Below are 137,177 nucleotides of genomic sequence, written 5' to 3' on the forward strand. Positions count from 1 at the left end.
GCCAGCTTCGTATTAAGTATTAGTATTAAAATTAGCTACCATATTTGCTTATTATGCTTACATTTTTATTGTTTTTTTGTCGGATTTTATTTCGACAATATGCTGCGGGTCAAAAAAACTTGAGCTGCGGGCCACACTTTGGACACCCCTGTTTTAGAGGTATTATTTCAAGAATATGGTTAAATTGTACTGCCTGATCATGCTGGAAAATGTTCTTAATAGTTTGACTCATCGACATTACAAAAATTGCAATACCAGTGACAATATATGATATTTCTTACTTTTAACACATTTATTTATTGTAATAATGTCATTATTATACATGTTATTTTTTTACAGACCGTACAATATTTTGGGCAAAGGCACACTGATGACATGACAAATATCTCATTTCAATTTAAATGTCTTCCATAACATTAAATCTGATGTATTTTTTATGTAGCGGCTAAAAAAAAATGTGTAGGAGTCTATAATCCACAATCAATAATTGATTGCAATATCATAAATGATACCATCACATGTGTCATAATACAGCCTCTTGTGGTCCCTTTAAAGTAGGGGTGTCCAAACTTTTTCCACTGAGGGCCGCACACTTAATAATCAAAGCAAGTGGGGGCCATTTATTATAAAAAACAATACAATATATGAATAAAAAATATACATTTAGGCCTGATCCCGGGGACCCCAAAGGGTTTTGGTAAAAATAAAATGTTAAAAATGTGTCATTATTCAGTATTATTATTTTTGTTATTATTATTATTCAAGTTTAAATCTCTAGATCAACATTAGGTCTACCTGTCAATATGACGTTTTTAAAGATTTAAGTTGTATGCTCTTTTTGTCAAAGAAAACCATGTTTTTTTATTGAAAAAAAAAACACAAAATATGCAATATTTTCACCCAATAAAATTTTTAAGTAGAATGTTTGAGATTATATAATAATTGGAGCCGGAAAAAGGTCAACAACTCATAACACCATTGATTTTAATTCATTATTATTTTTTGTGCAATGACACTTAAAAACAAAACACTGATCCAAAAGGGTCCTACTCATTAAAGTGTTAAAAAATAAATTATATATATATTTTTACTTTTCACTTTTAAAACAATGGTCTCGAGATCAACTTCAGATATATCCGTCAGTTATAAGTTTTTGTTTTTTGTTTGTTTGTTTTAGGCCATTCTTTAAAAAAAAAAAAAAAAAGCTTAGTTTTTTTTATGGCAAACACAAAATATCCAACATTTACCCCAAAAAATATCTCAAAGTGGAATATTTAATTTGATGTAATTGGAGCCTTGAATAGGTCAATAATTCATAATTGATTTTGATTCACATTTTTTTTTTTTTTTTAAGAAAAAAACAACCTGCATGGCAGCTTTGTGTTGTAAATATTGCATCATGTTCTTGTTACATTTCAACTGTTTGCTCTTTTGTACCACTTTTTATTTTTTTCCATAGTACTTTTAAAATATGCCGTGGGGCCGTTAAAAAATGGCCTGCGGGCCCCACTTTGGACACCCCTGCTTTAAAGGGAAACTGCGCCTTTTTTTTTTTAATTTTGCCTATCGTTCACAATCATGAGAGACAATGAATTGATTAACGTGGACCCCGACTTAAAAAAAAGTTGAAAAACTTATTTGGGTGTTACCATTTAGTGGTCAATTGTACGAAATATGTACTTTACTGTGAAATCTACTAATAAAAGTTTCAATCAATCAATCAAAAACAAGAAGACAAAAGGGTTTTTTGTTTTCTTTGTAGTTTAAAAATCAGAGCAATCGGTTTTACATCACTTTTAAAATGCATTCAAAAACCATATAATGTAATATAATAGTATAAAATATATAGTGTAATAACCAAACTGTAGTGATATTGTTATTGTAAGCACGAACACTGCAGAACTCTTTTTCTATCGTTGTAACACATCGGCATGCTACAGTATTAGCCCTAAAAGCTAACTACGGCAAGAGGTAAGCTAGCTTCTACATTAACCCAATACCCGTTTGAGTTGGTAATGCACAACACAATGGGAACCAATCTGGACTGACTAAAAACCGTGAACAATCATATTACAGTATCTGTAAAGTATTATTTCATGTTTTGTTTATACACAGCGTGTGTACTGTAGTTTTTTTCATCAATAAGCATGACGTGCTTCGTGTATCGTGATCAATATTATCGTGACTCACTCGATGGACAATTGTGTGTTTGGAACCTTTTCTCAGGTTTATTTTGGGTAAGCACTCCATTTATGTTGGCATATTTTGGCTCCAAGTTCTACATTTACAGCGTCGAGTCATGCCAACTTCACTCTCTCGGCTTCCGTCTGCACCAATATTTCACCTTCTCTTCGTGCTCGCTTCTATAACCAGCAGTTCATCCTCTGTACTTTCAGCTTCAAAAAGATAAGGTTGTGAATGCTCAATTTCCAAAAATATTTGTTTTTGTCGTCTGTTACCTTTTCTGCCATGATTACAACACACTCGTGTTTGTTTACGGATGTAGGAACACATATTTGTTGCCAGAAGTCAGGAGAGCGCTGCTTTGGAAACGGAAAAAAATATGCTTAAGAAATAAGTTAATGTTTAAAATAACGAAATTACGGTAACTATTGAACATACTGCATGTTTTTATGATTGTGTCTATTACTACATTATATATATATATATATATATATATATATATATATATATATATATATATATATATACACTTCCAGTGTGTATATCAAACGTTGGAATGCTTTGAAGGCTGTAATGTTTGTTTTTTTCATCTTTAAAATCCTAAAAAAGGACATGTGTTCTTGTCTCTCATAATGATTGTGAACGATAGGAAACTTTCCCCCAAAAAGTGCAATTCCCCTTTAAACTCCACTGTAACTTTCAGCTTTACAGATGCCATGTCTGATTAGAATTTTTCAGATATTTAATATACAGTAAATATTACTACATTCCTATTACCGCTTCTGTCTTATCAGTTTTTCAACACTAATTGGTTGTGTTTGGGTAAGCACTCCATTTATGTTGGCATAGCTTGGCTCCAAGTTCTACAATTACAGCGTCGGGCATGCCAACCTCACTCTCTCGGCTTCCGTCCGCACCAACGTTTCACCCTCTCTTCGTGCTCGCTTCTATAACCAGCAGTTCATCCTCTGTATATTCAGCTTCAAAAAGATAAGGTTGTGAATACTCATTTGTCGTAAAAGAGTTGTCTTTGTTGTCTGTTACCATTTCTACCATGATTACAACACACTTGTGTTTGTTTAGGGAAGTAGGAACACATATTTGCTGCCAGAAGTCAGAATAGCGCTGCTATGGAAACGCAAATAAGTATGCTTAGGAAATAAGTTAATGCTTAAAATGACGAAATTACGGTAAATATTGAACATACTGCATATTTTTATGATTGTGTCTGTTACTACATTTCATATATATACATACATACATACATACATACATACATACATACATATATATATATATATATATATATATATATATATATATATATATACTTGCAGTGTGTATATAAAACGTTAATGGAATGCTTTGAAGGCTACAATGCCTTTTTTCTTCTTTAAATTCCTAAAAAAGGACATGTGCGTTCTTGTCTCTCATAATGATTGTGAACGATAGCAAAAATTCCCCCAAAAAGTGCAATTCCCCTTTAAACTATACTGTAACATGCAGCTTTACAGATGCCATGCCTGATAAGAATTTTTCAGATATTTAATATACAGTACATATTACTATGGCGGTTTTTGAACACTAATTGGTTGTGTTTGACCCACATAGAAGAAATCAACCAGCTGCACGTTTTCTTTAAATTACGCCAGCTTTACAGATACCATGTCTGCTCTGCAGTATTTGTGTTGAGGTAAAGGAGCCACAAAGGCATGGAGGCATGCATTGAATGGGAAAACATGGTTTTAATTTAAAATACTACAACTAGAACAAACAAAGGGTACAAACAAAAAGCAAGCACATGGGCGGATATAACAAACTAAGGGCTATGAACAAACAAATCGGAAGCAGGGAACAAAAAACAGTAAGCTACAAACATTTACCAAATATAGCGTACCGCTACGCTGCAATCACAGGACCAGTAGGAATGACAAGTAGAAAATGACATTGACACGACAATACAATGATCCAGCACTGACTGGAGGAACAAAGCCGGTAAAATAGGAGCTGGCTGATTGACATCAGGTGTGACCAGATGCCAATCAGCCGCAGCTGAGTGAAAACAGGACACAGGGAGACGGACAGGAAGCCGAACCAAAATAAGAGCACTAGACAGGAACTAAGGAGAGGAAATACTAAACGCAGAGGAAACAAACAAATGCAGAGGAAAAAACTAAAATGTAGTCAAACTGTCAGAGGAAAGCCTGACAATACCTGAAAGTCGGATGGCTGCGGTGAACGCCAGTGTCTCTGAGAGAAGCCGAGGAGCCAAGATCACAGCTGCCTTTTTGAGCTGCAGGATGAGGTCGCGTAATCAACTCAAGTCTCCGGTAAGAGCCGACTTAATATCACAATTTTCCCATCCAAAAACGTAGAGAAACATGTTCGCCTGACCACTGTGTTAAAGCTTCACAACAAACAAAGAAACACCGGCTGTGTTTCGGTTGCTAAAGGCAGCTGCAATCCACCGCTTTCCACCAACAGCATTCTTCTTTGACGTCTCCATTATTAATTGAACAAATTGCAAAAGATTCAGCAACACAGATGTCCAAAATACTGTGTAATTATGCGATGAAAAGAGACGACTTTTAGCCGTGTGTGGTGCTGGGCTGAAATGTTCGCGCCAACCAATAACGTCACAAGCACGCGTCAACATAAGCATCATCATTCAGCGACGTTTTCAACACCACACTTTGCGGGAAATTTAAAATTACAATTTAGTAAACTAAAAAGGCCGTATTGGCATGTGTTGCAATGTTAATATTTCATCATTGATATATAAACTATCAGACTGCGTGGTCGGTAGTAGTGGGTTTCAGTAGGCCTTTAAATATAAATAAATGCATACAAATATACATTAATACATATTATGTATAATAATAATGATCCATAAATGTGGATGCATATGAAAAAGTGCAATATATTTATCTGTACAATTATCTATTTATTTATATTTGCACCTTATTGCTCTTTTATCCTGCCCCAGAACGACCTAATGCAACATAACATTTTGTTATTATCTGTACTGCAAAGTTCAAATTTGAATGACAATAAAAGAAATAATTAAAAATATAAATAAATACATGTTAGTGCTAAACATTAATATTTTGTTGAACAATACTCTGTATGGACTTTATCATACAAAAGCCATTTCTCTTTAAAGGCCTACTGAAACCCACTACTACCGACCACGCAGTCTGATAGTTTATATATCAATGATGAAATATTAACATTGCAACACATGCCAATACGGCCTTTTTAGTTTACTAAATTGCAATTTTAAATTTCCCGCAGAGTTTCCTGTTGAAAACGTTGCGGAATGATGACGCGTATGTTGACGCATGCTTGTGACCTTATTGGTTGGAGGGGACATTTTAGCCCAGCACCACTTACGGCTAAAAGTCGTCTCTTTTCATCGCATAATTACACAGTATTTTGGACATCTGTGTTGCTGAATCTTTTGCAATTTGTTCAATTAATAATGGAGACGTCAAAGAAGAATGCTGTTGGTGGAAAGTGGTGGATTGCAGCTGCCTTTAGCAACCGAAACACAGCCGGTGTTTCTTTGTTTCTTGTGAAGCTTTAACACAGGGCGGTCAAGCGAACATGTTTCTCTACGTCAACCAACAAGTTTTTGGATGGGAAAATTGTGATATAAAGTCGGCTCTTACTGGAGACTTGAGTGGATTACGCGACCTCATCCTGCAGCTCAAAAAGGCAGCTGTGATCTTGGCTTCTTTCAGAGACACTGGCGTTCACCGCAGCCATCTGACTTTCAGGTATGACTTTATAATCTCACTAAAATACTATTAACACAATAAGCAGATAAGGGATTTTCCAGAATTATCCTAGTAAATGTGTCTAATTACATCTGAAACGCTCCCACTGCCGCCGCCTTTTTTTTTTTTAGTGCTTCACTCTAACTTTCCTCATCCACGAATCTTTCATCCCCGCTCAAATTAATGGGGAAATCGTCGCTTTCTCGGTCCGAATTGCTCTTACTGCTGGTGGCTCACATTATAAACAATGTGAGGATGTGAGGAGCCCTCACACCGGTGATGTCACACGCACATCGTCTGCTACTTCCGGTACAGGCAAGGCTTTTTTATTTGCGAACTTTATCGTTTATATTCTCTACTAAATCCTTTCAGCAAAAATATGGCACTATTGCGAAATGATCAAGTATGACACATTGAACGGACCTGCTATCCGCGTTTAAATAAGAAAATCTCATTTCGGTAGTCCTTTAAACTGCACAGTGAACTTCGGCTTTACAGATGCCATGTCTTTGCGTGTACCTGTGGGCCTTTTTTTTTTTTTTTCCATGACAAGAAAAAGGAAAAGACTCTTTGGGGGTGATGCAGGATTAATTGAGAGCATGGTGTCTATTTGAGGAACTCTTCTTATTATGCTGCCGGTCTGTTAAAATTGCATTACGCAACTGAAGGCATTTATCCTTCAATTAGTTTGGTTTATTAAGTTTCGATTTTCATTGGTCCTAATGTGGTCTGGTTGGTTAACAGGTCGCTTCCCATGTTTTCCTCCACCAGGCATCATTCTCAGGTCGTCTCTGTGGATCGGTCTGCCCGGCACGGTGGAGCAGATCTCCGAGGCCAACAGCACCGACGTTTGGCCGGACGTCTTCTGCCTGGGCAGCGCGGTACGTGTCCGGTCACCTCCCGTCTTTCCGACGCCTCGTTGCCCTGACCATGATGTTTGCACATGTCGGCAGATGTGGATCCAGTTGTTCTACAGCGCTTCTTTCTGGTGGACCTTCTGCTACGCCGTAGACGTCTTCCTGGTGGTGAAGACGTCCGCAGGAATCAGGTGAAGCACGGCCTCTTGCGATTAGAACATTTACAGTAGCTGACCAGGCTGAGTTGGAATAAATACTGTACACACATGAGTGTGTGAGAAGCCCCCAGGACCCTGTGGTGACCCAGACTGGGATGTGTTCCACGTCTCAATGGAGGCAATTATAAACCAGCAGATGACTAGAATTGTTGAGAAACGTCAAAGTGCTTCAAGGCTCTTTTCTTTGATGTTCTTGTGAAGAAAATTCTGAACTGAAGAAATAATGCGGAATATGTCCTGAGCGAGTGGAACTTTTGTTAGGTTTAAATCAGGGGTGTCAAACGGATCAGGCCCGTGAACAGCTTTTATCCGACCTGCAGGTTGAGTTTGCGCAATATAAAAATGAGCCCAAATTTTGGGACGAAAGAAACTGCTGTGTCCACTAGATGTCGCAATAGCAATTCTTTGTATTTTTGTAGTCTCAGGGGTCTCAAACTCAATTTACCTGCGGGCCACTGGATGCAGAAACTAGGTGAGGCTGGGCCGCAAGAAAATATTTCTTTAAAAAATCTAATATGCACTTTTTAATGAATTCACCTTCTTTGAATGGCTTTCCCGCCCTAGCAACATACTTTCCAACTCTCGCGATTTTTCCGGGAAACGACCAAATATCAGTGCCTCTCCCGGGGCAATCATTCACCCAGACAACAATATTAAGGGCGTGCCGTCACGGCACTGTCTTTAGCGTCGTCTACAACCTGCCGTCTCGTCCGCTCTTCCACCATACAAACAGTGTGCCGACGAGTTGAGTTTATACCAAAAAGTTCTATTTTGGTTTCATCTGACCACATGACATTCTCCCAATCCTCTGCTGTATCATCCATGTATCCATTTTGGTATAAACTCAACTCGTCGTGTTCGGAGGAAGAAGAATACTGAGTTGCATCCCAAGAACACCATACCTACTGTGAAGCATGGGGGTGGAAACATCATGCTTTGGGGCGGTTTTTCTGCTAAGGGGACAGGACGATTGATCCGTGTTAAGGAAAGAATGAATGGGGCCATGTATCGTGAGATTTTGAGCCAAAACCTCCTTCCATCAGTGAGAGCTTTGAATGGTTGACCAAATACTTATTTTCCACCATCATTTACAACTAAATTCTTTAAAATTCCTACAATGTGAATTCCTGGATTTTTTTTTCACATTCTGTCTCTTACAGTTGAAGTGTACCTATGATGAAAATTACAGACCTCTGTCATGATTTTAAGTGGGAGAACTTGCTCAATCGGTGGCTGACTAAATACTTTTTTGCCCCACTGTACATACACTTATAAGTAGGATAATCTCACCACACCTTATGTGTGTGTGACAATCATTGGTACTTTAACTTTATACACTCCTGTATACGCATATACATACACATGTTGATATACACATATAACATGTGTATGTATATACACATATATACTTATACATGTATAATGTAAATACACTGAAATGAATGAATGAGGGAAAAACGGAAATTTTAGTTTTTGGTCCGGCCCTCACTGACTTGGGACCATTGCAAAATGATGTGCGTCCCAAAGTCACCAGCCTTGGCGTCACTATAGACAGCCATTTTAAACTAGACAAACAAGTCAATGGCGTTTTAAAATCGTGTTTTTATCACCTTCGTCTTTTAGTAAAGGTTAAACCGTTTTAATCTTTTAACCTTTTTTGAACAAGTCGTGCATGCTTTTATTTCAAGTGGCCTGGACTACTGCAATGCACTTTATGCTGGCATTAGCCAAAAAGCTCTCTCCCGGTTGCAGTTAGTCCAGAACGCGGCAGCACGACTTTTAACAGGGGCCAGGAAACACCAGCATATAACCCCAATTCTTCAGAGTTTGCACTGGCTCCCTGTTCATTTTAGAATTGATTTTAAAACATTGCTGTTTGTTTTTAAAACTTTACATGGACTGGCACCTCAATATATCTCGGACCTCATCCAAATTTACATTCCTGCGCGCGCTCTGAGGTCCGAGAGCCAGTTCCAGCTCGTGGTGCCCAACACCAGACTTAAGACCAGGGGAGACAGGGCCTTCTCTGTGGTCGGCCCTAAGCTCCGGAACACTCTGCCCCTCCATGTTCAAACTGCTTCCACAGTGGAGGGTTTTAAGTCTCGTCTTAAGACCCACTTTTATTCTTTGGCTTTTAACACTACGTGAGTTGTGTGGTCCTCTGTTGTCCTCTGTGTTTTTTATACACTTTGATTTCTATTTTACTGTTTTAATTGATTTTAAATGATAAATAAATAAATGGGTTGTACTTGTATAGCGCTTTTCTACCTTCAAGGTACTCAAAGCGCTTTGACACTACTTCCACATTTACCCATTCACACACACATTCACACACTGATGGAGTGAGCTGCCATGCAAGGCGCCAACCAGCACCCATCAGGAGCAAGGGTGAAGTGTCTTGCTCAGGACACAACGGACGTGACTAAGTTGGTACTAGGTGGGATTTGAACCAGGGACCCTCGGGTTGCGCACGGCCATTCTTCCACTGCGCCACGCCGTCCCTTTAAAATAGTTTTTAATCATATTTGTTTTTTATATTGTTTTTATTGGTTTTATATTTATTTATTTTTTGTTTTTATTCAGTCATTGGTGGAGCATAATATATATATTTTTTTTATTTTATTTTATTTATTTTTTAACAATTGTTTTTAACATGGCTGTGCAGCACTTTGGAAACGTTATTGTTGTTTAAATGTGCTATATAAATAAAGTGGAGTGGATTGGATACACATGTAAACACATATATATGTATATACATATATATGTGTATACATAAACATACATGCATATACATATACGTATATAGATATATATTTAATGGTTATATAATTGAATTTTAAGTGTATGTGAAAGTTTGACTCCTACCTTGTTTACTTCCCTGACGACCTCCAAAAGTTTTGTAATCAATCAAAAATATCAAGCAGCTAAAATGCCAAACATAAATAAATGTGGAGAGAATGTCTTGCATGGCAGGGGATTTAAACGGGTGTCATTTTGAATTATATATTGGACGTTTTTTTGCATTATCTACAAAGTTCAGTCAGCAGGTTGTGTTATGTGTGGGGGCATAGATGGTATAGAGCAGCAGTGCCACTAACTTGAGGGTTCCAGGTTCGAGTCCAGCTTCCGCCATCCAAGTCCTCGGGCAAGACACCTCACCCTTTGCTCCTGATGGGTCGTGGTTAGCGCCTTGGTCTTGCATGGCATCTTCCGCCATTACTGTGTGAATGTGACGTATAATGTATGATACTTTGGGGATAATTACTTTCAAAATGCAGTTCATGGTCATTGACCTGAATTACTCACGTTGTCCACAAGATGACTGCATCATTTATACTGTCAGATATTTCAAATGAGGTTGGAGACAGCCTGCGGACACATCCATGATTAATTAAATTCTGTTCCAAGTGCTGCATGTTTACCCGCCAAGTGTTTACAAGCAGATAATATGGAAATATGGCACCTAATGATATGATCGTTTGATGCAGCTGCCAATAAAAGTGCCGAATCTGGTGCTTGTCCGTCCATAGTGGACTCTAACACATGAGTGGAAAAATAGTTATGACCTAATGTAAGGTTCAAACACTGATGACATCTATTAAACCAGACAAGAAGCAAGGAATCATGCAGAGACAGAGTTAAATTTTGCTCAATTGAGGAAATACGTTATTTGGGCTGTACGCTAGTTACAGATCCAAACTTCACTCTAAAGTCTAGCCCACGTGCTTCCTCTATTTATTTGGAAGGTCTCTAGCTACTCAGTGGCCTAGTGGTTAGAGTGTCCGCCCTGAGATTGGTAGGTCGTGAGCTCAAATCCCGGCCGAGTCATACGAAAGACTATAAAAATGGGACCCATTACCTCCCTGCTTGGCACTCAGCACCAAGGGTTGGAATTGGGCATTAAATCACCAAAATGACTCCCGGGCGCGGCCATCGCTGCTGCTCACTGCTCCCCTCACCTCCCAGGAGGTGATCAAGGGTGATGGGTCAAATGCAGTGTGTGTGTGACAATCATTGGTACTTTAACTTTACATCACTGAAGCTGTCGCTGAGGGAAGGGGTGTAATCTTGACAGCTCCAGTTAGACACAATATATGATTATACAAGAAATGCAAATGTGTTGACGCTGGTGATATCGCCTTGTCTCTGCTCTGTCCGCGTCACGGCGGTGTTCGGCCTTGGCAGTCATTCCGGCCGTTCCTGGACACTGATACGAGACTGGCTTGGAATCTTTTGGATTGCCAGCTTTGCACAGACAAAGAAAAATACCACTTCAACACAATTGATAATAACTATAGCAACAGCCCTTACGCATAAGAGTTGTGTGATAATATATATATATAATTATTCTAACACTTTAGTGCAACCCCAATAATTCCAGCGCGGTAGTGACGTCAAACATGTGCAGAGCACAAAGACGTGTGTTGAGGTCTCATGACTGGCTGTGTTGTCCTTCAGCACCATTATCCTCTACCACATGATCACATGGGGTCTGGCCTTGCTGCTGTGTGTGGAGGGCCTGGCCATGCTCTACTACCCCTCCATCTCCAAGTAAGACTCCGACCTTTCACGCCACTTCCTGTCCGTGCGGCGACACATGACCATTTTGCGTGTGTGCACGCAGCTGCGAACAAGGCCTGCAGCACGCCGTCCCTCACTACGTCACCACGTACGCGCCCATGCTGCTGGTCCTGGTGGCCAACCCCATCTTCTTCAACAGGACCACGTCAGCAGGTGCGTTGCCGCGGTAACGTCTCCTCAGAAGGTCCCAAATGGTCCCAGCTTTTGTTCCTTTCAGTGACATCGCTGCTGAAAGGACGCCAAGGGATCTACACGGAAAACGAGAGGCGGCTGGCCAGCACCATAAAGATCCGCTTCTTTAAAATAATGCTGGTCTTTGGCATCTGGTAGGTAGGTCGGTTTTAACGCGGGCCCTTGGTCAGGATGACGCAGTATTGTTTGTTTTGATGTCCAGCTGGCTTCCCAACATCATCAACGAGGGCCTCCTCTTCTACCTGGAGACGCAGGCCGACGTCGGGGACAGCACTCTCAGGAATATCCGCAACGCTGCGCTCATCACCTGGTTCATCATGGTAGGAAATATCCTGTTCTGTTTACTCTACTGCCTTCATGTTGTCACAAATACCGGGATTTTTCGGACTATAGTCGCAGTTTTTTTCATAGTTTGGCCGGGGGTGCGACTTATACTCAGGAGCGACTTATGTGTGAAATTATTAACACATGACCGTAAAATATCAAATAATATTATTTAGCTCATTCACGTAGAGACTAGACGTATAAGATTTCATCGGATTTAGCAATTAGGAGTGACAGATTGTTTGGTAAACGTATAGCATGTTCTATATGTTATAGTTATTTGAATGACTCTTACCATAATATGTTAGGTTAACATACCAGGGCACCTTCTCAGTTGGTTATTTATGTTCATATAACCTACCACTTATTCAGCCTGTTGTTCACTATTCTTTATTTTAAATTGCCTTTCAAATGTCTATTCTTGGTGTTGGGGTTTTATCAATTAAATTTCCCCAAAAATGTGATTTATACTCCAGTGCGACTTATATATGTTTTTTTTCCTTCCTTATTATGCATTTTCAGCAGGTGCGACTTATACTCCGGAGCGACTTATACTCCGAAAAATACGGTAATGCTACTAGTCTATAAGCTACACAACCCTTTAAACCAGTAGTCTCCAACCACCGATTGGTAGTGGGCCGCAGAATAAATTTTTATTCATTTTTATTTTAAAAAAAAAAATATATATATATATATATATTTTTTTTTTTAATTAAATCAACATAAAAACACAATATACACTTACAATTAGTGCACCAACCACAAAAACCTCCCTTTTTCATGACAAAAACGTCCCTTTTTCATGACAAAGAAAAAAAAAAAAAAGGACCGCCCCACCCCCACCGGGCCGCGGGACAAATTATTAAGCGCTGACCGGTTCCGCGGGTACAAAAAGGTTGGGGACCACTGCTTTAAACAATCTAATTTTATTGACAACCCGTCTGGTGGATATAATGGCATTTATTGAAAAATTTCAATAAAATATAATTTCTTGAACAAAAAAAAATAGAATAAAAACTGTTGCATAGAAACTTGTAATTAATGAAAATGAGTAAAATTAACTGTTAAAGGTTAGTACTATTAGTGGACCAGCTTCATGGATAGTATCCCTTGCAGACTGCATTGATATATTTTGTAGGGGACCAGAATATTACAACCGCAGCATTTTTTCCACAGTATTGGTACCTAAAATTTATGACACTTAGAAAAATTACAGACTTTCTGACACTTGGAAAAAATCACGACTTTTTGACACTTAGAAAAAAATCCTGACTTTTTGAGATGCAGGTAACCTAAATTTGGTGACACTTGGAAAAAATCCCCACTTTTTGACACTTAAAAAAATCCCGACTTTTTGAGTGCAGGTACCCAAAAATTGTGAAACTTAGAAATTCTTGACTTTTTGACACTTGGAAAAAAATCCAGACTTTTTGAGTGCAGGTACCCTAAAATTGTGACACTTGGAAAAAAATCCAGGACTTTTTGAGTGCTGGTACCCCAAAATAGTGACACTTTGAAAAAAATTCCAGAGTTTTTGAGTGCTGGTACCCTAAAATTGTGACACTTAGAAAAAAATCCAGACTTTTTGGGTGCTGGTACCCTAAATTGTGACACTTTGAAAAAAATCCAGACTTTTGAGTGCAGGTACCCTAAAATTGTGACACTTGGAAAAAAAATCAGACTTTTTGAGTGCTTGGTACCCCAAAATAGTGACACTTTGGAAAGAAATCCAGACTTTTTGAGTGCTCATACCCCAAAATTGTGACACTGAGAAAAAAATCCAGAGTTTTTGAGTGCTGGTATCCTAAATTGTGACACTTATAATAACAATTCCTGACTTTTTGACACTTAGTAAAAAAATCCCAAATGTTTGAGTGCTGGTACCCTAAAAATTGTGACACTGAGAAAAATTCGGACTTTTTGAGTGCTGGTAACCTAAAATTGTGACACTAAGAAAAATTCCCGACTTTTTCATTGCTGGTACCCTAAAATTGGACACTTAGAAAAATTCCTGACTTTTTGACACTTAGTAAAAAATCCCAAATTTTTGAGTGCTGGTACCTTAAAATTGTGACACAGAAAAATTCCCGACGTTTGACACTTGGAAAAAATCCCAACTTTTTGCGTGCCGGTAACCTAAAATTGTGACACCTAGAAAAAATTCCCGACTTTTGAAACTTGAAAAAATCCCGACTTTTGAGTGCTGGTACCCCAAAATTGTGACACTTATAAAATTCCCGACTTTTGACACTTAGTAAAATCCCAAATTTTTTGAGTGCTTGTACCTTAAAATTGTGACACAGAAAAATTCCCGACGTTTTGACACTTGGAAAAATCCCAACTTTTGCGTGCCGGTAACCTAAATTGTGACACCTAGAAAAATCCGACTTTTGAAACTTGAAAAAATCCCGACTTTTGAGTGATGGTACCCAAAATTGTGACACTTATAAAAATTCCCGACTTTTTGACACTTAGTAAAAAATCCCAACTTTTTGAGTGCTGGTACACTAAAATTGTGACACCTAGAAAAATTCCCGACTTTTTGACACTTAGAAAAAAAATCCCAACTTTTTGAGTGCTGTAACTTAAATTGTGACACTTACAAAATATTCAGATGTTTTGACATTTAGTAAAAAATCTTGACCATTTTGAGTACTAGTTCCCTCCAAACAATGAGCTTATTTGAGGTGTGGCATTTATTTACTTAGTTGGACGACGCAAATTGGGATTTTTTGGGGGGTCAAGGCATCTTTGTGTCATAGTAAAGATTACAGAACTCTAATGTCACCAATCTTTAACCCTCTAAAAAAGGCTCTTATTGGAGGTGCGGCATTTATTTATTTAGGTGTGTGACACGAGATTGCCTTCGTTTTGGAACGGGGCACTTATTTGTCATAGTAAAGGTTGTTACTGCGCCCTAGTGGCATTACTTGTTTTGTTTTTTCCTCCCAAGAATGATCTTATTTGAGGCGTGGCATTTATTTACTGAGTTGGACGACGCAAATTGGGATTTTTTTTTTGGGGGGGGGGGGGGGGGTGTAGTGTCAAAGTAAAGGTAATTACTGCCCCCTAGTGGCACCACTTGTTTTTTTTGGGTCCAAAGAAAGTGCTTATTTGAGGCGCGGCATTTTACTTAGCTCAGGGGTCGGCAACCCGCGGTTCCGAAGCCGCATGCGTCTCCTTGATCAATCTGATGTGGCTCAGCTGCTAAATTGCCGACCCCAACAACTATTCCGTGAGGTTTCCGAATTTTAGTGCCTCTCTCAGAAATCACGCAGGGATAACATTCTCCTATTTTCACCTGGACTACAATACTAAGGGTGTGCAGTAATGGCAATGTCTTCAACCTCTTCTACAACATGTAGTCGCGCCCGCTTTTACCTAACGCGATCTGCGTGTCGACTGGTCATTTCATGTTCAGCCTCTGTTAACACACGAAAGCGACTGCAACGCATACTTAATCAACAGCCATACAGGTTACACTGAGGGTTGTTATATAAACAACTTTAACACTCTTACTAGTATGCGCCACACTGTGAACCCACACCAAACAAGAATGACAAACACATTTTGGAGAACATCGGCACTGTAACACAACATAAACACAAAAGAACAAATACCCAGAGTTCCATGCCTCCTTACTCTGCCGGGCTACATTAGCACCAAACCCTGCCCACCTCAACCAACGCACGGAGGGTGTGGGGGGATTTGGTGCTAGCGAGGTGTATAACGTAGTCCGGAGGAGTGGGATGCATGGGATTCTGGGTATCTGTTCTTTTGTGTTTATGTTGTGTTACAGTGCCGATGTTCTTGTTTGGTGTGGGTTCACAGTGTGGCGCATATTAGTAAGAGTGTTAAAGTTGTTTATATCACAACTCTCAGTGTAACCTGTATGGCTGTTGAACAAGTATGCCTTGCGATCGTTTGTGTGTTTTAGCAGAAGCCTCATACGGCATGTGACTGGGCTGGCAAGCTGATTGGACGTGTTGTAGAGGGCGTCAAAGGCAGCACCTTCATAGGTTGCCTTTATTATTGTTAATTGAGGGAAATTCTCCAAACATTCGCGAGAATGGCTGATCTGACATTCGGTAGTCTCTTGGAATATTTGGGATGGTTGGCAAGTGTGATGCTGTCAAGCGCCTTTTATATAAACCTTGCTGGCCTCACTATTATTATATTTTTATATTAGGATGCGGGCCGCGTGTCTGAGACCCCTGGTTTATACATAGCACAAAGTAAAAAAAAAAAACTTTGTATGCAGTGTTATTTCCTTTTTAAATTTCAAAAGAGTTTTGTGGCTCCTATTGTTTTCTTTATTTTGTGAAACGGGTCAAAATGGTTCTTTGAGTGGTAAGACGACGCAAATTAGGATATTTTTGGGGGACAAAACACCTTTGTGTTACATTAGAGGTCATTACTGTTTCTTTGTGTTTTTGAAGTTATTAAATGAACAAGAAAGATGGATTGTAGGTGAGGGGCATTAATTGTTTCTGTAACATTAGGATTGTGCACTCAAGTGGACTATTCAGGATTATTCGAGGCAGGGCGTCACAATTAAAGATATCACATCATCCCTAATTTGCTTGTTTCTTCCCATGCAGGGGATCCTGAACCCCATGCAGGCCTTCCTCAACACGCTGGCCTTCCACGGCTGGACCGGTCTGGACGTGGACCTGAGCCGCCGGAGGGAGCTGGCCTGGGAGTCGCCCTCCACCTCGGTGGCCAACGGCGGCGGCCACAACGCCATGGTGGGCACGGCGCTGCTCTACCAGAGTCACGTCCAGGAGGGCAAGAAAAGCATGAACGGCAACGGGCAGCCGCAGTCGGACGCCATCAGCGTGCTCTCAGAAGGTAATTGGCCCCACGACGCCCACAATAGCTCGCCCATGTATGAGGGCTGGTGACGCTTCAGTTGAATTCTCACAAATACCTCACACTGCTCCTCAGCCTTATTTATACATAAATAATGCAGCACTCAGCATGCAGTAGATGCCTATTTATTTGTGGTTCGCTATTCGCTGCCCTCAAAAATCTCTGCCTTATATTGCAAAAAAAAAAATGTTGACTTAAGCTGAAGTGCTTTGATGAATCCAAGAGCACAAAGATGCTTTGACAAGACATGATGTTGTGTACTGAACGCCTGCAAAATGTTGCTAAAAGGGTGATATAATACAGAGTTATGAGAATTTGGCGTTTAATGGGTCCAAAAATGATTTACTCCCATTAATAATAGGTATCTACTGTTTACATATTTATATATATATTTTTTACCAATGCTGATGTTGCCCCCTGCTGGATAAAATGAGAATAAAAAGCCTAAGCTGTGCAATTGTGTGTTATGAGGACGTCCTCGTTAAGTCCCTCGTTAAGTCCCACCTGAGCCAAAGTTGAACTACTAACAGAAGTAGAATTTGTGTTTGTTATTCAGCAGTTTACGTACTGGTTTGTGTCGTAGCATTTTTATTTCTGGGGCAAGGGGGGACTTTTAATTGTGATGAACGGCAAAATAAAGACGTTTAGTTGATTCAAAAATATCTAATTTAATTTGTTGTTGTTGTTTTATTGGCTCACTACTTGTTGGTTCATAAGGAATGATGTAAAAGTTTTTTTTTTTCCAATTTTGGCACTAGACTTAATTTGCCAAAAGTCGATAAAAAATGATAATACATGTTAAAAAGTGTGAAAAGACGTTAGGCCCTTATCATGTTTAAGTTTGGGGAAGGGGAAGTAATAGTTCAAATAACAAAATAAGCATGTTTGTACTAATGAGTCATTAAGAAGGAAGCATGATGACTGGACTCTACCACGGATGGAAGACATTGTCACTCAAATGGCAAAATAGGGGATTCTCAAACTGCGGTACGAGGGCTCCATTTTTTGTGGAATCACTTAACGAAATAATCAGACACAGTGTTACTGTTCAAACTGTGTAATGTTACATTGGCCAAAAAAAGTATACTTGCTAAATATAACCAGTTTTGTTTTTAATGAATACTTGGGCCCACTATGCTCCTGCAATTTAATACTGGTCAACATGGTGGTACTTGGAGTGGGGGAAAAAAAAAAAAAAAAAAAAGTTAAAGAACCACGGTTGTAAGGCAGGTAATCATATTTGTTTTGTTAATTAGCAAGCATGTAATATGAATAAATCCAGAATTTTTTTTAAACTTTTGAAGTCCAGGACGGTGGGAATGTTGTAAACAAGAAACAAAAAGTGTCACTCGAACAAAAGTTTCAAAATTCAGAATGCCTGTTCTTCTATTAAGCATGCTTTTAATTTGAAAGTGTGACCCAAAATGGCAAAATCGCCCAAAGAAAACGTATTGTAAGGAAAGTGAAAGAATATAAAAACAAAACTTAATATAAGTAAAAAATGTGCCTTTTTTTTTTTTTTTTTGTGAAAGAATAATCTTTGTTCTACTTCCTGCTTCAATAAGGCAGTGTTTTTAAACCACTGCGCCGCGGCAAACTAGTCTGGTGTGCCGTGGGAGATTATGTAAATTCACCTATGTGGGTTGAAAATATTTTTTGCAAACCAGTAATTATAATAATGTTCTGTTGTTGAGTGTCAGTGATGTCTAGCGCTCAGCAGAGTAACCGTGTAATACTCTTCCATATCAGTAGATGGCAGCCGGTAGCTAATTGCTTTGAAGATGTCGGAAACAGCGGAAGGTAAAAATGTTTAAACCAAAAATAAACAAAAGGTGAGTGCCCTTAAGAAAAGGCATTGAAGCTTAGGGAAGGCTATGCAGAACGAAACTAAAACTAAACTGGCTACAAAGTAAACAAAAACAGAATGCTGGACGACAGCAAAGACTTACTGTGGAGCAAAGGCGGCGTCCACAAAGTACAACCGAACATGACATGACAATCAATGTCCCCACAAAAACGGATAAAAACCACTGAAATATTTTTGATTGCTAAAACAAAGTAAATGCGGGATATATCGCTCAAAAGAAGACATGAAACTGCGACAAGAATATACCAAAAAAAGAGAAAAGGCCACCAACATAGGTGCGCAAGACAAGAACTAAAACAATACACAAAGGAAAACAGCAAAAAACTCCAAATAAGTCAGGGTGTGATGTGACAGGTGGTGACAGTACACCTACTTTGAGACAAGAGCTATAGTGATGCATGCTTGGTTACGGTTTAAAGTCATATCCAACAATTGCGACAACGACTTTTTACTGTCAACCGAGTTTCATTTTTTAACGATTTCTGCTGGTGGTGTGCCTCTGGATTTTTTCAATGAGAAAAAAAATGTACCTTGGCTCAAAAAAGGTTGAAAAACACTGAACTTGAAGATCATTAAAGTTTGTCCAAGTCTAAGGGACCAACCCCCAAATGTTGTCCTGTCATCAGTCACTATTATAACTCAAACTGCTCTCCTGCCTTAAAACAACAACAGGGTTCAGTCCAGCCTTATTGACGTTTTGTTCATTAGTTAGGAGTAAGCACTAGTGAGCGCAAACTCCATCTAAACTAAGTCAATCAGGTACACTCAAAGTTCGATATAGTGTGCTAGAGATGCGCGGTTTGCGGCCTCATCGGGTCGGGCGGGTGACATGACGAAAAAATAGAATTTAATTAGATTCGGGCGGGTGGCGGTTAAACCATCCGGAAATATTTGATAAACATGGTTCAGGGATCGGTATCCTTTGCCATTCAAAGAATTATTTAAGACCCGTGTCATAAAGCGAAGAAGACAATAGGAGACGCTAATATTCTCTAGAATGACTGCCGGTAGTCACCCAGATAGTAAGTATTAGGGCGTGCTATGAAGTCATTGACTTTGTCGCCTTCTACAACATGTACGATCTGCTTGTCAGTCCAGCATCATGTTGTGCGTGGCTTCCGCAGCAACACACACACGACTGCAAGGCATACTGGGTGACACAGAGTACACTAATGGTTGTGATATAAACAATTTTAACACTCTTAGTAATATGCGCCACGCTGTTAAGCCACACCAAACAAGATTGACAAACACATTTCGGGAGAACATCCTTACAGTAACACAACATAAACGCAACACAACAAATACCCAGAATCCTTTGTATCCATGACACTTCCTGACTATTTTATACACCGTGCCAGCAGCAAACCCCCCTCTCCCCCCGTGCGTCGGTAAAGTGGGCGGGGTTGGGGGCGCGGGGGTGTAAAATATATTCAGGGAGTGTCACGGATACAAAGGATTCTGGGTGTTTGTTGTGTTGCATTTATGTTGTGTTACTGTGAGGATGTTCTCCCGAAATGTGTTTGTCAATCTTGTTTGGTGTGGCTTCACAGCGTGGCGCATATTAGTAAGTGTTAATATTGTTTATATCACAACCATCAGTGTACTCTGTGTCACCCAGTATGCCTTGCAGTCGTGTGCATGATGCCGCGGAAGCCACACACAACATGATGCTGGACTGACAAGCAGATCGTACATGTTGTAGGAGGCGACAAAGTCAATGACTTCCCAGCACGCCCATATTCTTGTCATCAGGATGAACGCCAATTGGATATCCGTGAGAACGTTAGCGGCTCCAATTGTATTCATTAATCTGTGAAACGGGTTTAAATAGCTCTTTGAGTGGTAAAGGTGGCCGACCTGTGATGTATTTCAGCGGGCGGATGGCGGGCGGGTACGGTCCTGATAAAATGTTGGTACGGGTGGACGGCGGGTGGATGACGACTTTGGTGATGCGGTTGCGGATGATATAATTGCCTATCCGCGCATCTCTATAGTGCGAACATTTTCGCCCGTTTTTTTTTTCCACCATATGCTCGCATATTCACCAACTTACACGATCAAGGGCAGGGGGTTTGGTGGGGGAGATTGTTTTTTTTTATAATGAAAATATTGTAGCGTCTAGAAGTGCACACAAAGTCTGACGCTCTTTTTAAACTTTTATTGAGCGACCTATGCAAACACGGCTCAACTTATCTCATTCACGTCTGTCCTCGAAGAGGCTCCCTCTTTCTTCACCTTACAGGCGTGGTGCGTTCACGGCAATGGGAACTCTGAATATCAGGAACACAACATCAACCCAGCAAGTCGTTACAGTGTATTTATCCTACTTTTGTATAGGGTTTTTATATAACGCGTCAACAATGAACAAAGCAAAACATGTTCCAGAACAGGGGTAGGGAACCTGTGGCTCTTTTGATGACTGCATCTGGCTCTTAGATAAATCTTAGCTGACATTGCTTAACATGATAAGTAATGAATAATTCCGCTGGTAATCCCAGTTTTGATTGATTGATTGATTGAAAGTTTTATTAGTAGATTGCACAGTACAGTACATATTCCGTACAATTGACCACTAAATAGAAACACCCGAATAAGTTTTTCAACTTGTCCATGTTAATCAATTCATGGTACGTGTTAAAAACAACGTTAAAAATATAAAACATTCTCATGCATTTTAATCCCTCCATCCGTTCAATTTCAAGAAGTCACATTTAGAAGTATTTTATTTAGTATTGGTTAGCTTCAGAATAACAATGTTATTAAAAAGAATAAGAGACTTATTATACTCTAAAAATGTTGCTCTTACTTAAAAATGCATGCATTTAGTTGTATTCAGTGTTAAAAAAATATTATATGGCTCTCACAAAAAAACATTTTAAAATATTTGGCTTGCATGGCTCTCTCAGCCAAAAAGGTTCCCGACCCCTGTTCTAGACCAAAAATCACCATATGTGAGTTATTATGTAGAAATATGAGGAAACAACTACAAAAGTACACTTCATTCATTAACGGTGTTAAAAAAAAATCAGTTGGAATAATACTTATTGTTGGATATATAGAACATACAAACCCTTTAGTTATTGAATCAAAAATACTGAAATTTCACGACAGTGAATTTGCAAACAGTTAAAATTATACATAAATCAAACTATAACCTGCTACCCAAGAATATACAACAATTCTTCTCAACAAAAAAAGAGAAATATAATGTTAGAGAGAAATGTAATTTAAAACATTTGTACGCACGTACAACACTTAAAACCTTTAGTATATCAGTATGTGGAATTAAATGATGGAATGGATTAAGCGACCGGAATGAGAATCAGCACCTCCAAGTCCGAGTCCATGGTTCTCGCCCGGAAAAGGGTGGAGTGCCATCTCCGGGTTGGGGAGGAGACCCTGCCCCAAGTGGAGGAGTTCAAGTACCTAGGAGTCTTGTTCACGAGTGGGGGAAGAGTGGATCGTGAGATCGACAGGCGGATCGGTGCGGCGTCTTCAGTAATGCGGACGTTGTATCGATCCGTTGTGGTGAAGAAGGAGCTGAGCCGGAAGGCAAAGCTCTCAATTTACCGGTCGATCTACGTTCCCATCCTCACCTATGGTCATGAGCTTTGGGTCATGACCGAAAGGATAAGATCACGGGTACAAGCGGCCGAAATGAGTTTCAGGTTCCTCCGCCGTGTGGCGGGGCTCTCCCTTAGAGATAGGGTGAGAAGCTCTGCCATCCGGGAGGAACTCAAAGTAAAGCCGCTGCTCCTCCACATCGAGAGGAGCCAGATGAGGTGGTTCGGGCATCTGGTCAGGATGCCACCCGAACGCCTCCCTAGGGAGGTGTTTAGGGCACGTCCAACCGGTAGGAGGCCACGGGGAAGACCCAGGACACGTTGGGAAGACTATGTCTCCCGGCTGGCCTGGGAACGCCTCGGGATCCCCCGGGAAGAGCTAGACGAAGTGGCTGGAGATAGGGAAGTCTGGGCTTCCCTGCTTAGGCTGCTGCCCCCGCGACCCGACCTCGGATAAGCGGAAGATGATGGATGGATGGATGGATTAAGCAAAGAAATCAAACAAAGTACTAATATGATCCACTTCATAAACTTAAAGTGTTTACAAAGTACAAAGAAGAAGATAAACATTCTGAATTTATTTAATCCATCCATTCATTTTCTAGATAATCTTACTCATCTCATCATATGAAATATAACTTATTTCACCAATTATTATTTATTTATGTTTATGGTTATTACTTATGGAGTATATTGTGAATAAATTGAGAACAGGACGTGAACAAAAATGTTAGGAAAAGGAAAATACGTAGGATTTAATAAGCTCTGCTTCTTCCTACTCCTTTTCCAACACGTCGAATAGAGAAACTGGACGATTGTGACGCATCAAGTCGTATGCACGCATGTTCCAAATAAACTCCAACTCAACGTGATCTGTACAAAAGCCGCGTGGTATCCAACTGTGAGTGTACTTGATTGTCCAATATCAAGGGTGCGCAAGTGATCACGTTAATGCAGGGGTAGGGAACCTGTGGTTCTCGAGCCAGATGTGGCTCTTTTGATGACTGCATGTGGCTCTCAGATAAATCTTAGCGGATGTTGCTTAATACGATAAGTAATGAATAATTTCGCTGGTAATCACAGTGTTGAAAATAACCTTCAAAATATAAAACATTCTCATGCATTTTAATCCATCTACCGCACCTGTTCAAGATGTCAAATAATGATCAAAAGTATTTTATTTATTATTGGTTAGCTTCAGAATAATAATGTTATTATAAAGAATAGGAGATGCACGCATTTAGTTGTTGTAATCAGGTAAAGTCAAAAGGAAAGAGAAGGCGTTGGATTCTCTTGTCAGAGTGTGGGACGACACTGTACAAGGGTACAGGTCTACGGGTTTCTCCTCATTGAGCTAAATTGAATCCTGTCTCTGTTAAATTCCTTGCTTCTTGTCTGTTTAAGAGATGTCATCAGTGTTTGAACCTGACAGTTGTTTTGTCAGGTTTGTGCCTGTCAGTGTGGCCATGTTTAAGTGTTTCCTGTCAGCGCTCTTATTTTGTCTGTTTCCTGTCTTTCTCCCTGAGCGCTGTTTCCCCTCAGCTGCGGCTGATTGGCACCTGGCCACACCTGGTGTCAATCAGCCCACTCCTATTTTTACCTGCTTTGTCTTCCAGTCAGTGCCGGATTACAGTCGCTCCTACCGGTTGTTTGTCACCACTACCTGTCAATGTCATTAATACTTCGTTGTAGCTGTGTCTACTTTTGTTCACTCTGCTCATGCCATAGTTCCTTCTTGTCACAGTAAGTGTTTTGTTCATATCCTAGTTTGTTACCGGCCTCGTGCGCACCTTTTGTTAGTACCCTTTTGTTCTTGTTTTAGTATTTATATTAAATCAGGTTTTCTTATTCAATGCCTGCCACCGTCTCTGCATCTTGGGGTTCGTCAACAAAATGTGACCATTTTTAGTGTTAAAAATATTATAAAACATTTGGCTTTCATGGCTCTCTCAGCCAAAAAGGTTCCCGACCCCTGCGTTAATGAGACAAGTTTCCTCGTAACTCTGTATTAAGTCAACCAAATAAAACTCACCTATATTAAACGACTCGTACGTGACTTGCTCATCTCTCGTGAGCAGGCTGAGGCTACTTCATTCCTACTAGAACTCGGAACCGACTAGATGTTCATTTTTTGCGCCTTTGCATGTGACAAGACAACATTTTGGGGCGCGAAAAATTAACATCCAGTCAGTTCCGAGTTCTAGTCCGTTTAAATGTCGGCATAATGCTGTTTATGAACGGGCGACAACAACAAATATTTGTGCTTGGTGGAGATAGTTTGTGTTTTCTCCGGCGTTCCGGTCTTTTTGTCCCAAGCTTCTCATTGCCTGTTTGCAACACGTGCAGACATGTGAGCATTGTTATTGTTACTAATATAAATCAGATGATAGCATGCGTTCCAGTCAAACATCACAAGTTTTCCGACCACATGCAAATACTTCAAAATAGAAAACGTTATATGTAACTCAACACTTTATTGTGACATTTTTTTTTTTTTTTTTACATATTAAACCCTTGTGTGGTGTTGGGGTCTGTGGGACTTGTTTTTATTTTTTATTAAAAGAAAAATGATACAATTAATTAATTTTTCAAACTGAGACTCACTGACTTCGGCTCATTTTCTGTGAAGAACTTGTATCAGAATACATATTTAATGACCATAAACCCCCCCTACTCATTTCTATTACATATAAGATGTCCGGGTCCACTGGAGCTAATAGAAGTGTAGAAATTGATGTTCTGTGTACACACACACACACACACACACACACACACACACACACACACACACACACACACACACACACACACACACACACACACACACACACACACACACACACACACACAGCAGGCCGAGACGAAAGGAGAACAGAGTGTAGGTACACAGAACATCAGAGGGTCAAATGTGCGAGAAAAAGAGAGCAGACGGTGTTGACAAACAATGTTGCAACCTTGTGTGAGAACCGCAGGTGCAGAAACACCAAAGAAGAATCCCTGTGGGATGCAGAGAAATTTTCTGTGCAATGTTCATATTGTTGTTGCTCAGCCGGCGTTTGTGGGTCTGATGGACCCGTTGCATTTTGTGGCTTTTAATGCCTCACAATCAAACCTTTTTATGTTAAAATACTGAACAGATGTTTATTGGGATAAGGTAAACATCTGTTCAGTATTTTAACTTAAAATAGTTTGATTGCGAGGTATTAAAACTCACCTCAAAACGATGTGTTTGAAGCAAAGGACGTACAACGGCAGGTTTTAAGTTCCATTTGGGTGGAAGGAGAGGAGCCGCAGCCACGATTTATTTTGTACTTCTTGCTAGTCCTAACAGAATTGCTATTGTGACATCCAGTGGACACATTTAGAACAGCAGTTTCTTACATTAAAAAAAAATTGCAGCTCATTTTAATACTTGGCAACCTCATCACTCACCTTTTAGTACCTGACAATCAAACTATTTTAAGTGAAGTGAAGTGAATTATATTACATAGCACTTTACATAGTGAAACCCAATATCTAAGTTAGAATATTAATTTATTTTTTTTAAACCAGTGGGTGACACTGGGAGCAGGTGGGTAAAGTGTCTTGCCCAAAGGCACAAAGCCAGAGACTAGGATGGCAGAAGCAGAGATCGAACCTGGAACCCTCAAGTTGCTGGCACGGCCACTCTACCAACCAAACAATACCGCCCGTTTAAAATACTGAACAGATGTTTACCTTATCCCAATAAACATCTCTTCAGTATTTTAACATAAAAGTGTTTGATTGTGAGGCATTAAAAGCCAGAAAATGCAAGGGGTCCATCAGACCCACAAACACTGGCTGAGTAACAACAATATGAACATTACACAAAAGTTATTAAACAAGCCTAATATAACTGAAAATGATATTTGTATACCTAGTCCCATCATTACATGTTCATTTCACGTGTAGATGTTATTTAAAAGGATGAATCTGCCGTTGTTGATTACCACGAGATCAGGGGTGTCAAAGGTACGGCCCGCCAACAGGTGAGTGATGAGATTGCAAAGTATTAAAATGAGCTGCATTTTTTTTTTTTTTTTTTGAAAGAAACTGCTGTTCTAAATGTGTCCAATTCTGTTAGGACTAACCAGAGGTACAAAGTAAGCATGGCTGCGGCTCCTCTCCCTCGACCTAAATGGAACTTAAAAACTGTTTTAAGTCTTCTACTTTCGTTATTTGGCACCCTTACTCCCCCGTAATGTCAAAAACGGGAAAACTTAACCCTTTTGAATGCTTTTTACTTCCATTTCTAGACATGACAAAGTGAGTATTTGATACCGAGAAGAGTTTACATGATTTTTGTTCAACTCCAGAGAGACTGTGACTTAAAAGTTAAATCCTAGCTTTTAGATACACTGAGACATGGTGTGTTTGAAACCGCACCAATTTCCTCAGATTTTTTTAAAAACTTGAAGAGGATTATTTGTGATTTGTATTTTTTTCCGAATGTGCTTGTTCTATTTTTGGCTCAAGTAAAAGAAAGAAAACAACCTGAAGTTGTCTTTATTTTTAAGTGATCATGCCGTGATTTTACCATTCCGGCCCACTTGGGAATACATACATGCGGGTGAGCTAAAATGAGTTTGACACCCCAGGTCTAGAGGGAGTGTGTGCACCAACAGTGGTTAGGCTAGGAAATGACAAAAAAATATATGTTCCAAGGTCAAACTGCATGATAGAAAATAAAATCCTGGTAAAATCAAAATTCTTGTTTAAGAGACAGTGCTGTTTTTGTATCTTAGCCTAAACATACACAAATATCTCATTTAGTTTGTTAGCACACTACTTCCTGCTACAAAGGGAATGTTGTAATTGTTTTCTTTATTTAGGTCCAAAATTGAAAAAAAAATTGCAAAAATTATATTTAAAAAAATAAAATAAATAATTTAACTCATTTCTTCATAACTGTATTCACACGTATTCGCTCTTTTGCTTTGTTTTGAACTTGACTAATTTTCCCACGTTATATGTTACTTACAAGTAGAGATGTCCGATAATATTGGACTGCCGATATTATCGACCGATAAATGCTTTAAAATTTAATATCGGAAATTATCGGTATCGGTTTCAAAAAGTAAAATGTAAGACTTTTTAAAACGCCGCTGTACGGAGTGGTCCACGGACGTAGGGAGAAGTACAGAGCGCCAATAAACCTTAAATACACTTCCTTTTCACACACATAAGTGAATGCAACGTATACTTGGTTAACAACCATACAGGTCACACTGAGGGTGGCCATATAAACAACTAACACAGTTACAAATATGCGCCACACTGTGAACGCACACCAAACAAGAATGACAAAAACATTTTGGGAGAACATCCGCACCGTAACACAACATAAACACAACAGAACAAATACCCTGAACCCCTTGCAGCACTAACTCTTCCGGGAAGCTACAATATACACCCCCCGGCAGTGCCATGTTGGCATTTTTTTTCTATAACTTGAGTTCATTTATTTTGGAAAAACGTGTTACATTGTTTAATACAACAAAATTAGGCATAATAATTTGTTCATTCAACGACTGTATATATCGGTATCGGTTGGTATCGGAATGGGTAATTAAGAGTTGGACGATATCGGAATATCTGCCAAAAAGCCAGTATCGGACATCTCTACTTACAAGCACTGCATAGAACCTCATGACTTTTTCTTCTCAAGCTCTCAACTTTTCTAGTTGTTGCTGAGATAAGAGCCAGGGCCTCTAGCGACTCCAAATGGGAATAAGCGGTAGAAAAATGGATGGATGGATCCCCTTGTTTGTTAATTGTTTTTACTTCTTCTTTTAATTATTTGTCTCCAAAAGTGCTGTGCTGTTTGTTGTGTGAAATGTACAATGAATAAAGAATTGTGTCTTCAACATCAAGGGTTCGCAAATTGTCTGTGTCGCCAAAGTTGTTTTTTTGTGGCTTTTTCGACCTGCGAGTACAGCATTGACAAGAATAATAATAATAATAATATCTCATTTGTTCCCTCGCGTTGCATTGTCTTCATGAACTACCTTTTTTTCCCCCCCATTTTCAGCTCAAAAATGACTGAATGCATTAAAATGGACATAATGTTCCCCACAATATATTCATGTTGATTATGGAGGAGTGAATTTTGTATTGATTTTTTTTTTCCCCAAACGGCGTGACCTCACCCATTAATCCTCCCGTGTTTGTCTTGTTAGGTTCAGAATCTAGCACAGTTGAAATCCACATTTCCAGCGAGCTCCCAGACTATGGCGATATAGACGCTGATGAAGAATCCTCGGGGACGTCAGGGAGACATTAGCCAACATGCCAGCGTCATCAAACACTACTTGGGCTGGTAACTTTTAGATGCTGTAATACTTTTATTATCTTGTGTAATATTAGGCTCTTTTTTTAGTTAGTTTTTAAGCTCATGTCTGTATTTTATTTTGTCTTTTTTGCACACATTTTACACATTAAATAGCAGACCTGTTTCTTACATGGGGACACGTGTGTTGTACTTTAAAGCACTGAAAATAACTCGTTCTATAAAGTCATGGACTAACAAAAAAAAAGTTGAAATATTACAAGATTTTCAAATAATTTTTAAATAATTTTTAAATTCCGTAAAATTTTATTTTAATAGTTAAAAAAAAAATGTTATTTAAAGAAATTACATATTTTAATTGATAACGCATGTTATATTTCTAAAATAAACAAGAGGGGAGAAGGGACATGCAATAGACAATTTAAAATATGATTAAAATAATAAAAAAACACTATAATAAAACCCCAAAGCTTAAAGGAGGAACTTACCAATATGTTTTAGTATTATATTGAGAATAATCATTTTCATAATGTATCTTATGCCTTAAAAATGTTTTTTTTTAATCAAGAGAATAATTTAAGGGAACAGAAACTATATGTCTGTATTTTATTTTGTCTTTTTGCACACATTTTACACATTAAATAGCAGACCTGTTTCTTACATGGGGACACGTGTGTTGTACTTTAAAGCACTGAAAATAACTTGTTTTATAAAGTCATGAACCAACAAATAAAAGTAGAAATATTACAAGATTTTCAAATCATTTTTAAAGAATTTTTACATTCATTAAAATTTTATTTTAATAGTTAAAAAAAAAAAAAAGTGATTTAAAGAAATTACATATTTTAATTGATAACGCATGTTATATTTCTAAAATAAACAAGAGGGGAGAAGGGACATGCAAAAGACGATTTAAAATATGATTAAAATAATAAAAAAACACTATAATAAAACCCCAAAGTTTAAAGGAGGAACTTACCAATATGTTTTAGTATTATATTGAGAATAATCATTTTCATAATGTATCTTATGCCTTAAAAATGTTTTTTTTTTAATCAAGAGAATAATTTAAGGGAACAGAAACTATACGTCTGTATTTTATTGTGTCTTTTTGCACACATTTTACACATTAAATAGCAGACCTGTTTCTTACATGGGGACACGTGTGTTGTACTTTAAAGCACTGAAAATAACTTGTTTTATAAAGTCATGAACCAACAAATAAAAGTAGAAATATTACAAGATTTTCAAATCATTTTTAAAGAATTTTTACATTCATTAAAATTGTATTTTAAAAGCTTAAAAAAAAAGTGATTTAAAGAAATTACATATTTTAATTGATAATGCATGTTATATTTCTAAAATAAACAAGAGGGGAGAAGGGACATGCAAAAGACGATTTAAAATATGATTAAAATAATAAAAAAACACTATAATAAAACCCCAAAGTTTAAAGGAGGAACTTACCAATATGTTTTTGTATTATATTGAGAATAATCATTTTCATAATGTATCTTATGCCTTAAAAATGTTTTTTTTCTTTAATCAAGAGAATAATTTAAGGGAACAGAAACTATATGTCTGTATTTTATTGTGTCTTTTTGCACACATTTTACACATTAAATAGCAGACCTGTTTCTTACATGGGGACACGTGTGTTGTACTTTAAAGCACTGAAAATAACTTGTTTTATAAAGTCATGAACCAACAAATAAAAGTAGAAATATTACAAGATTTTCAAATCATTTTTAAATAATTTTTACATTCATTAAAATTTTATTTTAATAGTTAAAAAAAAAAAAAGTGATTTAAAGAAATTACATATTTTAATTGATAACGCATGTTATATTCCTAAAATAAACAAGAGGGGAGAAGGGACATGCAAAAGACGATTTAAAATGTGATTAAAACAATAAAAAAACACTATAATAAAACCCCAAAGTTTAAAGGAGGAACTTACCAATATGTTTTAGTATTATATTGAGAATAATCATTTTCATAATGTATCTTATGCCTTAAAAATGTTTTTTTTTTTATCAAGAGAATAATTTAAGGGAACAGAAACTATATGTCTGTATTTTATTTTGTCTTTTTGCACACATTTTACACATTAAATAGCAGACCTGTTTCTTACATGGGGACACGTGTGTTGTACTTTAAAGCACTGAAAATAACTCGTTTTATAAAGTCATGAACCAACAAAAAAAAGTAGAAATATTACAAGATTTTCAAATAATTTTTAAAGAATTTTTACATTCATTAAAATTGTATTTTAAAAGCTTAAAAAAAAAAGTGATTTAAAGAAATTACATATTTTAATTGATAACGCATGTTATATTTCTAAAATAAACAAGAGGGGAGAAGGGACATGCAAAAGACGATTTAAAATATGATTAAAATAATAAAAAAACACTATAATAAAACCCCAAAGTTTAAAGGAGGAACTTACCAATATGTTTTAGTATTATATTGAGAATAATCATTTTCATAATGTATCTTATGCCTTACAAATGTTTTTTTTTTATCAAGAGAATAATTTAAGGGAACAGAAACTATATGTCTGTATTTTATTTTGTCTTTTTGCACACATTTTACACATTAAATAGCAGACCTGTTTCTTACATGGGGAAACGTGTGTTGTACTTTAAAGCACTGAAAATAACTCGTTCTATAAAGTCATGGACTAACAAAAAAAAGTAGAAATATTACAAGATTTTCAAATAATTTTTTACAGACTTTTTACATTCATAAAAATGTCATTTTAATAGTTAAAAAAAAATAGTGATTTAAAGAAATTACATATTTTAATTGATCGCACACATTATATTTCTAGAATAAACAAAAGGGGAGAAGGGACATGCAAAAGACAATTTAAAATGTGATTAAAACAATAAAAAAACACTATAATGCAATATCAAAGCTTAAAGGGGGAACCTACCAATATGTTTTAGTATTATATTGAGAATAATCATTTTCATAATGTATCTTATGCCTTAAAAATGTTTTTTTTTTTATCAAGAGAATAATTTAAGGGAACAGAAACTATATGTCTGTATTTTATTTTGTCTTTTTGCACACATTTTACACATTAAATAGCAGACCTGTTTCTTACATGCGGACACGTGTGTTGTACTTTGAAGCACTGAAAATAACTTGTTCTATACAGTCATGGACTAACAAAAAAAAAGTTGAAATATTACAAGATTTTCAAATCATTTTTAAAGAATTTTTACATTCATTAAAATTTTATTTTAATAGTTAAAAAAAAAAAAGTGATTTAAAGAAATTACATATTTTAATTGATAACGCATGTTATATTTCTAAAATAAACAAAAGGGGAGAAGGGACATGCAAAAGACGATTTAAAATATGATTAAAATAATAAAAAAACACCATAATAAAACCCCAAAGCTTAAAGGAGGAACTTACCAATATGTTTTAGTATTATATTGAGAATAATCATTTTCATAATGTATCTTATGCCTTAAAAATGTTTTTTTTTTAATCAAGAGAATAATTTAAGGGAACAGAAACTATATGTCTGTATTTTATTTTGTCTTTTTGCACACATTTTACACATTAAATAGCAGATCTGTTTCTTACATGCGGACACGTGTGTTGTACTTTAAAGCACTGAAAATAACTTGTTCTATACAGTCATGGACTAACAAAAAAAAAGTAGAAATATTACAAGATTTTCAAATCATTTTTAAAGAATTTTTACATTCATTAAAATTTAATTTTAATAGTTAAAAAAAAAAAAGTGATTTAAAGAAATTACATATTTTAATTGATAACGCATGTTATATTTCTAGAATAAACAAGAGGGGAGAAGGGACATGCAAAAGACGATTTAAAATATGATTAAAATAATAAAAAAACACTATAATAAAACCCCAAAGCTTAAAGGAGGAACTTACCAATATGTTTTAGTATTATATTGAGAATAATCATTTTCATAATGTATCTTATGCCTTAAAAATGTTTTTTTTTTTATTAAGAGAATAATTTAAGGGAACAGAAACTATATGTCTGTATTTTATTTTGTCTTTTTGCACACATTTTACACATTAAATAGCAGACCTGTTTCTTACATGGGGACACGTGTGTTGTACTTTAAAGCACTGAAAATAACTTGTTCTATACAGTCATGGACTAACAAAAAAAAAGTAGAAATATTACAAGATTTTCAAATCATTTTTAAAGAATTTTTACATTCATTAAAATTTTATTTTAATAGTTAAAAAAAAAAAAAGTGATTTAAAGAAATTACATATTTTAATTGATAACGCATGTTATATTCCTAAAATAAACAAGAGGGGAGAAGGGACATGCAAAAAGACGATTTAAAATATGATTAAAATAATAAAAAAACACTATAATAAAACCCCAAAGTTTAAAGGAGGAACTTACCAATATGTTTTTGTATTATATTGAGAATGATCATTTTCATAATGTATCTTATGCCTTAAAAATGTTTTTTTTTTTTAATCAAGAGAATAATTTAAGGGAACAGAAACTATATGTCTGTATTTTATTGTGTCTTTTTGCACACATTTTACACATTAAATAGCAGACCTGTTTCTTACATGCGGACACGTGTGTTGAACTTTAAAGCACTAAAAATAACTCGTTCTATACAGTCATGGACTAACAAAAAAAAAGTTGAAATATTACAAGATTTTCAAATAATTTTTTACAGACTTTTTACATTCATAAAAATGTCATTTTAATAGTTAAAAAAAAATTGTGATTTAAAGAAATTACATATTTTAATTGATCGCACACATTATATTTCTAGAATAAACAAAAGGGGAGAAGGGACATGCAAAAGACAATTTAAAATGTGATTAAAACAATAAAAAAACACTATAATGCAATATCAAAGCTTAAAGGGGGAACCTACCAATATGTTTTAGTATTATATTGAGAATAATCATTTTCATAATGTATCTTATGCCTTAAAAATGTTTTTTTTTTTATCAAGAGAATAATTTAAGGGAACAGAAACTATATGTCTGTATTTTATTTTGTCTTTTTGCACACATTTTACACATTAAATAGCAGACCTGTTTCTTACATGCGGACACGTGTGTTGTACTTTAAAGCACTGAAAATAACTTGTTCTATACAGTCATGGACTAACAAAAAAAAAGTAGAAATATTACAAGATTTTCAAATCATTTTTAAAGAATTTTTACATTCATTAAAATTTTATTTTAATAGTTAAAAAAAAAAAAAGTGATTTAAAGAAATTACATATTTTAATTGATAACGCATGTTATATTCCTAAAATAAACAAGAGGGGAGAAGGGACATGCAAAAAGACGATTTAAAATATGATTAAAATAATAAAAAAACACTATAATAAAACCCCAAAGTTTAAAGGAGGAACTTACCAATATGTTTTTGTATTATATTGAGAATGATCATTTTCATAATGTATCTTATGCCTTAAAAATGTTTTTTTTTTTTAATCAAGAGAATAATTTAAGGGAACAGAAACTATATGTCTGTATTTTATTGTGTCTTTTTGCACACATTTTACACATTAAATAGCAGACCTGTTTCTTACATGCGGACACGTGTGTTGAACTTTAAAGCACTAAAAATAACTCGTTCTATACAGTCATGGACTAACAAAAAAAAAGTTGAAATATTACAAGATTTTCAAATAATTTTTTACAGACTTTTTACATTCATAAAAATGTCATTTTAATAGTTAAAAAAAAATTGTGATTTAAAGAAATTACATATTTTAATTGATCGCACACATTATATTTCTAGAATAAACAAAAGGGGAGAAGGGACATGCAAAAGACAATTTAAAATGTGATTAAAACAATAAAAAAACACTATAATGCAATATCAAAGCTTAAAGGGGGAACCTACCAATATGTTTTAGTATTATATTGAGAATAATCATTTTCATAATGTATCTTATGCCTTAAAAATGTTTTTTTTTTTATCAAGAGAATAATTTAAGGGAACAGAAACTATATGTCTGTATTTTATTTTGTCTTTTTGCACACATTTTACACATTAAATAGCAGACCTGTTTCTTACATGCGGACACGTGTGTTGTACTTTGAAGCACTGAAAATAACTTGTTCTATACAGTCATGGACTAACAAAAAAAAAGTAGAAATATTACAAGATTTTCAAATCATTTTTAAAGAATTTTTACATTCATTAAAATTTTATTTTAATAGTTAAAAAAAAAAAAAGTGATTTAAAGAAATTACATATTTTAATTGATAACGCATGTTATATTTCTAAAATAAACAAGAGGGGAGAAGGGACATGCAAAAGACGATTTAAAATATGATTAAAATAATAAAAAAACACTATAATAAAACCCCAAAGCTTAAAGGAGGAACTTACCAATATGTTTTAGTATTATATTGAGAATAATCATTTTCATAATGTATCTTATGCCTTAAAAATGTTTTTTTTTAATCAAGAGAATAATTTAAGGGAACAGAAACTATATGTCTGTATTTTATTGTGTCTTTTTGCACACATTTTACACATTAAATAGCAGACCTGTTTCTTACATGCGGACACGTGTGTTGTACTTTAAAGCACTAAAAATAACTCGTTCTATAAAGTCATGGACTAACAAAAAAAAAAGTTGAAATATTACAAGATTTTCAAATAATTTTTTACAGACTTTTTACATTCATAAAAATGTCATTTTAATAGTTTAAAAAAATAGTGATTTAAAGAAATTAAATATTTTAATTGATAACGCATGTTATATTTCTAGAATAAACAAGAGGGAAGAAGGGACATGCAAAAGACGATTTAAAATATGATTAAAATAATAAAAAAACACTATAATAAAACCCCAAAGCTTAAAGGAGGAACTTACCAATATGTTTTAGTATTATATTGAGAATAATAATTTTCATAATGTATCTTATGCCTTAAAAATGTTTTTTTTTTATCAAGAGAATAATTTAAGGGAACAGAAATTGTACCATTATAAGAAATTAAGAGATAAACAATTTATTCCCATGAAAACTTGGGGACATTTGTTTTTGGTTGATTTTTGTGAATACATTTTTACCAAAAAAAAAACTATCATTGGTACTTTAACTTAATAATAATGTAAAAATAGCTGTTTAGCATGCGTATTTTTGCGGTTATTCCTATTATAATAAAATTGTAATATAATAAAAAAAATATAAAGAATATGTATACTGTATTTATTAGAATACTTTTTTGTCCCATAAGTGGAGACACATAAATACTAGAAAAACCCCCAATCAGACAAGAGAAATCAAAGGTGTTCTGATATCAAAATAGAGTGATTTATTTATTTGCGACACTGAATGACTTGTTTTATGTTGAAACAGGTGACCACACCCTAGATCAGGGTGTGTGAGAGATAGTAATAAGTAGCTGTCACAGCGTTTCATCCACAATGGCCACCAAACCCACAGCCCAATTCTCAGTCTGACACAGACAATAATGGCTCTGAAAAAGTCAGAAGAACGATGAAGCACCCATTGACATCCAACTGTGACGTGTACGTAAAAAAAAAAAAAAAAAAGAGAAAAAATTCCTAAAAATGTTGGCCCTTCACTTCCAGCAAAATGTGAGTTTTCTGCTAAAGCCGCTGTGACCAGGGGGGGAAAAAAAAAAAGCGAGCGCTTCATGTTGACTGGAAATAAAAAGTGTTTGACAACAAAGATGGCAGCGTCAGACGCCATCTGCATTGTTGAACAGAATGACCAGCGAGGGGAAAGAATGCCAGACCGCCATAGTTGTTTGTGTTGACCTCGTTCCACTCGGGCAACGGGAATTTAAAAAGCAAAAAAAAAAAAAAAAGCGGGTGTGAGACTGATACGTTTGTGTCTTGGCTGGAAAAAAACTTGGTATTTTTTTTGTATTTATTTATTTAGATTTTTTTAAAAAGGAGGCTTCGTCAGCAAAGACGCCATTAGTGAGCCCCTAATGTGACGTCAATAATGTGTACTGTATATAAACATATATACACAGTATATAAGTCTGTGTATTAATCTAATTTACATATCTTTACATTCTTTACATTTACATCCAAAAAAAAGGGCAAAAAAAATCTCTGTAAACCACACTTTTTCCAATTGGGGAGAGAACTGGGCCGGATTGAAAGTTTTTTTTTTGGGTGGACTCTCGTGTTAAAAAGTACCGCCACCTTTCATGGAGTAGCGGGGAGGTGGGCGGGGTCTAAACAAGTCCCCACATTTGCTGCCTTTTGGCTCCCGCTAACTCATCCGTCCTCCCGAGCGAATGGACCGCGGGGGCGGGGTGGGGGGTCAGGGGGGGATAACGCGGCGCTTCCTTACTTGAAAGCTCGTAAAAACTCTAAAAGTTGGGAGAGTCCAGTTTTGTGGATGCCTTACGTCTGTCCGCTGTAAGGCGCGCCACCTCCCCCCCTCATCTCATGGTGGTACGGGGTTGTTTTTTTTCGGTGTTGGACTCCGCCCTGCCTGCCACGCCCCCTCCTACCTGCCACGCCCCCTCCTGGGAGCGAGGAGAGTGTTTGCTGATGTCTAAACAAGGCAGTTTGCTGCACATTCCAGGATTCAACGTCCAACGTCCGCTATTTTCGGAGGTCGAGAACACACACCTGGAAAAAGAAGAGGATTGGATCAGGTTCGTAAAAACTACACCATGTTTACCTCACTTTTCAAACACTTCCCTTAACGATGCCGTTCTGCGGAAGGGATGTCATTACGCAACGTGCACGGTAAGGTCGAAAAGCAAAATGGTGGAACAAACGCTCTAAAGTTGACTACATTTTACAAGAAAAGATTGCAACGGGCATCTGGTCAGGATGCCACCCGAACGCCTCCCTTGCATGTCCTAAGTCAGAGGTTCTCAACCTTTTTTCAGTGATGTACCCCCTGTGAACCTTTTTTTTTTTTAATTCAAGTACCCCCTAATCAGTGCAAAGCATTTTTGGTTGAAAAAAAGAGATAAAGAAGTAAAATACGAAGATTTGCATCAGCCTGCGACAGATAGTCATTTTGATATTAGGCTAATATAGCAAATTGGCCACTTACATCACGTGTTGCCAACATTATAACACTTATCTAAGTATTTAAATTTTATGTGGCGCCACACTGATTACTATTTTGTATTTGTGGTCCAATATGGCTCTTTCAACATTTTGAGTTGCCGACCCCTGGTATATAACATCAACCTGCAGAGGACCGTCATTGCAAAGAAACAAGCCAAGGTCTCCGGCTAATTCAGTGTTATTGAGTTTTAATTTTCATGCACTAATTTTCATGAGTTGTAATTTTGCTGCATTTATCTGCCACACGTGGAAGGCTGGTCCGTGAAAATTATAACTACTGGTGCGAAAAATGTTGGGGGCCTCTGTCAAAAGAGCGCAAGTCATATCTTTTACCTAAAATATACATTAATGAACCCCCTAGTAGCTCACACTGTGAACACACACACAAATAAAGGACATTTAAAAAAGAAAAAGGAGCATAAAATACAAAAATGTAATTAAAAAATAATAACAATAAATAATAAAAAGACAAAAACTCACACATTACATTCAACATGTGCTCCAAAGCCACCACATGAGCTACACGATAAAAAAAAAAAACATCTTGCCTGACTGCATTGAAATAAATAATATTGTTAATATACCGTAAATCAGTGGTTCTCAACCTTTTTTCAGTGATGTACCCCCTGTGAACATTTTTTTAATTCAAGTACCACCTAATCAGAGCAAAGCATTTTTGGTTGAAAAAAAGAGATAAAGAAGTAAAACACAGCACTACGTCATCAGTTTCTGATTTATTAAATTGTATAACAGTGCAAAATATTGCTCATTTGTAGTGGTCTTTCTTGAACTATTTGGAAAAAAAGGTATAAAAATAACTAAAAACTTGTTGAAAAATAAACAAGTGATTCAATTATAAATACAGATTTCCACACATAGAAGTAATCATCAACTTAAAGTGCCCTCTTTGGGGATTGTAATAGAGATCCATCTGGATTCATTAAATCTAAACATTTATTCACAAAAAAAGAAATCTTTAACATCAATATTTATGGAACATGTCCGCAAAAAATGTAGCTGTCAACACTGAATATTGCATTGTTGTTTATTTTTTCACAGTTTATGAACTTATATTCATATGTTGTTGAAGTATTATTCAATAAATATATATATAAAGGATTTTTGAATTGTTGCTATTTTTAGAATATGTAAAAAAAATCTCACGTACACCTTGGCATACCTTCAAGAACTGTACCCCCATTTGAGAACCACTGTCCTAAGTAATGTAACAGAATTTTGTTTTTTTAGTTGATCATTGAACATAATTATGACTGGAAATGTCATGTAAAATGATATCACATGCATGCAGAGAACTCAAAAAAAACCTTTCCCATTTGGCAACTCTTATCTTGTATCCACACCCCTTCACTTAATCTACTTGCAGTGTTGTGACCTCTGTTTACATCCGTCACGTCAGAAATATACCTCCTCTCTGGCTACTTTTAAATACTCTAGAAGAGGGGTCGGGAACCTTTTTGGCTGAGAGAGCCATGAGAGCCAAATAATTCAAAATGTATTTCCGTGAGAGCCGTATTTATTTATTTTTTTAACAGTTAATACAACTAAATGCGTGCATTTTTAAGACCGACATTTTTTCCAGTATAATAAGTCTCTTATTCTTTTTAAAAATGGTGAAAAAAATGGTAAATGCTTGTACTTGTGTAGCGCTTTTCTACCCCTTTTTAAGGAGCCCAAAGCGCTTTGACACTATTTCCACATTCACCCATTCACACAAGGGGCGGCATAGCTCAGTTGGTAGAGTGGCCGTGTCAGCAACTTGAGGGTTGCAGGTTCAATTCCCGCTTGTGCCATCGTAGTTACTGCCGTTGTGTCCTTGGGCAAGACACTTTACCCACCTGCTCCCAGTGCCACCCACACTGGTTTAAATGTAACTTAGATATTGGGTGTCACTATGTAAAGCGCTTTGAGTCACTTGAGAAAAAGCGCTATATAAATATAATTCACTTCACTTCACATATTCACACACTGATGGAGGGAGCTGCCATGCAAGGCGCTAACCAGGCCCCATCAGGAGCAAGGGTGAAATGTCTTGCTCAAAGACACAACAGATGTGACTAAGATGGTAGAAGGTGAGGATTGAACCAGTAACCCTCAGATTGCTGGCACAGCCACTGTCCCAACTTCGCCACGCAGTCCCCAAGATAATAACATTGTTATTCGGAAGCTAACCAATAATAAATATGATACTTCTTACCATTAAAGCGACTTCTTGAACAGGTGCGATAGAAAATGGATGGTTGGACAAAAATGAATGAGAATTTTTTTATAATTGAACGTTATTTTTAACACTGCGATTACCGGCGGAATTAAAAATTACTTATCGTGTTAAGCAATGTCAGCTAAGATTAAACAACACTAAATTGGCCCTAGTGTGTGAAAGTGAGTGTGAATGTTGTCTGTCTATCTGTGTTGGCCCTGCCATGAGGTGGTGACTTGGCCAGGGTGTACACCGCCTTCCCGAATGTAGCTGAAATAGGCTACAGCACCCCCCGTAACCACGAAAGGGACAAGCGGTAGAAAATGGATGGATAAATTGAGTTTGCAGTGACCTCTAATCTCACAACATACATCATGTGTTGTTGTATTCTTGCTTACTGAAAGTGTAATGCAGTATCATTTAAGAATATACACAAGCTTACCGAGCCGTCTGATGCACTGGCCCCGACTTTATCACCAGTGCTATTCCAGCACACTTCAAATATTCCACCCGTTCCCCTGTAGCTGTGCACCAAGGCCCCGGTCTGAGAGAAAAAACACACACACATAAAAACCTTAATAAAATTGTTCTCTCTGGTCTCCTCAGTGATTAATTGTGAAGCCAGGGACTCACCGTGGTGTTCCAAATGTGAACACACTTGTCAAAGGAACCGCTGGCGAGGTGCTTGCCGTCCGGGCTGAAGGCCACGCTGTAGACGGGCTCTTGGTGCTTGGTCAGTGTGTGGATGCACACTCCTCGCTCTACGTCCCACAGCCGCACGGTCGAGTCAAACGACGCGCTGGAGGAGGAAGTGCGAGGAAATAATCCGACTTTTTAATTAAACACAGAATTGCCTCCATCCTTTGGAGTGCAAAGTGAGAAAGGAAAGGAAGTTCTATCAGAGCGGCGCTGACAATGACAGTTTTATTTCCTGTGTGATTTACCGGCACACACATATGAAGGCATATCAGGACATTCTGCGGTGTTGAAGAGGAAGAGCAACGCACGTGGGTCAGAGTGCAGCGTCGTGGGCCGCTGACATTTACTACAATTACTAATTTTATACTGAGCGCTAACCCACCTGGCGAGCATGATGTTGGAGTTGGGATTGCTTGTGCCTGGCCCAGTCGGGCTCCACTTGATAGTGTAGATCTCTTTACTGTGAGCCTGGAGGTCATGGACGCACGATTCCTGCTTCATACTCCAGATCTGGAAAACAGCAGAACTGAATAAAACCTCCCTGCTTGGCATTCAGCATCAAGGGTTGGAATTGGGGGTTAAATCACCAAAATGATTTCCGGACGCGGCCACCGCTGCTGCTCACTACTCCCCTCACCTCCCAGGGGGTGAACAAGGGGAAGGGTCAAATGCAGAGGACAAATTTCACCACACCTAGTGTGTGTGTGACAATCGTTGGTAATTTAACTTTAAAAAAACACCCCCCATCTGGTGGGGTTGTACAGTATACCGGTACTAACTAAATACTGCGGTACTAATGAATTGAATGGATGAACTAATGTTTTTTTCATCCTTATGTTGCTGTGTGGCAGGGACGTCGCTCAGTTAGAATATTACGTAATGTTGGATATCAAAAATATTCCAATCCTATATTTATTTTATCAAAAATACAAAAAACTTTAACAATATAGTGAATTTGCAAACGGCTAAAATCATGCACAAAGCAAACTATATCCTGCAACCAAAGAATGTACAACAATTCTTAACAAAAGAGGAGAAATACAAACATAGACAAAAATGTAACTTAAAACATTAGTATGCACGTACAACACTTAAAAACCTTTAGTAGATCGGTATGTCTAATTAAATTATGGAATTGATTTGGTAAAGATGTCGAACAAAGTACTGATATGATCCACTTTAAGAAACTGTTCAAACTCAAAGTGTTTACAAAGTACAAAGAATAATATTGATAATCGTATTCCATCAATCATCTTCCGCTTATGCGAGGTCGGGTCGCGGGGGCAACAGCCTAAGCAGAGAAACCCAGACTTCCCTCTCCCCAGCCGTTCCCAGGCCAGCTGGGAGACATAGTCTTCCCAACGTGTCCTGGGTCTTCCCCGTGGCCTCCTACCGGTTGGACGTGCCCTAAACACCTCCCTAGGGAGGCGTTCGGGTGGCATCCTGACCAGATGCCCGAACCACCTCATCTGGCTCCTCTCGATGTGAAGGAGCAGCGGCTTTACTTTGAGTTCCTCCCGGATGGCAGAGCTTCTCACCCATAATCGTATTCATCTCACTATATGAAATACAACTTATTTCACTATTTTTTTTAGGATTGTATTATTCATGGAGTAAATTGTGTACAAATTGAGAACAAGAAGTGAAAAAAGGTGTTAGCAATTGTTAGAAATGGAAAAAGGGTAGGATTAAATATGCTCTGCTTCTTCCTCCTCCTTTTCGAACGTGTTAAAAAGAGAAACTATAAATTGTGACCTATCATGTTGTAATTATATGTTTGAAATAAACTGACACCGTAATCATGTTGAGTGAGTCAGCCCACACACACAGTGCATACGGAGAGAATGGCAATAAATGGGATTCTGCTGGTTAATAAAGATGGTGCAAGAAGAACAATATGGAGGTATTCTAGTTTCAAAACTAACAATAAATGTGAAGCTTTAAACCCAAAGGCGCCACGTTTCAAAACATTCCTTGCCAAAGGTGGCAATCCTGTATTCCACTCAAACTTGGGCAAATATTTAATCAACAGGCATCCATATCTGCACAAAGAGTTTATAGAGCGACAGTTAATGTAGTACCTAGCTGCCATGTTACATAAAATGGACGCGCACAGAGCTGGTTGACTTGTTGCCAATTATTAGCGCAGTCAAAAGCACCCACATAGCTCAAAATAATGCAAGTGAAAATGGAAATGAATGAATTATGTAACAAATTCCCACAGTTTAATGAGTTTTTGCTTTAACAATGTGTTTTTACCTGCACTGTCTTGTCTGTGTAGGTTTAACACTGACTAATTATTCTATTTGTTTTAAACTACAGACCTAGAGTGGCAACCATAATTCATGAAGCTTTAATACGTCAGTAAAGCTTTCTACATAAATAAAATCTGATTGATGATTGATATTCTATTCTAACCTAATACCAGATTATTGGAGGCTATGTAATGAGTGCAATAAGGAAATCCCAGTCTGTTAAATACCTTTTAATTTTTATTTTAATCTTTTAAAATTGTTTTATTTATTGTATGTTAAGATTTTCAGTTAAACTGAAGCCAATAAGGCAGGAGTCACCAACCAGTTTGAAACCAAGAGCTACTTCTTGGGTATTGATTAATGCGAAGGGCTACCTGTTTAATACACACTTAAATAAATTGCTGGAATTGCCAATTTGCTCAATGTACCTTTAACATATTTATATTTGTATATATATATATATATATATATATATATATATATATATATATATATATTTATATATTTATAATAAAATGGGTATTTCTGTGTCATTCCGTCATTTTTTTTCCTTTTACGGAAGGTTTTTTGTAGAGAATAAATGATGAAAAAAACACTTAATTGCACGGTTTAAAAAAGGAGAAAACAGGAAAAAAATGAAAATTAAATTTTGAAACATAGTTTATCTTCAATTTCGACTCTTTAAAATTCAAAACTCACCCGAAAAAAGAAGGAAAAAAAATAGCTAATTCAAATCTTTTTGAAAAAATTTTAAAAAAGAATTTATGGAACATCATTAGTCATTTTTCCTGATTAAGATTAATTTTAGAATTTTGATGTTTTAAATAGGTTAAAATCCAATCTGCACTTTGTTATAATATATAACAAATTGGACCAAGCTATATTTCTAACAAAGACAAATCATTATCTCTTCTAGATTTTCCAGAACAATTTTTTTTTAAAGAAATACAAAAAACTTTGAAATAAGATTTAAATTTGATTCTAAAAATGTTCTAGATTTGCCAGAATATTTATTTTTTTAATTTTAATCATAAAACGTTTGAAGAAATATTTTACAAATATTCTTCGTCAAAAAAACAGAAGCTAAAATGAAGAATTAAATTAAAATGTATTTATTATTCTTTACAATAAAAAAAATACAATTTACTTGAACATTGATTTAAATTGTTAGGAAAGAAGAGGAAGGAATTTAAAAGGTAAAAATGTATATGTGTTTAAAAATCCTAAAATCATTTTTAAGGTTGTATTTTTTCTCTAAAATTGTATTTCTGAAAGTTGTAAGAAGCAAAGTAAAAAAAATTAATGAATTTATTTAAACAAGTAAAGACCAAGTCTTTAAAATATTTTCTTGGATTTTCAAATTCTATTTGAGTTTTGTCTCTCTTAGAATTAAAAAATGTCGAGCAAAGCGAGACAAGCTTGCTAGTAAAAAAATAAAATTGAAAAAATAGAGGCAGCTCACTGACAAGTGCTGCTATTTGAGCTATTTTTAGAACAGGCCAGTGGGCTACTCATCTGGTATTTACGGGCTACCTGGTGCCCGCGGCCACCGCGTTGGTAACCCCTGCAATAAGGAAATTTTTTGTGGTCTCCTTTATTTTGGGAACAGGCCACAAAATATTGGTATTGGGACAACCCTACCATCTGGTTTGTCTTTAAATCCCAAGGCTGAGCAGCGCTCTCACCTTTAAGGTCATGTCGTCTGAGCAGGAGGCCAGTAGCATTCCCGACGGATCCCACTTAATAGCATTAACTTCGTTCTGGAAAAAAAAACACAAAAAAAAACAGGAGATTATTTAGCGTTGCTCCCAAAGGATGATATGAAAGGTGTGCTGTAGATTGAAGCCTCTTACCGTGTGACCCTGGAAAGTCTTGAGTGGCCGGTCGCTTCCGAGGCGACATACGTGGATGCACATGTCTGTGCTGCAGGAGGCAAAGGTGGTGTTGTTCTGCCAGTCGACGTCCAGAGCTGGAGCTGCAGGTCGTTGGAAAAGACACTATGCTTTATAACAGTGCTCATCGTGTCTTTTCATGTCCTGGAAATACCATATACACATTTTACCTGAGTGGAAGGGGAACTGCTGCTTGGCTTCTCCTGTGTGTGCATCCCAAATGATTGTCGTCTGGAAAAATCACGTCAAGACATTGGGATGTAAAATTGTTGTACCCCATAAGTTGATATGCAGTATTTCACAAAAGGTGACCACATCACTTTTTACTACAGTGTAAATTTTGTCAGCGGACAATATAATGACACCGAAACTTGGATATACTTTTAAGCAGGGGGCTGTATGTCGCCATCTCATTTGCATGGAAATAAAAGTGACACAAAAACATGAAAAGCAAAACAAATGTTTAGGAAGGCAAATAAACTTTGTTCTGTCAAATACTTTGTCTTTTTTTGATATCAAAAATTATATTTCAGATGCTTTAAGATGGTGGAGCGGCCAACAGCAGGAGGCACTGTTTTCTCCGCAGTGATTGGTAAACAAGGCCTTGGGGAGTGTATGGCGCATTAACTATCTGTATTGACACTGCACCGATACTGTGTTAGTGTTTTATATTGGTAATTTGCAATCGGATAGAATTTAAAAGTCACTACATTTGACCTGCAAATAAAATTAATAATTTGTTTGTTTATTAAGATTTTCATTAGCTGACGGAATAGAAGGATCTATTCTTCCTCTACATCTTCAAAAATGCTTTAGTACATTACACATATTCATAGATGACAAGAACACTACAGTCAAAATAAAACAACAGATCCACATGTATTACATATAATAGTTATGCTTACATAGATTACACAATACCCATTAAAGTACAATTGTTTACAGAAAAGCCCCTATTAAAAAAAGGTACTGATGTTTTGTATGCAACCATGCAATCAAGTTGGAAAAGAAAATTATAGTTATTCTTGAGTAAAAATATAAAGTCTTAATAGTTTATAAAAGTAACTGAAGTCATTCATAAAATACTAAACTTTAGCAATTTTTTTTTACTAATGATAAAAATGCAAAAACATAATTTTTTGGGGGGTGGTATGTTTGGAAGGAGCACAGCGGGTTACCCAGCATGCCTTGCGGTGTGTAGATAAAGGTGTTGTTTTGTTTATCTTTATGTCCGTCTTGTGCAGTAGATAAGCTTCCATATGTGTTATCATTGTTATTGTTGTTTGCACCACCAGTGAGAAGGGTGTTTGGGTTAGTGACTTCCTGTTCCTTTGTGCATTGCAATTAAAAATATGTACACATGCCAAAGTTTGACTCAGACCAGTTACAAAATATATCCGTTAGCAACACTGCAAGGTTGATGCACTTTTTGATATAAAATCGAGCCTGAAGAAGAGGCTATGAAGAAACACAAACAGGTAGGGTAAAGTAGCATTATATTACAATCTTGGCATGCGCATAATAACGCCAACGTGCAACATGAAGTAACTTAAAGCTGCTAAAATCAGCTGTTTTTATGCACTCTGAATCAATCTGAGAGTATTCCAATGTACCTAATGTTGAAATCGTATGTTTATGAAGTTTATTTTCACCATTGTCTGGAGAAGAAATATCAGTGAAAACTTGAAGATATAATTCTAAACTGTACATTTCTGATAAATGAGGATGCTTTTTGAGAGAACATTTGCAATCAAGGAATGCCTCCACAATGGACAACTTTCAGACAGACTCAAATAGCGGGTTAGAAATATGACTGTACAGCAAAGTCACGATCCATACAAGCACCTACTGTACGGAATGACGACAAGTTGGATTCAGACAGTCTTGTTATAAATGTGTTTATGAGCGAGTTATCGCTTAATCTATTTATGGCGGGCCGCCTCATGGAGACAATTTACTGGAGGCAAGACATCAACGAGAACAGCAATCACTACTCAGTGATGTTGCCAGTTATTTTGACGATAATGATGATGTGTCTTCACGTTGACCTTTTTAGTGGATAGTACATCTATACTGCTTTACACTGACTACTCTAAAACAGTGGTTCTCAACCTTTTTTCAGTGATGCACCCTCGTGAACATTTTTTTAATTCAAGTACCCCCTAATCAGAGCAAAGCATTTTTGGTTGGAAAAAAGAGATAAAGAAGTAAAATACGGCACTGTGTCATCAGTTTCTGATTTATTAAATTGTATAATAGTGCAAAATTTGGCTCATTTGTAGTTGTCTTTTTTGAACTATTTGGAAAAAAAGATATAAAAAAACTAAAAACTTGTTGAAAAATAAACAAGTGATTCAATTATAAAAAATAAAGATTTCTACACATAGAAGTAATCATCAACTTAAAGTGCCCTCTTTGGGGATTGTAATAGAGATCCATCTGGATTCATGAACTTAATTCTAAACATTTCTTCACAAAAAAAGAAATCTTTAACATCAATATTTATGGAACATGTCCACACAAAATCTAGCTGTCAACACTGAATATTGCATTGTAGCATTTTTTTCACAGTTTATGAACTTACATTCATATTTTGTTGAAGTATTATTCAACAAATTTTATTATAAATGATTTTTTAATTTTTGCCATTTCTAGATTATTTTTAAAAATCTCATGTACCCCTTGGCATACCTTCAAGTTCCCCCAGGGGTACGCGTACCCCCATTTGACAACCACTGCTCTAAATTATATCCAAGTTTCATTTTTATGGTACGCCCCTTGTTTACATTGTAGTTTTATGAACAAAAAAAAAGGGTTGGTAACTATTTCAGACCTATTGCAGGAAAAACATCTTTAAATACCTTATCTACACCAGCACTGAGAATGGAGTTCCCCTTCTTGTTCCACTTGAGTGCAAATATGGGCCCCTTGTGCTGTCCCAAGGTACTCGCCAGATTTCCTAATGGTGGAGAGAGGTATTACGTCATTCCAAAAAGCTTTTCTCAAAAATTACTACCGGAGCTAATAATGTGGACATACCGTCTTTTGTCCATATCCTGGCGAAGCCGTCGTACGATCCTGTCGCCAGGAGCGTGCCGTCGCTCTGTGGAAGGGAAAAATGTTTAGACACATGCAAGGAAGGGAGGATGCACTGAACAGATGTGTATGGAGAAGATGCAACCTACATTCCAGTCTAGTGAGGTGACGTCTTTGTTGCTGGGGACATCCTGTCCACCTTCTCGGATACAGTGACGCAGCACCAGCTGGGTGGAGTTGGAGTTGCTGTTCTCGTTGAGGTTCCAGATCCTGGCCGTGGAGTCCCCCGAACTGAGTAGAATATCAAAGTACATGAGAAGATTGATGATGTAAACAGTCTTAGCAGCTTTATCCGCTTAGTATTCAGAGCAAGTTGAGCTACGCAGTCACACACAGGCCTTAACGCCTTACCCTGAGGCAAGTAGATCACTGACAGGGTTCCATGCACAGATGAACACTTCCGACTCGTGACCTCGCAGCACTGTGGCTTTGCTGGCAGGTATCTCCACATCTACATCCACCTCCATCGACTCACAATGGTTATCTGGCAGCAAACACATGCATCGTCACACACAGCAAAAGGAAAATTATGGTTTTTTTGGACAACAAAACAGAGCCCCGAGAAGGTTTTGACCTTAATTTATTTCAAGACAGTAAAGCCTCTCCCATCTAAACTTCCTGCTGCTGTCGACACCTTGAAAATACAATCCCCCCCTAAGCCATGTTGACAAAAACAACCTCTCCTTCTGACTTTTTTCCCTGTGCGATACACCTGATCCACACCTCTCAAGTTTCATCGACACATCTAGCCGTGAAGCGCCAAGTATAGCACGTTATGTGAGGAGTGCAGTCTTCAGCGCTCTTTCTCATTTGAAGTAGAGGGATTTGTCTGGAGATGTAACAGTATCCTTTCAAAAGACAGACAAGGAAGAATCTAGCTTGCTTCAGTATTAAATCAAAGCTCTGTTTTGCATTCAAATAACAAAGAAAATGTTGCAAACAGGCTGATGAAGCCACGGCGCTTTTATCTGTTGCACAATAGTGGCGTTTGATTAATAGGTACGTTTGAATTAGGGATGTTCCGATCAGCGAATTATGCTGCCGATTTCGATCATCCATGAATGAAATCTGGCGATACCAATAAAGCAACCAATCACATGTATTAAGTTAAAATCGTTTAATTTATTTATGATGCGTGCTATTGACAGTTTAACAATAACAGCACAATATTTAAACTACTTCCTTAATCTCTTATCACAATAGTTTGCGCAAAACAGATGGATAGATTCCTTTGTCGTTGTATATACCAAAACATTTGTTTTAAAGCACAACGTGAAACCTATATGAAGTATGTGTATTAAAATAACAAAGGCAATAGTGCACAATAACTAAAAAAAAGTAAAAAATACTATCTATTATTCAACAACTTATTGAAATAATGTATGCCCTCAAAGTCCTACTGTGTCCATGTAATTAGTTTTAGAATTTGTAAATATTAACAAAAACAACCACAAAATGATTTTAAGAAAATAATAATATCAACCCAATCACTATAGTACCCATCGTATACTGATACTATCCTTGGAGTCAGCGCCACCAATTTATGGATCGTTCTCTTACTTGCCGTATACGGACTGTGACAATGCTGGCACACAACAGAAATTGTTATATTATCCTTTCTCAACACTCTTCATAATTTACTTGTTCATTTCCTGCTAATGGCTGCATACATTCTGCTGTACGTGCTTCAGTCTACACTTCTTAAACTTTACAAAGCACTTATTACTTCTTTTGTTTCAAGCTAGTTCAGCGGCCAGCTTACCTATTAGAAAGCCTTTTTCCTGGCTTGCTCTCGGTGTGTAACATGTTTAACCTCGTCCTAATACCGTATTTTTGGGATTATAAGTCGCTCCGGCCGAAAATGCATAATAAAAAAGGGAAAAAACATATATATACGTCGCACTGGAGTATCAGTCGCATTTTTGGGGGAAATTTATTTGATGAAATCCAATACCAAGAATAGACATTTGAAAGGCAATTTAAAATGAAGAATAGTGAACAACAGGCTGAATAAGTGTACGTTATATGACGCATAAATAACCAACTGAGAAGGTGCCTGGTATGTTAACGTAACATATTATGGTAAGAGTCATTCAAATAACCATAACATATAAAACATGCTATACATTTACCAAACAATCTGTCACTCCTAATCGATAAATCCCAGGAAATCTTCTTCCTTGATGTCGCTTCTAAACAACTCTGTCAACTCCAAAGGTATGCGCCTTCCCCTTGTCGTTTTCTGCTGCATATTTCACTACGTCCAGCTTGTAATCTGCAGTACATGATTTCCTTTTCGGTCCAATTTTTGTTCAGCCCTTCTCAGTTTATATAAGTTACCGCCAACGATGAAATGATCCATTATAATAGCTACGGTAGTAGCATGTGGCATATAGCATTCCATGACCCACAATGCACTTCTGCCATGACCCTACCCCGCTAAATTCTTATTGGTTGACGTCTATGTGACGATTGCTGACATTTTCTTTGTCTCTTCCGCGAATGAGATAAATAATATTATTTGATATTGTGTAATCTCTAGTACATGATTTCCTTTTCGGTGCCATTTTTGTTCAGCCCTTCTCAGTTTTTATGTTACCGCCAACGATGAAATTATCCATTTTAATAGCTACGGCAGTAGCATATAGCATATAGCAGTTAGCAATCCATAACCCACAATGCACTTCTACCAGGACCCTCCCCCGCCGAATTCTTATTGGTTGACGTGTGTGACGATTGCTGACATTTTCTTCGTCTCTTCCGCAAAATTAGATAAATAATATTATTTGATATTTTACGGTAATGTGTTGATAATTTCACACATAAATCGCTCCGGAGTATATGTCGCACCCCCGGCCAAACTATGAAAAAAACTGTGACTTATAGTCCGAAAAAACGGTACTTGATAATGATACTTAAGATATTAAGAAGTGCAGTTTATTTGCCGTAATGAAGGTGATTATTTGAAGCAGCGCAACACTGTGGGACCGAGGGACTAAAAATAAATATAATATTAGCGAGGGGGCATTTAAAGGCACTACTCAGCAATGGCGATCACATACTTTTTCAAGAAAAAAGGCCGATACTGCGAACTATAGGTTTGGATATTGTGGGACTCTTAAAATAAATACAATATTAGCAAAGGGGCATGAAGAGGCACTATTCGGCCATGGCGATCACATACTTTTTCATGAAAATAGGCCGATACTGCAAACTTAAGGTTTGGATATTGTAGGACTCTTAAAATAAATACAATATTAGCAAGTGGGCATTTAAAGGCACTATTCGGCAATGGCGATCACATACTTTTTCATGAAAATAGGCTGATACTGCAAATTATAGGTTTGGATATTGTAGGACTCTTAAAATAAATACAATATTAGCGAAGGAGCATTGAAAGGCACTATTTGGCAATGGCGATCACATACTTTTTCATGAAAATAGGCCAATACTGCAAACTTAAGGTTTGGATATTGTAGGACTCTTAAAATAAATACAATATTAGCGAGGGGGCATTGAGAGGCACTATTCGGCAATGGGGATCACATACTTTTTCATGAAAATAGGCCGATATTGCAAACTATAGGTTTGGATATTGTAGGACTCTTAAGACATGAAAAAAGTAAAGTATAGAACAGGACAAAATGATAGAAACATGACTTACTCATGTTGTGGGTGCCGTTCTCCTCCCCGTTGACAGTGGCGTCACCGTTCTTTGGCGGGTTGGACTGGTTGCCGGAGGTGGAAGCTGCCATTGTGCACGCAGCCTGCTGCTGGGCCAACTTGTCGCGGAAGGCCTGCTGCCGCGTCTGCACCACGTCTGGCATCACGGCGTCGATGAGCGATAGTGACTCGATCGGCCGGCCGTCGAAGACCGTTCCATCCTGTCGGTGGAAATGTCCGATGCATGAGCAAAACTATGGGGACTGTTAATATGCTTTGAGGATTTTGCTGTGCTAGGACTAAAAACCTTGCAAACACACTGAACAAAAATATAAATGCAACACTATTTGGTGAAATTATTCATGAACTAAATTTCAAAAATTGTGTGGAAAAAGTTTCAGTTACAAAGTGTCATGTTTTTGTATAGTGTGTATATATAAAATGAATGTGATAGGTTACATAATGAAGACATCTGCAGCTTGTGTGAGAGCTGTCACCTCATTGATGCTAATTTCTGCCTCCACATACTGGAGCCCTTTCTGCAGGATGGAGATGAGGGCTGCAGGGGGCACTAGTGTTCCATTAATGTTGGATTGGCTGATGTGGCTTTCAATGCCAAAGGTGAATGCTGAGTGAGAGAAACCTGAAAACCCAAAAAATTTATCAGTCACATTCCTTGAGGCGCTAGGCCCAAATTGCATAACACGCGTGACATTTCAGAGTCATTTAGGTTGTGAAGGTCTATGGACCCTTTAGCATATCTAATGGATTGTATTTGGGTTTGGTCATATTAGGACAAAAAAACATTTCCGCCCCCACCTTTGTGTTTGGCTGCACCAAATCTGGGCAGTTTGTGTTAGGACTAATAGTTTTAAAAGATGCCTTCTTTATCAAGCCGCAATAGAAATAGATTCTTTTTGGAGTGTTGCCAAAGTGCACTGCAGTGATGACCTGCTAAAAGTGGTCGACCTGTGAGGACTAAACACAGCTCTTACTAAATCTGACAGAGGAGGTTTACTGTGTACTTTATCTGACCATTCTCATTCCGATATCTCCTGAAAATATTTTTCTACTTTTTATATAACATGAGCTTATATTGTGAAGAGTTTATAGGTAATTACATTCCATACTGTCGCAGCTGCCCATTGAGATTTCCACTCCAAAACTAGTCAAGAGTTAAGGACACACTTTCAAGCAGACGTCGCTGTGACACATCTTCGCCAGTCTAAACTCTGCGCCCTTTAAAACACTTGTTATTAAAAGGCCCTATAAATAAAATGTGGTTGATTGAAATATTATATAAAATGGCCTGCAATATTATGTGCACTGACACATGTGACATTAAGATATACCGTATTTTTCAGACTACAAGTCGCAGTTTTTTTCATAGTTTGGCCGGGTGTGCGACTTATACTCAGGAGCGACTTATTTGTCAAATTATTAACACATTACCGTAAAATATCAAATAATATTATTTAGCTCATTCACGTAAGAGACTAGACGTATAAGATTTCATGGGATTTAGAAATTAGAAGTGACAGATTGTTTGGTAAACGTATAGCATGGTTATTTATGTGTCATATAATGTACACTTATTCAGCCTGTTGTTCACTATTCTTTATTTATTTTAAATTGCCTTTCAAATTTCTATTCTTGGTATTGGGTTTTATCAAATAAATTTCCCCCAAGAATGCAACTTATACTCCAGTGAGACTTATATATGTTTTTTTTTCCTTTTTTACTATGCATTTTCGGCAGGTGCGACTTATACTCCGGAGCGACTTATACTCCGAAAAGTGCGGTACACTACATTAATGTACTATAGGGCAGGGGTTCTCTATGTTCTTGGAACCACAGACATTTCCCAGGACCTGTCATAAATGTCATGCCAAATTAAAAAAAAGTTTCTTAAATATTGCCATTTGTGTATAGTAACGAAACTACAGCAGTCCAAATGAATAAGATTTGTTTTAAAAGCATTAACGAGTACTTATTTGGCTCACCTTTACCATAATGATAACAATATGTTTATTACTTGCTGATGATTATTGATGTACTGTAACGGTCATCATATTTGGTCTTTGTAGATAGACTTAAACATTTATCCATTGTGCTATTTAGAGTTACACAGTGCTCGATTTACCTGGTGCGTCACAATATTATCCATTTCTAGTTTACTAACCCTAATGTAATCATGAGTGATTGGCTCAGAGTGATTGTTGTATTGACCGAGTGGTTATTTTAGCAGTTAGGGTAGGTTTACATGACAGTATTGCGTTTTAAAAAATTGTTTTGACATACATACTGTTCTCAAACCTGCAAAAACAACTAACACACTGTATTACGCAAGCCAGGCAATTACTGTAGATGACAATGTCCACTGCCACACAAAAAGGCGCTAACTTTCTAGTGTTGTAAGCATTATCCTGCCCTTTTCCTCCTTTGAGCACATAAACTACGCACCACATACCACACGCCCACATGCATTATCTTAGCTTGTTGTCAGCTAAAGTTTAGGTACTAACGTTAGCTATCATTGAATACTTGTAACTTATTATTACAGCATGAATGCAACCTGCTTTGTGCGTGACTAAATCTTCAGGACAACAAGGAATATTTATTCCATATAGATACAGGGTTTCCCCCAGATTGCCACTAAATATGTAGTGGTGGGGGCGTGGCTAGAGGTGTGGTCAATATGACATCATAAATATGACATTGTGATCATTTTGATATGCAATGATGCACATCCATCCATCCATCCATCCATTTCCTACCGCTTGTCCCTTTCGAGGTCGCTGAACCCTATCTCAGCTGCATTTATTTTCTTTAAAAAGGCTAAACAAATGTATGTATGTTTAAAAACAAATATATGTTTTATGGTAATAATATTTGTTCTTATAATATCAGAATTGGAATCACCTTTATTAGCAATGTTTAACACGCAGTAAATTTGACTTGGGAGACTGTGCTCTCTTTGTTCAATGCCGTTTCAATTGTTGCTGCTTATTGCAAAAGGTAACAAAAACTACACAATATTCTGCCTTCCATGAATGTTGCGAGTTACTTTGCCAAATATGTAAACAGTCCTTTAAATTAGAGATGGAAAAAATATCTTGGAGTGTTCTCTTGATATTCTCCACAATGAAGCCAGTGTAAAACTAACTACACTAACGAAAGTACATAGCATAGCTCTGTTGGTAGAGTGGCCGTGCCAGCAACTTGAGGGTTGCAGGTTCAATTCCCGCTTCCCCCATTCCAGTCACTGCCGTTGTGTCCTTGGGCAAGACACTTTACCCAACTGCTCCCAGTGCCACCCACACTGGTTTAAATGTAACTTAGATATTGGGTTTCACTATGTAAAGCGCTTTGAGACACTAGAAAAAATTGCTATATAAAATATAATTAAGTGCACTTATTTATAAACATGAAGTGCATATCATTATGCAAATGAGGGTTGAGCTCTAATGCCGCTAGCTTGATGCTAACATACAATGGATTAGCTCATAGACAGGCTAACCAAAATTAGCTTGGATGACATATATAGACAAACAAATCATTCACAAAAACATTCATATCTATGGACAATTTACTGTCTCCAATAAACCTAACATGCATCATTTTGGAATGTGGGAAGATGTTCTCGTTAATGTCAAAGGAAATACGGGAGTTTACACAGATTTGAACAAGAAATGCATTCATTCCGTTAAAATACTTTTCTCGTCAACATTCTCTCCTTACTTTTGCTGCATGTCAACTACGATCAGATGCACGACCAACTGTATCGTACTAACAGGCGATTTAGATGCACATTTATGATATTTGAGATGTTTTTCAAACTTATTTTGGACAATAGTACATTGACTAGTAACGTTATATACATATTCATACAATATGTTCCTTAAATTTGTTTTCAAGTATAAAAAACAAACTTATTTTAAAGGTGTGGTGGCACTTATCTAGCGCCACGATCGTTTACTTGTAGGGGAAAAACCCTGTAGAATGAGAACCTTCATAGACCTGTCGACAACGTTCCCTCTAAGGTACGCTTCTGTGCAATTGCACACTGCTCACGCGTCCTCTGCGCACAGCAAATCTAGGCCGTGCACAAAATCGAATAAAAAGATAAGCGCTTAATAGTGTGCACGTCTGCAGTCGCTCACATGTGTGCCACTGAATGATCAAGGAGTTTTGGCGATTGTTCACACGAATGAAAAATTGGAGGGAAAATTGCCTGTAGATAACAATCATGAAAAATAAACACTTAAAAAGATATGTTTTGTTGTAGGTATATAACGACAAACGGTATTAATGATAACCGCAGTAAAACATTTGACAATTACTTACACCACTAGACATTAAAATTATCTTTTATTAAAAAAAGGATTTGTAACCACACTGTGATAAACTCACGGACGAACTGACGCTAGCTCACAAGTTTGAATACTAACAAAGTCAACATTGACGTCTTTCCCCATTAAGGAACAACATATCCCAATCAAAACTTACATAAAAACATTGCTGTCTGAGCAACTAAGCTATTTAATTGTCTACATTGAACCTACATGCAGTGCTGTCTTCGTACAGAGTGATCGATATATACTCGGAGAATTGTGACACAGAGGTGTTTTTATAGTGCATTCAACTGCACAACTGAGTAAACGCCACAATGCCCGCCAAAACTCTTGTCAGTGAAGCATAAGAAAACACACATGCAAAATAGTGGGCCTTCTAAAAGTGGATCTATTCATTTTCCTTATGGAAAAAAGCTAAAGATTTTAAGTATTGTACAAGTATTTTTTGAGCACATTAAACAATACCGCGATAATAATGATAATGGGATAATTTTGGTCACAATTACCAGTGATAATACATTTTCATATCGTTAAATCCCTATTCTGTTGGTAACCTAAGCTAGCCAGTGGTGTTCGTATATATTTTTTTTGAGCAAGTTGCAAAACCTAAGGGTGTTTCGGCCAAAACACCAGGAAAGCAGATGTCTGTAAAATTTGAGCAAGATTTGTTGAAAAAAAAAAATGTCCGTAATCAAGCAAAACATGTTGGCACGGCTATGGAAATTAATTGGCCATAAATAATTGACTGCTTGTCTAATGATTATAAAGCTTGGAGGATATTTGTAATACAATTTTGCTAACATGTTTTCCAAAGTATTCTGAGCAATATCCAGGTCAAGTAAAGAAATAGCCAACATTAAAATTAAATCCATTCTCAATTAGGTGTCAAAATTTGATTGGACTGACCTGATTCTTGGAGGTATCTGTAGACCAAGAAGTTCACTTCGTCACTGGTAATACTCATTTTAGCCCAAAGAAACAAGAGGATCTGCTGGAAGGCTCGGCTCACTCCTGGAAAAAAAGACGCATACAAAAATAGAAACATAATTAATATTTAGGCCTCTGCTCTCACATCAGTGCAAAAATATTCATTTTTCTCTTTTTGCAGAAAGAGCAAGAATGGCAACACACTGCCGGATGACCAGTCATTTGCATGTAGTTCATCCATCCGTCCATCCATTTCCTACCGCTTATTCCCTTTGGGGTCGGGGGCGCTGGTGCCTATCTCATTGTAACATTAATTACTCCAGTCATTCCGTGTGATAAAATCATCTCCAGCCATTTCCTTGGGATAACATCATCTCCAGCCAAAGTGTGAACATAGCAAGGCGCCAATAGGGTTCAAGGTATTTTTAGTATCAGCATCAACAGAAAATTAACTGAATTAATAATTGAATTGATTATTATGTTTTATTAAGCACCTTGAAACATGTTTAGTTTTTCCACACGGATGCAAGCAGGCACCACCAAAACTTCAGTAAACCATAGAAAAGGCGAAAGAACCCTGATAAAAAGGCACAAAAGCTAGGACACTTCTTACACCAGAAAGAACAGCCCGCATACTGTTTGCAGAGTTCTTCATTTTTCAATATTTCAGATATTCTTGTTAGGCAAGTGGCTCTGGAATGTTATGCAGTATTAGCACACAAGCCGGTATACAAATGTGACAGTTGGGGGAAAAAAATAACCGCACACTCCAAATGAGTCATAACCTCTTGCTTTATTCTTTTCATTTCAAAATACTGACATAAAAAGGCCCTAATGAGGATTCAAACAGTAATAAATGTTGCATCAGGTATGAAGCATTAATGGCTGTCCAACGTGCACTGCAAAATAGCCCCTGGCCACTCTCAACTCCCCTTTGGTAACTTAGCAACAAGAGCGATGGAGAAAAATACAGAAAACCGTCTTGTCCCAATTACAAAAAGGTGCACAGCCGTGGGGCGGGGGCGGGGGCATGTTGCTCAAAAGGAATTATTCACTTTCAACTTGGTACAGTATAATCTTTGTTACGGGAGTTTACCTTTATGCACCACAGAAGACATTTGAGGTTCTGTAATTAAACGAACCATTATCTCGCCATGGGAAAAATTGAGCTACTAGAAAAGCAGTGCCTGATTACAAAAGTCTGACCAAATGCAGAACAGAATCTATCAGCATTAGTAAGATATTATTGCCACACATACTGCTTTCGTCTCCCCCACCGCCACCGAGATTCTCGTCATTTACGTCAACAAATGTATTCAAAAGGCAAAAATCTCTGCTCTCTTCTGCACGGAAACAAAACACTTGAGCTTGTGAGACTCGGCCACCGTGTCCTGATTTGACCACACAGCCCATTAGCGCACACTTGAGGGGTTTAGCCTTGTGGAGCCAGGCCACAACAACAACAACAATAAACCAAACAACTGCACACTTAATGCCCTGGTCCAACTTGGGGGGCAAAAAGGGGCATCAGCATCAAAGATGGGTGATGATGCATAACTACACAATTACGTAGGCCTCCATATTTGACAAAATGCTCGAAGGTTTTTCCACACTTATGTTCTATGAAATGGCTTGGCTTGTGACTTCTAATAACATTCAAACTAAAAAAAAAAACATACGGAGCAGACCATTTTTATCAGGTCATTTTTAGCAGTTTACAAAACTATCAACAATAACTTTTACATCCCCTGCATGGATGTAAAAGTCTTATAACTATTCAAAATAGGGCTGGGCGATATGGCCTTTTTTTTATATCTTGATATTTTTAGGCAATATTGGGATATATGATATGCATCTCGATATTTTGCCTTGGCCTTGAATGAACTCTTGATGCATATAATCACAGCAGTATGATGATTCTATGTGTCTACATTAAAACGTTCTTGTTCACACTGCATTAATATATGCTACTTTTAAACTTTCATGCAGAGAGGGAAATCACAACTACGTCAATTGGCCAAAACCGTATTTATTAAACAGTTATTAAGCAGTGGCACAAACGTTCATGTCATTTCCAAAACAAAAAGTGCAAGATTGTCAGAGACATTTTAAGTGTCAAATATAAATGAGCTGCATAATAGGAAATCAAATAGTATTCGTCCTTCGCTATGTGGTAGGTTACTACGGACGTTATGAAATTCTCTTCATTCTCTAGGAGGTGACTTTTCAAATGATGCTACATATTAGCAGTGATGCTACTTTTTATAGCAATGCTTGTGCCGCATGCTTGACTTATTACGGTTGTCTGTTCGACATATTCCCACTTGAAGCCAAACCACGGCCAGACGATGGACCCCCTGCTGTTTTTCTTGGGAATGTATTCTTCCTTCGTTCGCACCTTCTTTCTCTCGTATAACCACTCGCACGGCTCTGCCAGCATCACGGCTAACGTTACCCACGCTGCTACCTCTCCGCTCCGCGAGGAGGTGTACGTATGTGACGTATGACGTGACAGTATGTAAGAAGGTGCGCCTGCTTGTCTGTGAAAAGGAGAGACAGGAAAGAGCAAGAAGAGCCTGTAATGTGATGCCGCAGCTAAAAGCAACTGCGTGAGAACGTATACTCGAATATCACGATATAGTCATTTTCTATATCGCACAGAGACAAACCCGCGATATATCGTGTATATCGATAAAACGCCCAGCCCTAATTCAAAACATCCATCCAGCCATCCATTTTCTACCGCTTGTCCCAACGTATTGGTTAAAATATTGAAACTTCCATCACCACCTTATTTGTGAAAGCAAATGCACGGCGTATATTCCCCGCTGCTCATTAAACTTCTGGGACTCAACCCAACAGTTACAAATGTTAAATTAATACAATTGAATGTTACGCCTGTTCGGCATTGTGGTGCCGGGTTCGATTTCCTCGAGGATGCGTCAAAACGAAGAACACAACAAAAGGTAATATATAACCAATTTATTCTAAATAACAGAAGGAGAGCTATAGCAAAAACACTGGAGCTAACAAAAGGCACACCAAAGACGCTAGTATGAGAACTAGGAGATACAAAATAGAAAATTAAACTGGCACGTTGGCACACAAAAGGAGTAAATAAAACATTTAGCATGTGAGCTAATAATGAGGTGCGTAGCGTGAGAGCTCGCGAAAATAGTAAGAATTGCGTGTAAGCAAACGATCAAAACAGACGTATAGTTGCGTGAGAGCAAACTAGAGTCCCAGGCAGAAGAATGAAAAGAGGAAGGCTTATAAAGGGACGGTGATTATTTGTAGCACGTGTGCGGGACCGCGAGTAGCAGGTGAAGTAATGAGTGACCATGGTGACGGAACAAACAGGAAATAAGAGGTAGAATGACGGAGTGATACAACAATGGAAACAATAAACAATAATATCAGAAGATCCGAGTACGGATCTTAACATTGAATACACAAACAGATGCACCACATCTAAGGCCATGTCTAAACTAAGTCGTTTAACCCCATAAACGAATAATTATTTAGCCTAAGCCCCGTTTAAGCCAAACTAAACCAGCGTTTTAGGTCCCCCTTTCCGGAATTTTTTTTTTTACACGGGTAAGTCAGCCGTGTAATTCTTGAATTTTCAGCACTTAGCTCATTGCTCGTTTACAAAGTGAGTTTGGAGAGAAAATGACGCCAGAAAGAACGCGCCCACGCAGGAAGTGACGTCAGAAAGAACCGGCCACAGCCAGCTTCATAATAAAGCGGTTTCGTAGCTCGGAGCTAACCACTGGAAATATGAAGGCGAGTCATCCAGACATGCTCGTGTTTCTCCTTCTTCTACATGTGCAGACGCTTGTGGAAATCACACATGACTACCTTAAGACAGGGGTCGGGAACCTTTTTAAGCCCATTTAAGCCAAATATTTTAAAATGTATTTCCGTGAGAGCCATATAATATTTTTTAACACTGAATACAACTAAATGTCTGCATTTTTAAGTAAGACCAACATTTATAGAGTATAATATGTCACAAACTCGCATGGCAGCAGTAGTGGCGACCCCAAGATGCAGGAACCAGGAGAGCGGAGAGCAGGTAAGATGATTTTAATATCATCAACAGAGGAGAATTAAGCAGTCTTGCATGTACAGTTCTAAACAATAGTCAATCTTCGAGCCCTGAGGAACGCGCAAGTTAAGAATAAATAGAAACAAGCTGATTGGCAGCAGGTGTGGACCGGCTGCCAATCAACAGCAGGTGAGGGGGAAAAAAACAGCGCTCAGTGGGACAAGCAGGAAATGGAAACAAAATAAGAGCACTGATGGTAAGTAAATACAAAACAAAGTAGCACAAACAGAAATGAAGTGACAGATCTTCACATAATAAGTCTATTATTCTTTTAAATAACGTTTTTATTCGGAAGCTCACGGATGATAAATAAAATGCTTCTTACCATTAATGCGACTTCTTGAACAGGTGCGGTAGAAAAGAGATGGATGGATTAAAATGTATGACAATGTTTTATATTTTTAACGTTTTTTTTAACATTGTGATTATCAGCGGAATTATTCATTACTTATGTTTAGCAATGTCAGCTAAGATTTATCTGAGAGCCAAATTTAGTCATCAAAAGAGCCACATGTGGCTTGGGAGCCATAGGTTCCCTACCCCTGCCTTAAGAGAAAGTGATTGCTGCTATTCGGGATACAACACTTCTCAGAAGTCAAGAACACTTTCCAATGTCCAGCCAGGCTACTTAGCAAAAAACTTTGGCTATTTGTCGAAGAACAGACTACGAGAATGCGAGCTCCTGTGGATGTGATAAAAAAAAAAAGATAGCGTGAGCTTTGTATTACCTGGCTGTTGAGGAAAAGGGCGAATGCATTTGGACTGGCAAAGCAGTTATTGTCCGCCATGTATGTCACGGACTCAAGGTCTCGGTCCAGAGTACATAAAATAACCAAAAAGGAATGGAAAATGAAGGTGAAGGCAAATGAGTGAGAAGTGTCCTGACCAGATATCTAGCTCACTACATTGATTAATGTTAAATGTTCTTTATCACATTGTTTACGTGTCTAATAAAGAATTGATTAATTTATGAAGTCTTAGATGTGATTCACTACAATAGGGGCCCCCCGGCACATTGGATTCCAGTTAATTCAAATACAACAACACTGGATATTCTTCAGAGAAGTTAAATTTAAGAACTTGCACACAAAGCAACACTGGAGAAGACTATGACGTGTACATTTTACACGCATGCATAATAGGTCGCGTTGCGCCGGCAGACAGAGAGGAGTGGGGGTCTTAAACAGTGGCATTGTTGTGTGTTGACACGGACAAGGGTAGGTGTGATTTACCCTGGATAAACGGGGCCTTAGTGGGTAACCCCATGGGAACGTTATAGTCCGTCGTGTCTAAGCGTAAGCTCAAACCAAGCAGCACTCGAAAGGACAGCATCAGCGTGGCACCAGGGACTGTTGACAACACCTTGCACATTTAGAATGTTTTTAATGTGCCGGTGACAGACTTCAAAAGGATTCCCATTATACTATCCTGCAAAAATGACTTAAAATGCGGCAATATGAATGCCAGGCTAGTAGTTGCCGTGGTGACTTACAACATTGGACACAGTAGCAGAGCTGTATACCTACACTTTTGCTGGAGTAGCATCATCAGCACATTTAACACAGCAATGACATGTTTTACGACAGCAGTGGTGGCCTGAAGACTTCAGGGGCGACACGGCAGATTAAGAAAAATAAAAGAAAGGCCTGCTGAGCTTACTTCAGTTAACTTAAATTAAATACAAAATGTAATTGTTGTCTCCACGGTGAGTGAAAACAGGTTGGGGCGAAAAGAAAACTAAAATAGGCTCCACGTTTTTTTTCCCCAGTGCATAGGAGAAGCCCAAGCCTTTTAGCCTTTTTAAACACTGTGCAAAACTTTGAAAAACCACACACAGCTATGAGCTACATTTATCATGCTACCATTAAAATATCTTGCCACATTAAGGTACCGTGGAGTGAGTCTTGCTGCCCTAGTTTTATTTTTCTATAAAAAAAATGATTTTTCAACAACACCACAGACTCTTAAGCATTATTCTCTTATGCTACTGCGTCCAATCCTCGCCTCCATGGCGGCAAATAAACACAACGTCTAATAAGCATAATTATCACTGGAGGGCTAAGAATAGCCAAGTCAGGGACACACAAAGCATACATGAGTTATGAGTCCCTTCTTATGCAGTATATATTTGATTAGTATTTATTTTTGTAGTCAGCCTGACCTCAGTCTTGACAATAATCTTTGGGATTATATGGTTTCATATCATTAAAATCATTGTATACAATTAACATTAAGAGTAAAATGACTAATTTAGAAGAACTGTATGATTAATCGACATTGAATTGACATCAAGGTTTAAATCAGTGCGATAAATAACCACAAGAGACTGACGGGTTTTTTTTTTCTCTCCGCCATTACCGGCATTTGCGTGACAGCCATGTTTGCCAATCCTAATTGCTGACCCTCAAGTTTCTTCGTCTCTCACTTTAAACAGGGAAAAACACATCTCACTCTTTGCATCGCTCTGAGCACGTGGTAGCCTTTATTAAACAGTAGAAATGACGGATTGCAGTAAGCCATCTTTCACAGGCAGCACGGTGAAAAAAGGGGTTAGTGCATGTGCCTCACAATACGAAGGTCCTGAGTTCAATCCCGGACTGAGCGGGCTCGGGATCTTTCTGTATGGAGTTTGCATGTTCTCCCCGTAACTGTGTGGGTTCCCTCCGGGTATTCCGGTTTCCTCCCACCTCCACAAACATGCACCCGGGGATAGGTTGATTGGCAACACTAAATTGGCCCTCGTGTGTGAATGTGTGTGAATGTTGTCTGTCGATCTGTGTTGGCCATGCGATGAGGTAGCGACTTGTCCAGGGTGTACCCCGCCCTCCATCCGTATGCAGTCCGAAAGGGACAAGCGGTAGAAAATGGATGGATGAATTACAGTACAACGGAAAAAATAAAAAATAAAAAGTCTACAGTAATGACAAATATGTTTATATACTTTTCAAATGGTTATATGCATCATTATTATAATATTTAATGATTAAATTATGAACACTGTTAAGTTTGTATCGATTATTTCTTCCGTTTAGAGCATAATGTAGACACAAGTTGTGAGTCGGTCTGCAAGAAGCAAAATATATTTTTTAAAGTAAATGGTTGCATATTCTAAAGTGTGGCATCTTGAGACAAAGATATTTGGATTGACAGTCTAAAAGTAACATATCCGCCTTCCTTATATAATTTTATGTACAAAATATAAAAATTGCAAATTGAATTGCAATCACAATTTTTAAGCAATTACGTTTGTTTCCCATAATTCTGCAGCCCTATAATTTAGTGCTAATATCTGAGTGGGTGCCAGGCCTCTCAAAAAGGTTTAGAACCCCTGGCATAGGTTTGGGACTAATCATAAATTGAAACAATTGAGGAAGAAGTGAGTGCACTACTTGGGTTCAACCAGCAGAGGTGCTGTTGATTTGACTCCTTTGACATTATATTAGCTATGGTAAAGTAAGCTACATTGATGATCAATGGCCTACTGTTGATGAGACAGGTGTTCAAACGATTTCAATACCTCTACCATTGAAAATTACACTATATTAAAAAAAAAATAAAGATGTCCAACATTATTGGTCGACCGATATCATATTGGCCTAAAAATGTGACGGATCGGACCATATTGGTATAGACTTTTCTGCCGACAATTAAATCAGCATGCCGTATCAATCTGGTTTGTACTCCAACAAGCTTGCTGCTTGTCTCTTTGCGCTTCTGCGATGTGAAATTGTTTCACGGTTTGTCCTTTCGTTTCGAAAAATATAATTTGCAATTTGATAGTAAAGTGCTGGTTTTATGAGGCTTTCTAATTGACCTGGGCACCGCAAGCAGTGACTATGCAACAAATAGAATGAAGAAACTGGCGATACAGAAAAAAATACTGAGCTATACACAGTTAAAATGCAGACAAAAGACAGCGAGGGTGAGGGGAAAGAAGAATAAAAAAAAAATTAGTCCATCTGTGACACAGCATCAGAGAAAGTTTTTCTCCTGCGGCACATCATAGTACATATTTTGTTTGACGATGCAGAACAAAATCAAAACACTATTAAACACTAACATGAGACACAGAAAGCACTATGAGTTAAGGAAAAAATAACTGGGATTTCTAACACCAGTTTATACAGAAATGGTAGGATTTGTTTAGACATGCCTAACAAGTTACATCACGAACAGTAGTTATTTTTGCACACTTCGTGTCCAAAAATGAGTAGGAAAAGGTAAAGCTTATAGTTAATGTCTAATAATGATAATTAACTCACACCATAACTTGTACATGTTCAAATGTAGTTCACTTCCTGTGTGAACCAACAATAGGAAGGTGCTGAAAAAACATAAATCTGCATTAGTAGCACATAGTTTCATACTTTGTTCTTACACAAATGTTTGTGCCACATGCAAGTGTAAAGTTGTTATTTAGATTCGTATTTGTAAATTATTTGTTGATAGTGTTATTCTACTTGACCACTGGTATTTTTGTTTTAGACAAAACGATAAATATATTTTTCTCCCATTGCAATATTAGTCTTGTTTTCCACAAACGGTGTTTATTTGCAAAATGTGTCCAGTGGTATCACAGCAAATGTGGTAATTTTACGCATAATGTCCCTGACAGTTTGAGGGAAGAACTGCTGCATATACCTGTAATAAACCCAATATTGGATACCCTTTAAAAAAAAAAAGAGTTAAAACTAGCATGTCAAATGCCCATCCCTAGTATTTATGATTAACTAGTTAAAATAATAAGTGGGCATGCAGAGAAACTAATTACATCTGTGACAAACTGGTCATGTAAAGAGCAGGACATCCTGCGTACGCTGCTTAAAATAAACAAATGGCATGCAGCTGCACGCCACAAAAACAGAGCTGGTGCAGACAAAAATATGTGGTGTTCCATGGATGAGGCCAAGTGCATTTTAAGCCTAATTGTAGATTTCCCATCCCCCACTCCTTTTGTGAATGTTGTACTGAAAAGCAAAGCATAAAGATGGTGCAAAAAGAAGTTTGATTAGAATGAGATTAAAAATCTTGGCAATGCTCTATAGATCATCTTATAAATGTGCAGGGAAATTCAGTTGTGTGTAAATTCACGTTTTGCACCGAGCTTTGACAATGCTGTATTTAGAAGATGTGCCTCTAAATACCCAATGTCAATCCCGAATGTGGCTTTAGCGGTTTGTGAACATTCTCGTCACAATTCAACTGAGATTTGTGATCAGGACAACAATAAGCTGCTACAGTTCAAAACTACATAACTCACATAAAATCACTGGAATATAATAAAAAGGCACGTGCCTTTAAAGCGTAAAAACATATACCAAAGACAAAATCATAAGTACATGAGCAGCACATGCAGTCTTGAGAAATGAATGCTGTTGAAATCAGCATACCAGGGTCCCCATTTTCTCATGAACAGTCACCTCCTGACAGATGTGCAAACAAGACCTGGAAACAGCAGCCATTTTCTCTTGAACTGCTCTGCTGAGTAAAAACCCGCCTTTGAAGCTTCTGGTTGGGCTGCAGTCTTGAGTGGGGGAGGGGAAGTGCCAGGGCGTGGGGGAGGAGAAAGCAGAAGAGAGACAGAAAATAGAAAGAGAGAGAGATGGGCAAGAATGGTGGAATGGAGGGGGGGGGGGAGATCAATAATCATCCTAAAAACAGGTAATCACAACGACAACATGGTGCACCTCATCCCATGTTTCTTTTCCTTTGATGTGCAGCAGGAAAGCACCGGGGAACAGATAACGCTGGAACTATTTTACATCCAAAAAAAACCCTGCACTGGAAGCAAACAGTGTACTATATAGGGGCCACCGATTCGAAAAACAAAATCAACCACTGGTATTACTGCGTTTCCTGAGCCCACGTATGCCTGTCTCTCTCGCTTTGAGTCACCATGCGCCAGCAACAAATGTAGGTCAGCAATTTACCCACCGGTTAACATTCCTTTAGGTCATGATGGATAATGAAATTACCTGCTGGTGATCAGTTGTAAAGCTACAAACTACAGATCTCTCTCTCAAAGGCTAGTCACAAAAAAAAATGGCTCAGAGTAACACTGATGCCACAAGAAGTCCCAACATTCTGCCCGTCACACAAATTACAGTGATCTGAGAGCCTGTGGGTTGATACATCAGACCTGCAGTAAAAAAATGGGGCTTGAATAAGTGCTTTGTTTTTTAATAAATGACCACATATGCCACTATTGCGTATGGGCGTTTGTGTTCTCTCTCTGCTCAATAAATGGGGGATGGTGACAAACAACAAGGATAGCTGAAAGGATTCATCACGGAAGCCTCAAGCCGCATGGGAGCATCTTAGCAAACTCCCGCTTTGCCTCTACTGGAGTCGCTTGATAAGCTACAAAAATGATAGAAAACAACAGCCTAAATCAGACCTGGGATAATTAAGGCCCGGGGGCCACATGCAGCCCGTTGAGCTTTTCAATCTGGCCCGCCGGACATTCCCAAATTATTTTTTTAGATCTTTAAGTGTTGCTGCCTCTATGATGTGCATTGATGTTTTCAAATGACCGTAAGTCTTGAACTATCCAAAATATTTCAATGGTTGGAATCTGGGCTTTTGCATGATATAGTAGTTACTCTGATCATCTAATTAGTTACTATGGTAATCTATGTCACAGCAGCTCAGACGAAGCACCACGCAGTGCGGGCGGGGAGCGTTTCCACAACAAAGTTCTAAAGCTTAGTGATGTATAGAATAGAATAGAAAGTACTTTATTGATCCCTGGGGGGAAATTCAGCAAATATCAGATACCGTATTTTTCGGACTATAAGTCGCAGTTTTTTTCATATTTTGGCCAGGGCTGCGACTTGTACTCAGGAGCGACTTATGTGTGAAATTATTAACACATTACCGTGAAATATCAAATAATATTACTGATCTTATTCACGTAAAAGACTAGACGTATAAGATTTCATGGGATTTAGCAATTAGGAGTGATAGATTGTTTGGTAAACCTATAGCATGTTCTCTATGTTATAGTTTTTTGAATGACTCTTACCAGGCACCTTCTCAGTTGGTATTTATGCGTCATGTAATGTACACTTATTCAGCCTGTTGTTCACTATTCTTTATTTATTTTAAATTGCCTTTCAAATGTCTATTCTTGGTGTTGGGTTTTATCAAATAAATTTCCCCAAAAAATGCAACTTATACTCAAGTGCGACTTATATATGTTTTTTCCTTCTTTATTATGCATTTTCGGCAGGTGCGACTTATACTCCGGGGCGACTTATACTCCGAAAAATACGGTATATCATATTGTAGGTGGGTTTATTGTGTACCCTTCGCGTTCATATTTCACTGTTTGTTGCAATTTTGCTGCATTTTACTTGATTGTAAAATATGTTGATCGCATTCATATTTTGTCAATATTGAAATGAATATAAATATTTTATTTCAAACCTTCACTGTACAACAAAACACTTTTTTTTTCTTTTTTTTTTTTACATTTTGGCAAATATATTTATGCAAGGCTTGAAAAGGGGTTGGATGAAGCAGATGCTTATAATATCCCAACCCCTCTCACTCATTCCACATGTAACATAAACAATACAAGAACAATACTCTATAAACAAAAACAAGAAAAACTGCTGTACACTAACAATACGATATTACCACTTTTACTATGAGACAAGACAAAATATTCAGTGTTTTATCCATTATAGAAAAATTTAAAAATTCCATTCCGTTTTTTGAGGCGGTCTGTCATAACGTTTTTAGCATTTGATCAGACATTATTGTGAGGTTTTGTATTAATGTTCCTAAAAATAGATATACCGGCCCCCAGACACATTTTTTTCTCTAAATGTGGCCCCCAGGTCAAAATAATTGCCCAGGCCTGGCCTAAGTACTGTTCAAATATACAACTGGGGTTTTATTTCCACACACTATTTTTTTTGCATTGGAGGTACAAAATGAGGCGTATGGAAGGCGATAGTGGTCAACTGTGGGGAAGTAAAGTTTAAAACCCCACATTAACTTCTCCTGTCCTGTTATGTTGGAAGCAATTATTGGTTACGATTAGTCCAATGCATCTACTCTTGACAATGGAAAAGCAAATAGTACATCACACCAAACGTAACTAATGTCTTGCATGTCCATGGAATACGCTTTGATATGCACATTGGGAGTCTGTGTTTGAGCGACTGTAATGATTGCTTTAAAAACTTACTAAATGTCACCGACCAATTAGTGCCACAGAATATCATGTGATTCGCAGACAGGACGGGTCAGAAAATAATAATCTGCTGAAGAGTGATAATAGAGAAGTTTCAAACATGAAACTGCTTCTTCTAATGAATGAAAAATGAATGAATATAGCATAGTAAAAAAAAAAAAAGTCCAAGCTTCCACCGCGAGTCACATCATTTTCTGTGGTTTGAACATATTAGGCCAATAAAGAGGATTTTAATTCTGATTCTAAAACATGGGGATGGGTCAAATGCAGAGAATAATTTCACCACACCCAGTGTGTGCATGTAACTATCGTTGGGACTTTAACTTTGACACTGGCCTCAGCAACAGAATAGAGTACCATGCCTAAGCAACAGAACGGAGTACCATACCACTGCATCAGTACATGTTTTAATCTTCTTCGATAAAACTCTGCATAACAAACCCATGGCCACTAAGAGCCAAACTTTAATAGTGGATTATTTATGTATGTCCTATAAACATTTTTACCCAAATTATTTCAGATCAACACCCAAATGAGAAAAAACACTTGGTTCCTACATGAGATTCAACAAACAAATCATGTGTTGGCATAGAATTGACACATCAGATGTAAGAGCACAAAAGACACAAATTTACATGAACAAACATGAATCAAAAAGCCCTGTGCCAAGTAACTGTGTGCCTAGTTGATGATCATAATATAGATTACAGCAGTTCACTGACAAAATGGACCAACTAAAAATTGACAGGGATGTATTTTGGGATACCCTGTTAAAGGGCTTTTCGATGTGGTGAAAAATATATAGGTAAAGGTAATTTTCTATCCCAATAACAATATATACCACTACAGGGTTTCCCCTCAATGTAATTGAATGTGGCACGCCGCCACGACATTTATATTACCACCACACCTTGAAAACAAGAGAAGACCTTATGGAAAAAAGTTCTGTGGTCAGATTGAACATAAATTGAGCTGTTTGGCCACAATACCCAGCAATTTGTTTGGAAGACAAAAGGTGAGGCCTTTAATCCCAGTAACTCCATTCCTACCGTCAAGCATGGTGGAGGTAGTATTATGCTCTGGCCCTGTTTTGCTGCCAATGGAACGGGTGTTTTACAGAGAGTAAACAGGACAATGAAAAAGGAGGATTACCTCCAAATTCTTCAGGACAAGCTAATATCATCAGTTCAGAAGTTGGGTCTTAGGCGCAGTTGGGTGTTCCAACAGGACAATGACCCCAAAACACACGTCAAAAGTGTAAAAGGAATGGCTGAATCAGGCTACAATTAAGGTTTTAGAAAGCCCTTCCCAAAGTCCTGACTTAAACGTGCGGACAATGCTGAAGAAACAAGTCCATGTCAGAAAACCAACAAATTTAGCTGAACTGCACCAATTTTGTCTAGAGGAGTGGTCGAAAATTTAACCAGAAGCTTGTGGATGGCTACCAAAAAGCGCCTTATTGCAGTGAAACTTGCCAAGGGACATGTAACCAAATATTAACGTTGCTGTATGTATACTTTAACCCAGCAGATTGGTCACATTTTCAGTACACCCATGATACATTTATAAAAGAACCAAACTTCATGAATGTGTTTTGTGACCAACAAGTATGTGCTCCAATCACTCTATCACAAAAAACTAAGAGTTATAGGAATTATTGGAAACCTCAAGACAGCCATGACATTAAGTGTATGCAAACTTTTGACCACCGCTGTATATATAAATATATATACACACACAAACACATACAGTATACATCTACACACATGTACATATATTTATGAATTAAAATGATTAGAAAATGTTGCTTTTGTATTCAAAAACACGTAAAAAAAGAACTAGACAATTAAAAAAGTAAGTAATTCTAGTTTTGCCAATGTATACAAGGGCATATAATTTATTGGTGTCTGTGGGACTGCTTGTCATAGTTGGTGTCTCTGGGCAACAAATAGGCTAATTTGGTGTGTTTTTCTCTACATCACTTTTTAGTTTTGACGTACAATTAGTACTTTGTCGCATTTTAAGACTGTGCCTGTACTGTCCGTGCCGTGTCTTTAAGTAAAAGAAAAGAGTAGATATGTTCACATTGCTTGCAATAACTTGTTGGAGGGAAGTTTTGCAAATCACCTTTCTTCGATCAGTGTGATTTTTTTTTTTAATCCAAACAAATGAGTTCCTCTTCCCTCTTTTTGGCACCAATTCTTCCTCGGGTTTAGTTGGTTTAGCGTCTTTTTGCTCGGCGTCTGTGCTCGTAGCAGACTGCTACATTGTTGACAACTATGCTGTGCCGGCTCTCCCAGTAAAGACTTCCAAGAAACATAAAACGCTGCAGCAAAGATGTTAAAATTACAATACACACTAGGGCTGGGCGATATTGTTTTTAATTTATATCTCGGTATTTTTATGCCATATCGCGATATACGATATATATCTCGATATTTTGCCCTAGCCTTGAATGAACACTTGATGCAAATAATCACAGCAGTATGATGATTTTATGTGTTTACATTAAAACATTATTCTTCATGATGCATTAATATATGCTCATTTTAAACTTTCGGGCAGAGAGGGAAATCACAACTAATTCAATTTACCGAAACTGTATTCATTAAATACTCTTCAATCTCTCGCGGGTGACTTTTTCAATGAAATGCTGCTACCTTTTGTAGCAACACTTCTGCTGCATACTTTGCATATTGCTGTTGTCTGCTGAATATCTTCCCGCTTGAAGCCAAACCACCCCCAGATGATGGACCCCCTGCTGTTTTTTGGGGCATTTATTGTTCTGCCTTCATTTGTGATCAGTTTTGCACCTTCTCTCTCTTGCAATGTCACTCGCTCTGCTTGCACGACCTGCCTCAGCTAACGTTAGCCATGCTGCTACCTCTCTGCTCGGCGAGAGCGTATGACGCTACACGCGCGACAGTAAGATGGTGGGCTTGTTTTACGTCTCTTTGAAAAGGAGAGACGAGCAGGAGTGAGAAACGCCTATAGAGTAATGCCCACAGCTAAAAGCAACAGCGTGAGAACGTATACTCGAATATTACGATATAGTCATTTTCTATATCGCACGAAGGCAAACCCGCGATATATCGTTTATATCGATATATCACCCAGCCCTAATACACACTATCGAGAATTGTATCGTACGATGGACATTTCTATGTTGTAATACAATATATATTGTTACATCACTACCTTGTCCTATGACAAGCTTCTCAAAAAGGGTAGATTTAAAAGAAATGGTTGCCAACCAGTCATCAGATATACTGTTTTCACTCCAAATCGTCCTCATTTTTTCTTCAAGCATCATATTTATCCATCAGGACAGTAAACAATTTACAGTGGGGAATGTATTTCATCTCCCTCCCCTACCTTATCCTACCAACTATCTAAATAACCCAATATGAATGCTGCTGGGAGTGCACAAGGAAGCAGCTCAGGCGGGCCTGAGTGCAATTCTGTGGGGGTGGGTGGCAAAGAATATGATGTGTGTGTGGAGGAGATTGCGGAAGACAGGGTGCCTCAGTGCAGCATACACATGCATGCATACACTACAGTATATAATCCTAAATCCTAGTGTTCTACACAATACAGAGCAAACAGCAGACAATCATTCAGCATCCCAATACAGTGGCCGGTATTGCCGCATGTAAACATGCGCATGATATGGACGATACATGAAAAACATGTACGGCGGCTTTAAATCTAGGCCATTTCCAGACAATGTGAGACAAGATCTTTATGCTCTGTGACGTGACAAAGAACATCATCGTACATCTGCGAAAACAACGCCCACATGTATAAAACAAAAGAGCGACTCCAGTGGCAGTGATGATGCAATCCTCACAACTGACAGGATGTGCAACCTTTTCAAAAGCAAATACATCTTACAAAGCAGTCCAAACATTAAACTGTAGTCTTGTCTTTTGTGAGTACAAATATAATATCCCAGGTGAAAAGCAAAAAAGACCAAAATACTGTCCTTGAGGTGGTAGTCGTCAACATTAAAGCTTCAACCGAGCCCTTGTTTTTTTTTTTCCAGCACTGCGAGGACTGCACAAATAAGCTGTAAACATGGCGACACACACACACACACACACACACACACACACACACACACACACACACACACACACACACACACACACACACACACAGACACACACACACAGCAGTGTGGGCAACACAAATGTTGCTATGGCAACCGGAAGATCTCGCTTCTCTGTCAACAGCTGCTCATGCCACCCGAAAACCAGCCCCCACACTCCATGCGCTTTCCTTCCAACCCAATTCCGGGGTCAAACAGGCAAGGCAGAGGTAACCGCAATACTCATCTTCACTTAGCCAGCCCTTGCCTCGTATTTCTACTGTACCATGCTAACACAACGCCCACAACATTTCCCTTATAGTGCCAGTGACTGTACAAATGCAGCAGTACTTTCCGATTCCCACTTGCAACAAAAACCACGGCAACATAGATTTTAGTGGAAACATATGCATAATAAGCCACACCATGTTGACAGGATGTATTAAATAAGAGGACATCTATACAAGGAAGTCTAATTACATTTTTTTTGTGTGTTTTTGACCTGCATGGGACAACAACAAAATGACAGTAAGTGCTGTAACATACACGCCAGGTTGTTAGTGGTGAAAACGTTTTATAAAGTAAACTAGGATATTCTACTGAAAATTCCTTCGATTTCAGTAAATTACGGACTATAAGCCACTACTTGGGCAGCACGGTGAAACAGGGGTTAGTGCATGTGCCTCAAAATACGAAATTCCCGAGTAGTCTTGAGTTCAATCGCAGGCTCCGGGTACTCCGGCTTCCTCCCACCCCCAAAGACATGCACCTGGGAATAGGTTGATTGGCAACACTAAACTGGCCACAGTGTGTGAATGTAAGTGTGAATGCTTTCTGTCTATCTGTGTTGGCCGTGCGATGAGGTGGCAACTTGTCCAGGGTGCGCCACACCATCTGCCCGAATGCAGCTGAGATAGGCTCCAGCACCCCTTGCGACCCAAAAAAGGGACAAGTGGTAGAAAATGGATGGATTACTACTTTTTCCATACGCTTTGAACCAGGGCTCGGCGATTTGGCCTTTTTTTAAATATCTCGATATTTTTAGGCCATATCGCAATGCACGATATATATCTCGGTATTTTGCCTTAGCCTTGAATGAACACTTGATGCATATAATCATAGCAGTATGATGATTCTATGTGTCTACATTAAAAAACATTCTTGTTCATACTGCATTAATATATGCTCATTTTAAACTTTCTTGCAGAGGAAACTCACAACTAAGTCAATTGACCAAAACTGTATTTATTAAACAGTTATTAAGCAGTGGCACAAACAGTGCAAGATTGTCCGAGACATTTTAAAACAAACAATCAGTGCACTTTTGTGCATGATGTCACCAAGATGACGTATCAAAACAACATTATATTAAAGAACACTTTTTGTACAGAACGCCACTACAATAGTTTAAAACAAATAAAGTGCACTTTTGTGCATGATGTAAGAAGATATTTCAATAAGTGTCAAATAAAAATGAGCTGCATAATAACAAATCAAATAGTGTTCGTCCTTTGCTATGTGGTAGGTTACTGCAAACATTATCACCTTTTATTGTTGACTATTTTTTTTATACGGTGTTGATCTGGAAATGTTTGGCTCGGCATTTTGTTGGGTGTGGAGATGTTGACATACGGAGTAAGCACTTTTCATTCTTTAGCAGGTGACTTTTCTAATAATGCTACATATTAGCAGTAATACTACTTTTGGTAGCAACGCTTTTGCCTCACACATTTGCAAATTACGGTTGTCTGTTTGACATATTCCCACTTGAAGCCAAACCACCGCCAGACGATGGAACCCCTGCTGTTTTTCTTGGGAATTAATTCTTCCTTCATTTGTTACCAGATTCGCACCTCCTTTTGTATTACCACCCGCACTACAGCTAACGTTACCCATGCTGCTACCTCTCAGCTCCGCGAGGGCATATATACGTATGTGACGTATGACGTGTGTAAGAAGGTGCGCTTGCTGTCTGTGAAAAGGAGACACAAGGAGTGGGAAGAGTCTGTAGTGTAATTCCAGCAGCTAAAAGCAACTGCGTGAGAACGTATACTCGAAAATCACGATATAGTCATTTTTTATATTGCACACAGACAAACGCACGATATATCATGTATATCGACATATCACTCAGCCCTACTTTGAACCCTGCAGATTATAAAACAGTGCGGTTAATTAATACATTTAGTCTTTGCTGACAGCCACAAAAAAAAGTTGTCATTAAACCCATGCAAATTCACTGAAATAGTGTGTTATTGTCAGTGCAATCTTTTGGACAAGTTTGCTCACTGCAGGTGCGGCGGGGTTTCATGCCTACGGGTGTTTCCTGCTGTCTAAAGCTTTGAACAGGAAGTAAAAGTGCCATTGTGTCTTTTAATCGTTCACAGCGTTCTGCTCATATGACTTCTTCATTCATCACTCCAAACAGTATTTGTATGTTTTACACAACACCTAAAACTATTCTTATTTACTAAACTGTCCCATGTGTGACTTCTTTAGAAGTGTTTTCATCCATATTTGTAGGTGCTATCGCAATGTAATGAAGCTTGCGTTGTTAGCATTATATAATATGCTATCATGTTTATGAGTGTCTGTGTTACTATTAATAACTTACAATAGCATTCTGTTTGTATTGTTCCAGTTTCACAAATTCTTCAGTAAATTCATCATGACATCACCGTGGAGTTATTGAGTCTGTTTAGCTGATTGGAGAGCTAGATTCCGCAGCGGATTCTTGTCTGTACATTGTCTGTCTTTGCAGGGCAAGCACCATTTCAGCAGTTCTGTGTGGAACTGTCCGTTTGCACGTACTATTGACACGTGCTAAATGAAAGGCTTTAAATAGAGCAGGCAAAACGGTGATGAGTGTTGATAAATCAATCACATTGCGTGTGCTAATATTCATATTATCCTCCCAGTATTGTGGATATTTTTATGATCAGCATATATTTTACATACTAATGAAGACAGGGATGCAAAATGGATTAGACGCCTTATTATGCTTACTTAACAGACACAATCCACTTTGCACACATTTAGTAGATCAGCTTTGCATTTGCTATCACGTTTGCACACGTTTTATTACACACACAACTTTAGTAAATCAGGCTACTGGAGTAAAGGTGAACTGCACTTTCTTGGGAGATTTGCCTCTTGTTCACAATCATTACGAGAGTCAAAAAGATAGATGTATTTATTTCAATGCATTATAATTAGAGCTGCAACTAAAGATTGCCTTAAAGATTAGTTGAGTAGTCGATTAATAAAGCGTTCACATATTTAACGGCCCTAATTTTTCCATCGACTTTCAAATGAAGTTCAAGTTATTTTAGGCATTTGCTAACAAACAATAAAGATGACCAATTCATTCATAAATATTCATTGATACTTTAACTGTGCTGTTAGTTCAGCTGTAACAAAAACGTAAAAAGGTGTGCATTTAAAAGAAAGGAAAGGCAAATTGCTAAAATAAAAAACACTTCACTTTGTTTGTGTACTAAAAAAATCTGTTAAAATCACAGCAATGAAAACAAACACAAAATCTAACTTACTCAAAAAAAAGAAGCATATTTTGATGATGTTTAAAAAGCAGCACACTTGTATATTGAAAATTGATTAACTCTTGGCAGATTTAGCACTCTAACAGTCTAAATGTGTAGAATTACTGCATATCTTTGATTGATTCTTAAAATGTTAGCTATTTTATAAATTGTATGTTTAATCTTGTAATACCTTCACATTGGTGCCTGTGTGTGTGTGTGTGTGTGTGTGTGTGTGTGTGTGTGTGTGTGTGTGTGTGTGTGTGTGTGTGTGTGTGTGTGTGTGTGTGTGTGTGTGTGTGTGTGTGTGTACATGTCTTTAAATGCGCGCGTATCACAGATGTACTGCCATAAAAACAAGGTTTGATTTACAAAACGAACAAGGTATTCATGTTTTTAACAGGGTCACTGGTGTAGTGTGTGCGAGTGGCGGTGCGGACCCGCCTTCTACCGGAAAAAAATGAGTGATGTCGACAGATATAATTGTCAGCAACACATTTTATTGTCGACAATGTCAACTGATCGTTGCAGCCCTAATTCGATTTTGTAAATAAACGTGACTAAAAGCTTACCATGGAGTTAATGGGAGGACCTATATTCCACCCATACAGCTCTCTAAACAACTATTCATAAGCCGTCTACAATAATCCATTTTAATTTTGTGACCTGAATATTAACTAGGTATTAGCAATATTATTATTATAAGTGCTAAGGCAGACAAACTGTTTATAGTGGCGTCGTGATGACAGAGCGCTAATGAATTTGTGCAGCTATATTGACATCTTTGCCTGGTGAGCTGCTTTCTCGCCTTGGAGCTTGTGAAAGTTTATTCAAGATCATAAATCATGCCTGTCACCTTGATAGTAGGAGGTGGAGGACATAATCTGACATGTTGGGAGACTTAGACAGTCAATGTAGACCCGAAAAATATGCTTGGTTCTGCCCCTTTTTTATGAGTTATTCTTCATTCAAAAAAGATATCAAAATCCTATCAGTCGGCATCCCAGGGACAGCAAACATTGTATAGTAAGAGATATTGTATTGTTTGTTTGCTCTCAGACTCATGATGTCTGCAGTCAGTATTAATTAGTCAGTACTGTCCATGCACTAAATACGGACTCCCATATAAAATACGAATGAGATAAAATAGAAAGAAGCATGTATAATAAAGGTGAAAAATAAAGTATACAGAAACGCCTTCAAGCTGAATTTTTGCAAGCCAACTGATTCACTTTCCACACAGCTGGCAAGATAGTCCAGAACAATAACAACCTTCCTCTGTATATCAAGTCAGGGCACAAACGGTCTTTTTCTTCGATTTTAAAACGCCTTCCATCAATCCACATAGCCTTTTGAATGAACTTTTCCAAAAGTTTTGTTTCCATGATTTCCGTCCGAAACTTCCTTCTGAATAATTTTTTCAGACGGTCTTTCATTGCAACCGACCTACATCCGCCCTGATACATTCTTGGGAGTGGCATCATTTTCTTAGCGCAGTCCAAAATCATTGCTTGATGCTGTCTGCTATTTAACAACATCATAGTCATTAGAGACATTATATTTTTAATCTGCACCAATATTACAACGGACATCAGTTAAAAAAAGTTGTAAGGATCATAAGTCAACCGGAAAAGGAGTACATTTAACCGCACTAAAAGGAAATAGGCGTATGACCAATATTTGCCTTAGAAGGAGTGCATTGACACTTGGGCTTCACACATGGGTGTGAAAATAGAAAAAAAAACTATTTGAGCATTCAGACTAATGAGTGCCAATGTTGTCTGTCTATCTGGGTTGGCCCTGTGATGAGGTGGCGACTTGTCCAGGGTGTACGCCGCCTTCCACCCGAATGCAGCTGAGATAGGCTCCAGCACCCCCGCAACCCCATAAGGGACTAGCGGTAGAAAATGGATGAATGGACAAAAGACCTATTCCTCCTAAATATTGTTCACAAATCCGTCTACATCTGTTAGTGAGCATTTCTTCTTAGACAAGACAATCCATCCCACCTCACCGCTGTGGTGTATCATGATGCACAGATGTGCCATAGGTTGCCCGCGATAAAAGGCCAGACTGAAATGTGCAAGTTTATCACACAGCACACTGTCACAGATGTCCCAAGTGTTGAGGGAGCATGAAGTTGGCATGCTGACTGCAGGAATGTCCGCCAGATCTGTTGCTCGTTAATGGAATGTTAATTTATCTACCATAAGCCATCTCCAAAGGCGTTTCAAAGAATTTAACAGTACATCCAACCAGCCTCACAACCACGAACCACATGTAACCACAGCAGCCCAGGACGTCCACATCCAGAAGGTGCACCTCTATGAACATCTGAGACCAGCCACCCGGACAGCTGCTGCAAAAATTGGTTTGCTTAACCCAACAATTTTTGCATAAACTGTGAGAAACCGCTTCACGGAAGCTCATTTGCATGCTTGTCATCATCATTGGGGTTTCGACATGACTGCAGTTTGTCAACCTAACTGACTTGAGTGGGCAAATGCTCACTTTCGATGACGTCTGGCGAGTCGGAGAGGTGTTCTCTTCACGGATGAATTCCAGGTTTTTACTGTTCAGGGCAGATGGCAGACAGCGTATGTGGTGTTGTGTGGTCGGGTGGTTTGCTGATGTCAACGTTGTGAATTGAGCGGCCCATGGTGGGGGTGGGGTTATGGTATGGGCAGGCGTGTGTTATGGACAACGAACGCAAGTGCCATTTATTGATAGCATGACGAGATCCTGAGGCCCATTATTGTGTGAGTCATCCGAAACCATTACCTAATGTTGCAGCATATCAATGCACGGCCCCATGCTGCAAGGATTTGTACACAATTCCATTCCTGGAAGATGAAAACATCCCAGTTCTTGCATGGCCACCGTACTCACCAGACATGTGCATGAGCATGTTTGGGATGCTGTAAATCGACATATACGACAGCGTGTTTCAGTTCCTGCCAATATCCAGCAACGTCACACAGCCATTGAAAAGGAGTGGACCAACATTCCACCGGCCAAAATCAACAACCTGATAAATTTGTTGCACTGCGTGAGGCAAATGGTGGTCACACCACATACTGACCCCCCCAGACACCCAATAAAACAAAACTGCAAATTTCAGAGTGGCTTCATATTGATTATTACACATGTGCAATAATCATGCTGTTAAATCAGCATCTCGATATGGGAGACCAGGCTTTCTGCCCGCCGCTCCCAGTCTGTGGAATAATCTCCCTGATCACATGAGAGCACCACAGACTGTAGATAATTATTTTATTTTTTTAAAAAGGCTTAAAAACCTATGCATACCAGTTCTAGCTATTAGGCCGTTGTAGTTTTTATTTTTATTTATTTTTACGCACTTTTAGGTTTAGTCAATGTAAAGTATATAATACGATATATGTATTATATACCACACCTGTGAGGTGGGATGGATTATCTTGGCAAAGAAGTGCACACCAACAAAGATTTAGACAGATTTGTGAACACTATTTGAGAGGAATCGGTCTTTTGTGTACATAGTAAGTTTTAGATCTTTGAGTTTGACTCATGAAAATGAGAGGAAAAACCAACATGTTGTGTTTACATTTTTGTTTAGTTTATAATCCCGTTAAGATGAAGAATGACTCATAATCCTCGCAAAGAAATAGAGGGTTAGAACCAAGCGTCCTTTTGTGTCTTCATCGCTTTTCGGGGGGTTAAATTGACTGTCAATTTGTACTAACTTGTCGGATTATTTTCTCATCCTACTATCAAGTTCAGAGGCATTATTTATGATCTGGAATAAACCACCAGCTCCAACGCGAGAAGGCAGCTCACAAGCAGCTCGCAAGCCAGTGATTTCATCATAGCGACACAAGCTAGTGATCATGGTACTGCTACTGTATAAGTAGTTTGTCTGCATTAGCGCTAATAAAATAAATATCACTAATACTTAGTTATTATTCGAGTCTCAAATGGAATATTGTTGGTGGTTTTTGAATGGTTATTTATTGAGTTTTATGGGCGGAATAGAGGACCTCCCATCGGCTCTATTGTAAGCAGACTTTTATTTACGTTTGTTAGCGAGTTAAAATGCATTTAAAAAATACATCCGTCGTCGAGGCAAAATAAAATAAAAAGTGCCCGTTTACATTATGTTTTGACTGTTAAACCGCAAGTAGCATACTGTCTGTTCTCAATTTAGCTCTTAGCGCTATTAACCATTTGTTTCTAAGACTCAGATTTAACCTCCCTGGCCTATCACTTTAAGAAATTAGCAAAAATCAATAAGACCGTACGTCTCTTCTACTCATTTTACAGGCTATATTGTTAAAAGTTTTAACTAGCGTGGTTAACTTATCTATGGCCGCTTGCAACAGTAATATTGTGCTTTAGTTATAACAATGAAATAACGATTCCTTGATGCAGAGAAAAATATTTTTTGTAATCCATATACTTGCAGTACTTGAGGAAGCATTTCACCACAAACTAATAAAACTGTTATCACGTTCAGACTAAAACTATTATCTGTTTCACAGAGTGCATTAGAACATAGGGCTTAACCCATATTTCACAGAGTGCATTAGAACATAGGGCTTAACCCATAATACGTTATCAATATATATTGCGATAGACACATACTGGATGGCAATATAAAATCAGTTCGGTAAAATATTAAATATATATTTATATATTTTTAGTGAGAAGAAATTGTGACGCAAGATTCATTTCATGAAGTCACTCGCGCTTTGGGACCACAGCAAACAGGAAACAGGAAGTTCACTGAGCAATGGGATGGACACGCTAATAGCCAATCATGTAACAGTATTAAATTACCGAGTGTTACACCTTTCCTGCTGTTCAGCTCCCAGTCCCAGACTGTAGTCGAGGAGCACTGGGAAGACAATGTTTTCGTCGGGGGTAACACCCTTCACTTTACCCAACAATGGGTCTGCTAAGCACCGCTTTCGGGTCGGAATGCCAATTTGTGACAATTTGCTCGCTTTATTCTTATTTCTGCAGGACACAATTGCATACATTCACCAGTTGCCACTACTGCTGCACGTGCATGCTACCGCTTGCTTTCTTTACTATTCCACCCACTAACTGAAGTCACTTGCTTAACAGTACGCACTGCCATTCTTAAAGGAACACATGCATACATACGCTACTTTCATACCACTAGTGTGGTTGTACCGTATTTCTGTGGATTCACTGCATGGAATGAGAAGAGAAACTGTAAAATCTTGATATGTCAACTCAATAACAGAAACTTGCCTTAAGTTTTGTTAGTTTTATTGCAGACGTGCGCCGTGCAGTAACATCCTGACACTTCCAATGTGTCCAATGAGTTGCTTCTCAAACTAGTCTGTGCAGTGTTCAATAGCTACTGACATCTAGTGTCTCAAATCTTCAACTACAGTACCTTCAAATTTACTTTATTTTATTACTTTAGCCGCGCTCATCCTAACTGGCTACCAGACACCTTCTCCAATGATAAATAGCACCCTTGGTAAGTTGGAAATTGTTTTGCTGTATTTATTGGCAGGCTTAAACAAGTCATTAAACGTTTCAAAAATGATCTGTATCGATCAATATAAAAGCGAATATCATTAAGGTTAAAGGTTAAAGTACCAATGATTGTCACACACACAATAGGGTGTGGTGAAATTTGTCCTCTGCATTTGACCCATCCCCTTGTTCACCCCCTTCATGATCTAGTTTTCGGCCATATCGCCCAGCGCTATTGGAACAACAGTAGACCAGGTATTTATTGGCTGATGCCTTTTACACAGAACACAGTGAAGTCAGACATTTCCGCAACGCTGTGCGCTTTCACACGCTAACATGAAGTGAACAGGAAGTGAAGCGCACATACCCTGTTTTGCCTCTATCCTTAGGAAAAACTATGAAACCTTTACAAATTAAAACAGGAGAACATGAACATATTCAAACAATCACATGATTGTTAACAAGCCAGGACTATATATGTATATACTGGTATATATTCTCTACAGCTCACTAGTGTTACCATATCTAAGTTATTGTGCAGAAATATGGGGAAATAACTACAGATGTGCACTTCATTCACTAACTGTGTTACAAAAAAGATCAATTAGAATAATACATAATGTCGGATACATTGATTGATACTTTTATTAGTAGATTGCACAGTTCAGTACATATTCCGTACAATTGACCACTAAATGGTAACACCCGAATAAGTTTTTCAACTTGTTAAAGTCGGGGTTCACGTTAATCAATTCATATAGAGAACATACAAACCCTTTATTTATTTAATCACAATTTTTGAAATTAAACGATTAGGTGCATTTGTAAACAGCTAACACTATGTACAAAGCAAACTATAACCTGCAACCCACGAAACTACAACAATTCTTCTCAACAAAAGAGGAGATATATGACCTTAGAAAAAAATCTAATTTAAAATATTTGTATGCTCGTACAAAACTTAAAACCTTTAGTATATCAGTATGTGGAATTAAATTATCGAACGGATTAACCAAAGAAATAAAACAAAGCACCAATATGCTTCAGATTATGAGACGGTTCCAACTACAAATGTTCACAAAGTAGACAGAACAAGAATTATGATGAACACGCTGAACCTTTTTCTTTTTCCTTTATTGAGACAAATATTATTTATTTATTTAAAATGTCTATGCTTACTATGGTACCTTATTTATTTATTTTTTATTTATTTGGTCACTGTTCTGTTACAGAGAACAAGGAAATTGGACAAAATTGTTATGGTATTACAAGGGGGAGGATTAAATAAGCTCTGCTTCTTCCTACTCCTTTTTGGACATGCTGAAATGAAACAACTGGAAATGTGGGATGCATTACATTGTATCGTATGCATGTTCGAAATTAACTGAAAAACTGAACTGAAAAAATATATATAAATATATAAATATATATATATATATATATATATATATATATATATATATATATATATACATATATACACATACATGTATATATATATATTTTTTTGTATATATATATATACACACATATACATACAGTGGGGCAAAAAGTATTTAGTCAGCCACCGATTGTGCAAGTTCTCCCACTTAAAATGATGACAGAGGTCTGTAATTTTCATCATAGGTACACTTCAACTGTGAGAGACAGAATGTGAAAAAGAGATCCAGGAATTCACATTGTAGGAATTTTAAAGAATGTATTTGTAAATTATGGTAGAAAATAAGTATTTTGATGGAAGGAGATTTTGGCTCAAAATCTCACGATACATGGCCCCATGCATTCTTTCCTTAACACGGATCAATCCTCCTGTCCCCTTAGCAGAAAAACAGCCCCAAAGCATGATGTTTCCACATCCATACTTCACAGTAGGTATGGTGTTCTTGGTATGCAACTCAGTATTCTTTTTCCTCCAAACACGACGAGTTGAGTTTATTACAAAAAGTTCTATTTTGATTTCATCTGACCACATGACATTCTCCCAATCCTCTGCTGTATCATCCATATATCCATCCATCCATCCATTTTCTACCGCTTATTCTCTTTCGGGGTCGCGGGGGGCGCTGGCGCCTATCTCAGCTACAATCGGGCGGAAGGCAGGGTATCCATTTTGGTATAAACTCAACTCGTCGTGCTTGCAGGAAGAAGAATACTGAGTTAAATCCCAAGAACACCATAACTACTGTGAAGCATGGCGGTGGAAACATCATGCTTTGGGGCTGTTTTTCTGCTAAGGGGACAGGACGATTGATCTGTGTTAATGAAAGAATGAATGGGGCCATGCATCGTGAGATTTTGAGCCAAAACCTCCTTCCATCAGTGAGAGCTTTGAATGGTTGACCAAATACTTAATTTCCACCATAATTTACAAATAAATTCTAAAAATTTCCTACAATTTGAATTCCTGGATTTTTTTTTCACATTGTGTCTCTCACAGTTGAAGTGTACCTATGATGAAAATTACAGACCTCTGTCATCATTTTAAGTGAGAGAACTTGCACAATCGGTGGCCGACTAAATACTTTTTTGCCCCACCGTATATACATATATATATATATATATATATATATATATACATATATATATATATACATATATATATATATATATACATATATATATATATATATATATATATATATATATATGGTTTCTAGGCTGTAGTTAACCCATAATATATGCGTCTGTAGAAAGTACCTAATTTTTACATACAAAAGTCATACATTGTGAACAACATGTTTTGTTCTAAAATCCACAGTGACGAGCAAAAGAAACCCTTACTGTCAGCAGACTAGACAAGTGGTGTTGAACCCCCTGTGCATCTTTTCAGCACAGACATGATCACCTGTATACAGTCTTGCTGTTGTCACGATATGCTAGTTTAGACACTACCAAAACAGATTTAATTTCAACAAAGATACAATTTCATAGTAAATATACCCACAGTTATCACTGATCATGCTGTGCTCATTTGTGCCAAAGGTGTTTTAACGTTCAGGGAGTGCGTTGTAATAAAAAAAAGGAAAACTTACTCTTTTGGCAGTAATTAAAATTACTTTGAATGCAGGTGGCTGTTTTGTTCTGCTCAAACAGCATCTGCACATACATGCTGCTTCCATCGAGATAGTAAGTAGAGAAAGGAGAACACAGTAAGTAGAGAAAGGAGAACACAAAAATGTGACTAAAGAAAGAGGTTCAATCAATTGCTGCTCAGCGGACTATAGCAGCTGCATTTTCTGTTTCCACTACTAATGATTATCTTCGTGATTATTGCCTGTATGTATTTCTGCCTCCCCCTCCACTACGCCTGATGAGCCCATCGCAAGAGAAGTGCCTTCACCCGCTATGACCTGTGTCAAAGTCAAGGCCCGCGGGCCATATATCTCTGGCCCCCAGGATGATATTTAATTAGTATTTGAACCTGCCTGCAGGCCACAGCCGCCTGCTGCTGTTTTGCACGTACTAATACTCCATCATTGTTGGCGCTAGGAATTTTCAGAGTAAATATTTGGCGTCCCACTTTTTTGTAACTGTTTTGAAAACAAATGATAATTGTATGCATTTCTCTGGTATATATCTCACATTCTATATTGTGTTTTGGAAAAAAGTTGTCATGAACATTACTTAATACATTTAAAAAAAGACAAAAGAAATCACATTTTTATGCATATGTAAATGTATTCAGTTATAAACATTCATTCACTTCCTTCATGGATCTACAGTTTGCCGCTTCCGGTATTTCTTTCTATATTTTATTTTAATATTTTCAGAATGTGTTCGTTCTATTAATGGCCAAATCAAGACAACAACAAAAAAAATCTGAAGTTGCCTTTATTTTTTAGTTTTAATGCCATGATTTTAATAGTCCAGCCCACGTGTTCACAGATTTTTCTCCATACAGCCCCCTAAGGTAAAATGAGTTTGACAACCCTGCTCTACGCCATAGAGTCTAGACGGATATAGAGTCTATGTCTTCCTCCTAAAAATAGTTTACTTTTCTCAAGCTCTGGCTCGATCACCACATACAAATTGCTGCACTTTTTAGATGACAATTTCATGTACTGCAATATTTATACTGCATTCAAAAAACAGGGACAGCTAAGGCCTGTACAGTGCGAGCATTTCAGTAGCATTTGCAACCAAAATAGGTTGTGCAAGTACTGAAAAAAAAGTAGCACACTTGCGAATACAGATTTCAACCCTTTAATTAGCATTTTGCTCCTAAAATAAATCCATCCAATTGTTTAATGTTGCGTAAAAATTTCGCCCAGCTGTATAGCATGTAGGAAACCAACTTAAACCATAACCATACGAACAAGTGATTGAGTGTGTGACCTTGGTGAGTGGGGCTGCATCAGTCTTCCAACATGGAAGAAACAAGATCTTAGTTGGACCAACAGGTCAGTAAGATAGTTTGTTTTTCACCACCTTAAATCTTGACACAAGCCAGCAACTACGAGGGCCGGAGGTAATGCTGAACAAGTCAATTATTGAAGTGACAAACTTGCCATCAAAATAACACCCCGTTTGTTGACAGAAACATACAGCCATTGAACCACATTCAATCTAGTTATTAAGCAGAGTTAACACAAACCAGTAAAAGATTGAAAAGACCTGCCATCAGAGCCAACGTTCTGTGTGCCGTAGAATGCCCTGAAGGGGTTGCCATTTTGATGACATCAATTCCTGTAATCGCGGGCTTGGCCATTTTGAAAAGGCGGAGCCTCCTACGTCATATCCTGTTTACATCCTATACGGCCATTTCGAAAAGCTTTGAGGCAAGCAGCACTATTTTCACAATTGTCAAACTTTGAGCCACATATATATACACATATATATATATGTGTGTATGTATATATATATATATATATATATATATGTATACAAATATGTGTATACACATATATATTTATATACATACATGTATATGTGTATCCTGTTTACATCCTATACGGCCATTTCGAAAAGCTTCGAGGCGAGCAGCACTATTTCCACAATTGTCAAACCTTGCAAAAGATGTGTATATGCATGTGCGGCGCAAGGTTTGACAATTGTGGAAATAGTGCTGCTCGCCTCGAAGCTTTTCGAAATGGCCGTATAGGATGTAAACAGGATACACATACACATGTGTATATATATGTATATATATATATATATATATATATATATATATATATGTATATACATATATATATGTATACACATATTTGTATACATATATATATAAATATACACACACATATATATATATATATATATATATATATATATATATATATATATACATACATATGTATACACATATTTGTATACACACACACACACATATATATATATATATATATATATATATATATATATACATATATACAAATATGTGTATATGCATGTGCGGCGCAAGGTTTGACAATTGTGGAAATAGTGCTGCTCGCCTCGATATCATTCAATCAATCAATGTTTATTTATATAGCCATAAATCACAAGTGTCTCAAAGGGCTGCACATTATCGTGTATCGCCACATGGCCTAAAAATATCGAGATATTTTAAAAAGGCCATATCGCCCAGCCCTTTAAATAAACGCCTATTTAGTGAAACAGAAATAAAACTGCAACAATATACATTAATTAAAGATGCATCAATAATCGATTTTTTAATCGAATCGTGGCTACAGAAAACCTAATCGAATCGTGAGATTCCCAGCTCTAGTTTTTAGCCAATCTCACTCATAGATAATCGGAACACACCAAACATTTATCCATGTTCTATACCACTTATCCTCAATAACACCCCTAACATATATGCTATATTTCAGTAAACTGTTACAATGAAAAACATTTGAACGTACTAAACTGGACTGGAGGGTGGAAAGTGAGTTGGTGTCTTTAGTAAATAAAAAAGCATGCCCCACTGGTTGAGGCTAGGTCATCCCATGTTTTTTCATGGATATATCTTGAGGGGCTTCCGGGCTGCTTGTGCTTAGCTTGAGACATTATTCACCCGTACAGTGAAGCCCCATACGTTGTGCATCATTTGCATTAACCGGAGCAAAGAGCAAAGCCCTTCCATTCTGCTACTTCTATCCGCCATCACATCATTGACAAACGTCACATTGACAGCTGGACATTGCATGTCACAACACAGCACATACCATGTATGACAAATGTCATGGTATGTTCTAGGGTTAGACCCAACCCAAGCTCCGCCACGCCTTTGCCGTTTTTAACAGATCCTATTATGGCATCGTTGTTTAATCTTGAAACGTTAGTGTTATCAGTTGTATTTCCTGTCAATGACTAAACTATCATTTATATTGCGTGCGCATTAGTAAAGATTGGCCCCTCATTGCATTTAGGTATTAAGTATATTCTGTAAGTATTTATATCAAAGAAAATAATGCTTGCGTCTATTATAAAATACAATTGTAGATTTTACTTAGTAATACTGTACAGATGGAAATGTGCAACTTGTGATAGGATATGGCTTTACAAAATGAAGTAATACTCATCTCCATTCTTCACGGTGTCTATATTCTTTGTGCTTTGATAAAACAAAATTAAAACAAATGCTTCAAATCTGTTACAAAATGTGTACTTCGTTTTATATTTTCACCAATAGTTTTGGACAATTTAAACTTGCTTAAGTCCCATTATGCACCTATGTTTTATTTATTTATTTTTTTTGTCATTCTCTGTTTGTGTTGTATTTGCTCGTTTTTCTTGTGTTATCTTTTAACCTGCCTATTGTACAGCACTTTGGCTACCCCTGTGGTAAATTTTAAATGTGCTTTATAAATAAATTTGATTTGATTGGATTCGAGGTCTGGAAAGTGCAATGTTGTAATAAGAAAGGAGTTGCAAGTGAAGATGTACTTGTATTTCAACATTACATCACTACAAATTGAATTAAAAGGGTCATATTATGATTTATTTTCTACATTTAAAACACTTTCTTGTGGTTATTTGGTCAAAGTTTTGCAGAGATTATGTTTCACAAACCATTTTCAAGCCGCTTTCTGACTGTCTTTTCAGGATGTGCCTTTTTGTGGGCTCTTATTCACATGGCTCCACTTCAACAGTTTTTTCCCCACCGTCTTTGTTGTAGTTGTTAGCACTTCCATAGCGAGTCTACTGAAAGATTAAACGATACGCTAATTTGTATTAGAAATGGCAACAGCAGACATTGCATGTCCGTGTACTAGCCAGTCTGCTCCACAACAAGAGACAGCAAAAAAGAAAGAGCTTATCAACTACACCGTCGAGACTACAATGGCGGACGTGTGCAAATGCCTTTGGATAAATTTATAGTTTACATGGATAATTCGTTGACGTCAAAGGTCAGAAAACGTCACCTGATAGATCAAATTCCAAACGGCTTGTTCAGAGAAAAGATGAAGTAAGGCGAGATTGTTTTATAAACATCTTTGTGTGTGGCTGGGTCATGGAAATTGGTATCAAGATTCTCCCGGATGAATCATGCATCATTTTAGCTCGGGTAAGGTTGCAATTCATGATTTAACTTTGTGTCTACTGCCATGTTTTTTGCCTGCCCCTGTTGTTGCACGCACCGTTTACAAGTATGCATGTTTTTCCCCATTTTCATCAAAATATAACTATAGATGTCAACATTGTGTACGTGCTAAAAGCGTCATTTATGATTGGTAAAAGCTTAACTCTGAGGTATTGTTCAGATTTTATTTATTTTATTTAGACTTGCCGAGTGGGTACTTAACAAAACACTCGTAGCAAAAATGTGTCTTAAGAAATAGAAATAATATCAAGATAATACTGAAATGTGCAACACTAAATGTTAAAAATACATCAAATAAACCTTTAACAGAGTGGTCCCTGCACACTTGTGCATTCTTCAGCTCTGCTCCCTTGAGTGTGTGGTACTTTAGTAGTCTTTTTTTTAATTAAATATTGCACTCTTTCGCCATTCTTGATTACCTCTCGAGGAACTCTGAATAAACATTTATCCATTTCACAATTCAAACGGTTCATAAAGCCAAAAACAATGCAAGCAAAGGGCATTTTTCTTCAGTCAGATATTTACGTTGCATTGCATTATTGCAAAGAATCCGGTGACAAAATAATGGTAATAAATCCCTCACTTTCTTTTGTTTACCCCCGGATAGCTTATTTTTAGCCAGAGTGACAGAGTGTAGACAGAGTGACTGCGGCTGCGCCTACCAGGGGTGGGGAAAAGTGATAATCAATATTATGCCATGTGAATCGATGCAGTAAAAAGACGGTAATGCTAGCCAGGACAAGCAATGCTCCTGTAACACATCTCATCTGCTTCTTGTGTTGTGGACGAGACCACCCGTGCAAGTTTAATGTACAAGACAGGACGGCAGCCGAACCTTTAGAGAAATTATTTCAAAACAGCCTCAAACATAGCAGCTGTCAAGCGCCCTTAAGGAGAGCTCTCCCAGCCTTCACACTAACAGTAACATCCTGTCTGACTATCCTGACAAAATAAAGGTTTGAAAAATAGTACCTTATATAAGAACTTTGTACCTAAAGCACTCATTGGTAAATTTATTAGGGGTGTAACGACTAATTGATATATCGTAGATCCATTTACATTCCTAAATTTCAAGTATATAAATCTTGCTTCCCGTAAAATAGGTATCGATCCATTTTATCAATACTAGATAAGAAGAAAACATTGGATTTAGGATAGACGGGCTTGATATGAAGTTTAGCACTTTTAATAAGAAGGATGTTAACTCTATTTGCCCGTCTGTGACATCATCAAAACCAAAATGACGGATACCTACGGTGGACAAGAAAGACCGTAACACATACAAACGCCCCACGACAATATCATAAATTACAACGCAAAAACATTTTCCGCAACCACTTGATTTCAAAAACCACAACACAATATTATAAAGCCGCAACACAACTTTAAACCGCAAAAAAACGCAACTGACGCTACGGAAGTGATATCGTAGCAAGTTGTTACGGCAACACACCGACTTTCGGAACACAACAACTTGCAGCTTACAGCCAAGGAGAAATCATTTAATCAGAAACAAAGAAATACAAGGGATGGATCAACGAGGCTATGGAAATGTGGAAGCCAGGGGTCAACACCATCAACAGAGATGAAGAACATACGTGGGTTATGGGTTACACTTGTATCGCGCTTTTCTAACTTCAAGGTAGGGCTGGGCGATATGGCCATTTTTTAATATCTTGATATTTTCAGGCCATATCGCAATACACAATATATATCTCGATATGTTTTCCTTAGCCTTGAATTAACACTTGATACATATAATCACAGCAGTATGATGATTCTATGTGTCTACATTAGGGCTGGGCGATATTGCCTTTTTATTAAATACCGCAATATTTTTAGGCCATATCGCGATGTACGATATATTTCTCGGTATTTTGCCTTAGCCTTGAATAAACGCTGGATACATATAATCACAGCAGTATGATGATTATTCATGTCTACATTAAAAAATTCTTGTTCATACTGCACTAATATATGTTACTTTTAAACTTTCATGCAGAGAAGGAAATCACAACTAAGTTAATTTACCAAAACTGTATTCATTAAATTTATTAGCAGGTGACATTTCAAATGATGCTACATATTAGCAGTAATGCTACTCTTGGTAGCAACACTTGTGCCCCAAACATGACAAATTAATGTTGTCTATTCGACATATTCCCGCTTCAAGCCGAACCACCGCCAGACGATGGGCCCCGTGCTGTTTTTCTTGGGCATTAATTCTTCCTTCTTTTGTTACGAGATTCGCAGCTGCTTTCTCTCGCAACAACCCGCTAGCATCACAGCTAACGTTAGCCATGCCGCTACCTCTCCGCTGGGTGAGGGCGTATACGTATGACATGACAGTAAGTGACGTATTTAAGAATGTGCGCCTGCTTGTCTGTGAGGAGACACAGGAAAGAGCGAGGAGAGTGTAATGCCCGCAGCTGCGTGAGAACGTCTACTCGAATATTACGATATAGTTATTTTCTATATTGCACAGAGACAAACCCGTGATATATATCGTATATTGATATATCGCCCAGGCCTAGTCTACATTACAACATTCTTGTTGATACTGCATTAATATATGCTCAATTTAAACTTTCATGCAGAGAGGGAAACCACAACTAAGTCAATTGACCAAAACTGTATGTATTAAAGAGTTATTAAGCAGTAGCCCAAACATTCATGTCATTTCAAAACAGAAAGTGCAAGATTGTCGGAGACATTTTAAAACAAGCTATGAGTGCACTTTTGTGCATGATGTCACTAAAATGACATTTTAAAACAACACTAAATTAAAGTGCACTTTTTGTACAGAACGCCACTACAACAGTTTAAAACAAATGAAGTGCACTTTTGTGCATGATGTCACATAATATATTTCAATAACTGTCAAATAAAAATGAGCTGCGTAACAGGAAATCAAGTACTGTACGTCCTTTGCTATGTGGAAGGTTACTACGGACGTTATTAAATTCTGTTGTTGACTATTTTTTTCATACGCTCTGGAAATGGTTGCTTCGGCATTTTGTCCGTACGGCACCGAACGGAGATGTTCAGATGCAGTTTCAAGCACTCTTCATCCTCTAGCGGGGGACTTTTCAAATGATGCTACAAATTAGCAGTAGATGCTACTTTTTATAACAACGCTTTGGCTGCATACTTGTTCGACATATTCCCACTTAAAGCCAAACCACCGCCAGACGATGGACCCCCTGCTGTTTTTCTTAGGAATTAATTCTTCCTTCATTTGTTACCAGATTGGCACCTTCTCTCTCTCTTATTACCACCCGCGCCACTCCGCTAGCATCACAGCTAATGTTACCCATGCTGGTACCTCTCATGCGAGGGCGTATGACGTGACAGTATGTGACGTATGTAAGAAGGTGCGCTTGTCTGTGAGAAGGAGAGACAGCAAAGAGTGAGAAGAGCCTGCAGTGTAATGCCAGCAGCTAAAAGCAACTGTGTGAGAACACATACTCGAATATCAGGATATAGTCATTTTCTATATCGCACAGACAAACCCGCGATATATCGAGTGTATCGATATATCGCCCAGCCCTACATAATTCCCTTAAAAGAAATAACAGGAATATAGGAAACTAACTGCAGTGTCCAGTATCCATTAATTATTTCACAGTCACACAAGTTGATTTGTTCTTGCGAAAAGTTACTGAATAGATTCCAACTCACTGAATCATTTCGGATCGTATCCTCCTAAAACAATCGGCAATCACAAATATCGAATCAAAGTTAAACAAATAGTTAGACCCCTAAAATTTATATTATCAAATTATTGTGTTTTGACTTGAAATACTTTAATTAAAAAACTAACAGATTTCCTTAGACCATAAATATTACAGGTTTTGTGCTTTAAGGTTGTCTCAGACCATACTATTTGCTGTTTGAAATGTACATCCTTCTTCTTCATGTGGAGCTGGATGGCCTGTAGCCGGTCAACAGTCATTACGGATTAAAAGGAAAATAAGATTGGTGACTATATTCAATGGCTTTTAAAAGGAGAACTAGAAGCCTGTGTAACATTCCCTTATCCAACATTGTGACACCCACTTGTTAACACAAAAACTATTATTGCCTACATAATGCCGCCCAGTGCATTAATTACTCTAACATTCCAGAAAGGATCTTTGACAACTCTGTCTGTGTTGCGAATGAACTGCTCTAATCCTGTTCTATTTTGAGTGTCCCCTTTCATGCAGACATTGATCCAGCCCCCGTGACCAATGGTTACGGCAGCACAAAATTCTGTCACACCTTTCAGTGTCAGCACTGAGGCATAACTTAGGTGCAACATTCCTGGTCATTGTAAAAAGGACTTTAAGTCAGAGGCTAGCTCTGCTATGAAAACAAAGCAATTTATTCCAAGGGACAATTAAAACTACACATGCAAATGTTAAAAGCAAATCTGCAATTCAGGACTTGGCTAAAAAAATACGAAAAACCACCAACATTAAACTTCCATTGTCACAATATCCAACGCAACACGACCTCCAATCCCTCTGGAGCACCAAGTGTCAAATGTTGCACAGGAAATGATGATTTTAGATCAGAAGTGTCAAACCTAAAGCACAGTTTTAAAGAGTCATCTGCTAAGAATTATTCACGCTCTCGCCTCAGTCATGAGGTGCAGAGCCACTAAATGGCTTGCAATCCTACGAGTCATTTGGGAAACAAACACATAAAAATGATCAAGATTCTGTGTTTTTTTCAAACTCATAATTAGAGGTGGGAAAATATATCATTTATCCGCTGCATCACAATTAGAACGTAGATCATTCTGAATCGATGGACAAATGTCCAAACATCAATTATTTATGTTAAAGTTAATAAATAAATAAATATGTTGAAGTAATATAAGCGGTTCTAAAATGCGCAATTGTTGCTAATGTTCTCGCTTAGTTTTGGGGGTGGTTCTAACTAACCTTGGTTCTACCAATATAAACCGAGTATGATGCAATACTGCATAAGGCAGCAGCCAAAGGAGCCTGTTAGACATTATTATTAATAATTAAATGTAATCCATTTAGAATATATAATAGTAATCTACAGTACAATAAAAGATTTATAAACAATCGATTCATAATCGAATTGTAGCCCGTGAATCCTAATGTAGTCGAAGTAGGGCTGCGCGATATGGCCTTTTTTTAATATCTCGATATTTTTAGGCGATATCGCGATACGAGATATATATCTCGATATTTTGCCTTGGACTTGAATTAACACTTGATACATATAATCACAGCAGTATGATGATTCTATGTGTCAACATTAAAACATTCTTCTTCATACTGCAATTATATATGCTACTTTTAAACTTTCATGCGGAGAAGGAAATCACAACTAAGTCAGTTGACCAAAACTGTATTAATTAAACAGTTACTAAGCAACAGCACAAACGTTCACGTCATTTCCAAAACAGAAAGTGCAAGATTGTCAGACATTTTAAGTGTCAAATAAAAATGAGCTGCAGAGTAGGAAATCAAATAGTGTTCGTCCTTCACTATGTGGTTGGTTACTACGGACGTTATTAAATTCTGTTGTTGACTATTTTTTTCATATGGTGTTGATCTGGAAATGTTTGCCTCAGCATTTTGATGGTGTGGTCGTGTGGCACCGAACGGAGATGTTGACATGCGGAGTTTCAAGCACTCTTCATTCTCCAGCAGGTGACTTTTCAAATGATGCTACATATTAGCAGTAATGCTACTTTTCATAGCAACGCTTGTGCCGCATGCTTGACTTATTACGGTTGTCTGTTCGACATATTCCCACTTGAAGCCAAACCACCGCCAGACGATGGACCCCCTGCGGTTTTTCATGGGAATTAATTATTCCTTCTTTCACACCTTCTCTCTCTCGTATTACCATTCGCACGGCTCTGCTAGCATTATAGCGAACGTTACCCATGCTGCTACCTCTATGCTCAGCGAGGGCGTATACGTATGTGACGTATGACGTGACAGTTTGTGACGTTTGTAAGAAGGTGCGCTTCCTGTCTGTGAGAAGGAGAGAAAGGAAAGAGCGAAGAGAGCCTGGAATTTAATGCCCGCAGCTAAAAACAACTGCATGAGAACGTATACTCGAATATCACGATATAGTCATTTTCTATACCGCACAGAGACAACCCTGCGCTATATCGTGTATATCGATATATCGGCAAGCCCTAAGTCGAAGCTTGAAGTGCCAAAAGAATCCCACCTCTACTAGTAACTGTAAACTCACAAACGATATATACATTTTTCTATCCTGGTGGAGCCTTTTTTTCCCCTAAGATAGTGGCGGCTGGATGCAGGGCTCCCATGCCAGCCACAACAACACAACACGAATAATGACTAGTAACTGAGTCAGATTACAACACAAAAAAAAACAATAAAAACTTTCAAAAATCAAGTAGCATGGTCTAAGATCTTCAAATACACAGGAAGCTGCACACAGTTAATGTGCACATCGCTCAACCATTTTCTGTGAGGGAATTCAATTCAGCTAATACATCAACAAGCTTGATATTATTTTATTGAGTGAATGCTCATGGATTTACAGAAATGCTTGTGTATAAAGCTCTTGAGCATAAAACAGTCACATCTTGCTGTGTACTTCAACAAGTTACAAACTACCATGAAGATATTGGTTTTATAACAGTAACCCTGTTGCATCTCAATATCAGTGCCTTCAAGATTTTGCAAGCTTTTTTTGATTATTTTGGCCTAAAAGGTATGAATTTGTAGAAATTTTTTAAAGAAAGTTGAGGCAAAAGATGCAATATTTCAAGGCTTTCAATAACATTGAATTACTTGTGATACTATGAATTTGTATTGTTTTAAGTGTTCCTTGTAACATAATAACCTAATCTCATGACACATAACATGTTATGATTCAATACACTCACATCATTTTCATAAATATTTGAAGGGGACATTGGGATTTTTGTCGCATTTTATGAGAGGTCCATGGGCTTGGAATTAATGAATTGGATTGAAAAGTGGATGCATCAGTTACATGAAATATGGCTCTGACTGGGCGTAGTAGTCAACAGCTTAATCCTGGACAAAATTAATCATAAATGTGATAATGAAATGTAACAAAAAGTGTATAAGTTGTATGTTTTTAACACGTTTGACTAGGCCTGGGCTGATGTTCAATAAGTCAATTAACTTACGAGAAATTAAAATTAAAGTCGAAAAGTTTTCCAGCTCCAATAAATCGCCATGTGCATTTTTCAAAAGCATTCTTGCTTTTTGTCACTTTTAGAGACTACCGAATTTCCTTGAATTGCCGGCGGGCATATAGTATGCGCCTGCCTTGAATTACTGCCGGGTCAAACTCGCTTCGCAAAATAATTAGCGCATGCTTAGTATTACTGCCGGGTCAAACTCGTGACGTCACGAGTGACACTTCCCTTGTCATCATTTTCAAAATGGAGGAGGCTGATTTCAATAATTTGAAATCGCATAAAGGGAAGAAGATTAAGAGCTATTCAGTAGGATTTAAGGTCCAAGCCATTGAATACTGGTATGCTAAAAAGAACAGTAAGCAGCTATGTTTTATTAATATACCTGTGGAGCCGACGGTCCGACAGACAGGCAGGGCACGCTGTAGCCCGGCCAAAGATGGCGGTGAGGAGACGCCGAGCGAGCGGAGAGGAGCGAAAGAGCGACCTGGACTGACGTTTTATTGAAAAATAAACAAAGTCAAACTGCTCAAGCCATTTCCTTCCTTGGTGGTCCTGGGACCCCGCAAGACGACGGCTAGAGACCGTCACAATACCGTAGCTGCGTCTGTTAAATATGAGTCATTAAATGACTCCCGCCTCCTGGTGGTAGAGGGCGCTAGTGATCCTTCTTGCGACTATTCGGCTGCAGGAGAAGTGAAATGAGTGACGTAATTGTGCTGGGACGGATATGACGCGGCGGATGCACGACGGACCTTTGCTGGCTATGTAAACAACCGGGCTGAAAAAAAGCATGTTCCAGTCCTAAATACCCAGAGTTGTCCAAGGATAATTCTGTCGTCGCCCGCACTCGAGGAGCCGAGCTAACTGATAGCAAAGGTCTTATAGCAGTTATCTAAACTGCACTTTCAATCGAAGCAGGAGGTAATAAATGAAGATTTCCATCGAGATAGAGAGACTTTTAAAACTGAAGAAAGATAAGGAAGACTTCTATTAACAAGTTATCGATGCTTTTGATCAGAAGGAGCTGGCTTGGATTTAATTTATAAGTAAAGGTAACCGCCTTCCGCCCGATTGTAGCTGAGATAGGCGCCAGCGCCCCCCACGACCCCGAAAGGGAATAAGCGGTAGAAAATGGATGGATGGATGGATGGTAAGACCATAATAACGTTTTTTTTATTAAATGTGCTTTTCATGATGGTATCCTTACATTACCCTTAAATTTTTACTGCATGCCTTTGGTGAGAAGAGGTTTTAAATTAATTAGCGCCCCGGCGGCAATTCAGGGAAATACGGTATGCGCATTTCTACCATGAAAAGGGAATGAAAAAAAGGGGGGGGGGAATCATCCTGTCTTCATGAAGTGTCTTTGACTCTATGCAGTGACACAGGGTGCTGGCCGGCTGGCATCACATGATGCAACTTGTTAGCATGTAGCAGCTAACATGGACAAAATGAAAACAAAACCAAAATGCCACCACACCGATGTGGGAATATTACCGTTTAAACCTTTAGAACAAAATGAGCCCATCAACACTGAGAAGCCAGATTTCGGAATGTGCGAGACGACAACAACACCCACTTGGAACACGACAACTAGACAGTCCACACTCACTTTGCGTTTGGTGAACAAGCCAGGTCAGTGTTGGAAACAAAACACTGCAAAATGATGTGTGCACACCGAAAGTGTGGTTAAATACATCGCCAAATACAGGCTGCCATTTAATACTATATTAAAACGAGCATGCTGTCATGTTGGTGTTTCTCACTCAGAATCTGCCAAACTTAATTTTGTTTTGCATATGACCTGTTAATAAATCTGTTTAAACTGTAATGTAGCCTCTCTCGTATATATATACATATGAATAGGGCTGCGCGATATACCGGTATTGTTGTTAATAAGGGTATAGTTTTGACAGGTGTAGGGTTGCAAAATTTTGGGAATATTCAATGTTGGAACCTTTCCATGGGAATTAACGGGAATATATGGGAGATTAATGGGAATAAACATGGAATGTAACATGCTAGACCTTGCAACATGATTATTAGCTAAAACAACCTGATTTAATGCAAATTCAGTAGAATTTTAACCCCGTACTGTGCATTCCTCCATCACATGTGCAGTGCATTCTTCCATCACATGTGCAGATAATTGCCAGCATGCTACACTACAGCAGGGCTATTGAAGCCACACAAGTATTTGAGCCCAATGACTTCATCCAGTCAGGTAAGTTTTGATCATATTACTGGTAAATATATTTGATCTATGAAATGTAAGTTTAATAGAGGTGTAATTGCTTGTTACTGAATGACTGTAGACTACTCCAGCAGACTTCCACTCCTGTACTTGTTAAATTATTTTGGGGCCAAAGTCTCTAGCTAGCTAGGTTTATGTACCACCACAGTCTCATAATGAACCGAAAATATTTCTCCGTTAGCCGTGATGCTTATTTTTTATAAGTTAAATCCCATTCATTTATGCTAACAACGTTAGCGATCCGAATTTACCATTTTTGTGATCTGTAAAGTTTAACTAGCAAATACTAAATCAAAACGTGTAGTTTCCTCTGCCTTCTGTTCTGCTAGCAATCCTGTTGTCATACAAGAATGTAGGTTATAGTTTGAATTAGCATGCTGATTGAGTATTCATTCATTCATCTAGCCCAGTGGTTCTTAACTTGGGTTCGATCGAACCCCAGGGGTTCGGTGAGTGGGCCTCAGGGGTTCGGCGGAGCCTCCGTCACGGAAGTATAGACACATCCGAATTATCGTGTAAATAAAAACTTCTTCCTGTCGACGTATTATGGATACCCCAAAACAATGTTCCCTCTAATTTTTCATCTGATTTGCAGGTTTTTTGATTGATCGATTGATTGAAACTTTTACTAGCAGATTGCAAAGGAAGAGAATAAATTATATGAAACCGTCTAGTTTACACAGTACAGTACATATTCTGTACAATTGACCACTAAATGGTAACACCCGAATAGGTTTTTCAACTTGTTTAAGTCGGGGTCCACGTTAATGAATTCATGGTAATGTGTGTAAGGAGTGTAATCTGTTGTGAAATCATGCACTGTGTTGGTTTTGTTCTGTGAACAAGGTGATGTTCATGCACGGTTTATTTTGTACACCAATAAAAAAAAACATGAGTTTTTCTTGAATTTGAAAAAAAAAAAAAACATTTTATTTTTCACTAAAGAAGGGTTCGGCGAATGCGCATATAAAACTGGTGGGGTTCGGTACTTCCAACAAGGTTAAGAACCACTGATCTAGCCTAATTCTATTCATTTGCCCATCAATTTAATATTTTTAAAGACTACTCCAATTGTTTAGCTGACTATTTATATCATGTGTGGAATTGCATTAGTGTTTTACAAGCTTCTCATCTTATTCTACGGAATAAGATAGACGGTGTCCAACTTTGAAAAATCCAAAAATGGTCAAACTTTCCAAACTTCCCGAGTTTCCTCCCGTGATAAATTTCCGTAAATTTACCAGAAACTTTCCACCCCTTTGCAATCCTAGACTGGTGTATATATTTGAGAAAATACCGCCATCCGGTGTCTTTTGATAGGCCCTTGTTACAACCGTTTCCTCTTCTCTGGGCCTGACAGGCGAAGCACAGGGCGTACTTTTGAGCTCCCCCCTACCCTCTGCGTTTTTATGGAGACCTTCCTTGCACACTATGACGCGTTGCGCATCAAACCTGGAAAAAAAATATGGCGCGCGGGGCAGACTTCTCGACTTTCGAGTGACACAATGCTTTGGTCAGCGATAGAGGTGGGAATCTTCGGCCACCACACGATTTGATTACGATTCAGAAGCTACGATTCGATTAAAAATCGAATATTGATGCATTTTTAATTCATGTATATTGATGCAGTTTTACATTTATTTTAGTTTCACCAAATAAGCATTTATTACTTGCAACTATAAAAATAATTCAATTGGAATAACAGTTAAATGAATTACCACATTTATTATTAGTAATGAAAATGTGTGCAAGACTGGACTATAACAAAAGGAGCTGGTCGGATCAGTCGGAGAGATGGCTTACTGCAGTTAACCAAATTTTAGAGCTGTCTGCATTACAAAACACATTTAGAAGATAGTTGTGGCTTGTGCAGCCCTTTGAGACACTTGTGACTTAGGGCTATATAAGTAAACACACCTCGAATTTTAGGGCACCAATGCAAGATACATGTGTGTGCGTGTGCGTGTGTGTGTGTGTGTGTGTGTGTGTGTGTGTGTGTGTGTGTGTGTGTGTGTGTGTGTGTGTGCACCCTTTGGGAGTACTTGGATTTCTGCATAAATTGGTCATACCATGTGTTTTGGTCTTCATCAAAGCCACAACAGTAGACAAACAATCTGCTTAAACTAATACCGCACAAAAAATTATAGGTTTTCATCTTTTCATTGAACACAACATGAAAATATTCATAGTGCAGGGTGGAAAAAAGCATGTGAACCCCTAAGCTAATGATTTCTTCAAGAGCTGATGGGAGCCAGGACTTAGACAACATGGAGTTTTATCAATGTGACCAAATCATATATCTTGGTTAAAGCTGCCCGGTCCTCATAAGAAACAAACACCTGTGATAAGTGTATTGTTCTCAACAAGCATTGCCTGATGTGAACCATGCCTTGCACAAAAGAGTTTACAAAAGATCTATGATCAAGGATTGTTAACTTGCATAAAGCTGGAAGGGGTGACAAAAGTATCTCTAAAAGCCTTGATGTCCACGGTAAGACAGACTACTGTCTATAAATGGAGAAAGTTCCGCACTGTTGTTACGCTCACAAGGCGTGGTCGACCTGTACAGATGACTGTGAGAGCACAGCGCAGAATACTCAGTGAGGCTAAAAATAATCCTAGATTGTCAGCTAAAGACTTACAGAAATCTCTGGCACATGCTGACATTATTGTTGCTGAATCTACAATATGTAAAACATCGAACAAGAATGGAGTTCATGGGAGGACACCACAGAACAAGCCACTGCTGTTTAAAAAACATTGCTGCACGATTGAAGATTGCAAAAAAAAACCTGGATGTTCCACAGCACTACTAGCAAAATATTCTGAGGACAGATGAAACCAAATTTGAGTTGTTTGGAAGGAACACACATTGCTATGTGAGGACACATCAACATCAAAACCTCATCCCAAGTTCCAACAGTGAAATATGGTGGAGGTGGCATCATGTTTTGGGGCTGCTTTTCCAAGTTTAATCGAGACATTTTGCAGGAAAACTTAAGACCCTCTGTCCGCCGACTGAAGTTTAACAGAGGATGGGTAATGAAACAGAACAACGACCTCAAGCATAGAAGTAAATCAACAACAGAATGGCTTCAACAGAAGAATATACGCATTCTGAAGTGGCCCAGTCAGTCCTGACCTCAACCCGATTGAGATGCTGTTGCATGACCTCAAGAGAGCGATTCACACCAGACATCCCAAGAATATTGCTGCACTGAAACAGTTTTGTGAAGAGGAATGGTCCAAAATTCCTCCTGACTGTTGTGCAGGTCTGATCGCAAACACAGGAAACTTTGGTTGAGGTTATTGCTGCCAAAGGTGGGTCAACCAGTTGTTAAGTCCAAGGGTTCGCATACTTTTTCCACCATGCACTGTGAATGTTTACATGTGTTCAATAAAAAGATGAAAAACAATATTTTTTGTGCAGTATTAGATTAAGCAGACTTCATTTGTCTATTGTTGTGACTTTGATGAAGAGCAGAAGACAATTTATCACCAATTTATGCAGAAATCCAAGTAATCCCAAAGGGTTCACACATATTTTCTTGCAATTATATATCCATTCGTATTGTAAAAACCTGCTAGTGGTAATGTTTTATATTTGTGTGGGTTTGATTTTATGTTCATCTTTCCCATGATCACAAACATACTATCTGTGCCTGAAAACGGGTGGGTGGAGAAAGACAAAATATTGCGTATCTGGAGAAAAATGGAGACAACAATGTTTGCACGGGGGTTAAAAACGGTTGGAATTGTGTTGTCTGTTATCATAAGATTGGCAATAAAAGTTCAAAATAGCCTCGGCCTTTGTGTAACTTCTTTTGGGGTCTACAATACATTACATGAATATGTTTTCACGATTTTAAAGATTCCCCACTCTACATATATCATAACAGGTTGCTGTTCCTGTTTCGCCTAGACAAGAAACAAAGGTAAGTTTTGATTACATATTTGAAGTGTGCATTTGAGCGTCGCTCAGAAACACAATTGCAGAAAATTATGCTGATTGGTATGTGGGGATGTTGAAGGCATAGGAGGTCGCACAACATTTGCGAGGTATTGTTTGAATTGGCACGATTCCTAGAGGATATAGATTACACATGGTCATACACATACTGCACCATAATTTCTTGGTAACGTCCCCACACAATTCTAAACTACTTTCTCGATTTGCATCCACATTCCACACCTTCTTTCCATTAGCAGCTACTCCCTTGCATTGTACCACTCCATTTAACTTCTGCCTCTCCAGCAATCAACCGTGTCAATTTACTTAATAGCTCGCATAACTGTCTTGGCATCCCTGCTTTAAACTCATAAATGGTCCAATTCTTACTTTGCTAATACATATTTAAGTGATTGTTTCAGTAATCATGAGTCAGCTCTCCATTTTGGAGTCCTTCATGGGCCTGTCCTTGGGCTGGGTTCTCCCTGCAACGTTTTTTTCGGTCGTTGTCGTTTTGGCGTTGCGCCGATGACATAATGTGATTGTCTTAGCTGGGGTGTGGCGCCAAAGCCACAGCAACTTTATTAAGCTTTGGCTTTAAAGGAAACACTGTTTTCAAGGCAGTTGCTTGTTTGTTACAATTCAAATAACTCCAACACTGAAAATATATGGTGGAGGACTATTCACCACAATGCTACCATAAAATCTAATTAATCCAAACATCAACTGAGCTCAAATTGCTGATTTATACATCTTTTACTTGGACCTGAATCTAGCGATTCAGGTTCCAGAAATACCTCTTAGTGGCATTCTACATGCTGCAGAATACACTACACGATATCGTTGATTACATGTTGTACAAAAGCACACAATTTCTTTGCCACAGTTACGTTTCAGCTTACTCAACTCTTTCCTTCGTCCACAAATCTTTCCGCCTCTTAGAAATCTCCTCTTGTATAACTTAACTGCTCTTACTTGAAAACAAACTTGAAATCAAATACATTATCCGACCTTTACGGTTAGTTCCATGTTATTACCACCTCACAGACTTCTTGCAGATAGATTCAGGGACTGCATTCCGCAGAAAAGACATTGAAAACAACTTTTAAATTTGGCCGTGACAATTATGTTTTGGTATCTGTAAACACTGGGAACAGGTCTCAAAGTAGAACTTGTCTTACCATTTTTTGTAAACGCTGTGAGCATGAGCTGATAACACTGTACGGTTTGTTTTAGGGTGCTCTCGCACAGTTCAAAGTGAATTACACCGCAGTTTTACACTATAGTCTTCATTCACATATACACATCAAAAGCCATACAACTATTAGTTCGACAAGACGAGAAACTGCATTGTGCTAGATTCATAAGTACCTACTCAAGGCCACGAAGGCCGTATTAACTAATGGACGCTTGCCTTGTGTCAGTGCACTAACCAGCTCCCAAGCATGGCACACTTATCCTACACATGCGCAATGTAGCAGAGTTTTAAAGTACCAGTAGAATGGAAAAACAAGTTGCCTCTATATTAATATCCGATGTATTACACAGAAAGACTTCAAGTTTCCGAGTAAATATATATGATCAAAATAGTATCAATCTCACGGAGATTCCAGAGCCATTTTGAGAGATAATGAGCTAGCCAGACACGTCATCGCGTGACATAGGAGGTAGGAACCGCAGATCCCTTCCCAACCAACAACAATGCAAATCATGCAGACTTTGTGAGAGCCAACAATGATTACTTTGGGAAAAATTATGATCTTTAAACTTATATTGTTGATCCTAAATATTAGGAGGATAAGCTAAAAGTTTCACAAGCTCTGCTAAACACATCCTGCTTTAGTGAAACACTAATCATCGTGTAGGACCATTGCCAAGTGCTAAACAAGAAATACAAACTACAAACATAAAAAAACGATAGCTTACTGTACAATGTCTGTTCTTACTTCAATGACAACTGATAGGATGTCCATATCTTCCCGCTTGGGTGAATATTTAACCATGAGCCACACAAAGGGTTGACAAGGAAAAGTCTTCCTGCAGACACTGTCTTCGGTTGTGTATAAATTGAATGTCTCAGATGAACAACTTCTAGATTTATGGCTAAATCCTCCTATTATCCAGATGAGAGGTATTATTTATAATCTAGAATAACTGACGAGCCGCGATGATGCGGGAGCAGCAGAACATTGAAGCCAGCTCATAGTAAAATGGCAGAGGGCGACTGAGCAGGTGTGTTATCAATCCGCCGCAAAAAAAAAAATGTTTGTCTGCATTGTGAATGATAGAAAGCATGTCTCTATTTATTTATTTTTGCATATTTCCAGTATAACTGATCTGATAACTTTGTCAGAGTGCAGAAGTGTTCCTCCAGTGATGTCAATCTACGTAAATTACCGAAAACGTTTGGAGCGCAATATTAAAAATCACTGACTAAATGTGTGGCGTGTTGTGATGTTTAGATGATATTTTCACATATTTTGAGGGTTGTAAATACAATTGCATATGGTTTAATGGATACAATGAAACACAATTCAGCATATAAAGTCAGCTTGTTTTTCCACTCTACTGGTACTTTAAGATAACTGTGATGGGATTGGTTCTACAGGTTTTTAATGTTAACCGATACAATTCATTATTCACATCAAATATAAAGTCTGCAAATTTTAAAACCCATAGCACACAGAAAAGGTGCTCACTTCAGCGTACTGTGGGCGAAGCGGACTCTGATGACTGTGGAATAGTTTACTGTGAAATTCCCGTGAAACACACAATATTTTCCACAATCCCTGCACGTTGTTTACATCACCCTGTCATGGCGTGCTACACTGACGAAGAGGAAGTGGAGATGCTCTACGCGGTGTTTGTGCAAAGCAGTGAACTAAAGAGACGTGGTATGTACGGCCAACATATGCCACAAGAGACAAGGAAGAAAAGTATTGTCGGCGAGTAGACCTGGGCTGATAAATTTTGTCTGTCTATCCATTTTCTACCGCTAGTCCCTCTTGGGGTGGCGTGGTTGACTAGAGTCTATCCCTGCTGCATTCGAGCGGAAGGAGGGGTTCACCCTGGACAAGTCGCCAGCTCATCTCTCGGCCAACACATATTGACAATCATTCACACACTAGAGCCAATTTATTGCCGATAAATGACATTAATGCTACTTAATGCAACCAAATTAACCATTGATGTAATAATACATAATAATAAATGCATGTACATCCTTTCAAATGCAATACATTTTTATTTTTTCGTATATTTTAACATTGTAATTGGAATGAAAACTTTTCAATCTCCAAGTTAAATAAAGCCCTGCGATGAGGTGGCGACTTGTCCAGGGTGTACGCCGCCTTCCGCCCGATTGTAGCTGAGATAGGCACCAGCGCCCCCCGCGACTCCAAACGGAATAAGCGGTAGAAAATGGATGGATGGATGGAAGTTAAATAAAACAAATATGAAAAAATGTACTCTTTTCGCAAATATTTGCAATTGAAAAAAATTCACAGCCAAAAGCAATAACATGTTATAAGGGGTTCCATATTCGGTCCGTAATTGTTTTCCATCAACGTAAATAATCTCTGTGATAATGTGTCAGATGCTGCGTCCATCTTTATCAGTCCGCAGATTTTTTCTTCATGGACGGATTTTATATATAAATCACTTCTTAGTCTGGTTCCCCCTATTTATGTTGTTTTATGTGTAACAAATCGGGTCTCTAAAGTTTAAGGTCACAGGACATCCTTGGCGCGTTCGTTCTGAGAGCAAACAAGTCTCTGTAAAAAAAAATCCTTCAGATTTGCTGTTCCAAGGTCATGGAATGAATTATAAAAGTATTTGGGGTTACCTGAACTGATCACTTTGGGGGAATTTCAGGCCATGTTTTTTATGTTTACGTTGCAAGTTATTTGTACTTTTAACTATAGTGTGTGACTGCTCCTGTTTCTGTTGTAGACGTATTTATTTATGGAACCTTTTTTTGCTGTCCTTTTGGCCAGGTCACTTTTGCAAAATCAATTTTAATCTCAATTAGTTTTTTAACCTGATTAAATAAAGGAAAATGAAAAACAATGACAATATACACAATCAAAATAATAAATAAAATGACCACCTAAAGTACTGGCAAAGCTGCACTTCAATATTGAACATGTAGGCAGAGGTATGTTAAATTACTTAACTGACAATCAATTTATGACCTTTTTAAACAAAAGTGCAGAGTAAAAATATAAAAAACACAGTATTAAAAAAAAAAAAAATTTAGTCTGGCAGATTCAGAGTGACATGACAAATGTCTGTCAAAAGTTTGCAGCACTTTCAGAAATGCCAGCTTTCAACAGTATTAAATAGCAGCGTGACTTTGGCGATGGGTTTTTAACCACACTTGCTATGAGCGTGCACTATTTTGGGCTGTTATGTTTACACTGACCTGGCTTGTTCACCAAACGCGAAGTGAGTGTGGACTGTCAGAAGCTTTTGTTTTAATTGGGCGTGCAGGTTTGCTGTATTCACGCTAGGGGTGTAACGGTACACAAAAATTTCGGTTCGGTACGTACCTCGGTTCAGAGGTCACGGTTCGGTTCATTTTCGGTACAGTAAGAAAACAACAAAATATACATTTTTGGGGTATTTATTTAACAAATTTGCTAAATCTTCCACTAAAAATATTTTTCTTAGTGGAATATTTGATGTGAAGTAATCGGAAACTTGGATAGGTCAATAATTCATAATAACATTGATTTTGATTCAGTATTATGTTTTGAGCAAAAGAAAAACGAAGAAAAAAACAGCTTTGTTTTATTAGTCAACGTTGCAACTTTTTCTAAATTACATTTAGCCTTTAAGCTTTTGTTTTTCACTTTTATTTGTTTATTTTAATAGTATTTTTGGAATGTGTTGTGGGCCTTTAAAACATTAGCTGTGGGCCACAAATGGCCTCCGGGGCACACTTTTGACACCTCTGCTATAGATAATAAAAAAATACAATCTGAAATCTATGGGTAAAAAGCAGAGCCTGGCGACGCATGTGCATTTATCATAACTCTCTCGCTCTCTCTCTCCCCCCCTCCCTCATGAATGTTGCCTGCGCACACATTTATTATTTTTTTTAACCGCTTCTTAACCCTGAACGTACTTTGAAAATACACGCAATCCTAACTTAAAATGTCGGACATTTGAGGCATTTAAGAAACTCCACCTGTACAGCCCCGCAAAAGCGGACATGTCCGGTGAAAAGAGGAGGTATGATCAGTCTATCGTAGCCCGCGGTCGTTGCTAGCATGCCGTGTGTTGTTGTTTTTTGGATTGATTGAAACTTTTATTAGTAGATTGCACAGTACAGTACATATTCCGTACAGTTGACCACTAAATGGTAACACCCCAATAAGATTTTCAACTTGTTTATAAGTCGGGGTCCACGTTATTCAATTCATGGTGCCTCGGTGTGCATTGTTTACACAACGTGCGGTGCGCTACTTAATATGTCCGTGTGGAACTCGTTCGATACACCTCCGAACCGAACCGAAGCCCCCGTACCGAAACGGTTCAATACAAATACACGTACCGTTACACCCCTAATTCACGCACATTCGGCAAACTGACCCCTTGGTGTTGATAGGCGTATCATGTTCCAAAGGTTTCAACTGAAACATTCCCACACTGGTGTGGTGGATTTTGGTTTTGTGATCATTTTGTCCATGTTAACTGCTTCATGCGAACTAGTTGCACTGTGTGATGTATGTGGATCAGCGGCCTCGCCACACAAAGAGTCAAAGACACTTAACGAGGACAAGATAATTCACAATCTTTTCATTCCGCCATGGCAAAAACGGGCGTAGCTGCTGAAAGCGACGAAAAACGCAAATGCTCTTGAAGCACGCACATGGCGATTTATCGAAGCTGGAAATCTTAGACTTAATTAACATTTTTCGGTTAATTGACTTATCAAATATCGTCCCAGGCCAATTAGCAAGTAGTATTCCGGGTAAAATGTGGCAGCCAGTTTGACCAGGCAGATGAACTGTGTCGAGTTCGTCTCACAGGTGATTCGTTGAAAACATGCTATACTTTGGTAAAAAATTCAGATTGGTGTCACGTGTAATATGGGTCAATGTGAAAAACATAAACCAGGCAGTGTTTTGGGTGACAAGAGTGGAATTTGAGCTTCGCACACACAGGCCTGGCAAACGTCCGCTTTGAGTACGCACAAACCTTTGCAGACTACATTCCGCCTAAGTATTTAAGGGTCTTATTAATGCAATCGCTCCTTTAGCAATTAATTAATGACAACCGGCACTACGCATGTGCGATATATCCATTGTATTGACATATTTGAGTTTGTTGCATACTTTTTGCCCCTCAGAAGCTTACATAGCTTGCGTCGTACCCTTACTTCATTAGCAGAACACCTCCTGTTACAAAATATGGCTAATGCTAATGAGAGCAAGACGTTTGTTCCAAATAAAAATGGTTTGTTTTGTGACAATAGATAGGCGTGGAAGAAATGACGGCACGCTGCAATCTATTCGTTTTTGATCAAACACTCTAAAAACTTATTTTGAATTATCTCTGTCATATGTAGTCTAGTGTTTCTTTAAAAAGTAGGGGGGAAATTTTGAAAAAAATCATAAATTGCATTTTGTGTGGATAAAAAAAGCATTCACACATAGTATTCTACACCAAAAAAAATCATCTATTTATTATTATTCCGCCCAAAAAATTTCACGCGCTCCACAGCCCAAAGTATTCATCCGATCGGAACCGTTCCAGTATCAAAACGTTCAGCCCGACCGGAAATCGCAAGCTCCTCAAAACATTTAAAAAAAATATCCAACATTACCCAGAATTTCCTGTTTTATTAGACATTTTTCCCATTGAAAATTAATGGGCCATTTTTCGGACTTGCACAATTCCCACATTTCTCAACTAATTAGAACCATTCCACCATCCACACACTCATCTCGCCAATGACAAAAAAAATAGGACTTCCCAAAGCCTATTTTACCTCTTCCTGGAAAGTTTTCAGTTTACATTTTTTTAACCGTTTTTGACCATTTTACCTTCAAAACATTCTTCTTAATTAGGACAGCAAAGGTTATCTTTTTTTTCCGGAAAAATTCCAGGTTTTCCCGAACTTCAATGAATTCCAAAATACCAATTACAAAACTGTTACTACGTCAACATTTTTCAGCCCTTTTTGAAAAATTACAACACCAACCCATTCATATCATCTAGGAAAATTGTGGTATTATCTATATTTTCAAAAAAATTATGTTTTTCCTGAAATTCCCAAATTTCTAGGAAACTCCAATTCAAGTGAATGGACGTGTTCATAGTTACACAATGCCCAAATTCTCAAAATTGTTCGCATTTTTAAACCCGAGTCCGACCTTTCAACCATCCACCCACAATACACTTCCGATATATCAAACGCAAAACATTTCTCAACAGATTCGAACCGTTCGAACATCCACACACTCCACTAATCCAGAACATTCAAGCATTTCAGTTCCACTTACGTGTATCGGAGGCTCGCGCACATAAGGTATTCCTACCCGAATGTTAAATTGTAGTGTTACTTAACAATAACAAAGATTTGTTTCACTACTGCAAAATTATACAATGTCATATTGACCACACCCCTAGTCACACCTACCAGCACAACTACAATGGCAAGCTGGGGGAAACCCTTGTGAGTATGTCCTAGAAAAAAAAAACATCTACTGTATTTCCTCAGTAGCTTGAGCAGTTTATCAGATAGCTAAAAAAAAAAACGCTGTGGAAATTGTTTACGCTTACCAGCAAGGATGAAAACTTACATTTAGTTGACACACTGAACGTTTATCGTTACATCTTAACAAAAGTGCATTCTCAAAGGTTAGTGTATGAACAATACTGTCTGATAGAGGAAGCGAAACACAGTATATTCTTTTGTCTACATGTTGCAAAAAGGGTGGAACAGTTGCTCAAAAACAAAAGTCAGTTTCCAACCTTCTAAAGTTGAAACCACAAAGCCTGGACCTCTCCATCTCACTACCCTCAACTGCTTCCTACTGTGATTTCTATTTACATTTCTTTGACACAGAACATACTCCAGGTAACACACTAGTCGAAAAAAATAAACAACAAGCACAGTAAATCCAAAATAAGCGTAAATAAATAATTATAGTCTCAAACTGGCCAGTACTTGTATGGACGTTATTTCAGAGCAACCGCAGGCTCTGCCAGTTGGCTGGAGGCCCATGCGCATTGCATGTCTCTTTTGGAGGGAGAGACTGGACATGCCGCCTCCCCTCACCTCTATGGCCCTATCATGAGTAAATACTGCAACAAAAATATTTGGACAGCTTGATTCAGGCGTTACAGCAGCAGAGGGTCGTCAAAAGGCTTTCTCAGGGACTTCCTAAGCCTACTTTTGCACAGGATATGTTTCTGTTTAGAACATGCAGTCCTTTAAAATGAAATATAGATTTGCTGCTGTCTCTTAGTTGCATTGGCTCAAAGTCCATCTCGCTATGTTTGAATGGCTTAGCTAAATGGGAAGAGGCTACAGTCCATCGAATGGATGAATAAGGACTTAGCATATCATTTTATGTCATTCCTCATGTCATTGAAATCAGGGAAAAACTATTATCTAAAACCCAGGTTTGGGACTTACTAATGTAACTTCATCCAAAGAAAAACGTTAACCAAAACAATTCCAAGTCTACCCTTTTCGGTCAAGACATGACCGTCTCAAAGAGAGGCATTAATGACTTTCAGTGTACAAACTGACATATTTAGTGAACAGGGACATTAAAGCAATTGGAAAGAGGTCATAAAATACTATTGTTCAGTTTAATGACTGGCACTAAAACCGTTCCTCAAAATTACTGCAATTATAGGGTCACATCAAATGCTCAACTTAGGTGGCAAAAGCAGTCTACAAGTTAGGAAAGTAGGCCAGTGGTAGGAAACCACAGTCACATAATTTCCATGCTTTTGATGCATTGTATAGCTTGAATACAGTTAAGACAGCAGGCTTCGGATAAGTAGTTAAACGGTCACCAGAGCCACTGGGCCTTGGATGGACTACTTAGCTGCTAAGGACTGTTTCTGGTAAACAGACAAAAATGTAACCATTAAGTCAAAAAGACAAATACGATTGTATTTGGTTGTGTGAATCCAAACTATTGGTGTACTAGAATATGTTGTTCTGTAACATCTCAGTGTCGGAGGCCTAGGCGGATAAAAACCTTTGGTGTACGACATACTGACCTTACAAATTTTTGCCGATAAACGGTATTACTGTCAACATTATTTTGAAACCAAATTAACCACTGATGAAATAATACATATTAATAATGGAAAGTATATCCTTTCAAATGCAATAAACTTGTATTTGTCATATATTTTAAAATTGTAATTGGAATGTAAATGTTTAAATATCCATGTTAAATAAAACAAACTATAAAAAATAAAATATTACTCTTGTCAGAAAAACTTTGCACTTAAATACAAATCATAACCAAAAGCAATACAATAGGTTATGTTGCTGTTGAGGGGGACCCTCAAATATACACAACCAAAACAATCAAGAAAAAGGTTAAATAAAGTTATTGTCACCAAAATGACCACGGTCATCATTAATATCAGAATATTGTTTAATTTGCTCAAAAAGTACTTATACACACTAAAATATTTTAACCAAGTTGCGTTTTATTTTAAAATACTACAATAAATAGCCACACAATATACTTTATTAGCAGAGGAAATATTAACTATATATTTCTATTTGTGCGTTTAAATATGTTTATCTTCTTCCATTTTAATTTGTAAATATTTTGGAAAGTTTTTTTTAATAAATACAAATTGGGTGATCAGTTATTTTCACTTCCGGTTTATATGATGTCACGTTAGTTCACTTCCTGTTGAACAGAAGTCCGTGCCCGTCTGCTTCAACGTGACATTCGTATATATCGATCACTTTGTGCAAAGACAGCGCACAGCCTTTCTGTTCATTGTAAATACCGTATCTTAGTTGTTTAAACAGTAGGGTGTTTATACAAGTTTAGATTGGGGTATCGGTTTCTTAAGGGGAGAATACGTTAATGTCGCTTGTTTTCACGTTTGCATTTAAACTCGCTCGCAAACTAACACTAGTCAGGCCATAATTTTATCAAAGTGTGGTTATCCATAATGGTTTTTTGATCAATTTAACTTAATACTGTGATACTTTACAGCACAGCAGTTATAATTTTTGCTGTTTATGTGCATGCAGTACACAAGCCCGCAGCTGATGAAACAAATGCAAAAGATTGACTTATCTTGTAACGCATGCATATTACATGCCGGTTTTCGATGCTGGAAAAGATACTGACTTCATCTTCATTTATCGTTTGGTTAATTGGTTTATGGAATATCGGCCCAAGCCTAGTCTGATGCATACTAGATAATGTAGCAATTAAATACAGATTACAAAAATAAATATTCCTTAGTGTTGATGAACAAGAAAAACTGTAGGAGCCCACATAATTTTGTTTATGTTTTTGAAACCGGTACAACTGGTGTGATTACATACAGTCACACCGGTGTGACATTACATATACTGTATGTACAGTAAAAGGAACAGTTTGGTAAAAACAGACAACTGACAATTCGTCCTCCCCCCCACTTAACTGCTTTTTAAAGTCTGCATTGCAATACAAACATTTCACATACTACAAATGTAATTAAATTATTAAAACACTAGTTTATCTTATTGTGCATCAAATGAGCACTCAGTTGCTTGTTGTCAAAATATTCTACATTTATACATTTAAAAAAAGATCTTAACCAGAATCACGCAAATTTCATGGTTCTATCCGAGTCATGCAATTTTTATTATTATTGTGCTGTACGGCCTGAACGCAACTTCAGAAACCTTAGGTGGACGTTTTACATGTCTTCAAAATACACTAACTATTCAGTGAGAGGTAAATAAATCCAAACTATTGGTTGGATTGGAGTGACGCTCATTCTGCTTTGCAATGACACAAAAGTAATCATATCTGAGCATAATAGATCTTTTAAAAATGGACTATAACTAAAGATCTGTTCCTATGTGTCAGTGTAAATGATACATACCAACCAAAAACGACATAGTAGTGTTTACTTTGTTGAAATGGTACAACTGTTGTGTTTACATACAGTCAGTTCAGAGGTATAACATTAGATATCTATACAGTAACATGAACTTGTCACATACAAGTACAGTGACTGTGCTTCCCTTCCCCCACTCAACTGCTTCCTAGTTGGCATGGCAATATAAACATTTATCTCATTTCAAATGTAATCAAAGTACTAAAATAGCACTACGTAATCTTGGTGGGGGCTTGTGTTTGGAAGCTAGTGTAGATACTGTTACTTTTATGTCAAAAATAACCTTTTACAAAAAGCTCATAAATCACACAATGGTTCCAATTGTATGATTGCATTGTGTGTCTTGAATACAATTTAGAAAAAGACAATAGATTTCTGATCGGTGATTGAAGGTCCACTTTTGGCGATTTTAAATATTCCTGCAATCAGTGACTGTTATTGGTTAACAAAGTACATTAACCATGAAGTCAAATTGGGCTTACGTCCTATTGGTTCACAGTGGAATATGTATTGTCCTGTACTGCCATAGCACCACAAAATGTATTGTTGTGGTTGTATATATGCAGGAGTATGAAATGTAGTTTCAAAGTATAAAAAGCAGTTTACAAGTAGATCCACTACTCTGTGTTGGTGGAAACAAAATTCATATGGGAGCGGGAGCCCATATTTTGGTATTTACATACAGCTAAGGGTGTAATATTTCATGTAATTATATCTAGAGTATATACATACACGAATAGTTATCTATAGTACAGTTGAATGTACTTCCCCTCCCCCATCCAACTGCTAACTACAAGTCTACATGACGATATAAACATTCATTATATTCCAAATATAATCACAGGTGCTAATTCCTAAAGTCTGCATGGCAATTTAACATTTGTCTCATTCCAAATGTAATCAAACTACTAAAATAGCTCTAGTAAGCTTTGTGGGGGCTGTGTTTTGAAGCAAGTGTAGATTTGGATACTTTTTGGCAAAAATAACCTTTTATAAAAGCTTTTAAATTACACAATGGTTTTAATTGTGTGATTGCATTGTATGTCTTGAATACAATTCAGAAAAAGACAGTAGATTTCTGATCGGTGGTTAAAAGGTCCATTTTTGGCGGTTTTAAATATTCCAGTTTGAGGGTCTGTTGTTGGTAAACAAAGTACATTAACCATGAGGTCAAATTAGACTTACGTCCTATTGGTTTATAGTGGAATATGTATTGTCCTGTACTGCCATAACACCACAGAAGGTATTACTGTATTTGTATATATGCAGAAGTATGAAATGTAGTTTACAAGTAGATCCACTCCTCTGTGTTTTATTTATATGTGAGCCCTTATTTTGGTATTTACACACAGTTAAGGGTGTACTATTTCATTTAATTATCTATAGAGTATAAACATACATGAATAGTTATCTATAGTACAGTCTAATTTACTTCCCCTCCCCCATCCAACTGCTTCCTACAAGTCTGCATGACAATATAATCATTCATTATATTCCAAATATAATCACAAGTGCTAATTCCTAAAGTCTGTGTGGCAATATAAACATTTGTCTCATTCCAAATGTAACTAAACTACTAAAATAGCACTAGTAAGCTTGGTGGGGCCTGTGTTTGGAAGCTAGAGTAAATACTGTTACTTTTTTGGCAAAAATAACCTTTTAAAAAAAGCTCCTAAATTACACAATGGTTCAAATTGTGTGATTCCATCGTATGTATTGAATACAATTCAGGAAAAGACAGTAGATTTCTGATCAGTGGTTAAAAGGTCCAATTTTGGCGGTTTAAAATATTCCAGTTATTAGTGACTTTTAGTGGTAAACAAACTATATTAACCATGAGGTCAAATTGGACTTACGTCCTATTGGTTTATTGCGGAATATGTACCACCACAGAAGGTATTGCTGTAGTTGTGCTGTATATATGCAGAAGTATGAAATCCAGTTTACAAGTACATCAACTCCTCTATGTCGGTGGAAAATAGATTTATATGGGAGCCCATATTTTGGTATTTACATACAGTTAAGGGTGTAATATTTCATGTAATTATACATAGAGTATATACATACATAAATAGTTATCTATAGTACAGTTGAATTTACTTCCCCTCCCCCATCCAACTGCTTCCTACAAGTCTGCATGGCATTATAAACATTTGTCTCATTCCAGATCTAATCAGAAGTACTAATTCCTAAAGTTTGCATGGCAATATAAACATTTGTCTCATTCCAAATCTAATCAAACTACTAAAATAGCACTTGTAAGCTTGGTGGGGACTGTGTTTTGAAGCAAGTGTATATTTGAATACTTTTTTGGCAAAAATAACCTTTTAAAAAAAGTTCTTAAATTACACAATTGTTTTAATTGTGTGATTGCAATGTATGTCTTGAATACAATTCAGGAAAATAGAGTAAATTTCTGATCGCTGGTTAAAAAGTCCACTTTCGGCGGTTTTAAATATTCCAGTTATTAGTGACTGTTATTAGTAAACAAAGTACTTTAACCATGAGGTCAAATTGGACTTATGTCCTTTTGGTTTATAGTGGAATATGTATTGTCCTGTACTGCCATAGCACCACAGAAGGTATTGTTGTAGTTGTATTAATGCAGAAGTCTAAAAAGCAGTTTACAAGTAGATCCATTACTCTGTGTTGGTGGAAACAAGATTCATATGGGAGCCCATATTTTGGTATTTACATACAGTTAAGGGTGTAATATTTCCTGTAATTATATCTAGAGTAAATACATACATGAATAGTTATCTATAGTACAGTTGAATGTACTTCCCCTCCCCCATCCAACTGCTTCCTACAAGTCTGCATGGCAATATAAACATTCATTATATTCCAAATATAATCACAAGTACTAATTCCTAAAGTTTGCATGGCAATATAAACATTTGTCTCATTCCAAATCTAATCAAACTACCAAAATAGCACTAGTAAGCTTTGTGGGGGCTGTGTTTTGAAGCAAGTGTAGATTTGGATACTTTTTTGGTAAAAATAACCTTTTAAAAAAAAGCTCCTAAATTACACGATGGTTTTAATTGTGTGATTGAATTAGAAAAAGACAATAGATTTCTGATCGGTGATTGAAGGTCCACTTTTGGCGATTTTAAATATTCCTGCAATCAGTGACTGTTATAGGTAAACAAAGTACATTAACCATGAGGTCAAATTGGACTTAGGTCTTATTGGTTTATAGTGGAATATGTATTGTCCTGTACTGCCATTGCACCACAGAAGGTATTGTTGTAGTTGTATATATGCAGAAGTATAAAAAGCAGTTTATTAGTAGATCCATTACTCTGTGTTGGTGGAAACAAGATTCATATGGGAGCCCATATTTTGGTATTTACATACAGTTAAGGGTGTAATATTTCATGTAATTATATATAGAGTATATACATACATGGATAGTCATCTATAGTACAGTTAAATTTTGTTCCCCTCCCCCATCCAACTGCTTCCTACAAGTCTGCATGGCAATATAAACATTCATTATATTCCAAATATAATTCCAAATACTAATTCCTAAAGTTTGCTTGCCAATATAAACATTTGTCTCATTCCAAATGTAATCAAACTACTAAAATAACACTAGTAAGCTTTGTGGGGGCTGTGTTTTGTGTTTTGATTTCTGATCGGTGGTTAAAAAGTCCACTTTCGGCGGTTTTAAATATTCCAGTTATTAGTGACTGTTATAGGTAAACAAAGTACATTAACCATGAGGTCAAATAGGACTTAGGTCCTATTGGTTTATAGTGGAATATGTATTGTCCTGTACTGCCATAGCACCACAGCAGGTATTGTTGTAGTTGTATATATGCAGAAGTATAAAAAGCAGTTTACAAGTAGATCCTCTACTCGGTTTTGGTGGAAACAAGATTCATATGGGAGCGGGAGCCCATATTTTGGTATTCACGTACAGTTAAGGGTGTAATATTTCATGTAATTATATCTAGAGTATATACATACATGAACCAACTATAGTACAGTTGAATGTACTTCCCCTCCCCCATCCAACTGCTTCCTACAAGTCTACATGGCAATATAAACATTCATTATATTCCAAATATAATCCCAAGTACTAATTCCTAAAGTTTGCATGGCAATATAAACATTTGTCTCATTCCAAATCTAATCAAACTACTAAAATAGCACTAGTAAGCTTTGTGGGGGCTGTGTTTTGAAGCAAGTGTAGATTTGAATACTTTTTTGGCAAAAATAACCTTTTAAAAAAAAGCTCCTAAATCACACAATGGTTCTAATTGTGTGATTGCATTGTATGTCTTGAATACAATTCAGGAAAATAGAGTAGATTTCTGATCGCTGGTTAAAAAGTCAAATTTCGGCGGTTTTAAATATTCCAGTTATTAGTGACTGTTATAGGTAAACAATTAAGTACATTAACCATGAGGTCAAATTGGACTTACGTCCTTTTGTTTTATAGTGGAATACGTATTGTCCTGTACTGCCATAGCACCACAGAAGGTATTGTTGTAGTTGTATATATGCAGAAGTATAAAAAGCAGTTTACAAGTAGATCCACTACTCTGTGTTGGTGGAAACAAGATTCATATGGGAGCGGGAGCCCATATTTTGATATTTACATACAGTTAAGGGTGTAATATTTCATGTAATTATATTTAGAGTATATACATACATGAACAGTTATCTATAGTACAGTTGAATGTACTTCCCCTCCCCCATCCAACTGCTTCCTACAAGTCTACATGACAATATAAACATTCATTATATTCCAAATATAATCCCAAATACTAATTCCTAAAGTTCGCATGGCAATATAAACATTTGTCTCATTCCAAATCTAATCAAACTACTAAAATAGCACTAGTAAGCTTTGTGGGGGCTGTGTTTTGTGTTTTGATTTCTTATCGGTGGTTAAAAAGTCCACTTTCGGCAGTTTTAAATATTCCAGTTATTAATGACTCTTATAGTTAAACAAAGTACATTGACCATGAGGTCAAATTGGACTTAGGTCCTATTGGTTTATAGTGGAATATGTATTGTCCTGTACTGCCATAGCACCACAGAAGGTATTACTGTAGTTGCTACTACTGCATATATATTCCTAGTATATATATATATATATATATATATATATATATATATATATATATATATATGCAGTAGTATGAAATGAAGTTTACAGGTACATGGTGAAAAATAGATTTATATGGGAGCCCATATTTTGGTATTCACATACAGTTAACGGTGTACTATTTCAGTTAATCATGTATATAGTTTACACATACAATAACCTGAATAGTTATCTATAGTACAGTTGAATGTACTTCCCCTCCCCCATCCAACTGCTTCCTAAAGTCTGCATGGCAATATAAACATTCATTATATTCCAAATATAATCACAAGTACTAAAACTAGCCCTGATTCAGCCAAGTGGCTTGGGATTGTGTTGTTTTTTTAAGCTACCGTGCTTAAAAGTTTATCTAGGAAAAACTTAAAACTGCTCTTAAAACTTGTTTTTGTGCCAGAGAAGTCATCCTAGATAAGAGTGTATACTAACTCCGTGGAAATCCGAGATGTAAATGTGACTAATAAAGGTTTATATGTGGGTAATTAAAAGGGGACAGACAGGAATTTGAACACACGTGTGGAGTCAATGGGGGCTATGAGCCGGCAGCCCCCCTTACACAAACACACACGTTCAGCAGCATAATGAGCGTTTGTCCCTCGCAATAAATAATAAGTAAAAGAGGGAACTTTACCTTGGGTTTTTGTTTTTTGGGGGTAAAATATGAGAGTGAACTGGTGGTGTCCGCCGCCGCCGCCGCCTCTTCCACAAGGAGATCCTCCAACTTCAGCAAGCTAGCGACGACTTTCCTCCCATTTTACCCAGCGTCATATTTCAACAAAAAAAAAATCCGACCTTTGTGAGTATAATCGCCGGCCCTCTGTGTAAAGTTGGAGACAGGGGGGGTGAATAATGATAATAATAATAATAATAACAACAAACGCCGAGCTGACTGCAGGCTACTATGGAGGATCACCGTTGACTGAGGACAGTGGTGGAGAGAGCTTCGAATACAACATGGAGAGAGAGAGAGAGCGCGCTAGAGAAGGTGGGGGAAGGGAAGCTCCTGCTGCTGACTGACCTTAAACCTGAATATTGTACACACACACACACGCGTATATATATTTAAATACGTAACATATAGTAACACGAGGTAATTATTGACGTCTGCCATTTTGGACCTCTCGTAGCCTGCCGTCGGCGGCCATGTTTTGACTCTCTTCGTCGCTTGAAACAAATCGCTTCTGAAGCACCCCTAAACAGACGCCGTAAAGAAATAGTAAAGGCCGGTGACACCCCCAGTGCTTCAAAATGTCGGTGTTTAGTGTCTGTTGTGGTACAGTCGAGCCATGTTAGTAAAAAGGCCTGGTGAAGGCAGCTTCCCCTCCCCCAACTCGCGGCTCTCTTTTTCGCCTGCCGAGTCAACCCCGCTGCTTGATGAATTCTCCTTTCGCCTTGCCCAGTCATTCACATTTGGAAAGTAAATAACAAGTTGACATCATTACGGCTCTACACTAGTGTGACACATTCCTTTGCCTACCGTAAACTCCACACTAGATGCGCAACGGATTTAGCCCTTTTTTTTTTTTTTTGCCCCCCTCTCCATCCATCCATCCATTTTCTACCGCTTATTCCCTTTCGGGGTCGCGGGGGGCGCTGGCGCTTATCTCAGCTACAATCGGGCGGAAGGCGGGGTACACCCTGGACAAGTCGCCACCTCATCGCAGGGCCAACACAGATAGACAACATTCACACACTAGGGCCAATTTAGTGTTGCCAATCAACTTATCCCCAGGAGCATGTCTTTGGAAGTGGGAGGAAGCCGGAGTACCCAAAGGGAACCCACGCATTCACGGGGAGAACATGCAAACTCCACACAGAAAGATCCCGAGCCTGGATTTGAGCCCAGGACTGCAGGACCTTCGTATTGTGAGGCAGACACACTAACCCCTCTACCACCGTGAAGCCCTGCCCCCCTCTCGTACAATGTTTTTCCATCCATCCTTTTTCTACCGATTATTCCCTTTTAGGGTCGTGGGGAGCGCTGGTGCCTATCTCAGCTACAATCGGGCGGAAGGCAGGGTACACCCTGGACAAGTCGCCACCTCATCGCAGGGCCAACACAGATAGACAGACTACATTCACACTCACATTCACACACTAGGGCCAATTTAGTGTTGCCAATCAACCTATCCCCAGGTGCATGTCTTTGGAAGTGGGAGGAAGCCGGAGTACCCGGAGGGAACCCACGCATTCACGGGGAGAACATGCAAACTCCACACAGAAAGATCCCGAGCCTGGATTTGAGCCCAGGACTGCAGGACCTTCGTATTGTGAGGCAGACGCACTAACCCCTCTTCCACCGTGAAGCCCTGCCCCCCTCTCGTACAATGTTTTTCCATCCATCCTTTTTCTACCGATTATTCCCTTTTAGGGTCGCGGGGAGCGCTGGTGCCTATCTCAGCTACAATCGGGCGGAAGGCAGGGTACACCGTGGACAAGTCGCAACTTCATCGCAGGGCAAACACAGAAAGACAGACAACATTCAAGGCCTACTGAAATGAGATGTTCTTATTTACGCGTGACGTCATGGGTTGTTAGGAGATATGAGTGCTGCGCACACACACAGCTAAAAGTCGTCTGTTTTAACGGCATAATTACACATTATTTTGGAGATGCCACCTCAGTAGAAGCATTTAAGTCTCACCTTAAAACTCATTTGTATACTCTAGCCTTTAAATAGACTCCCTTTTTAGACCAGTTGATCTGCCGTTTCTTTTCTTTTTCTTCTATGTCCCACTCTCCCTTGTGGAGGGGGTCCGGTCCGATCCGGTGGCCATGTACTGCTTGCCTGTGTATCGGCTGGGGACATCTCTGCGCTGCTGATCCGCCTCCGCTTGGGATGGTTTCCTGCTGGCTCCGCTGTGAACGGGACTCTCGCTGCTGTGTTGGATCCGCTTTGGACTGGACTCTCGCGACTGTGTTGGATCCATTATGGATTGAACTTTCACAGTATCATGTTAGACCCGCTCGACATCCACTGCTTTCCTCCTCTCCAAGGTTCTCATAGTCATCATTGTCACCGACGTCCCACTGGGTCATTATTGTCACCGATGTCCCACTGGGTGTGAGTTTTCCTTGCCCTTATGTGGGCCTACCGAGGATGTCGTAGTGGTTTGTGCAGCCCTTTGAGACACTAGTGATTTAGGGCTATATAAGTAAACATTGATTGATTGATTGATTGATTTAAAGGGGAACATTATCACCAGACCTATGTAAACGTCAATATATACCTTGATGTTGCAGAAAAAAAAGACCATTTGTTTTTTTAACCGATTTCCGAACTCTAAAAGGGTGAATTTGGCAATTTAAAGGCCTACTGAAACCAGCTAGTAAACACCACGCAGTATGATAGTTTATGTATCAATGATGAAATATTAACATTGTAACACATGCCAATACGGCCTTTTTAGTTTACTAAATTAATTTTAAATTTCCCGGGAGTTTTTTCTTGAAAATGTCGCGTAATGATGACGTGTACGCAGGACGTCACGGGCTGCGCACACACACAGCTAAAAGTCGTCTGCTTTAACCGCATAATTACACAGTATTTTGGAGATCCGTGTTGCTGAATCTTTTGCAGTTTGTTCAATTAATATTGGAGAAGTCAAAGTAAAAAGATAGAGTTGGGAAGCTTTAGCCTTTAGCCACACAAACACACGGTGATTCCTTGTTTAAAATTACCGGAGCTGAAACTTTACTATGGATCAAGCGAACATGGATCCCGACCGAATGTCAACCAGCAGGTTTCGGTGAGAAAATTGTAGTAAAAAGTCGCTTCTTACCGGAGATCAGCTGAGCTTGCCCCGTCCATAAAGCTACCGTCGACTTTGCTGAGACATTGGCGTCAAGACACCCGTGGACAAACCCCTCCGACTATCAGGTACTGTTAAACTCACTAAAACACTGGCATCACAATAGAAAGATAAGGGATTTCCCAGAATTATCATAGTAAATGTGTCTAAAAACATCTGAATCCGTCCCAATGCAATCGCATTTTTTTTTTTTTTACTCATTTTTATTTTGTTTTTTTTTCCAGTCCGAATCTGTCATCCTCGCTCAAATTAATGGGGAAATTGTCGTTTTCTTGGTCCGAATAGCTGTTTTTATTGGAGGCTCCCATTATAAACAATGTGAATATGTGAGGAGCCATCAACGTGTGACGTCATTGTCTGCGACTTCCGGTAAAGGCAGGGCTTTTCTGTTAGCACCAAAAGTTGCGAACTTTATTGTGGATGTTCTCTACTAAATCCTTTCAGCAAAAATATGTCAATATCGCGAAATGATCAAGTATGACACATAGAATGGACCTGCTATCCCTGTTTAAATAAGAAAATCTCATTTCAGTAGGCCTTTAAACGCCTTTCAGTTGTTCTCCTGTCGGAGCGATGACCTTTCACCCGTGGCGTCACATCATGAAGCAATCCGCTATTTTCTCAAACACATTACACACACAAGGTCAAATCAGCTCTGTTATATTCCGTTTTTTCGACTGTTTTCCAGTACCTTGGAGACAGTATGCCTCGTCGTTGTGTTGTCGGAGGGTGTAACAACACAAACAGAGACGGATTCGATTCAAGTTGCACCAGTGGTCAAAAGATGCGAAAGTCCCTCGTTTGTTCTGCACATTGTACGGACGACAGCTATGCTACGACAGAGATGGCAAGAATGTGTGGATATCCTGCAACACTCAAAGCAGATGCATTTCCAACGATACAGTCAACGAAATCACTAAGGTGAGTTTTGTTGATGTTATTGACAAATGTGTAGAGTGCTAATCAGACATATTTGGTCACGGCATGACTGCAAGCTTATCGATGCTAACATGCTATTTAGGCTAGCTGTATGTATACATTGCATCATTATGCCTCATTTGTAGCTTTATTTGCATCCAGCCTTTCCCTTCATCCACATTTAATGCCAAACAAACACATACCAATCGTTGGTTAGAAGGCGATCGCCGAATTTGTCCGCGCTTCCTCCCGTGCCACTATCTGTCGTGATATGGCTCAAAAGCTTCTGTTTCTTTTTTAATATCGTTTTCGGTACCTGCCTCCACACTCTAACCATCTGTTTCAATACATGTGTAATCTGTTGAATCGCTTACAGCGCTGAAATCCGAGTCTGAATCCGAGCTACTATGCTATACCTTTCTGTGCTATCCGCCATGTTTGTTTTTGGTGGCTTCACGCAGTGACGTCACAGGACAATAGACGGGTGGATATAGTGATGGTGTAAATCAGGCACTTTGAAGCCGCTTTTCGGGATATTGCGTGATGGGTAAAATTTTGAGAAAAACTTTGAAAAATAAAATAAGCCACTGGGAATTGATTTTTATTGGTTTTTACCCTTCAGAAATTGTGATATTGTTCCGCTTTAAACAGGGATAGCAGGTCCATTCTACGTGTCATACTTGATCATTTTGCGATTTTGCCATATTTTTGCTGAAAGGATTTAGTAGAGAACATCCACGATAAAGTTCGCAACTTTTGGTCGCCAATAAAAAAGCCTTGCCTTTACCGGAAGTAGCAGACAATGTGCGCGTGACATCACGGGTTTTAGAGCTCCTCACATCCTCACATTGTTTTCAATCATAGCCACCAGCAGCTAGAGCGATTAAGACCAAGAAAGCGACAATTTCCCCATTAATTTGAGTGAGGATGAAAGATTTGTGGATGAAGATAGTGAGAATGAAGGACTAGAAGAGAAAAAAAAGGCGAGGGCAGTGAGAGTGATTCAGATGTTGTTAGACACATTTATTAAGATAATTCTGAAAAATCCCTTATCTGCTTATTGTGTTACTAGTGTTTTAGTGAGATTATATGGTACCTGAAAGTCGGAGGGATGTGGCCACCGGTGTGGTGACCGCCAGTGTCTCTGAGGGAAGCCACGTTTCACGACAAGGCAAAGCGAAGGCAGCCGTTGGGGCCGGGCTGAGCTTTTTTTTCCCCTCCTCGACGGTGGAAGCATCCCACTTTCGGGGGCGGGCAGTCGGAGGAGGCAAGAGAGTCACAGCTACCTCTTTGACAGGTGCACGAGGAACAACGCAAGCTCCGCTCATGTCTACGGTAAGAGCCGACTTATTACCACAATTTTCTCACCGAAACCTGCCGGTTGACATGTGGTCGGGAACCATGTTTGCTTGACCGCTCTGTTCCATATTAAAGCTACACCTTCGGGAATTTTAAACAAGGAAACACCGGCTGTGTTTGTGATGCGAAAGGCAGCTGCAAATACACCGCTTCCCACCTCCATCTTTCTACTTTGACTTCTCCATCATTAATTGAACAAATTGCAAAAGATTCAGCAACACAGAAGTCCAGAATACTGTGTAATTATGCGATTAAATCAGACTACTTATAGCTTGGAACGGGCTGGAAAAAAATGTCCGCTACAACCGGTGATGTCAAACGCACACGTCATCATACCGCAACGTTTTCAACAGGATACTTCGCTGGAAATTTAAAATTGCAATTTAGTAAACTAAAAAGGCTGTGTTGGCATGTGTTGCAATGTTAATATTTCATCATTGATATATAAACTATCAGACTGCGTGGTCGGTAGTAGTGGGTTTCAGTAGGCCTTTCACACTCACATTCACACACTAGGGCGAATTTAGTGTTGCCAATCAACTTATCCCCAGGTGCATGTCTTTGGAAGTGGGAGGAAGCCGGAGTTCCCGGAGAGAACCCACGCGTTCACGGGGAGGACATGCAAACTCCACACAGAAAGATCCCGAGCCCGGGATTGAACCCAGGACCTTCGTATTGTGAGGCAGACGCACTAACCCCTCTGCCACCGTGAAGCCCTCGTACAGTGATTTTGTACGAGCATATTCCGGTGCAGTTGCAATGGGATGTGTTGGAATGTGAATAGCCAACATGTCTTTAATGAGGAGTTTTGGTTGAGAAATGCAGACGGACTAAGAAGTATAATGGGAAATGTGTGTTGGGGTAGTAGGGAAAACTAAGAATTTCAGAAAATTCATAATACAATTCAATTAAAAATACTCTATAACGCCATAACTCAGTTTCTTCAATACATTATTAATGTCCTCTTGTGTGCATACATATATACAACTTGGATGTTAAGCTAGTGTGTGAATGTGGGTGAGAATGTTGTCTATCTGTGTTGGCCCTGCGATGAAGTGGCGACTTGTCCAGGGTGTACACCGCCTTCCGCCCGATTGTAACTGGGATAGATGCCAGCGCCCCCCCCCGCGACCCCAAAAGGGAATAAGCGGTAGGAAATGGATGGATGGATGGATGTTAAGCTGCATTTTAAATATATCAGTCAACCATGTAGAACAGGGGTTCCCAAACTACAGTCGCAGGAAGTCCCAAGTAAAATATATATATATATATATATATATATATATTTTTTTTTTTTTTTTTAATTATTATTTTTTTTTATTTAAAAAAAAAATATATATATATATATACATATATATATATGTATTTTTTAATTATTATTATTATTTTTTTAAATCTGTCCTTTCTAATTCATTTTCTACCACTTGTTACTCGGTGTCTCCTAGCTGCTCAGGCAAATCATATTGTCTAAAAATGCATTTTCCCATCGATAACATAACATCAGTGTCGATGTTATGTCACGGTGGTAGAGGGGTTAGTGCGTCTGCCTCACAATACAAAGGTCCTGCAGTCCTGGGTTCAATCCCAGGCTTGGGATCTTTCTGTGTGGAGTTAGCATGTCCTCCCCCTGAATGCATGGGTTCCCTCCGGGTACTCCGGCTTCCTCCCACTTCCAAAGACATGCACCTGGGGATAGGTTGATTGGCAACACTAAATTGGCCCTAGTGTGTGAATGTGAGTGTGAATGTTGTCTGTCTATCTGTGTTGGCCCTGAGATGAGGTGGCGATTTGTCCAGGGTGTACCCCGCCTTCCGCCCAATTGTAGCTGAGATAGGCGCCAGCGCCCCCCGCGATCCCAAAAGGGAATAAGCGGTAGAAAATGGATGGACAGTGTCGAGCGAGTGCGCAGCAAGTGCGCACTCTTTCAGTCAATTAGTGCGTGAGGAATATATATATATATATATATATATATATATATATATATATATTGCCATCATAGTGCAGCCTACACTCATCACTTATGCCTGACTGTTATCTACTGGTCACACTTATCATTACACCATGTACCCAAAAAAAATAGCTTCGAGGTGGGTAAGCTCAACCAAACGTATTCCTTCCATTAGGTTAAAAGGCGTACTGTCGAGTTTTGAGAAAAAAAAGATTTTAAGTGCTCCTTATAGTCCGGAAAATACGGTAAGTAAAATAAATAGACCCACTCTTAGAAAGAACACTATTTTTGCATGTTTTGTATTTCGTATGCTCTCCTGAGAAGAGTGTTCTCTCGGGCATCATGGCGTCTGACTTTGTTCAGCGGTCGGTCCTTGAATGCACCGTAACAACACTTCCGTGTCATGTTCCTCTGAGTATATATCGATCAGAGCAAAGTTTGTAGGTTAGTGAATAGCTTAGTTGCTCAGACATAAATGTGTTTATACATGTTGGGATTGGGGTATGTCGTTTCTTAATGGTTAAAGACGTTAATGTCTCTTATCATGTAAGCATGTAAGCTAGTGAGCTTGCGCCAGTCAGTCCGTGAGTTTATTGAAGTGCAGTAATTAATCACAAAATGTAATACCGTTTATCGTTGCATCCCTAATGTAGGTCCAAATGTATTTGTACACATATGTTTTCGGAATACTGGAAGTTCAAATTGCTTATCATGCCATATTACAACTAATCAAATAAGTAACTCCTGCTCAATACGGGTAATTTTAGCGCCTTTGATTATACAACACGTTATAAGGAGGAACTTTAAAACTTGATCAGTTTGTTAAGTTTGTTTTCCAGGCTAAGTTTGGCAGTATGCCATATAGGACATGGTGCTCAAACTTCGATCAGTTGCACACATATTTCTTTACAGGGATTGTCATTTCAGTCCAGAAGGTAGTTTAAAAAAAAAAACACATCATGTCAACTCGAGTGGGAGTGGAACACTTTACTCCTGTGTTGTTTGTACGGAGCCACAGGCCGTTCTGGCACACACAAAATATGAGATGGCAGCCATGGTGACAACACAAGCTAAGACCTACAGCGACACAGCTTGGCACTCAACTGAAGAGCTTTTCTTTCTGTCACACATTCTTAAACGGAAATGACACTTTTTTTTCTATGTTTATGTACATGAAAGGACTAACAATGAATTTGTTTTGTTCGTAGTAGTACCGGCTGACCTGCTGTTTTGCAGCATGCAAGCTCCCTGACGTCCATTGAAGAGATACGCGCCGTCTTTTTAACATTAAGGGTGGGTGAGAAAATTGTTCAGAATAAAGAAAAACCGGAAGGACATGTTCAAGTATCACAATGGAGACAATGCACTCACCACCATCCACTTCATTAGGTACACAGGTAGTTATATATATATACATATATATATTAGGATGAGGATATCTATACAGCAGATTTGATCATTTACATCAACAATATGATTTGCATGAGGGGCTGGATAGGACAGATTAATAAAAACATGATTTTGGTATTTTAAAAATGTATTTGAAATCGTGACAAATAATCGCAATTAATTTGAAAATCGATCCTAAAGGAATTTTTAAAAATTAGAGTTGAAAGTTTTTTTAATGATTGATATTATTTCAAATCTGTTCTCCGCATTATTTTGTTAAAAAACTAATTTGAATAAAATACATATTTGTAAACATGGATTTTTTTTTACAATTGAAAATGATATACAATGTAATTATTATTATTATTATTTTTTTAATTTTATTTTAATCTTCTATTTTTTAATCTCTTCTATTTTTAATTCCCCCCCCCCCCCCCCCCCCCCCCCCCCTTTACCTGTATGTCATCTTTTTTGTAAGGGGCGCTGGAAGCCGGCAGACCCGTCAGCGATCCTGTTCTGTCTCCCTGTAATGTTTGTCTGATCTTGAATGGGATTGTGCTGAAAATTGTAATTTTCCTGAAGGAACTCTCCTGACGGAATAAATAAAGTACTATCTAATCTAATCTAATCTAATCTAATTAATAAATGCAAAGACAATTCTACAATATTTCTTAAAATTATATACACTAATTAGAATACATATACTTGTTCTTCATTTGATTACATAGAATTACATCTGGTTGGATGAAATTCACAAAAAATTACATATTTTTAAAGAATTTAAATAGCGTTTGTGGTCAATTTATAATTAGAACTCACCTACTGCAAGTTACATAAAACATCTTGCTCCACCACTTAAGTTGTTAGCACAATTGTTATTGTTTAAAACCTCTTATCGTACTGCAGTAGGACCTCTGTAAAATAATGCAATGTTTTTTATTGCGCCAATGTTTTGCTTGTTAAAACATTTTTGGAGCGGTGCATGCCTACATTTACTAAGTATGTGAGCATGCAGTGCACATACTCACTTTGCTAAGGTTTGTATCCGTATGTTATGTGTTTATTTTATTGCTGGGATTATGTCATGTTTTATTTTATTGCTAGTAATTGTTGGCCAGGGACCACAGTTAAAATTAGCTCCGTGGCTAACTCTGACTTATATACAGATATGTTTTTAATGCGTGCTGTCCCTGTATTAAATAAATACAATAGAAGTGTAAATGTTTTATAGCGGTTTTCAAATATTTTTGTATTATGATAAACCGTATTTTCCGGACTATAAACCGCATTTGTATATAAACCGCACCCTCTAAATTTTAGATGAAAAAAATAGGTTTTCATATATTAGCCGCACCGGTCAATGAGCCGCAGATATACACTGTGCCGGTATGTTGGGAAATGAGATATTTACATAGAAAGATTTGGTAAATGTTTATTTACATACCGGAATTGTTTCCAAACGGTGCCTGTATCACGGTAGTAAAACGGCTGATCAAATAAAACAGAAATGTCTATTCTTTCCTTTGAGATAAATAATATTTTCTCCTTTTTTAATAGGGTTCAAAATGTTTATTAGGATTATTCTTTCTTTCTTTAGTACATTGTTTGTTTTCCTTGCTTAATCCATTCCATATTTAGCATAATGCCATAATTTTTCTTTTAGAAAAGTCCATAGATTAGCCGCACCTTTGTATAAATCGGAGTGTTCAAATCAGGGGAAAAACGTTGCAGTTTCCAGTCCGGAAATTACCGTACTTATTAAGTAGTTTAAAAATTTTTTATTGTTAAATGACAAACAAAATCAAATTACTGACACTTCTGATTTGGATTAATCATGATTAATCACTTATTACTTTCTTTCATATTTTAAATTCATTTATAAGAAGAATTCTAATGTCAGAATGCTCTCCATGAAATTTTGAAAAATGTTTTACTTCACTGCACATTATTCATTTGCTCAAAACTTGGTAACAGTTTCATCCATAACCCTGTCTGGGTTTATTTTGAAGTGAAATTTGTCATTGAGCACACCAGTCGGAGTCTCCTCACTCATTTTTGTAGTGACGTATGCATTGACTTAGGGCTCGACGAAAAAGCATTTCTCGATATATACTTACTTAAACTCGATATTCGATATATATCTCGGTATATTTTCCAGTGAAAGTATACATGTAAAGATATTAATTTTTGAGCGAGATTCAGTGAAATTGAAGTGAATGACAACTGTACTGTAAACAGTCAGTGGCACTTTTATTAACCCAGTTAATCAAGATGGGTATTAAAAGCACAGAAAATAAACTGTTTAAGTAGCACGTCATTACATAACATAAATAAAATGGAAAAATATTCTTTCTACATAAAATAAATAACATAGCTTTGCAAATAATACATTTTTGGCAGCATTTCTCGTGCGAAATGTGCCCGGTTTGGCAACTCGAGAGCAGTTCGGATTTGGGCTTACATGGTAAACAACTCAAATTAATGTTTTAGCCAGACGCATTCATGTGTTCAAATGTGGCCAAGTAGACGCAAAATCTCAAGAAGGGAATCCCTCTGCCATCTTCCACTAGTTTTTAATATATTAATCGCTCTCCTCTCCTACAACTCACACGTCCTCATTTGGGATTTCTGTTGTTTTTTTCTGTTTGTTTGTTTTTTCCAATAAACCTTTATTTGTAATATTCAACATTGAGGAACAAGCAAAGAAACAATAATAATCTTTAAACAAGTACAGAAACAGTACAATACTACGCCAGGGGGATTTGGGATGTATGTTACCATGAATTGTTTAACGTGGAGCCTGACTTAAAGGCCTACTGAAATGAGATTTTCTTATTTAAACGGGGATAGCAGGTCCATTCTATGTGTCATACTTGATCAGTTCGCAATATCGCCATAGTTTTGCTGAAAGGATTTAGTAGAGAACATCGACGAGAAAGTTCGCAAATTTTGGACGCTAATAAAAAAGCCTTGCCTTTACCGGAAGTAGCAGACGATGTGAGTGATGTCACGGGTTGTAGGGCTTCTCACATCCTCACATTGTTTATAATAATAACCTCCAGCAGCAAGAGCTATTCAGACCGAGAAAGTGACAATTTCCCCATTATTTGAGCGAGGATGAAAGATTCGTGGATGAGGCAAGTTAGAGTGAGGCACGAAAAGAAAAAAAAGACGGCTCCGGGCGGCGGCAGTGGTAGCGTTTCAGATGTAATTAGACACATTTACTAGGATAATTCTGGAAAATCCCTTATCTGCTTATTGTTTTAATAGTGTTTTAGTGAGATTCTAAAGTCATACTGGAAGTCGGGTGGCTGCGGTGAACGCCAGTGTCTCAGAGAGAAGCCAATGGAGGAGCCAAGATCACAGATGCCTTTTTGACAGCTGCAGGAGGAGGTCCCATAATCCAATGAAGTCTGAAGCTTCCCAACTCCATCTTTCTACTTTGACTTCTCCAATATTAATTGAAGAAAGTGCAAAAGATTCAGCAACACAGATCTCCAAAATACTGTGTAATTATGCGGTTAAAGCAGACGACTTTTGCTGTGCGTGTGTGCGGCGCTCATATTTCCTAACAGTCATGCGTACACGTCATCATTATGTGACGTTTTCAAGAAAAGACTCCCGGGAAATTTAAAATTGCAATTTAGTAAACTAAAAAGGCCGTATTGGCATGTGTTGCAATGTAAATATTTCATCATTGATATATTAACTGGGCTTCACGGTGGGAGAGGGGTTAGTGCGTCTGCCTCACAATACGAAGTTCCTGCAGTCCTGGGTCAAATCCAGGCTCGGGATCTTTTTGTGTGGAGTTTGCATGTACTCCGGCTTCCTCCCACTTCCAAAGACATGCACCTGGGGATAGGTTGATTGGCAACACTAAATTGGCCCTAGTGTGTGAATGTGAGTGTGAATGTTGTCTGTCTATCTGTGTTGGCCCTGCGATGAGTTGGCGACTTGTCCAGGGTGTACACCGCCTTCCGCCCGACTGTATCTGAGATAGGCGCCCACGACCCCAAAAGGAATAAGCGGTAGAAAATGGATGGATGGATATATGAGGGACGGCGTGGCGCAGTGGGAGAGTGGCCGTGCACAACCCGAGGGTCCCTGGTTCAATTCCCACCTAGTACCAACTTCGTCACGTCCGTTGTGTCCTGAGCAAGACACTTCACCCTTGCTCCTGATGGGTCCTGGTTGGCGCCTTGCATGGCAGCTCCCTCCATCAGTGTGTGAGTGTGTGTGTGAATGGGTAAAAGACTCCGGCTTATTAGTGATTCCTAGAGCTCAAAAAAGTCTGCGGGCTATAGAGCGTTTTCCGTTCGGGCTCCAGTACTCTGGAATGCCCTCCCGGTAACAGTTCGAGATGCTACCTCAGTAGAAGCATTTAAGTCTCATCTTAAAACTCATCTGTATACTCTAGCCTTTAAATAGACCTCCTTTTTAGACCAGTTGATCTGCCGCTTCTTTTCTTTCTCCTATGTCCCCCCCTCCCTTGTGGAGGGGGTCCGGTCCGATGACCATGGATGAAGTACTGACTGTCCAGAGTCGAGACCCAGGATGGACCGCTCGTCGGGACCCAGGATGGACCGCTCGCCTGTATCGGTTGGGGACATCTCTACGCTGCTGATCCGCTTGAGATGGTTTCCTGTGGACGGGACTCTCGCTGCTGTGTTGGAGCCACTATGGATTGAACTTTCACAGTATCATGTTAGACCCGCTCGACATCCATTGCTTTCGGTCCCCTAGAGGGGGGGGGGTTGCCCACATCTGAGGTCCTCTCCAAGGTTTCTCATAGTCAGCATTGTCACTGGCGTCCCACTGGATGTGAATTCTCCCTGCCCACTGGGTGTGAGTTTTCCTTGCCCTTTTGTGGGTTCTTCCGAGGATGTTGTAGTCGTAATGATTTGTGCAGTCCTTTGAGACATTTGTGATTTGGGGCTATATAAATAAACATTGATTGATTGATTGATAAATGTGGAAGTAGTGTCAAAGCGCTTTGAGTACCTTGAAGGTAGAAAAGCGCTATACCAGTACAACCTATTTATATATAAACTATCAGACTGCTTAGTGGGTTTCAGTAGGCCTTTGATCAAGTAGTAAAACCACTGGAATGTTCAAATTGCGCTCGGACCTGTGGGAAACTCTTCCCAACTGTGATTTGTCGCATGAGCCGAACCCGCCCACGCCTCATTTTACATCATCACGTTATGACATCAGCTTTTTGCACCCGTCAAACTTTTAATTGCTTCACCAGCCCGACTCGCACGCATGACTTCTCCAAATCTCCAAATTTGCCTCGAGCAACGCGACGCGCTTCTAGTAGGGGCTTTACGGTAGGAACACTTCCTGCCAGAGCAGGGCTGACCTCCTAACAAAGAACAGGTTCAATGTGCCTCCCCCCCCTCCCCCGCCCGTGAAGGTCACATGACCTCTCTAGACAGCACTGAGGAGCAATGGTAATATGTAAGGGTGGGGGAAGGGCGCCTGTAGACAGTTATGGAGGCATTAAGGCGCAGGAAGGTGTGGGGGTGGGGGAGGGGGACGGGGACGGGGAATATCCAGTGTCTGTTGACATATTGGATTCAGTTCCTTCTATTCCCAGTGCGATGAGAGGCCTGTTAGAGACGATAGAAAATAAGGCTGGAGTATTTATGCGGCGAGCGAGGAGAGCGAGCTTTGTGTACTCAGTGTACGGCGGCTCCCCTCCCCCACCGCTGCCATCTCCACCGGCTAGACATGGTTTCTGTGGCGCACTGTTATGTCATAGCGCGCACGCCGGGCTCCCAGACAAAGCAAAGAAGAACGGCCAGATTATCTGACGACTTTAAAAAAACGACGCCGGGGCCAACCGAACGGCGTTTGAATTCAGAATATGTTGGCTTTAGGTTGAAGCCACATCCTACCCCCCCCCCCCCCCCCCCCCCCCCTACCCCTTCCACTTTACAACAAGCACGCCATAATCAAATTCCTTTGACGCCGCAGGGGGGGGAGGGGAAGAAGGCGGGAAAAAGCTGACAGATGTCAGAGATTCCAGGGTCGGGGACAGAGGTCAAGGGTTGGCGACCTGGCCATACAACGTGCAAACCCCCCACCCCCCTCTTTTGCTCTCTCTCTCCAGTACAATGGAAGCCAATGACTTTACAATGTTTTTTTTTTTTTCTTCTTACAGTGACTTTTAAACCGCTCTGTCTGAATTCCTCTTGAGGCCACCGCCAGTTCGATCCAAAGCCTCTTCTTCTTTTCTGTGGAGCCAAAACCAAAACAAAGCCCTTTATTGACATAAAGATAAAAAATTTAAAAAAAAAAAAAAAAAACAGACACACTCACATTCTGTGGAGCCAAAACCAAAACAAAGCGCTTTATTGACATAAAGATAAAAAATAAAAATAAAAAATAAAAAAAACAGACACGCGCCTACAAAACAGTTCTGCATTTTTATCCGAAAAATCCATCCATCCATCCATTTTCTACCGCTTATTCCCTTTCGGGGTCGCGGGGGGCGCTGGCGCCTATCTCAGCTACAATCGGGCGGAAGGCAGGGTACACCCTGGACAAGTCGCCACCTCATCACAGGGCCAACACAGATAGACAGACAACATTCACACTCACATTCACACACTAGGGCCAATTTAGTGTTGCCAATCAACCTATCCCCAGGTGCATGTCTTTGGAAGTGGGAGGAAGCCGGAGTACCCGGAGGGAACCCACGCATTCACGGGGAGAACATGCAAACTCCACACAGAAAGATCCCGAGCCTGGATTTGAACCCAGGACTGCAGGAACTTCGTATTGTGAGGCAGACGCACTAACCCCTCTGCCACCGTGAAGCCCTATCCGAAAAATATGCCTGTAAATTCATACGTTAAAATCATGGTTTGTTTGTCTTTTTAAACTGTGGCACTTTGAGTGGAGTTGAGTTTGAGTTATTTGGGACGTGCATGCATACAACATGATACGTCACAATTTCCAGTTTCTCTATTCAACATGTTCCAGAAGGAGTAGGAAGAATCAGAGTTTATTTAATCCTACCCCTTTTCCTCTACATAGCAGTTGCTAATACTTTTGTTTACTTCCTGTTCTCAATTTATTCACAATATATTCCACAAGTATCCATCCATCCATCCATTTTCTACCGCTTATTCCCTTTTGGGGTCGCGGGGGGCGCTGGCGCCTATCTCAGCTACAATCGGGCGGAAGGCAGGGTACACCCTGGACAAGTCACCACCTCATCGCAGGGCCAACATAGATAGACAGACAACATTCACACTCACATTCACACACTAGGGCCAATTTAGTGTTAATGATAAAATTAAATTAATAATATTTAGTGAAGTGAGTTATATTTCATATGGTGAAATGAGTAAGATTATCTAGAAAATGAACGGATAGATGAATGAGATAAATTCAGAATGTTTATCATGGTTCTTCTTTTTTGTACTTTGTAAACACCTTAAAGGCCTACTGAAATGAGATTTTCTTATTTAAACGGGGATAGCAGGTCCATTCTATGTGTCATACTTGATCATTTCGCGATATAGCCATATTTTTGCTGAAAGGATTTAGTAGAGAACATCCACGATAAAGTTCGAAACTTTTGGTCGCTAATAAAAAAGCCTTGCCTGTACCGGAAGTAGCAGACGATGTGCGCGTGACATCACTGGTTGTAGAGCTCCTCACAACTGAACATTGTTCACAATCATGGCCACCAGCAGCAAGAGCGATTCGGACCAAGAAGGCAACGATTTCCCCCATTAGTTTGAGCGAGGATGAAAGATTTGTGGATGAGGATAGTGAAGAACTAGAAAAAAGGAAAAAAAAATGACAGGGCAGTGGGAGCGATTCAGATGTTATTAGACACATTTACTCGGATAATTCTGGAAAATCCCTTATCTGCTTATTGTGTTACTAGTGTTTCAGTGAGATAATATAGTCGTACCTGAAAGTCGGAGGGGTGTGGCCAGTGTGTCTGAGGGAAGCCACGTTTCTCGACGAGGCGAAGCGAAGGCAGCCGGTCGGGCCGGGCTGAGCTTTTTCTCCCCCTCCTCCACGGTGGAAGCATCCCACGTTCGGGGGCGGCCGGTCGGAGGAGGCAAGAAAGTCCGCAGCTGCCTCTTTGACAGGTGTACGAGGAACGACGCAAGCTCCGCTCATGTTTACAGTAAAAGCCGACTTATTACCACAATGTTCTCACCGAAACCTGCCGGTTGACATGTTGTAGAGAACCATGTTCGCTTGAACGCTCTGTTCCATA

General features: G+C 38.3%; 2 protein-coding genes across 3 annotated transcripts in view; one reads left to right on the plus strand and one right to left on the minus strand.

Moving 5' to 3' along the window:
- gpr143 (G protein-coupled receptor 143) overlaps positions 1 to 28,921 on the plus strand; it is a 56,127-nt gene extending 27,206 nt beyond the window's left edge. For both annotated transcript variants that reach the window (XM_061879106.1, XM_061879107.1), the window contains 8 exons: positions 6,735 to 6,844; positions 6,917 to 7,011; positions 11,497 to 11,589; positions 11,663 to 11,772; positions 11,837 to 11,945; positions 12,014 to 12,131; positions 16,737 to 16,986; positions 28,641 to 28,921. In XM_061879106.1, the coding sequence (XP_061735090.1) occupies positions 6,735 to 6,844; positions 6,917 to 7,011; positions 11,497 to 11,589; positions 11,663 to 11,772; positions 11,837 to 11,945; positions 12,014 to 12,131; positions 16,737 to 16,986; positions 28,641 to 28,744 (989 nt within the window). In that variant the 3' untranslated portion in view covers positions 28,745 to 28,921. The remainder of the gene's footprint in view (positions 1 to 6,734; positions 6,845 to 6,916; positions 7,012 to 11,496; positions 11,590 to 11,662; positions 11,773 to 11,836; positions 11,946 to 12,013; positions 12,132 to 16,736; positions 16,987 to 28,640) is intronic.
- A 7,123-nt stretch (positions 28,922 to 36,044) lies between these two features.
- On the minus strand, positions 36,045 to 120,790 carry LOC133537933 (F-box-like/WD repeat-containing protein TBL1X). Its single transcript, XM_061879112.1, has 15 exons — positions 120,135 to 120,790; positions 56,905 to 57,009; positions 52,141 to 52,286; positions 51,645 to 51,864; positions 48,332 to 48,464; positions 48,070 to 48,211; positions 47,924 to 47,987; positions 47,746 to 47,843; positions 45,055 to 45,115; positions 44,846 to 44,967; positions 44,678 to 44,752; positions 41,120 to 41,247; positions 40,672 to 40,837; positions 40,481 to 40,582; positions 36,045 to 37,367 (listed from the first exon to the last, which is right to left on the minus strand). Exons 2-15 carry the CDS (start codon positions 56,960 to 56,962, stop codon positions 37,341 to 37,343), a joined length of 1,542 nt encoding a protein of 513 aa, XP_061735096.1. The 5' UTR covers positions 56,963 to 57,009; positions 120,135 to 120,790; the 3' UTR covers positions 36,045 to 37,340.
- Positions 120,791 to 137,177: the final 16,387 nt, after the last annotated feature.

Source organism: Nerophis ophidion, linkage group LG19 (assembly GCF_033978795.1).
Source record: "Nerophis ophidion isolate RoL-2023_Sa linkage group LG19, RoL_Noph_v1.0, whole genome shotgun sequence".
In the NCBI taxonomy this organism is placed as follows: domain Eukaryota; kingdom Metazoa; phylum Chordata; class Actinopteri; order Syngnathiformes; family Syngnathidae; genus Nerophis; species Nerophis ophidion.

Coding starts and splice junctions, on each gene's coding strand:
- LOC133537933 (XM_061879112.1), bottom strand. CDS start 56,962: ATGAGTATTACCAGTGACGAAGTGAACTTCTTGGTCTACAGATACCTC. Junction 40,838..41,119: donor TCCAACATCATGCTCGCCAG/GTGGGTTAGCGC, acceptor TTCCTCCTCCAG/CGCGTCGTTTGACTCGACCG. Junction 37,368..40,480: donor CCAGTGCATCAGACGGCTCG/GTAAGCTTGTGT, acceptor TTCTTTTTCCAG/GTGTGTGTTCTCGACCTCCG.